Here is a 113,463-nt window from a genome sequence, read left to right as displayed (position 1 = left end):
TGCACACCGGCTTGGAGGAATTTTAGCCCATTCCTCAGTACAGAACAACTTCAACTCTGGGATGTTGGCGGGTTTCTTCACATTAACTGCTCGCTTCAGGTCCTTCCACAACATTTCGATTGGATTAAGGTCAGGACTTTGACTTGGCCATTCCAAAACATTAACTTTATTCTTCTTTACCCATTCTTTGGTAGAATGACTTGTGTGCTTAGGGTCGTTGTCTTGCTACATGACCCACCTTCTCTTGAGACTCAGTTCATGGACAGATGTCCTGACATTTTCCTTTAGAATTCTCTGATATAATTCAGAATTCATTGATCCATCAATGAAGGCAAGCTGTCCTGGCCCAAATGCAGCAAAACAGGCCCAGACCATGATACTACCACCACCATGTTTCACAGATGGGATTCTTATGCTGAAATGCAGTGTTTTCCTTTCTCCAAACATAAGACTTTACATTTAAACCAAAAAGTTCTATTTTGGTCTCATCTGTCCAAAAAACATTCTTCCAATAGCTTTCTGGTTTGTCTACGTGATCTTTAGCAAACTGCAGACAAGCAGCAATGTTTGTTTTGGAGAGCAGTGGCTTTCTCCTTTCAACTCAGCCATGCACACCATTGTTGTTCAGTGTTCTCCTGATGGTGGACTCATGAATATGAACATTAAGAGAGGCCTTCAGTTGCTTAGAAGTTACCCTGGGGTCATTTGTGAACTCGCCGACTATTACATGCCTTGCTCTTGGAGTGATCTTTGTTGGTCAACCACTCCTGGGGAGGGTAACAATGGTCTTGAGTTTCCTCCATTTGTACACAATCTGCCTGACTGTAGACTGGTGGAGTCCAAACTCTTTAGAGATGGTTTTGTAACCTTTTCTAACCTGATGAGCATCAACAACTCTTTTTCTGAGGTCTTCAGAAATCTCCTTTGCTTGTGCCATGATACACTTCCACAAACATGTGTTGTGAAGAGCAGACTTTGATAGATCCTGTTCTTTAAATAACACAGGGTGCCCACTCACACCTGATTGTCATCCTATTGATTGAAAACACCTGACTCGAATTTCACCTTCAAACTAACTGCTAATCCTAGAGGTTCACATACTTTTTCCACTCACAAATATGTAATATTCGATCATTTTCCTCAATAAATAAATGACCAAGTATAATATTTTTGTCTCATTTGTTTAACTGGTTTCTCTTTATCTACTTTTAGGACTTTTTTTAGCGACATATAAGGTTCCTTGCTATTTAATATAGACTGTTCCCACTAATGTTTATGCACTACTGTTCTAGCGCCCAATATTGTAACGGGCTTAATGTCTAGTAAATAATAATACTAATAAATCAGAAATCCAGGCTCAATTGGTTATAAAGCAAATGGTGTATAAAAGATTACTTTAAAATATACACACAGGGCCTTGTCACAAGGTGTTGGCTCATGAAAACTAGAAACAGAAATAGAAATGCAAGGAAACTGCAAATGGAACCAAGGATATGTTAACCTGGGTGATTCCAAGATGACTGTGTGTGATTCAGAGACAGCTGCTGCTCTTTTATAACAGTATTTCTTTCTACACAATTCCTTCATTTCTCAGTGTGGCTATTCCCAAATTATGCATCAATTCGTATTAATTGTTAACATCTGTGCTTGATTATTTACAGAGCCTTTTTATTATACAGTATGTTTCTTTAAAAATGGCTGAGCTGTTAACTCTTGAAGTTAATAAAATGTAATACTCAGAGAAAAAGATGCTTACGGATGCTGTTGTTTAAGTCTTGTCACCAAATTCTTAATTAAGAAAGCTGATGTGTCTGCAGTTCCTATTTTGAGCCCTCTTATTTTTAGTCACCTATCGTTGTAACCACCCACCCTATGAATTTTATTTTTGCTTTGCACAGATTTGAACAGAATATATATATTTTTTGCTTTAGTCACTCAGAAGCTGTGCCCCATGTAAGCTCAGGCAATATGTTAGGTTTAGAGAGACATTATTAGGAATCCATTTTATTTTTAAGTTAGAGGTGATATGCAAAGCAATTCCTTGATTAAATTTTATTTCAAACAGAGTACTAACACAAGGCTCATCAACAACATTGCAATATTTAGTTAATTTTTATACAGCACGATTTATGGTACCCCGGGTTCGCTTCCCGGGTCCTCCCTGCGTGGAGTTTGCATGTTCTCCCCGTGTCTGCGTGGGTTTCCTCCCACAATCCAAAGACATGCAGGTTAGGTGGATTGGCGATTCTAAATTGGCCCTAGTGTGTGCTTGGTGTGTGGGTGTGTTTGTGTGTGTCCTATGGTGGGTTGGCACCCTGCCCAGGATTGGTTCCTGCCTTGTGCCCTGTGTTGGCTGGGATTGGCTCCAGCAGACCCCCGTGACCCTATTCGGATTCAGCGGGTTAGAAAATGGATGGATGGATGGATGGATTTATGGTACAAATAAATTGTTAGTTATCATAGGTTAGAGAATGAATATGGCTATAACAAACACCTCACGCGAATATGCTTAAAGCCAGTTGTAATCTGAAAAGGTGAGGAAAAGGGAAACCTCAGTGTGATGAACGTTTAGAGGAAGGAAATCTCTGGGTAGCTGCATCCCTTCCATAAAGCTTGTGGGGTCATAAAGTTCAGGGCAAAGGGTGGTGGACTGAGGCCAGCTAGCTAGTCAGCTTCTCCTGTGGAAGCACAAGATAAACCTGCAATGTAGATTAATATTTGATATTGTATGTAAATGGTAATTTAAGAAGGAACTTTATATTTAAAGGAAAGAAACAGCTTTCTGACAAATAAGCACATTTTGGGAGTGAAAAGTGTAACAAAGTATAAAAATAGGCAGTGTTTTCAGGAAGGCATACTTTACTGATAAGGACGACTATGTTTTATGTTGTTACAAGAATCAACTTAACCGTCACCCTGAGTCTTTAGGAAAGTCTGTTAAGTGCTCTTTCGGGATGTGTAATATAGCTGATTTTATAAAAATGCTTTGTTATAACACACGCAATTTCTGACATAGTTTACAAGTGAATGTGAAGCTGGTGATTCAATATTTTACCTTTGATGTCAGAAACATGAATTTAGTTCAATGAGTTTTAAATATCAAAGACAGGGACATTTTACATTCTGTGAGCTGTGCCCCAGGAAGAAAGCCTGGACTGGAAGGCAGGTTTGAGAAGCTAGTTTATGATCTGACTACCGGTGTATCCTTTCTTTTCTGTTTGTGCATCCTTTGAAAGTGGAGAAAATACTGACAGAAACAAAACAAGGACTGGTTGGGGCTGAATCTGCCTAAGCTGGGTCATTAGGGAAATATACACCCCTACTTGTGCAAGAGGCCTGTCAGAGACCATTACAATTGGATAACTGAAGCTTACAAAGGCATTTATGAAATTGACAATCCTTTTCATAATTATTTGCTGAATCACTATAATTAAATGTTTCATTCAAATTAATGCTGGTCTCTCCCTGCCGTTTTCCCATCCTGAGATGAAGAAGACAGACCTGTTTTTGTTGCTCCATTCAGTGGCCATAGGGCCGCAGACTCCATTCAGTATACTATGACAGAGCGCCACCTAGTAGCCTAAGTAAGATGAACTGATTATTATCCAGGTTGTATTCATTCTAATTTCGCCAACACTCACATGTGTATTCTACTTATATTTTGTACATATTAGCTATAATAAATGATGAAGAAATTGGTAACTTTTTCTCCTGCCTGTTCCAGGACTACTATTGTTGCCTAAGGTCAAAGATATAACAGGTAGTCTAACATATGAGGGCTATAACATGATTTGGGGGATTTGCTCAGGTCTATGTAATAAATACTATAAAAGGGGGAAAAAAACAACCTTACCACGGCAAAAGAGAAACAAAGAATTATACTTTTGAAAAAGTGGAGATTTTCACAGGCATCACAATTAAATTACCAGGTCCAAGTCACATATGACTGGAAGGATGCTCTTTCACCCATAACTGTTTTCCCAGCAATACAAGCAGGTTGAAGTCACAAGTGAATGAAAGCTGTACGACATTGTGGATATGCAGGTTATCTCAATAACTTACCATTATCCTACTGACTTGAGGACTTGTAGTCCTTTAAACTTAATACATCCATTTCCCAGATGAATTCCTAGCATAATTTTCAGAAATTTACTCTTTCGGTACATGAATGATCAAAGCTGTAAAATTACCAAGTCAGGCACAGAACATGCTGCAATATGTTATTTAAGATGTAGAGGCCTTGACATAAGAGAACAAATCATAAGTGACTCGAGCAATGGCATCATAACCCTGCATCTAGCTGGATAGTTTTCCCAAAGAAACAAAACTTACATTTTGTTTACTTGTCTCATAAGGTTAGGTTTTTGAAATATCTTTTAGTTGGCTAGACTCTGAAAGGGCATTGCAGTACTCTTTAAATGATCAAAGGAACACATTTTCACATTTTATAAAATGTAGAACAAAGAAGATGCATTACTGTAAAACCGATTTACAATGATTCATAAAAATATTATGCCATGAAACAAATGGCTCATCTTTTAAAAAAAAATATATATTTGATCACTTGTGATCACAGTTTACCTTTAACCTTGCTCAGTCCACTAGCACATACACTGCAGTTCCATGGCACTCCAGTAGATGTCACTGTGAACATCCCTACAACAAGCCACAGATACTCAAGTTCTTTTTCAGTCAAGCAGTGAAACAGTACATGTTGTCAGCCATGTGCACATGGGAGGCAGGTTAAGGGCTCAAAAGAAGGTAGTTCCATGCCAAAGCAGGGGATGGCAGAGTGCAGACCAAACACAAGAAACTCTTGCCTGGACTTGATGATGTCACTTCTGGTTCTGGGCCCAATTACGTCAATTTTGGTTCTGGACCTGATGACACCATTTCTGGTTCCTGTCCAGATGATGTAATTTCCCCTTTCTGACTTTAAAAACCACCATATTCCTTCTGCCAATCAGTTCTGTTTTGGACTCGTATCTGTAACAACCTTTCATTTACATTTTTTGCCTATTTTTCAGACATACTTCAAGTATTCGGGAAGGCTGCCCCAAACCTTTTTCTGTGTCAAGGCATGTTATTTCCACAATGTTCAAAAATGTATTGTCACAATTTATGGAGCAAAGAGAACTGGAGAGCTAAGGTAGAAGATAAATGTTTGCATTGTAGAAAAATGTTAAACTGTACTTTCTTTTCTTTAACTATTGAAAGATCTTCAGTTTTAGCTGTTTAATTCTTTCATTCAATAAAACCAGAGTGCTTGTATTTACAATATAGAGAGAGAAACATATGATACAGTGCTATATAAAAAATTGAATTCTGTTTTTCCAGGCTACTCGAGTGGCTGCCCGCCATTGTCTGTCTCTTAATTAATGCTGCATTAGTGGCTAATGGCAGATTTCCACTGGGAGGCATAATAAATATAAAAATTGGCAAACAGAAGTGTGCTTTGCTAAGGAAGTCTACTGTGTGTGAAATTAAGTTAAGTGATCCTAGTTTTTACGTTTTATGGCAAGAAAATATTCTTCTATGTTTATTGATTTCATGTTACAAAAGCAGAGTATTTCTATTTAAATTTCTGTAGAGCTATGGCTCAGCTCTACATGAATCAACTTTGATTTTCCAAGGCTTCCTGCATGGCTATCTGCCATGGTCCTCTTCTTCTAAATGCCACTTGAGTGTCTTATTTTCATATAACTTATTTTTACATGTAACATTTATTTTATATGATTTAAGTGTTCATTTTGTCTTAATTTGCACAGCTCATTAAACTTGCCTACAAATTTTCATTTTGTCTTTATGTCCGTTTGGAGTGTTTGGGTTACATTGAAATCATAACACAACAGACAAATAAAAGCTTTCCTGGAAAAAGCAAACCCCTGGTTTCCATAAGGAGGTTCTCTAAAATTTTTCATAACCTCTGTCTAATATCCTGCTGTTCGGATATTTTAAATGCTTGCTAAATAATGTTTAACAGCAAAATAAGAATGCTCACCATGCCACTTTAATGACAGACAGTATGGTTTGGTCTTTTCTCAGCATTTGTCATTTTTGTGACTGTACAGAATAACGTGATTTCCAGCTGTTTTCCTGTTAATTGTAATTTACTTTTGAAAGCTGTCTTATTTGAGCAACTGTAAACTTCACAAACTGAAAAAATCCTAATTTTCATTTGATCTGTCATCTTGGATTAGTCTTTGACTTTAAGGAGTGATGTTAGACTCACCAATGTAAGGTATGTGTGACCATTCTGCTGCCCTTACATGGACCTCAATCAGCTTTTCAGCTTCAGGTAAATGTCACAGCCTGAAGGAACTGTCAAGTTGGACAGGAGTGAAGTGAATTCAGGGAAAGGCGAAAGGCAAAGCAGGATTATAAAATGTTTTGTAAAACCTTTCTGTTTGCAGTTTAATGGAATCAACATGAGTTTTTGCGATAACGTGAGTGTGGTTTTAGAAACTGTAGAAGTGTTAGCCACTTTGCAAGCAAACAGTAAAAAATAAAATGTGTGTGTGTTAATTTGGGCAAGAAAGGGGGAGAGAGCAGCTGCCTTTTATAAGAGGTTCTTCCAAGGAGAGTTCAGTTTTCAGTTCAGTGTTATTTTAGCTGAGGCTTCATTGTAGGAGTGGAGCTTTTGGTTCATTTTTTTTGCCTTTCTGATACCTTGAGAGGCAACATTTTATCTGCTTAGCTGCTGGACACTTTGCAAGGAGTTCTGTCCCTGGCAAGAAATCTTTCTTTTCACTTTTTAATTAAGAATATATAATCTGTAATCTAAATGAACCATCTGGGAAATGCCATCTGGGACTGAATGAACCCACCTAGGTTGTGCATTTTATTTTTGTATTTCTTATATGTGCAACTATCAGTTATAATGCAAATAAACAGAATTTGTAAGTTCAAGCTTTAACTCAATGTTTCTGTCCGATGACTGATTACTAGTGTTCCTGAGTGTCATGATTGTTCATTCCTTGTCTAGCTGTCTGAAGGGCACTCATTTTGAAGTCATCTATTGGTGGCAAACTAGGATGAAGTAACCTGCAGCCTGCTGATAGAGGTCCTTAGGATTGAATATATGGGATAGATTAAGGACAGTGAGGCAAATAAGAGGTTACAGCTAACAGTTACATGGCTGGTTTTAACATTTCCTCCTGCCCCACATTAAAAAGAGAATCTAACATGTTAGTTGGTACCTTTCTTGTTAGGTGCATGTCATCGGTGATCATGACAAAACAAGTGCCTATAAAAAGTATTCACCTGCTTCGAAATGTTCACATTTTATTTTTATACAACATTGAATCACAGCAGATTTCATTTGGCTTTTTTGACGCTGACCAGCAGGGAAGGACATCTTAATATCAAAGTGAAATCTGATCTCTATAAAGTAGGCTAAATTAACTATAAATATAAAACACAAAAATAACTGATCACATAAGTATTCATCCCTTTCCAGTCAGTATTTAGTAGATGCACCTCTAGCAGCCATGATAGCCTTGAGTCTGTGTGCACAGGTCTGCTTTGCACATCTGGACACTGCACTTTTTCCCCAAAGTTCTTTACAAAACTGCCCAAGCTCTGTCTTGTTTCATGGGGATCAAGGGAAGCCTTTTTTAAGTCCAGCCAGGCCCGGTTCTAAAGGCGAAGCCGCCATTGTGCCATTTAATTTCAGCCACCTCCTCACCCTCTAATACCTTCACTCGTTTTCTAAACCAGTGTATTTAAAATAAAATATTTTCACAATTTCCTTAATGTCAAAAAAAAAAATTAAGGAAAAAATTTTCTTTGTAGGTAGAAGAAAACTTGACTAACGCATTTAACGAATCGGCGACAAGTTTAATTAATTCATCAGTAAAATTCCGATTAACACTACAAAAACTTTTGATTGATGTGCTGCGTACTTGAGCTGCTACAATTCACATGTTGTGCCTTGCCCGTTTTTCTTTGAAGCTAGTTACCGACATTCGACAGGAAAAGACGAGCCCCACGCTGAGCCTGCGTTTTGTTTAGGGCGGCCATGGCCACCATCAGTGTTCGGCCGCCATTCGTGCATGCACCCTTTGCACAACCGGCAGAACCGGGCCTGAGTCCAGCTACAAATTCTCTTTTGGATTGAGATCTGGACTGTGACTCAGCCACTCCAGAGTATTAACTTTGTTATTTTAAATCCAGTTCTGTGAAATTTTGGCTTTATGCTTAGTGTTGTTATCTTGCTGGAAAACAAATCTTCTCCCAAGTAACTGTATCTTCCTTTTTGCCACTTTACAATAAAACTGTGAATGGTGAAGACCCAGACACAGTTTTTGCATGCACAACCTCTCCAGTCTCATCTACTGTAGCTGTTAACTCTACTTTAGAGTTCTTGTGACGGGTGTCTAGGTCACACTTATAGGTAATCTTTCCTAAACATAATTAAAATATCTGACTACGCCACACAGTTTTATTAAGGAACTCATGAACTTTAAAGATAATAGTGCACAGGTTTCTTTAAATTGGACGGTGAGTAAACACAAGATAAACATCAGTAACTTGTAATACACCAGATAATATACAATCTGCCAAAAAGATAAAAGTACATAAGAATCTAAAAACCTTTGGTGCTGCTAAGTCCAAGTTGCAAACTGTTTAAACACCTCAATTAGTCTTCTAGCTGTCCCACTGAGACACTCAGTTCACCGAATGCTTGTTTCTGAACTTGACTTGCTTCTTCTCTGCCGGCTTTGTTTGGTCCTCACGTGAGTCTTCCCTCTCTCGCTGGACCTGATGTCTGTCTGGTGAAACTGTCTCTTCCTCCCTGGAGGTAGGTGTCACCGTCCTTGTGCCTTGCGTCTTGTAAGCCACGTACCCTGGTCTACTTGTTAATTCCTGTGCTCATTGTGAGTGATCTTGACATCGTTCTCAGCGTACCTTCTCCTTCTTAGACTGTCTGCCTTCTCGCACCTTCCTCTACACTCGCTCTATCCTTTCCAATTAAACAATGGTGCATACCAATTTCCTTACGTTATAATGTAAACACATTTTCATTGGTTAAAAAAAGAGTATTTTTTTCAGCTATCAAGAAGTACATATATAACTGAATGCTGATCAGAAACCAATGTCCCCAGAACATGTCAATTTTCAAACCAAGGAAGCAGGCAGTTCTGTTACACAATGTTGTATGTTGATGAGATACAAAGAGGTTTAATCTTCAAAGCAGGTGACTCTTTTGCAAAACGGGTAAATATCTACGTCCTGTAGACAGACATAGACAATAACCAGTAACCAGAATTATTCAGGAGATTTGTCTTTTCACTTATCACCCCGGTCTCAACAAAGAGTGCCTATTGCCCCATCATCTATTGGCTTTATTATTTTACATTTATATTTTATTATTACCTGCTTTTTTTGCCTAAGACAAAAGAAACCACCCATTGTAGAAACATTCTCATAGGTCTCTTGGTGGCCTTCCTTACTGTTCTTCTTGTATGATCAGTCAGTTTTTGTGGATGGCCAGCTCTAGGCAGGTTCACATCTGTGCCATACTCTTTCCATTTCTTAATGATTGTTTTAACTGGACCCCAAAGGACATTCAATGACTTGGATATTTTCTTGTCTCCATCTCCTGTCTTGTGCTTTTCAATTACCTTTTCACAGAATTGGTTGAGTTTTTCTTTGTCTACATTGTGTTGGTTAACCCACCATACTAACTCATCACAAGCTGGACCTTCAGATGAGGTTAATTTATATTACAATTAATACCCCAGACAATATATCTCCATCAAACTAGTTCTCTGACTTCTAAAACCAATTGGCTCTCCCATGATGATTTAGGTTTGTTATATTAAAAGGGGTGAATACTTATGAGATGAGTCACATTGTGTTTTATATTTGTGATTATTTTAGACCACTGTAGAGATCTATTTAAACTTTGACATTAAATACTCTTTTTTCCTGTTGATCAGAGTCACAAAAAACAAACTACATCCACTGTAATTCAATGTTATAAGAACAAAATGTGAAAACTTCCAAGGGGGTGAATACCTTCCATAAGCACTGTGACAGCTGACCAAGCTCCAAACCACTTGTTCCATCATATACATTTTCCCCACTGTGAGACATACACGTCTCATTTGCAGAATTGGAAAGGTGCTTATTCATTTTCCTTTATGTTTGAAAATAAAAGGAGAATCCCTAGTGGATCCCCAATTTTCAGCTTTTTTTGCAGCCTTAAAAACATTTTGGATATCAGATATGTTTAAGGAACAAATGCATTGTAGTCTTCAAGTTAAATCAAGAAAAAATAAGCAAAATTTCCATGATGAAACAATAGCTGTGGGTTGCTAATGAGGAGCATGGCAGGAGGTAACGTTGTGGCTGTGACTTTGACTGCTATAACTGATTGTGAACCCCCTTGTCAGAATTTAATCTTCTTCAACAACAACAACAACATTTATTTCTATAGCACATTTTCATACAAATAATGTAGCTCAAAGTGCTTTACATGATGAAGAAAAGAGAAGTAAAGGACAATCCCTATAAATAAACTGTAATCAAAAATGTTGGTTAGGTGAATCTATTGAAATAACCGGGGTCTATTACAAGATTAATCTTTTTAGCTTTTACACACAATTATAAAGAGAATTAGCATACTGTTACTTGGAAAATGAAATCTTCAAGAAACCGGAGACACATCTTCAGGGATGTTGCTAAGTTAAGGTTTTTCTATACTTCATTGTCAACTAGCTGGTAATGTTAATGGACATTTACTGTTTGTTAATTAGTCCATCCATCCATTTTCCAACCCACTGCATCTGAACACGGGGTCACGGGGGTCTGCTGGAGCCAATCCCAGCCAACACAGGGCACAAGGCAGGAATCCCGGGCAGACCAAGCACACACTAGGGCCAATTTAGAATCGCCAATCCACCTAACCTGCACGCAGACACGGGGAGAACATGCAAATTCCCCGTTAATTAGTCTGCATCTTTATATGTACTCATTACGTAATTAGTAAATGGCAAGGTAGATATTGCATTAACCCTGTGAACTTGTTACAGTGCTCTGAGGCTGCACTAAATGTGCTACACAAAAAAAACAAAAAGATGAAGTTGATAACAAGCCCTGAGTCAAAATTTTACCATCTGCTGATACACTTCCTTTTATAAAAATATCTTCAGTCAAATGGCAGAGGCTCTACAAACAAGGCTTGCAAGTAAGGCTAACTCATGAGGGTACAGCAGTACCCACCTCTGCAAGTTGTTGTGGTTTGTTAAGGCAATACAAAATAATGACATTTTAATAAAAAGCAATTGATCCACACACTCTAGTATGATCTGTCTGTCTGCGTAAGGATTTCCTCTGTGGTTTAAGCATTTCAGTAAAGGCTGAGGATGCATTATTTAACACAATGTACTTTTAACAGAGACTGCTGTTGTTCTTGTATACATTTCTCATAAATTGTGCTCGTCACATGACTTGTTGCTGACTCTTTGTCATTATCATCTTCTCTACAGTCTGCTGCTGCTTCTGGTTTTTGGAATGAGACATCCGCCTGGTAGAGATGTAATTGTTTCAGCGGTGCTTTACTCAGTGTTTGACTCCCTTATGACTGTGTATGCTAGTATGTGGCATGGCATCAAGAGCGTCCGCAGACCATTTGGCAGGAGGTGGAGCAGAATAGTTTGTGAATGATAAATGTTCAGAGACCAATTGAGCTAATGAGAAAGAGAGCTAAACTATATCGTTAGCTTGATATTAAACACAATATTAGAAAAAACTAACGTCTAATCTCTTTTTTACAATAAGTATTTCAGCTAGTAATATTATATTCCAACAATTAGGTGAAGCATAAGACTGTAAGGTTGAATGGAGAAGAGAATAATATGCATGGCCAGATCTACTATCTGGTGACATGGGTGTGTACCATAGTGCCCTTCTCACAAAGGATGCTTGACATATCTGAAAGAAAAATGTCTAATAACAGGAAAAGTCCACTTTTTCACCACCAGTACAGACGCCCACAGCAATCAGTCTGCCCAGCACACACTCCTGACCCACTTCAATCCTCGCAAATATAAACCTAACCAATCAGACACAAATAAAAGGCTTTTGAAGAAAAATACGAGCCCGGTTTGGTTGACATGAGTAGGGCATCTACTAGGTCTCTCTTACGAGTTTGTACATTTGATGTTTGCTGGAGCGGCGGTAGAATTGCAGTCCCTAGAGCCACTCAGCTGTCCCCTAAGCGCATACACGTGACAATGCTGATCTCTTACTTTCTGCAATTTAAAGTATTAAAGAGAACGCTTAATTTACTAATCTTAATTTGTACAGATGCTTTTATAGATACATTTATGAACTGTAGATTTCAAGCGATGATATACTTTTCAATTATTCTTTTAAATTAGTAAATTTAACTGAGGGGTTGGGATTGATCTGTTCTTAACTCAACTTTTCTTTTTGTAAAAACTTGATTGCTTTGCATGGATTGCAATAAAATTAATAAAATAAAATAAATTCGTAAATTTGCACTTGTGTTCTGAGCTTGTATTCTGAGAAGTGTGTTAGAACCATGGTGTTGGACATTAAAAAAGGATTGCTGGCTGCCTCAATTTCTTTTGTGACATGTGTCAAGTCACGTAACCAGTCTGTGGTCTAATTGGAATGATATATTTACCGTATCCCACTGTAGTGTCTCCTGCTTATACCACAAATAACACCTCAATTAAAGCTATTTTTAGCATAAAGCCCATCTTAGTAAGGTAAAGTCACCCCCAGAGTTTGTTCCTGCCTTGTGACCAGTGCTGTTGGAACTTCGGCTAACCATGACTCTTAAAATGGATTAAGTGAGTTCATTATAATGATTAATGCATTATTAGTTGTTTGGTTAGTAGCTAATCACACAAACTGGAGTCACATTTTGGATATCAGAGATGTTTAAGGAACAAATAAATTGTAGTCTTCAAGTTACTTTTGGGGGCGGCACGGTGGCGCAGTGGTAGCACTGCTGCCTCACAGTTAGGAGACCCGGGTTCGCTTCCCGGGTCCTCCCTGCGTGGAGTTTGCATGTTCTCCCTGTGTCTGCGTGGGTTTCCTCCCACAATCCAAAGACATACAGGTTAGGTGGATTGGCGATTCTAAATTGGCCCTAGTGTGTGGATGGTGTGTTTGTGTGTGTCCTGCAGTGGGTTGGCACCCTACCTGGGGTTTGTTTCCTGCCTTGCGCCCTGTGTTGGCTGGGATTGGCTCCAGCAGACCCCCGTGACCCTGTAGTTAGGATTCAGCGGGTTGGAAAATGGATGGATGAAGTTTATTGTTTAGAACAACAGAAATAGAAATCCTGTCAAGAAGGTTGAGGATTAAACTCTAAAACCATTATCAAAGTTTTCATCAGTATACTGCTTTAATGGCCGAACAACTGAAAAATCTTTAATTTTAAAATTATTATAATAACTGTAAATGAATTAATTACATAATTTTAAATTAATCTTTAATAAAATTTGCAATTATATTATCGGTTTTTCCATCCATCCATTCATTTTAATTTTTCCATCCATTTTCATTTGTAGTGGTGGCTACCACTGCACCACCGTGCCGCCCCATTATCGTTTTTTAATTAATTAAATAAATACAATATCCAATAGCTTGGTTGTGAATGAGCTCTGTGCTTCAACAAAACATCAGAGAAATCTGAAATTCAAGTTATTATACTTTCAGACACATCTTGTAGGTTAAAATCATTTACTAATTATTTGTTCATTAAAACAATGCCCTCCAATGAAACATGGCCATCTTTACCTCAGTGAAGGTCTGTAATTTACTTGTGTATATGCAAAAATCCTAGGAGGGGAGATGTTATGGGAGATCAGTAAGAATCAAGGTTTATACAAACTACCTACAGATACAGAATCGGTCACTCCAGACTCTAAACTGCTTCGTACATTTTATTAAATAAATCCAAAGATTAGAGACACAGGAAATGTCCATTAAAATGTTAGCAGTCAATGAAGCCGTTTCTTTACAATATAAGGCATTACAGTTGGAAACAAGTGGACTGCTCATTAGCTGTGCTCTTTTAAACTAATGAGTGTTGCCTTTTCCTTGTAACTTTATAAATCTGCACTGAAATACTCCTTTTACTGTAATAAATGCAATGATCAAGATGTCATTGATATTGTTGAACAGAAAGGGTGACACATCTTGGCTCCATTGCTTCTTTCTGATGTCCCTACTTTCAGTCTCCTTTTTTGATTTTCACTGATTGAATGTGGAATTCAAATCCCAGGATGCTGGATCCTTCAAGAGGTAGTACTGACCTTTCTGCCTGTTTGTTTAGATTTATTACAATATAAGATATTATAAATTAAAAGGCTAACACACCAGCTGAACTTTTACTTACTCAGAATGTAAGAGGGAAGCGCATGGAACAACTCCAGGGAACAGGAATTGTGTGCCAATGAATGGCTGTATGGCTCTGGCTTGACGTCACACTGTGTCATTAAAGATAGTCAATGTGAGAGAACTATGATAAAGGAAATAGAATTGTTTTAAAAAATATTAAGTATCGACATTCAATTGTTAATAAAAACGCTGATCATCCACTCCTGTATTACAAGCTCTTTTCTGTTTCTGAGTGCTGTACAATACGAATCATCTGGAATATATTGACATAGAGGAAATTAGTAAACACTGGCTTCATATTTGAAATGGTGCACATGCTTACAATAAATTGTTAAAACATTAGACCTGAGCAGTACCTGTGAACGTAAAACCATGTGAATCTTTCTTTCACCAGGAACATGTAGCATCTGGAGTAATGTCATCATACATAATTATGTTCAAACAAAGTTCCTAATACATACACTATAAGGCCAAAAGTTTGTGGATACCTGGCCATCACACCTATATGAGCTTGTTGGACGTCCCATTCCTAAATCATTGGCATTAATATGGAGCTGCCCTCCCCTTTGTGGCTATAACAGTTCACTCTTCTGGGAAAGCTTTCCATAAGATTTTGGAGTGGTTCTGTGCCAAAAGAGCATTTGTGAGACTAGGTACTGATGTTGGACAAGAAGACCTGCCTTACATTCAACATTCCAATTCATCCAAAAGGTGTTCAATAAGGTTAAGGCCAGGGCTCTGTGCAGGTCTACGTACTTTTGGCCATATAATGTGTAATCAGATGAAGCATCTGCTGTTTTTCAGTACATAAGGCCTCCATGTATTTATGGACCTGGGTTTGTGCACAGGAGCACAGTCAGCCTTGAACAGAAAGGGGCCTTGCCCAAGCTGTTGCCTTAAAGTTGAGAGCACACAGACAAATGTCTTTGTATGCTGTAGTCAGGCCCGAATCTAGGCAAAGGCTGAGTAAGCACTGGCCTGGAGGTACCAAAATGTTAATTTCATATGCAATTGTGAGGGTTTCATTTCCCAACTGGGATAGATCATGAGTGTGTGGTATGTGATCGTGTGGGTGCTGTTCTCCAGAGGGCCTCCCCTTCATCGGTATCACTGATGAATCTGACCGCATGGATCTTAAAGGGAAACTTTCTTCTGGATATCTCTTTTTGGGTGCTGGCAACCACCTCTGCCTAAAGGTGCAATGTACTGTTAAGCCAGTGCTGGCTGTAGCATTAATAGTACCTACATTTGGGGTCTCACGCAAACCCAGAAAAACAGCCTTAGACCATATCCCTCCTCCACCAAACTTTACAGTAGGCACTATGCAGTCCAGATGTTAGGGTTCATCTAGCATCTACTAAGTGCAGATGCAACCAGCACACTACTAGATGGTGAAGTGTGACTCCACCCCAGGTCGCACATTTCCACTGCTTCAAAGTCCATTGGTAGTGTGCACTCCAGATGACACTTGGCATTACACATAGGTGTTAGGCTTGTGTGCAGCTACTTGGCCATGGAAACCTGTTTTGTGAAGCTTCTTTCTTCTACTGATGCTGCTTGCAGAGGCAGTTTGGAACTTTGTTGTGAGTGATGCAAAACAGGATGGGCGGATTTTATGCGCTATGTACTTTGTGTGGTCTAATATTTCATGTCTGAGCTGTTGTGGCCCCTAGACACTTCTACTTCAGAATAACTGCACTTACAGTTGACCGGGGCAGATCTAGCAGAAGAGAAATTTAATGTGCTGACAGCACCGCATTTAATGTGACTGAGCTTTAGGGAATTTCAAAACTCGACTTGATATTTTTTGGAAGAAATCAGTGGATAGGACTGGCGAGCTATGTTGGGCTGAGTGGCCTGTTCTCGTCTAGATTGTTTTAAAGTTCTAATGTTCATTGAGTCATGGTGTTTTCACTTCCATACTGAGCTCTTCAGGGTAATGCATTATACTGCCAGTATTTGTCAATGGAGATTACCAGGCTATGTGCTCGATTGTATGCACCTGTTAACAATAGGTGTGACTAAAATACCTGATCTCAGTAATTTGAAAGGGTGTAAAATCAGATAATAATAATAATAATAAGTTGCATTTATAGAGCGCCTTTCACAACAACAACAACAACATTTATTTATATAGAACATTTTCATACAAAAAAAAATGTAGCTCAAAGTGCTTTACAAAATGAAGAATAGAAAAATAGAAGACATAATAAAAAATAAAACTGTCAACATTAATTAACATATAATAAGTAAGGTCCGATGGCCTGGGTAGACAGAAAAAACAAAAAAAAACTCCGGAGGCTGGAGAAAAAAATTAAAATCTGTAGGGATTCCAGACCAAGAGACCACCCAGTCCCCTCTGGGCAATTTACCTAACATAAATGAAACAGTCCTCTTTGTGTTTAGGGTTCTCATGGAAGGACTTGATGATGATGGTCACGTAGACTTCTGGCTTTCAGTCCATCAATGTTGGAGCAAACCCAAGGTCGCTTTACATACAGAGTAAAAAAAAAAAATTACACAGAAGACAAAAGTTCATAGAAGAAGAAAGTTTTCAGTTGAGATTTAAAGGTAGATAAAGAGGAGCAATCTCGGAGAGACTAAGGAAGAGAGTTCCAGAGCTGAGAGGGTCATAACACTGAAGGACCTGTCTCCTAGGGTGGAGAGTCTGGTGCGTGGCACAGTAAGGAGATTACTGCTCTAGGATCTGAGAGAGCGACAAGAAGTGTATGGGTTAGGAGTGATTGTGACACCAAGGCTGTCTGATAGGCATTTAAAGGTTTTGGTTCAATTTGATGTTAATTTGGTGCAGGCCCAAAACATGTGGCCCAATGAGGCTGGAACTCGACTGCAACATTCGCAGGTTTCATCTTGCCCTGGGAACACTTTGTACAATTTTAAACAAGACAGATGTGCTCGATAAAAGATTTGAAGTTGAATAATTGAATGTTTTGCACATATGGAGCTCGAGTGAATTCTGTGCATGGCTGCCTTCCACTCTGTTTCTGAAATGTTGAGTATGAGATCCTTTTCCCACTGTACTCTGGAATCTTTAAAAGGAAGGAACTTTAAAATGTTTTTATATATTACAGAAATGCTGTCTGAGAACCCAAGACTGGTCAATATTTCTTCTGGGATAGAAATAGGTGGGAAGTGAGGAAAATTCGGCAGATTTCATTAAAGAAAGTTTCTAATTTGGAGATAAATAGAAAAATTGTGTCGATGGGAGATTAAATTTGGAGTGTAATTGTTCATAGGATGCAAAGACATTATTTATATACAAATCTCTAAATGATTTAATCCCATGCGTTTTCCAAACTTAAAAAACTGTGTAAGTTTGAGAGGGTGGAAAGAGGTGGTTATCATGTAGAGGTGCCACAGTTAAAAGCTTCTCTAACTTGAAGTGCTTCCTACATTGGTTCCATATTTTGAGTGAATAAAGGACACTTTGATTGTTAGTATATTGGCGAAATCTCGTATTTGTTGGTGTACAAAGCAAGGAATATAAAGAAGTACTGCAAGATTTAATTTCTATTGCAGACCAAGCTAGTGTGTGTTCATCTGTTGGTGTCCAGGTTTCTATAGCTTGCATGTTTGCCGCCCAGTAATAAAACTGAAAATTAGGTAGAGCCATGCAGCCTTCTGATTTAGGTCTTTGTAGGGTCGCCTTTTGAATGCATGGATTTTTCAATTTCCAAATAAATAAGGTTATGATTGAATCTTATTTCTTAAAAACAAGATTTTTTGAATGTATATGGGGATGTTTTGAAATTGGAACAGAAGCTTAGGGAGGATATTCATCTTGACAATGTTAATTCTCCCTGCTAAAGTAAGATGGAGGGTAGACACTTTACGCACGTCTTGTTTAATTTTGTCTAGGTAAACAGCAAAATATAGTTGAAAAAGGGTTTCTATTTACTTGTGATTTTTGACATTTAAAACTGATCTGCAATGATAAAAGGGAAGGTGTCCAATCTAATGTTGTTTGCTAGAGAATTCACTGGAAAGAGCACACTTTTGTTCAAATTAATTTTGAGTCCGGATATCCTTTGAAATTCTGCTAGTGCTATTAGGACTGTAGAAACAAAATTTTGTGGGACTGATAAATACAGTACCATATCATCTGCATATAGTGATATTTTCTGTTCCAGTCCTTCTCTGATAATCTCTTTTATCTCTGCTGCATTTCGAAAGTAAACAGCCAATGGCTCAATGGCAATTACAAATAGCAGTGGTGACAGGGGGCATCCTTATCTAGTATTGTGTTCTAGTTCGAAGTAGTCTGAGATAATGTTGTTAATACAAACTGAAGCTTCTGGACTGGTATACAGTAGTTTGATCCATTAACATATGTTCGAACCAAATCCAAATGTATGCAAAGTAGTGAACAGGTAACCCCATTCAACCATATCAAATCCTTTTTCTGCATCCAAAGATTATAAGATCTCCGGAGTGTCAGACTTTATGGGTGAATATGTTACATTAAATATGTGTCGAAGATTGGAAGCCAAATGTCTACCTTTAATAAACCTACTTTGATCTTGTGATATTATTGAAGGGAGCACAGAAACTGTAATATAATGGAATACAAATGACAAAGATGCAAATGATAAAGATAAGGATAAGGACAAAAGACTATGATGGTTTGAGTAAGAAAACAGAATAGCAAAATTAGAGGTTTAGGAAAACAAGCTCTCAGTGAAAGGGAAAATAATTAGCAACGTGGTGATGCTGATGTTGTTTTATGCTTCCAAAAAATAGAATTGACAAATGAGATCTTGTTTGGAAGGAGTCAATATGTGAAAAGGAAAAGGGGAAACAGAGTTAAAATCAATACGGTAAAAAGGGGTAAAGGTTTACAGATTTGCTCAAAACAGTCCTTTATGGCACTAGCAATACATTTAAAGACAAAAAATCACCAGAATATAAATTACAGGCTTTATTATGAGAGGCAAAATTAAAGGAATTTGAATTTATAGATATTTTAATGCAAGATTGAATGTGCAATTGGTCTAAAAAGAGAAAGAAAACTTGGGGAAAATAGTGAACTGATGACATTCACAGCAATTGCCAATGGGTGGCGGGGGCCCAGAGCCTTCATGGCAGAATCCAATGTAAGGCAGGAATCCACAATGGATGGCACACCAGTTCTTTAAATGGAACACAAATCCATAGCCATTCATTCATTTTTGAAACCACTAATTCCAGTATGGGCTGTGGGGAAGCTGGAGCTAATATCCATCGTATCAGAATCAAGGCAGTAATCGACAAAGAACAAGACAACATCATAGGGCATCCTTACACACACACACACACACACACACACACACACACACACACACACACACACACACACACACACACACACACAGACACACACACACACACACACACACACACAACACACACACACAGACAGACACACAGACACACAACAGACACACAGACAGACAGACACACACACACAACACACACACAGACAGACAGACACACACACAACACACACACAACAGACACACACACAGACACACACACACACAGACAGACACACACACACACACACACACACACACACACACAGACAGACAGACACACACACACACACACACAGACAGACAGACACACACACACACACACACACACACACAGACAGACAGACACACACACACACACACACACACAGACACACAGACAGACACCCATGAATCAATTCAACAGAATAACATCAGAAGTAAGGTAGGAACTAACGGAACACAAGGCACCAGTCCGTTACACATTTCAATTACTCGCTTACTGAATTATTTTCTGGACTTACTTCTTCTAATATATATTGCCAAGGTTGTTTTCAGGCTCAGTAAAAGAGTATTCAGAGGAAAACCCATGGCAGGCATGAGGGAAATTGCACAGATGTGACACTGACAGTGTACAACAAATATTCAGAGAATTTAGAAATTCTTTAGCGACACTTCTGGACCCTTAATTGAAGACCCTCTGTATTGAAAGTGCAGCTAAAAATTCAGAGCTATAACTGGAAAACTGACACAGCAATATTTAAATATCTGCAACCTTTATTGACAGTTAATTTTTTGTATAGTCTTATTATTGTACAGTCACAAATGATTAATTAAATTGTTGAAAACATAAAATAAAATTTGCCGAGCGTGGCTCTAAATTACAAGGCAGGTGAATCAGCAGCATTTGAGGGATAGAGTTTATTATCCATATTTTTGAATTCAGTATCAAAACACGGAAATTTAATGTCAGTTTTTAAAAATTTGATGTGAAGTTTTCAAAAAATGATTTTCACATTTTAAAATCTGATGTCTCATTTTTTCAATTTGACATTGATATTTCTAAGGTTGACATCAAGGTTGTGGAATTTGATTATCAATTTTGATATCCTATAAAGAATGATATCACCTTTTTTGTATTGGTTGTCTGAAACTTGATATTCACATTTTAGAAATGTGATGTTGAGTGCAAAGTCACTGCATACTGCAAATCCTGCCCTAACCCTTGAAAGATAAATTATACATTTGAACTCTTAAAAATAAAAATGCCAAAGTGGTTCTTCTGAGTGATGCCATGGGGGAACCAAACAAAATCCTCCACATGAAGATTCCACCTGCTCGTATTTATTTTGATCTGTAACAGGCTCCATAGCTATCTATGAATAACTGATAATAGACTTGTTAAACACCAACAGCTTCCTGATTTTAAAAAGATTCTTGCTGCATGCGATTGCATATGCTACGTTCAGGTCTCTCCATATCTCTGCAAGTAGCCTACTAGACATGAAAGATTTCTGTTTTTCCACATATTAGGAATTCAATCATGCAATGGTTCTACAGAGAGCCACACAATCCAGTAAAGTGCCATTAAAGGAGCAGCCTTTTTAACAGTCTGGTTGCTAAGTGTACAGATTATGCTTAGTATCAAACTTCAAAATATTAATATCAAAATTAAACATATGAAAACAGAAAATGTTGACACCTAATTTTAAAATGTTGATAGGAAAATAATTGATTTAATATCAACGTTTAAAATCATGATATTCAGTCATATAGTTTTAAAATGGTACGATATTTGAACATTGAAAAAAGTGATTAAATGCTAAAAGGGCTTTCCATACCTAACAATGTGCAGGAACAACGACTACATAAAATGACAGCAGTGGTGACAGCACCAAAAAGAATCCTTCAAAACAATAAAAACAATATGGCAAAAACACTTCACTCCAGACACTTGATAAGACATGACACTACAAAAATTTTAAATCAGTGGCACCCGTGACAGAGAGGATCTCACAGCTCTTCTTATACATTCAACTTCAATGTGAGTTTTGGCAAGTGTGACCTGGAACTGATGTCACATATACACATCTGTCCCAAAAATCACGCAGTAGGGACATACTGTATTGTCCTAGCTGTTACAATCTCATTGAGTGTCTTTATGAAGTCTGAAGTATCCAAATGAAAATCAGTAGCCACCACGATCATAGCTCTGCTAAACAAATGGGAAGTTTATTTGTAGGGTGGCACGGTGGTGCAGTGGTAGCGCTGCTGCCTCGCAGTTAGGAGACCCGGGTTTGCTTCCTGGGTCCTCCCTGCATGGAGTTTGCATGTTGTCTGCGTGGGTTTCCTCCAGGTACTCCGGTTTTCTTCCCACAGTCCAAAGACATGCAGGTTAGGTGGATTGGCGATTCTAAATTGGCCCTAGTGTGTGTTTGTGTGTGTTTGTGTGTGTCCTGCGGTGGGTTGGCACCCTGCCCAGGATTGGTTCCTGCCTTGTGCCCTGTGTTGGCTGGGATTGGCTCCAGCAGACCCCCGTGACCCTGTGTTCGGATTCAGCGGGTTGGAAAATGGACGGATGGAAGTTTATTTGTATGTTATGAGTAATATGGTAGTAATTTTATGGATTGCTGTGTTATCATAGAAATCTGCAGTGAAATTTGAATACACAGCAGAAGCACGATAAGCTCCTGCATGAATACGGTAAGTAATTTAGCAAATGTAGATATGGAGTAACAGAGACTTAGTTAACTGATTTGTAATTTGGAGTGTCTTAAATTTTGTTTTTTACTTCTTAGACTCAGTTATCAGATTCCCATCCATCCATTATCCAACCCGCTATATCCTAACTACAGGGTCACGGGGGTCTGCTGGAGCCAATCCCAGCCAACACAGGGCGCAAGGCAGGAAACAAACCCCGGGCAGGGTGCCAGCCCACCGCAGGGCACACACACCCACACACCAAACACACACTAGGGACAATTTGGAATCGCCAATGCATCTAACCTGCATGTCTTTGGACTGTGGGAGGAAACTGGAGTACCCGGAGGAAACCCATGCAGACATAGTGAGAACATGCAAACTCCACGCAGGGAGGACCTGGGAAACGAACCCAGGTGTCCTAACTGCGAGGCAGCAGCGCTACCCACTGCACCACTGTGCTGCCCAGTTATCAGATTTCTGTTTATTAATTCCAGTGTGTTACATTAAAAAAAAAATGGTGATGACAGCCTTAGTAGACTACATTAGATTCAGGCTTTTTAACAGTGCTTTACAATAACAAACAGTTCAAAACGTAGCCCAAATAGATTTGTGGTGGCTCAATGTCTTTCTTAGACAACAAATTCTAATTCAAGTGTTGCCTCTTCAAAAGGGTCTCTGCTCTGTTGGGCACTTGAGCAAGGCCCTTAACCTGCAATTGCTCCATCCTGGGTATGACGTTAATCTGCATCCATCCCTGCATGTAGGCCCTCCAACCTGCAGAGAAAAACCTGGGGGTTGGTGGCAGAATTGGCACTCCAGCCACCATAAAAACCCTCACAGTGTTCCACTCCATCTGAACTGGTGTGGTGCTGAGGTATCACCCGTTGCATGGCTGCACTCGGGTCATAATCTGGATCGTGAGTTGGTTTGTCGTGTGGTGGGTGCGGCAATGCACTGTATCAGCGTGTGCTTCTAACCTCTCTCTTCATTGGGGAAGAAAACGCTAATTTTCCCTGATGGCAACACGAATCACACAATCTACAAGTCTCGACTTAAAATTTAAATCCGAATAATATATTTGCTCACTTTTTGCTTTTCCATTATTTCACCAAGTAATAATTTCCATTTGTTTTTGCTAATGCGATCTTTACTATAATGTTTTGAGACTTTAGAATTTTTGTATTTTCATTATCTCTAACTTGCTCTGCATGTGTACTGCTGCAACGTTTTTGAATTCTTTACGACGTTCTACTTTGTCATCTACTCTTTGTCTTTTATTTCCGGACCTGGACGTGGTGCAATCTCTATATATAATAAAATCTGTATATATTAATACAGTGTATATAATTTGACATCAAGTAAAATTATGTTTTATTGGCTAACTAAAAAGATTACAATATGCAAGCTTTTGAGGCAGCTGAAGGCTGCCTGAAGAAAGGGCCTGAGCTGCCTCAAAAGCTTGCATATTGTAATCTTTTTAGTTAGCCAATAAAACATAATTTTACTTGATGTCAAATTATATACACTGTATTACAGTTTTCTCGATTGGTTTGGCTCATTTCTTGAAACAGAAATTACATTCTTAAAACTATAAGATCATTTGGCCAAACAGTCTTACAGTTCTGCAACATTACAGCTCACTAGCAAAAGGTCATATCTTTCCCAAAACTGTTCATACATGCTTCAAAATAGATTCCTTTCCCATATAAAGAGTCAGTACCATCAAAATGTCAAAGATCTTTCTCAATTGCGTTGGCTCATTTGCATTCACTTAGTGCGTTTTCCAAAATAACCTGGGTGGTTTAGCACAACACCATGGATCACCTGCAAAAGCTCGTATCTCTCCCAAAATAGTTTACCCATGTGTCAAAACTAAATTCCTTTCCCATTTAAATAGTTAGTGCCCCAAAATGCATGGTCCCTTTGGCATCGTGTAAGCACTGCAAGTCAAAATGCCTAGATGTTTTGTCACTATGGCAGAGGTCTAGCCAACAGAATACAATTATGTATAAAACTGAAAAAAGGATTTTACAGTAAGAGCAGCCTCCAAAGTTTGACATCAGACACACTGCACTCCTACTTCCAAGGAAATTGTAATCATTTTTATTGACACACATAAAGTAACTTCCATACATTAGAGTACATAAAATGTATACAGTATTCTGTACATGTACGAAATATAAACACAAACAAAAAACAAGAAAAATTATATCTAGCCTACAGTAGGGCTTACAGTAAATAAAGTTTCACAACTAAGGTAACTTTCACTGGTTGTTGTCGTCACCGTCCCTCTCCTGGCCACCATCCTCATCCTCCTGGCCATCCACGCTGCTCTCTGTTTGGCCATAGATTCTCATCCACATCGCAGGATATTTTCCCTTGCGATGCAGCGAGGAAGAAACGGCGAATGTCTCAACCATCCCCTACACTGATCCCCTGTAATGTCCTCACATGCAGCATCCATTGCATGGAGCAGGGATCTCTGGTCTTGAGCCTGATGTTCATAGACTTTCCACCTCCAAGCGGAAAAAATTCCTCAATGGGATTAAGGAAAGGAGAGTATGGTGGTAGTAGCTCCATGAGCATCCTTGGATGGGTGGTGAACCAGGCCCTGATGAGCGCCCACGGTGGAAATTTACATTGTCCCACACGATCACATAGTGTGGTAGGTGAGGCCCTTCGAGACCTCTCTCATTTTCTGGGACCAGATGTGTATAAAGACGGTCCAAGAAAATGAGGAGCTTTGAGTGTTATATGGGCCTAAACTGGGGATGTGTGTGGCCACACCATTCTCAGATATGGCAGCACACATTGTTAAATTGCCCCCTCGCTGGCCTGGGACATCCACCGTGGCCCGCTGACCAATGATGTTACGGCCACGTCTGCGGCCCTTGGCCAGGTTGAAACCAGCCTCATCGACAAATACAAGGATGTGAGATGTTTCATTCCCTTCCAATGCCATTATTCTCTACAATAGAGTAAAAAAAATCAAATCAGTCATATAGAGGAGTCATACACAACAGAAATAGAAAATTACATGGGATTGTTCTATGTTCTCCTCCACAAGTTCAATATAGCCTGCTACTGGCCACTACTCCAGTGGTTCCAAACCTGGGGTACAGGCCTATGCAGAGGCACTGCAGGGAGTATTTGACACAAAGAGGGAGAAACACTGTTGCAGTTTTAGGTAAAATGCTGTAGTCAGATAAAGCTGGATTCTAAAGGTAAAGAGGATACTGAAAACCAAACAAATTGGGAACCACTGCTTACTGTAATGTTACTATAATAGACAACCAATAACTGACTTACATGCACATACTGGTACCGCAGCTCTTTCACTCTGTCAGAATTCCTCTCAAATGGTACCCTGTAAATCTGCTTCATGGTCATCTGATGCTTCTTCAATACCCGGTCTATTGTGGAGATGCTGATAGAGTTGACATTTTGGAATATGGCATTGTCTTGAAGGATTGCATCACGGATCTGTCTCAAAGTGAGAGCATTATTTGCAATCACCATGTTACAGATCTCTTGTTCTTGTTGTTCATTGAGAAGTTTTCTTCTGCCACCCATGTGAGGTTGTCGTCCAATCCTAGACGTAGAAGTCAAAGGACAACACTGTATGACAATTGTAATGTATGCGTATTTGTTACAGAATGAGTTACTGTACTGTAACATCATATTGCAACATCACATTGAGGTAATATATTACAGTACTGTGGGCCTACACACACACACACGGAATGAAGAGTTTATACATGTCTTGCTTTACAGTATGCACAGTACTGTATACTGTAATGACTCCATCATTGACTGAGTACATACCTGTTTTCCCTGCGAAAGGTTTGGATGATGGAGGAGACAGTAGAGCGAGGCACATTAGGCTGCACTCGGCGCCCAGCCTCTGCCATTGTCAGGCGATGGTTAACCACATGGTCTACAATTGTGGCCCGAATCTCATCCGGGACAGCATGGTGTCTTCGTGCTCCTCGGCCTCTTCCCCCTATTCCACCACCACGCATCCTCACTCCTCCTCCTCCGCCTCTTCCTCTTCCTCCTCTTCCTCTTCCTCTTCCTCTTCCTCTTCCTCTTCCTCTTCCTCTTCCTCCTCCTCTTCTTCTTCTTCTTCTTCCTCCTCCTCGAGCAGGAGGTTGCCCTTCTTGATTTACTTGGTGAGGTACCTCCATGTTCAAATGGTACTGGCCCTAGCCAAGCTCTATATATACACGTTTGGCAGCATTCACAACAATAGACAGCACCTGTCAGGTAACTAAACAAACTGTTTGGTTGGTCATCTGAGATGTGGGAAACTCCTCCTTCGTTGGTCAAGTTCTAATTTCACCTGATTGTCAATTACTGTCATGAATTTATCAAATGTTCCAAGAAATTCATATATGGTGTTCATGGTATTATGTTCTTGACTAATTTTGACAATTGAACAGACTATTGTGCATATGATGACTTACGATGAAATCATGCTGACATGTTTTGGAGAGAACAACCATTAGACTGAGAATCAACTAATCAGTTTAGATCAGCAAGATCTATTTATTTGGAAAATGTGCTAAATGTGGGCTTATTGTGCTAACTGCAGGCTACTTGTACTTAACCATTTGCAAAGATGCACTGAGACACTTGAGACATGTACTAAGGCATTTGCAATTTGATGAAATCAATGAGAAATGCCATTCTGTTGTGAACATTTGCAAGGTGGTTTGGAGATCTGTCCATGTTATTTTGAGAATGTCATCTCGGTTTCAAGAAATGAGCCAAACCAATCGAGAAAAACTGTAATATATACAGATTTTACTTGACTTCTGTTTGCATCCATAAATGCTATCACCTTAGTACTACAGTGGGTATAGAATAGAATCATCCCTTCAAAAATATTCACATTTTGTTGCTTTACAGCCTAAAATGAAAACACACACAAAAATATATAATATAATAACAACAGTTTGGAAAAATAATAATAGACAAAAAAACTTATTGAGACTGAGACGATCCTTGTAAACTCAATTCGGTGTAAGTAATCACCTTCTCCATTGCTCACCAAGGTAATTGGCCTCCACCTGTAATCAGCTGTAATCATTGGGATTAGTTTAGCTAATCCTGGAGCATTCCACTGCTTGGAAGTGCATCGGAAAGCAAACAATTGACAATGGGTGGCAAAATTACTTTGAAATGATCTCAGAGATAAAATTGTGAATGGGCACAGGTCAGGAGATGGATACACACACTTTTCTAAAGATTTATCAATCCCCAGAATCACAGTAAAGTCCATAATTAAAAAGTGGAAAGTGTTTGGTTTTACTCGGACCCTCCCCTGGATTAGGCTGTCCCTCCAAACTAGATGGAAGAGTGATAAGGAAAATGGTTAGAGAAGCTGCCAAGATAGCATCTTTGAAGGAGTTAAAGAACTTTATGGCAAATAGTGGTCATTGTGTGCATGAGACAACAATATCTGAAGCTCTCCACAAATGTGGCTTGTATAGGAGGGTTGCAAGAAAAAGGCCAATCCTGAAGAAAGACCACATTAAGTCTCGATTGAGCTTGGCTAAAACGCACCATAAAAATTCTGAGGCCAAATGGAAAAAGGTGTTATGGTCAGATGAGACCAAAATTGAACTATTTGGCCCCAAAATAAAATGGTACACCTGGTGGAAAGCCAGTACAGCTTACCATCCAAAGAACACCATATCAACAATAAAGCATGGAGGTGGTAGCATCCTGTTGTTGGGGTGTTTCTCTGCAGTGGGGACTGGGCCACTTGTCAGGGTAGGAGAAAAAATGGATGGGGCAAAATACTGTCAGATTCTTGAACAAAACCTGCTGCCTTCTGCCAGAAAGTTGAAGATGGGAAGAAGGTTCAAAGCACACAGCAAAACTGACCACACAATGACGGAAGGAGAAAAAAGTGAATGTCCTTCTGTGGCCTTGTCAGAGCCCAGACTTAAACGCTATTGGAGAATGACTTGAATTGTGCAGTCTACCAACAGTCACCATGCACTTTGACTGACCTTGAACACTTTTGTAAAGACAAGTGGCAAATATTGCACTGTCTAGATGGGCAAAAATGTACAGAATAATCTCAATAGACTCAAGGCTGAAATTAAAGCAAAGGGTGGTTCTTCAAAGTACCAATAGTGAGCCTTTATGAGTTCAAACTATCAGTGTTTTATTATTACTTTTCCAAACTGTTGCTAATATATCTTTGACTTGGATATTATAGGTTGCATAAAGTAAATAAAGCTGAAAAAAATGACAAAATGTTCCTAAGGGTGATACTTTTCTATTCCCACTGTGTGTATATAAATATATACAGTATATATACTAGCCTAGCCGTTCCCTGTTGCTCTGCCCGCATATTAGTGAAACAGGACATACTTTAAAAATCAATAAACAAAAAGGTATTCCTAGCATAAGTGGAGGCAAGTTATGCTCCAAAATGCAAAGGTAGACTGACTTCCCTCTCCTGACATGATGCTTCCCCTCCCCTTGGCCCACAGCCTCTGTCTTGGATTAGTGTGAATATACAGTATCGCTCCTGCAAGCAAACTATGATTCTTAGCGTGATGAGAGAAGTCGCAAAATCAACCAGGATGTTCAAGCAAATTCTAGAAAAAAACCTGATCTAAATCCGTTAAGTAGTCCTCTTGTTTGCTAGCTAAGCAGATGTAAGATACACCCCGAGGCTGGCGTGTGAGTGAGGAGGGCCCCCTCCCCCTCCTCTGCCTACTGCGTCTTCTCGGGTTTTTTGCGAATAAATTGGTACCACAAGCGAAGTATGATACTTAGCGCAATGAGAGAGGTTGCAAAATCAACCGGGATGTTCAAGCAAATTATAGAAAAAAAAAAGATCTAAATCCATTAAGTAGTTCTCTCATGAAAAGTGGACAGACAGACAGACAGACAGACATTGAGACATATATTGTGGAATACCAGGAGTGCGTACAGCCACCCTAACCCGACACAGACAGGCAGAGATACAAGTGCAGCACAGAGCACACTTTTATTTACAACTGGGAAGTGCTTTTTCTTCGCCCTCCAGAGCACAGCACAGTACAGAGCACCAAAGTACACAGTTCACAGTCCTTTTCGTCTCTCTCTCTCTGTCTTTCCGCCTCCACTCTTCTTCCAGCAACATTTGTCCTTCTTCCTCTTGACTCTGGCTCCCCGAGTAGTGGTTGTTAGCTCCTTTTATAGGACATCCGGAAGCCCTCCGGTTGTCCAACGACCTTCTTCCAGTAGTACTTCCGGGTGGGGCAGAAGTGCTATATAACAATATATATTGTAATAAAGCACAAGCTCATAAAGGGTCTGGGGCACCGAAAGGAAAACCCCGTATATTGGTAAATTGTGCAAAGGGCACAAAAGAAAACGTGTGTGTGTTCGTTTATGGTGCATTCTGGAAGAGACAGACACAGATGGGCTGGTCCTGGAAGTGATGTCATAGCTGGTGGCACATCAGTCTTCCTTTCTGCAGAGGGGAAAGATGAAGAGATACCGTTATTGCTTGGTGCCCTTGGTTGGGTGGGGAACATTGGGGTATGGGTAACATTGTTATTATCTAAGCCTGTAAATTGCTCCCCAAGCACATGCTTGTGACAGTATATATATATATATGTATATATTTATTTATTTATATATATATATGTATATATATATATATATATATATATATATATATTTATTTATTTATATATATATATGTATATATATATATATATATATATATATATATATATATATATATATATATATATATAGATAGTGTAGCACGCGGATGGGGGTGGTACCCAGCCGGGACGCACGCCCAGGAGGACCGGAGGAGGGATTGTGCCTCCTCCAGACCATGAGGGGGCGACTGCCCTGGTTGCACTGAGGGCTTGGAACCCCAACCCTGTAGGGGCCCGTGGCCACCGCCAGGTGGCGCCCCGGTGCCTGAAGAACCCTGGACCTCAGCACTTCCGCCACACCAGAAGGTGCTGGGGGGAAGAACACTGGGGACACCCGGAGGGCTTCCGGGTGCACAGCTGGCACTTCCGCCACACAGGTGAGTGTCCGCGGAGGAGTGTCGGAGAGCAGCTGGAGCCCATCCAGGCTGCTATAAAAAGGGGCTGCCTCCCTTCATTCGGAGTCAAGAGTTGGGTGGAAGTGGACGAGAGACTGGAAGGAAGGCACTGGGAAGAGAGGCGTGGACTTTGGGGGATCGGTGCTGGAGGCACTGGGTTGTGCATGGACTTGACTTGTAAATATTGTACATAATAAATATGTGTGTGCTGGGTGACAAAGCGTTGTCCGTCTGTCTGTGTCCGGGCCACGTTCCACAATAGGTAGACAGATAGATAGTATGTACAGTATGTAATGTATAATATACTGTATAATATATTGTATAAACTGTACAAGTGCTGTGTTAGCTAATAATCCCTGTCTTGAGTTGTATTGAGCAATATACTTAGTAAATATTATTTAGTGCCAATTGTGTCATACTTTCCTTCCCCCTTTCAAGTGGCACTGATTGCATTCCAGCATGTGAAGGAGTTTCTTTCAGTTGTTACAATAATTTGGCTGAATATACTGTACATACAATTAACTGCAGCTTAAAACACTTACTCAAGACCAGGAAAAATACTTTTTCATTAAGTATGTGACTTGTTTGTGTTAAGTGGTAGAGATTACTGACTGCAAACCCTCAAACCAAAATCTTAGGACATGTACAAATAAAAACTTTTATAAAAAATCTTGCAGACTCCTACTCTAAATCTATAGGAGAATAAGATACAGTGATGTGAAAAAGTAAGTAGACACTATGAAATGTTGTTTCTCTTTTGACATAAGTGGATATATCAAGATTCGATCATTATTTAAACAGAAATTGTAGATAAAGACAATATAAATTGAAAAAATACAATGAAAATTTGACCTTGCAATAGTGAAATAATCAAAATATGTAACAATGAAAACATGAACATATATGCCATTTCAATCTAAAGAAAAAGTAGGTAGACCCTTGGTTCTTATAGCAGGTATTGCCCCCAACTGTGTGTTCCCCGTAACTGTCTAGCCGTCCTTGACATCGACTGGGCAAAGATTTTTTCCCCACTCCAAAATGCAGAATTCTCTCAGCTGTGTGATGTTTGAGGGGATTCTTGTGTATGCAGCCCATTTCAAGTCAACCGCCCCAAAGCATCTCAGTGGAATTCAGATCCAGGCTTTGACTTGACCATTTGAGAACCCTCTTTTTATTTCTTTTCATTTACCGTATATACTCGCGAATAAGTTCTCCCACGGATAAGTCGGGACTTAATTTTACAGTATAATTTCTAGTAGTTTATAATGTCAGGCGCATAGCAGACAGTTTTTTTTTAAGAAATCAGTGGTGACCTGGATGTAGCTGGTTGTATTGCGGGTGAGAGGTTTAAGGAGGTGTTCCACCCAATTCCTGAGATTATAGGCCTTCCTGGGTTCCCTTCTTTGTGGATTTTAGGAAGCATGTAGAAGTAACCCATTTTGGGGCTCTCAGGAATTAAACTGTTTACATGATCCCTGATGTCAAGGAAAGCTACTTATTATCTTTTTTAGTTCCTTCTTGTAGAGATCTGTGGGGTCTTCCTGTTGATTGTAATAATGCATTGGACAAAGTATTGGACAATTGTCTTTGTCCCTCCAGTATATAATCTGATGTGTTCATGTTAACTAAGGCACCCCTTTGTCTGCTGCTTTGATAATGATCTCTGTATTTTCACTTAGTGAGTGTATGGCTCTCCGCTCATGGTGATAACAATGGTGATAACACACACTTCAAAAAACTAAATGCTTCAGGCCTAGCATTTTAAACTCAGCCCCACTGTTTTGAACCCACCAACAGGCCTGAACAGGAAGGCAAAACATTTTAAAAACTGCAAAAATCATTCATTCTCTCGTTTATATTAATAAAGTAAAGTGTTTTGCTGTTACAATGTATTGCATACCTCAGTACCAGGTTGCAATGTTTTTCTTGAGTACTTCAAAGATGGCTGAATTGCTGTATCACAGCAACAGCTGCCTGCAACCCACCCACCACTGCTTTCTTGAATGTTCTGATGAAATTGTGTACAATTTGGTGGACAGTCTGGTATCTACTAAATGGATAGATAGATAGATAGATAGATAGATAGATAGATAGATAGATAGATACTTTAAATGAGAGGGGTGTTTCAACTTTCCATATTTCATACATATACAGTATATACCTGTATATATATATTTTGTAAAGATGATTTTGAATCTTGCAGCTATTGGTGTTGTAATTTGGATAAACAGTATAATTACTTTACCGGCTATAGTACTAGGGTGTTGTACCGTGTTAGCCATTATGAATGTAGAGAAAAGCCAAGCAAAATGACACCTTTTATTGGCTAACTAAAAAGATTACAATATGCAAGCTTATGATTACAATATGCAAGCTTTTAAGGTAACTCAGGACCCTTCTTCAGAAGAAGGGTCCTGAGTTCCTCAACTGCATATTGTAATCTTTAGTTAGCCAATAAAAGGTGTCATTTTGCTTGGCTTTTCTCTACATTTACCAACTATAGAGTAATATCTGCGTTTCAAAATGATACATTGGTCATGCCATGGGCCTTCAATAGTGGATATGTATATATATTTTTTTCTCTTTGCCACTCTCCTATAAAGATTTGACTGGTGAAGCACCTGGGTAACAGTTATTTGCACAGTCGCTTCACTCTGAGCCACTCTAACTTGTAACTCCTTCAGAGTTCCCACAATTCTCCTGGTGGCCTTTATCGCTAGTCTTGATCTTGCACGATCTCTTAGTTTTTATGGATGGTCTGCTCTAGTAATAATAATAAAACATTTTATTTATATAGCGCCATTCCCACAATCAAGGTGCTTCACGGAGTCTTAGAAAAAACAACCCAGCAGGGTATATGTAACATTGGATACAAATGTTTTCCTGACTAGAACAATGAAACAGATAACAAAGCATTAAATAGAATCAATAAAGGACAATAAACTAGAGTAAAATACTAAATGCAATGCTAAAAGAAAAACCTAACAAATAACCTAATGTGTGATATGAGAGACACACAAATTATCCTGAGCACCTGGACAGAGAGGTAAACTGAAGGAAGGGGCAGAATGCTAAGTTAAGTTAAAAGCCTTCCTAAATAGATGAGTTTAAAGTTGTTTTTTAAAAGAATGAATGGAGTCAGTTGATCTAATTCATTTTGGGATGTCATTCCAAAGTCTGGGTGCTATGTCTCCATCCCCTGACTTGTACTTTTCAATGCCCTTTTCACAGAGTTACATCGAGTGTTCTTGTGTCTTCATTGCAGGTCAGGCCAGCATACTGACCCACCATAACTCAGACCATTCCACATACAGATGACTTTATAATGCAATCAAGCGAGACTTGAACCAATGATGGGACTTCTAAAGCCAAATAGCCCAAGGGAATGATTTAGGTATGTCATATTAAAGGGGTGAATACTTGTGGAATTTGTTATTTGGTGTTTTATATTTGTCATTAACTTAGATCACTTTGCAGAGATCTGTTTTCACTTTGACATTAAAGAGTCTTTTTCTTTTGATCGGTTTCAAAAAAGCCAAATTAAACGCACCATGATTCAATGATGCATAAGAATGAAATGTGAAAACTTTCAAGAGGATGAATACTTTTTACATGCACTGCATGTGCCCAGATCTTCAATATGCTACGACTGGTCTCAATTTTAAAATTACAAATCAAATTGGAAAAACATGCAAAGTCCACAAGGGAAGAGCCAAGTTGGGAAGTAAACCAGAGAGCGACTGCAATGACAAGGCAAAACTATCCTCTGAGCCCATGTTTCAGCATAGTGACTCATGGATTCATTTAACAACATATAATCTTAAAAAATATCAACACAGATGAATCCCAAAGGCAAAGAGATGTCAGCCTGTGGTAATTAGAAAGTAGAAATAAGCAACGTGCCTACCATGCTGTGGATCAGCAGACTGGCTCAGAGCTAATCTTCCCTGCGTATGCTGAAGGGAGCTTAGCTCACACCCACGGTAATGCAATAAGCTCCAAGCAGTGAATCTGGAATGCCAAGCCAGCATGAAGCAAACAAGTACAAATTTAGGAGGAAACAGGATGCAGAATTCACAGCCTGACATCTTCGGAAAAAAAAAAAAGAAAAAAGAATGAGATTGGAAGTGACTTTCTAACAAGGAATCATAGCCGGGTTTGAACAAAGAATCCAGAGGCTGGCTGCCTTTTCAAATAGAAAATTTACTGCTGTAGGCAATTTGGCATTTTATGGAAACGTTTGTTAAATATTAAAAAATCCCACTGTAGAGAGCAGTCCCCTTTTGGGCATCTTTGCCCCCAAAAGACCTTGGCACAGCAAGTTAGGACAATAACATGACGTGTACTCAACTTTTATTTCATTAGGTCATAAATATCAGCCATTCCAGCCCCTGAAGCGCACTGACTTGTTACTTTTTATAATTACCTACTGTAGATATGCAGCATACATACAAACTGTAGAAAAAATTAATACATTAAACAATAGTGTTAAAAGAAAACAAAGGCCCTAAATAAAGCATTGACTTTGCCCCGTCCCCTTTGTCCTCTCAGTGCCTTATGCACTTTGTCTCTTTTTAATTAAGCACTGCATTTTTCTTAATATTTTCAATTCTTTTTGTTACAAATGACTTATTTGGTTTTTTACTTACTTTCTGTTGGTTGCATTATCTTGATATATATGAAAAATGTCTGGTGTGGTGAGCTGGAGAGTGCCAACATCTTGCATGCTGGCCAGATTTTCAGCGACGTATCAATTCAGATTCTTTGTCACTGGTGCTCTGACAACGATTCTGAACTTGAACCACTTTTGTATGAAATCTTCACTTTCTTGGCAATTTGACACATGGAATCACCTTCATTCTGCAAAACAATAATAGACTGACATGTTTCTTGAGAAAGCTATTTTATTTTTGTCACATTTGAACCTAGAACTGAACTTTAGGAATGTCTTTACTTTGAAACCCATGCGAACAGAATGACAGGTTTCAGTGCTACAAGTATAATTACAAAAGTTTCTCTAATAACCAGTTAGCATTGAAACATGACCAATTAAGGAAAAGTTAAAGGAGTTTACCATTAGGACACTGAACGAATGGCTGCTAAAAATATGGGGCTTTGCAGTCATATGTGAATAATAATAATAATAATAATAATAATACATTTTATTTATATAGCACCTATCACATGCTCAAAACACTTCAAAGGGTCTCAGAAAAAACAATAGGGTATATGTAACATTGGATGCAAATATTTTCTGCATAGAACAGATAAATACAGGATATACAAAGCATTTAACAGAATAAAAGACAATAAACCAGAGTAAAAAACTAAATTCAATACTAAAAGAAAAGTCTGAACAAATCATAGAATTTATGATATAACACACACTGTTTTAAGTTAAAAGCCTTCCTGCACGGATGAGTTTTAAGTTGTTTTTTAAAGGAATTAATGGAGTCACCCAATCTCATTAATTTTGGGTGGTCACAAAGTCTGGGTGCTGAAGGCCTTGTCACCCATGGAGCGTAGAGTTAGATTGTGCACCACAAGACTGCCAAAATCAGAGGACCTTAGTGGAAAAACAGCAGCATAGTGATGGAGAAGGTCACTGATGTAGTCTGGTGCGAGGCCATTTTAAACTTTGTAGGATAGAATTTTATATTCAATCCTGTAAGACACAGGGTCCAGTGGAGGTGAAGCAGGATGGGTGTGATGTACTCGCTGTTGCTGGTCCATTTCAGGACTCTTGCAGCAGAGTTTTGAATCAACCGGAGCTGTGATATAAGATTAGAAGTGTCACCTGCCAGTAGTGACTTACAATAATCAATGTAGGATGTGATAAAAGCATGGATAAATTTTTCTCAGCGTTAGAAAAGGAGAGGAATGAGCGAGCACAGGATGTTTTATGGAGGTGGAAGTAACAAAGTTTCTTAATGTGGTTTATGTGTGTGGAATAAGAAAGCGAGGGATCAAAGATGACATCAAGATTCCTTGCTTTAGAAGAAGGTCTGACTGAGAAGGAGCTCATCTTCTTACATTGCTCTTTAGTAGTAATTTGCATGAGTTCAATTTTGTTCCAGTTTATTTTTAAAGAGTTCCGCTCCATCCAGGTTTTAAATTTTGCTGAGGCAAGCAAGTTGTGTGCTGAGAAAGCTCTGATGAAGTTTCACTTTTAACATTGAAATAGAGTTGAGTATCATCTACATAGAAATGATAACCCAGTCCAAAGCTACGAATAATATTATATGATATAATAACGACTCACAAAGTCTTGCAAAGAGTTGGGGAGTGACCCCGTATAATGTCCTGGACAAAAGAATTGAAAAAACTGGCAAACAAGGATCAAAAGTATGAACATTTGACAGATGTGGTTTGAACACAATGACTTTTTATACAAAATGGTGGCAAGTAATGAGGTTAACAGGAACTGACATCACCAGCAGATGGACAGAAGTGACGTCATCATTGAAGACCGGAAGTGATGTTATTATGGCAGGCTGGAAATGACATCATCTCGGATGGATGGAAGTGACATCATCATGGCAGAGCCATGGCATCATAAAGAGGATCTGGAAGTGATGTCATCTTGGGGAGAGCCAGAAGTGGCATCATCACTAGAATATGGAGCTGGGATTATTGAGTGGAAACCATTTTGGGTGACCGGAAATATGGATGATCAGTTATGGTTTATCTTCTTTTGTTCTGTTGATGAAGATAGAGAGGCATTAGTATGTTTAATCAACCCTTTATCCCTTGTAGTATTATTCACCTTAGGGCTTGTTGGCTGTCTCCTAAGTGCACATGTGTGACAATGGACAAGGGGAAGCATAAAGATACAGAACAGCAGAGGGCCGAGGACAGAGCCCCGAGGAACCCCTTGTGTGACCGGCATTGAGCTGGATCCTCTGCTGCTAAGATTAACAAACTTTTGCCTGTCACTCAGGTAGGACTTAAACCACTGGAGGGCAATGCTAGAGACACCTAGCATGTTCTCCATTCTGGACAGTAGAATGTCATGTCTGACCGTGTCAAATGCTACACTAAGATCTAACAAAATTAATATGCTGGTTTGTCCAGTGTCTGCTGCCATAAGCAAATCATTGGTTACCCAAAGCAGAGCATTTTCACAGTTGTGCTGTGTCCTGAAGCCTGACTGAAAGGGTCCCATCAGATTATTAGAATTTAAGTAATGGGTGAGTTGGGAGTCTGCAAAGTGCTCAAGAACTTTTGACAGAAAAGGTAAGTGAGAAGAAGACCAAAAAATGTTAAGATTGTCAGCATCAGGAACAGACTTTATTACAGTTTTTCTCGATTGGTTTGGCTCATTTCTTGAAACAGAAATTACATTCTTAAAACTATAAGATCATTTGGCCAAACAGTCTTACAGTTCTGCAACATTACAGCTCACTAGCAAAAGGTCATATCTTTCCCAAAACTGTTCATACATGCTTCAAAATAGATTCCTTTCCCATATAAAGAGTCAGTACCATCAAAATGTCAAAGATCTTTCTCAATTGCGTTGGCTCATTTGCATTCACTTAGTGCGTTTTCCAAAATAACCTGGATGGTTTAGCACAACACCATGGATCACCTGCAAAAGCTCGTATCCCTCCCAAAATAGTTTACCCATGTGTCAAAACTAAATTCCTTTCCCATTTAAATAGTTAGTGCCCCAAAATGCATCGTCCCTTTGGGCATCGTGTAAGCACTGCAAGTCAAAATGCCTAGATGTTTTGTCACTATGGCAGAGGTCTAGCCAACAGAATACAATTATGTATAAAACTGAAAAAAGGATTTTACAGTAAGAGCAGCCTCCAAAGTTTGACATCAGACACACTGCACTCCTACTTCCAAGGAAATTGTAATCATTTTCATTGACACACATAAAGTAACTTCCATACATTAGAGTACATAAAATGTATACAGTATTCTGTACATGTACGAAATATAAACACAAACAAAAAACAAGAAAAATTATATCTAGCCTACAGTAGGGCTTACAGTAAATAAAGTTTCACAACTAAGGTAACTTTCACTGGTTGTTGTCGTCACCGTCCCTCTCCTGGCCACCATCCTCATCCTCCTGGCCATCCACGCTGCTCTCTGTTTGGCCATAGATTCTCATCCACATCGCAGCGGATATTTTCCCTTGCGATGCAGCGAGGAAGAAACGGCGAATGTCTCAACCATCCCCTACACTGATCCCCTGTAATGTCCTCACATGCAGCATCCATTGCATGGAGCAGGGATCTCTGGTCTTGAGCCTGATGTTCATAGACTTTCCACCTCCAAGCGGAAAAAAATTCCTCAATGGGATTAAGGAAAGGAGAGTATGGTGGTAGTAGCTCCATGAGCATCCTTGGATGGGTGGTGAACCAGGCCCTGATGAGCGCCCACGGTGGAAATTTACATTGTCCCACACGATCACATAGTGTGGTAGGTGAGGCCCTTCGAGACCTCTCTCATTTTCTGGGACCAGATGTGTATAAAGACGGTCCAAGAAAATGAGGAGCTTTTGAGTGTTATATGGGCCTAAACTGGGGATGTGTGTGGCCACACCATTCTCAGATATGGCAGCACACATTGTTAAATTGCCCCCTCGCTGGCCTGGGACATCCACCGTGGCCCGCTGACCAATGATGTTACGGCCACGTCTGCGGCCCTTGGCCAGGTTGAAACCAGCCTCATCGACAAATACAAGGATGTGAGATGTTTCATTCCCTTCCAATGCCATTATTCTCTACAATAGAGTAAAAAAAATCAAATCAGTCATATAGAGGAGTCATACACAACAGAAATAGAAAATTACATGGGATTGTTCTATGTTCTCCTCCACAAGTTCAATATAGCCTGCTACTGGCCACTACTCCAGTGGTTCCAAACCTGGGGTACAGGCCTATGCAGAGGCACTGCAGGGAGTATTTGACACAAAGAGGGAGAAACACTGTTGCAGTTTTTAGGCAAAATGCTGTAGTCAGATAAAGCTGGATTCTAAAGGTAAAGAGGATACTGAAAACCAAACAAATTGGGAACCACTGCTTACTGTAATGTTACTATAATAGACAACCAATAACTGACTTACATGCACATACTGGTACCGCAGCTCTTTCACTCTGTCAGAATTCCTCTCAAATGGTACCCTGTAAATCTGCTTCATGGTCATCTGATGCTTCTTCAATACCCGGTCTATTGTGGAGATGCTGATAGAGTTGACATTTTGGAATATGGCATTGTCTTGAAGGATTGCATCACGGATCTGTCTCAAAGTGAGAGCATTATTTGCAATCACCATGTTACAGATCTCTTGTTCTTGTTGTTCATTGAGAAGTTTTCTTCTGCCACCCATGTGAGGTTGTCGTCCAATCCTAGACGCAGAAGTCAAAGGACAACACTGTATGACAATTCGTAATGTATGCCGTATTTGTTACAGAATGAGTTACTGTACTGTAACATCATATTGCAACATCACATTGAGGTAATATATTACAGTACTGTAGGCCTACACACACACACGGAATGAAGAGTTTATACATGTCTTGCTTTACAGTATGCACAGTACTGTATACTGTAATGACTCCATCATTGACTGAGTACATACCTGTTTTCCCTGCGAAAGGTTTGGATGATGGAGGAGACAGTAGAGCGAGGCACATTAGGCTGCACTCGGCGCCTAGCCTCTGCCATTGTCAGGACATGGTCTACAATTGTGGCCCGAATCTCATCCGGGACAGCATGGTGTCTTCGTGCTCCTCGGCCTCTTCCCCCTATTCCACCACCACGCATCCTCACTCCTCCTCCTCCGCCTCTTCTTCTTCTTCCTCTTCCTCCTCCTCCTCCTCCTCTTCTTCCTCGAGCAGGAGGTTGCCCTTCTTGATTTACTTGGTGAGGTACCTCCATGTTCAAATGGTACTGGCCCTAGCCAAGCTCTATATATACACGTTTGGCAGCATTCACAACAATAGACAGCACCTGTCAGGTAACTAAACAAACTGTTTGGTTGGTCATCTGAGATGTGGGAAACTCCTCCTTCGTTGGTCAAGTTCTAATTTCACCTGATTGTCAATTACTGTCATGAATTTATCAAATGTTCCAAGAAATTCATATATGGTGTTCATGGTATTATGTTCTTGACTAATTTTGACAATTGAACAGACTATTGTGCATATGATGACTTACACGATGAAATCATGCTGACATGTTTTGGAGAGAACAACCATTAGACTGAGAATCAACTAATCAGTTTAGATCAGCAAGATCTATTTATTTGGAAAATGTGCTAAATGTGGGCTTATTGTGCTAACTGCAGGCTACTTGTACTTAACCATTTGCAAAGATGCACTGAGACACTTGAGACATGTACTAAGGCATTTGCAATTTGATGAAATCAATGAGAAATGCCATTCTGTTGTGAACATTTGCAAGGTGGTTTGGAGATCTGTCCATGTTATTTTGAGAATGTCATCTCGGTTTCAAGAAATGAGCCAAACCAATCGAGAAAAACTGTAACATTGGGGTTACAGAAGTGATTTTTAAAAGTGTCTGGCACACACTGCCAGTGTCAAGGGATGTACAGTGGGGGAAATAAATATTTGATCCCCTGATGAATTTGTAAGTTTGCTCACTTACACAGAAATGAACAATCTCTAATTTCTTTGGTAGTTTTATTTTAAGGGAGAGAGACAGATTATTATCAATTGTCTTAGGTTTGCCAGTGAACATCTGGGCCTTTATATGTGCCTTCTTGAACAGGAGGACCTTGCAAGATTTTAATCCATTATGGCGTAGTGTGTTACCAATGGTGTTCTTGGTGACTGTGGTCCCACCTGCCTTCAGATCATTAACAAGCTCTCCTTCCATGTAGTTTTGGGCTGATCCCTCACCTTTCTCATGATCATCCTCACCCCATGAGGTAAGATCTTGCATGGTGCTCCAGACCGAAGGTGATTGATGGTCATTTTATATTTCTTCCATTTCTGAGTAACTGCATCAACAGTTGTCACCTTCTCACCAAGCTTCTTGCTGATGGTCTTCTAGCCCATTCCAGCCTTGTGCACGTCTACAATCTTGTCCTTGACGTCCTTTAACAGCTCTTTGGTCTTGCCCATGGTGGTGGAGAGGTTAGAATGGAAGAAATTGACTCCGTGGACAGGTGTGCTTTATACACATAACTAGTTGAGATCAGGAGTATCTGTAATTAATTGATTAATTGATTGATTGTAATCACACACAGCCAATCTGTAGGAGCCAGAATTCTATCTGAGTTGTAATGGATCAAACAGTTATTTCACTCAATGTCATGCAAATCCATTTTAATGCAATGTGTTTTTTCTGGATTTGTGGTTCATATTCTGTCTCTCTCCATTAAAATGAAACTACCATACAAATTAGAGACTGTTCATTTCTTTGTAAGTGAGCAAACTTACAGATTCAGCAGGGGATTAAATACTTATTTCCCTCCACTGTATATATTGTTGTTGTAACTGTCGGGATTATGGCATTAAGGCAGGATTTAAAAAGTGTGGTGGGGATGGGGGTCCAGTACACAGGAAGTGGACCTCATCTTACAAAGGAAGTCGTTAACAAATTTAGATGTGAATGGTGAAAAATTAGAAAAGGAGCTGGATGGACTGGGAAGACAGGGAAAGCTATAAATGGATGATGGATTTATTTTACTTGAATTATTTATAACATTTTCTTTTATTATGGAAATAGTGGAGGAATTTTTCACAGACTTTAGTAGAGATTGTAATTGGGCCAGATGCAGGTTGAAGCATTATATATATATATATATACTGTATATACTGTATATGTTTTACATTTAAATATTATAATTATTTCTTGTCATTCTGGCTACAGACTTGTTCAGGTTTATGATCTGCCTTGCAGTTGGTAGGGCACGAGGGGCAAACAGTTTGCATATTCAACCAGCAGTTCATTTTCAAAACTCACTTAATACATTTCTCGATCGGGAAGCAGGGGTAGTGACTTTGAACTCCAATACTTGGGCCGCAATTTAAACACTAGTAAAGGATCAATACTTGAGAGACCAGCTACATGCTGCATTAATTACTTATATCAATATACCTCTAATTACCTTTTGATGTCGTATGCTAAAGAGATCTCGTTCCTCACTGGATGTTACAAATGCTCTTTTGTTGGAGTCGACAGAAAGGAAAACAAAAAGCTGCTGATGCTGCCCTCTCGTGGTTATACGCAGTATTATTTGCACTAATGAATTCTACTTTGATGGCTTTTTACTCTTTACTTTTTTCCATTTATTACTGTATCAGCTATTCTATTAAACATACAGTATCTATTCTATTAAACATACAGTATCAAATAACTATCTCACTGGGAGCTGCAGATACTGGATGGGCAAATTAAATTATATTTAAAAACTTTAGAGTAATTTCACATAGACATTAAATTACCTGCTAAGTATGCATTCAATGTTTTATAATAGTTAACAGAATTATTCTAACAGAATCATTCCATATATATTTTATGTTCTTGAATCAAAATTAACGAGTACATGCTGCAGTGTGTTAGTGGAAAAGGCGGCGAGAAAAAGAAACACACTTTACACACATTAATATACCTGTTGTTTTGATTAACTTTCTTAATCCCAGAGTGGAAATTAACTTTTTGCAGGGCCTGTTTGGGGCAGAGCACAGGGTCAGCCATTGTACAGCCTACCTGGAGCAGTTTTTAGGTTACAGGTCTTGCTTAAGGGTCTAACAGAGTAAGACCCCTTCTGGTAGTAATAGACTTTGAATTGGATACCTTCCAGACACCAATGCAACTCCTCAGCCAAAGAGCCACCACTCCACCCTATGATTTAGTTTTTTTATTTAGTTTCTGTCACCTTTTATAAGATGTAACATAAAATTTTATAAAAATAAAAAGCCAGTAGGTTCTTTGATTTACTCTTAATATTTCAGAGTGCCTACCTACTCTTGCACATTAACAACAAATACACACTTATACCCCTATATATGGTGTTATTTATTCTATGTACAGTATTTGAAACAAATGGCTGCTTAGAATTGCCTGTTGAAAGACTGAATACTGGCCGTGTATCACTGTGTACTCTCAAATGGAGTGTATCATTTTTGTCCAATTTCATTTACAGTAGTTACAGTCACAAGGTGAAGCTTAGTCTGGCATAGATATGTTCTCTTTAGCCGCTCTTTATAATCATTTTAGTTGTCATAAAGAAATGAAGTTTGGGTGTTTCTGTTTGACAGGTTAGGCACAACCTTTACTTTGCACAGCAGTAAACTTCTAAAGGCCGAATAGGCACGTCATCCAGGGTTGCTTCTTGCCTCGCTGCTCCCCAAGACCCATATTTGTTAGCAGATTCTAAAAGTCAATGCATCAATTTTTTCAACTTAAAAAAAAATATATATATATATATATATATATATATATATATATAGGGGCGCGGTGGCGCTGCTGCCTGCAGTTAGGGGACCGGGTTCGCTTCCGGGTCCTCCCTGCGTGGAGTTTGCATGTTCTCCCGTGTCTGCGTGGGTTTCCTCCGGCTCGGTTTCCTCCCACAATCCAAAGACATGCAGGTTAGGTGGATTGGCGATTCTAAATTGGCCCTAGTGTGTGCTTGGTGTGTGGGTGTGTTTGTGTGTGTCCTGCGGTGGGTTGGCACCCTGCCCAGGATTGGTTCCTGCCTTGTGCCCTGTGTTGGCTGGGTTTGGCTCCAGCAGACCCCCGTGACCCTGTATTTGGATTCAGCGGGTTAGAGAATGGATGGATGGATATATATATATATATATATATATATATATATATATATATATATATATATATATATATATTTCTCTTTCTGCCTTACTTTTCCATTTCCAATATAATTTCACTTGGCGAAGTGGAGCCTTGCTTGACAGCATGAGGTAGATTTCAGAATTATCTCAGGATGCTGGATCTCAGCAGCAAACAAGCAATATGTTTGTGAAATATAATTTTCAAACATTTGAATTTTGTGAATCTCATGAGCCACTGAGTAAAGTTGGTGCGCTCCACCTTGTAGGCAGAGGCAAAGGTGTGTATAGTGATTGTCTGGTAAGTAATGACAAGGCCCAATGGTGAGAACAATGAAGTCCTGCCCTTGACTCATTACTTTCCACCTTGATTCTTTTGTTAGTAGTGCTAAGTGTGATTACTTGCCAAATGTCACATATCACTCGTGCTCAGTTTTTAACCTTCACTTGCACAGTATGTTGTGCTCACTCACAGACATCTGGCAATATTGCTCCACAAGAACACTTCCAAAGGACAAATGACTACAAAGGTTTACAGAATGGTTCCCTCACATTTAAAATATGCTATGTGTGCTTGCAGAATGTGATCAGTGTGCTCATAATACAGTATAGGTGCTCACAGATATCAGGAGTATTGTGTGATCAAAGAATCAAGGTGAGGGTTAAAGTGAAACCTTTTAAGACGGCAGTAAGACCAGCAATGACGTATGGAGCTGAGACATGGGCAGTAAAGGAGCGCTGGATGTGGCAGAAATGGGGATTACAAAAAAGGACAGACTAAGTGTAAGTGCTATTTTTTAGTTAGTTAGGTTATGTTAACAATGTTTGCCTTTATTTTAGTGCATAGTCTGCAAGCAGGTCCTCCATCTTACAGGGAGAACTTAGTGGGTTGGTGGCAGGATTGGCACTCCAGCCACTGTAAGAAACCTCACACTGTTCAGTGTGGTGCTGAGGTGTCACCCGTTGCACAGCTGCACTCGGACCTCAATCCGGGTGGTTTGCCATATGGTGGGTGCGGCAACGCCCTGTAATCAGCGCATGCTCCCAACCTCCTCCTTCTCCTCCTCCTTAATGGGAGGTTCTGTTATAACCCCCACAAACAAAATTATAAGTGGAATATTCAAATTATTTCTTGTCATTCTGGCTACAGACTAATTCAGGTTTATGATCTGCCTTGCAGTTACTAGGGCACGAAGGGCAAGCAGTTTCAGAATATATGTGTCAGATGTACAGGACGTACTGAACGTACTAAGTGAAGCCTATGTAAGTTTGCCATTGAGAAATAACACAACCTTTAAGTATAGAAAGTAATGTTTAACACAAGAAAGATTAGACTGTAGAACAAACCTTTTTTTTGCTTTTTGCCTTTTATTTGGCATGTTTAATAACTTTTTTTCAGAATTATCGTGATTTATTCCTTTTTAAACACTCACTAAACTTTTAAAACAAACTTTATTGGACTGAGAAATTTCTTTTGTTACGTGTTTGACGCATGCTTGATCCTAACCTGCCAGCTCGGTAGCTGCTCAATTTTGGGAACCTGGAAAAGACGCAGCTACAGTAAGAAATGAGACAATCAGAGGTATAACAAAAGAAAGTACAATAAGTACAGTAAGTGGAAGTGTTATAGACATGTGCTGAGGAGAGACAATGAATGAGTGGGCAAAAGAATGATGGAAACAGAAGTAGAGGCGTAAAGTAAGTGAGGGAGGCCGAAGTGGGATTGGATGGATAAAGTAAAAAGATCAAAAGGAGAAGGGCTTGAATGGGAAGGAGGTGCAGGGCTGAGCTGTTTGGAGAAGGCTGATCAAACACCTTCTCTTCTCTGACCTGACCTCTGACCATTTCTGACCTGGAAGTGACTTCAGGAAGAGGTTTAGGGACATCTCAAGTCCAAAGTTTCAGAAGGGAGATGGGACATGGGTTCAGATGAAAAGAGGAAGGAAGAGAAGGCAGGATGGGGATAGAAGGAGGGAAGATGACGAAAAGATAAGACTGATCAAACACATCGACTCCACACATAAAGTAAGTGGGAATTGGAAGAAGAATGAGCTTTTAAAGAATTTAAAAAAGTACACTTAACCCTAATAAGGATCGAAATCGGATAAAGCTGCTTGTTAAAGATCTCTTTATACACTTTACTTTTTATAGGCCATGTTTTAGCATTTTGGCAGACGTCTGACTGTTTCACATGTGTTTTGAACAACACCTTAGCAAAATCACAAAACATTACACAGCCCTTTAGTTCCCTTCTGTTTAGCACAATCTTTGGAAGTGTGTGACAATACAAGTCAGTTTCACCATTTTTTCACTATGATGTATTTTCAAACTTACAAAACTGTGTTCAGGACAGTAGTGGATCAAGCCAATCACAAGTCTACACTCAATTTAGACTTACTGATGAAGCAATTACACAGGTTTATGACATGTGAGCAGAAAAAATGCCTATCTGGGGAAAACATGCACAATTCAAGCCTAGAATGCTAGAGACATGACACAGTATCACTGACACTGTGACACCAAGCTGCACCACAAATTTACAATAACAGACTGAAGGTGCAATATAAGACACCACGGTATTTTGTTGTATCCCAAGAAAGAAGTAACATCAAAAGGGGAGATCCACTAGTTTAATATCCCAAATTACTCCATGCCCCTTAACATTTGTAATCAAAACTAAATCGCTGACACTGACCTGTCAATACTTTTGGAACACTGCTTGCAAAATAGAGAAGTTCCTTGGCAGTGCTGTGGAAGCGATGTTCACGGGACATGAAAAGAATGGCATTAAGTGTGCCACACAATGGTTCTAGCTGGGTATTGTTTGCAGCTTCTGTTCAGTATACTGTGAACTTGAACCCGGACACAGGCAGACAGACATCGTTGGTTCCACCACACACTTGTTTATTTACACTATATTTACAATATTTTCACTCAGTGCACTTCCCAGTGCCTCCAGCACCGTTCCCCCAACTGTCCAGGCCTCACAAGTTCAATGCCTTCCTGGCCGCCTCCCGTCCTCTCTCTCTCTCAGCTCCGTCCTCTTCCGCCCTTTTATAGGAACCCGGATGGGCTCCAGCTGCTTCCCGGCAATCAGTCCTAGCCACACCCCAGTGTGGCGGAAGTGCCGGCTGCGCACCCGGAAGCTGTCCGGGTGTCCCCTGTCGTCTTCCCCCCAGCACTTCCTGGTGTGGCGGAAGTGCTGGGCTCCAGGGTTCCTCAGGCACCTGGGCGCCGCCTGGCGGTGGCCACGGGCCCCTACAGGGTTGGGCTTCCAAGCCCTCTACCCGTGTCCCCAACATAACCAGGACGGACGCCCCCTCGCGGTCTGGAGGAGGCACAAGCCCTCCTCTGGTCCTCCTGGAGCCCGGCCGGGGACCACAATACCTTCTCATATTAAAACATGTGTACTTTATAAAATACAATTGATTGCTGTTTGAAAATAAGTCCTTTCTTATTTTAAGAAAACTTTTTCCCCAAGCGTTTCTTAATTTCTGATTTTTAAACCAGAGAGCAGACAATTTTTATTCTTGGTCATTTGTCACCAATGCCCTACCAATAGTGCACTGTCAATCATTAATTATGCCTGTAAATCCAAGGCATAAAACTAACTGTGAAATTTATGAACTGCTACATCCCCAATATGAATTTGTTATGATGGATGACTCAGTGGAGAGGAGGTTTGTGGTACAGGCAATAAAAAGTGACACAGGGCAGAGGTGGAGCCCAGCAAGGGAAAACGTAGTCATGCACTGCCAGTGACAATATGCATCATTGCACAAGAGAGAGGAAACTGCTAGGGGACACATTAAGCCATGTTATTGGTCTGGATGCCCTGGAAGGCAGGGGCACACAGGAAATAGAGAAACAGATACAGCCTAGGCACAGATATGTACAGCAATATTTTCCCAGAATGCTAAGGCACTGTGGCCATGGAGGACTCAAAAAAACTCAAAATTCTCCTGGCGAGTAAATGGCAGCACACAGTCACTGACTGGGAGGATAAAGATCAGGTTACCCCATTAAAGGATAAGTCAGTGAGAGTCTGCCTTGAAGACATCCTTTCTATGTAAATGGAAGGCTCATGCATGTAGAAATGGCAGGAGCCTCCAGAGAAAGTTTCATCCTTGTGTCTTTATGGCAAATGTAGGAGTTTAGTGACATCTCAAGTCCAAAGTCTCATTGAATCTAGAGTGAGGTAGGGAGCTGGAACGAGGGCTCTACTGACAAGAAGAAGAGAAGACGTGATAGACAGTCAAAGGAGAGGGGAGATGAATATGAAAAGGATCTTCTGCCATAATCATGTCTGTTGGTTCACATCAAACAACTGGGCTGATTTTGTTGAAATTTGGTGCACTTATCCTTCAAGGGAATTTGTCAGGAAAGTTCCATTTTTATTGAGGTCACTCAAATAGCGTGTGTTGTACTTGTTTTGTAAATTGAAATATATTTAGAAGCATTGGCTATTTTTTGAATTCTGTGTGACTTAATTTACTGAATAATTTGCTGTTTCAAATCTACCTTAAGAGAGATTGTCTTCACTTTCAAGTTCTGAATATTTTCCAGTTTTACTCTCTGATAGCAGTTCTTAATAGCAACACAGATTCCACTATAAGTTATTCAAACATAAGTCAAGTTACTTGTGTGGCATGGAACTTGTCTTCAGATCAGTGGCTTGTGCAAACATCTCCAACACCAACTCACTTCTCCTGCTGCACAAAGTTGCACCTGGTCAGTTAAATGATTTTTGTAACTGTGAAACTAACAAAAGCACAGAAGGAAAACAAAAAGTCACTTAACTTACCAAAAATAAGTGAGAGAGAAATGTATGTGTGGCCCTATAAGCAGCGCCTCACGTGTGATTGCATGGGAAACAGTTTAAGGGCTCATATATTTGTGTTTCTCTGCCAGACCAAGGGACGGCAATGTATTGTAAATGTTTCTCCTTTCGTTCCTCTGCAGACAACCAGATACCTCTAAAAGACATTACTTCTGCTTCTGGTCCTGCCAACCTGCCTGCTATGGATGTCACTTCTGCTTCCAGTCCCTCTGAACCCACCTATTCCTCTCACCTGACTATATAATGACCGTCTTTTCATTTTGTACCTCAGTTCTGTTTTGGACTCATGTCTGTAAAGACATATTGCCTTAAACTAACTTGATTGCCAAGTATATGGGGTGGCTACTCCAAACCTTATTGTTGTGTTTGTGCTTTTTATACATCTGTTATGCATACAGTAAATAAACATGTTTACCTTACATCAGAAACAACCTCATGGCTTCATCTTGTAATTATTCAATATTTCTGTGACACTATAATGTATCAACAAAGCACCACAATGACCCAATACCCATCATAATCTGAAGCAGTCAACAATTTCAACATGAGACTTCAACAAAGATTTTAACTCTCCATCAGGTACTTCTTCCACATGTTTTATGTTTCAGAAACATAAACATTTCAGGACTATAATATACAAAAATGAGCAATTATCCATAGACTGTCCAGTAATCTCGCAGGACCAGACGTGATTCTCAAATAAGAATACACATCTGAGTTCAACCAGTAAAAGTGTGTAGTGAATAGCGGTGAAATCCAAAGGGTTAAGGGTAGGGTTAGGCTTAGGCTTAGTGTTAGAATTTAGTGAAGTTTCAACCACTGCTGAAATTGTTGGCTGCGTCGCTGGGTTTCACGGAAAGAGCAAAAGAAACTGAACAAAAGACATGATACAGAGAGAAAATAAAAAACTAAAGCCACTGTTAGCAATTCAGGAGCTCAGTAGCTCAAGGTAATTGCAGCCTAATAATTAATTTGTATGTAGTAATGAGCGCTGTGACAGACGACACAGACTGACACACACAGCCAAACCACCACAGTTAGTTGGCTCCACACATTTAGGAAGTGCTTCAGTTTGCTACAGTGTCGTTCTGTCAGTTTGGCTAGTGCAATACTATATGGCATAACAACAGCAAGCACTAGTTTAGATAAGCATTGTGGTCTATGGATATGCAGTGTGTTAAAACACTGCAGCTATTCTGGCTTAACTTGTTTGCATTTCTAATTAGACAGTTAACTTCCTTTAGTTATTTATTTAGACATGCAGTCAGAAGGTGGGCACTGTGATTTTACTGGTGTCGCTAGGCTGATTTATTGAATCGGGTGTTTTGAGTACTGAGATCTGCAACTCCTATGACTTTTTCTCATCAGCTCTCCTAATGGCAGTCCTTTCGACAAGGTGTGACACGTCATTTACTTCAAATGCATGTTATTCTATTCATATTTTCAAGTATATTGCTGTCCATTCTTTCAGCCTTACATCAACTACTACACTATTCTCATAACTGAACAATAAAGAACACACAGAGCACTTGTGACGACATGCCGTTCATGTTAACCATCCATCCATCCATCCATTATTCAAACCGCTCTATCCTAACTACAGGGTCTCGGGGTCTGCTCTAGCCAATCCCAGCCAACACAGGGCGCAAGGCAGGAGCAAACCCCGGGCAGGGTGCCAGCCCACCACAGGGCACACACACACACCCACACTCCAAGCACATACTAGGGACAATTTAGGATCGCCAATGCACCTAACCTGCATGTCTTTGGACTGTGGGAGGAAACCAGACTACCCGGAGGAAACCCACACAGACACGGGGAGAACATGCAAACTCCACGCAGGGAGGACCGGGAAGCGAACTCACGTTAACCATTCATCTATTAATGTCTTTGAATGCCAATGTATAATATAATATTACAAAAAGGGTTTTCTTGTGCAACAGGTTATGTTTGTTTTCAATATGTGCAATGTGCATCTCTTCACACGCAACACACATTTAAATGTCTAACAGGGACTTTTCAGGAGATGTTTTGATTGTAGATGGTTCATCATAAACCAAAGCTTGCTGTCTGTCTGTTCAGGTTAACAAGAGCACCGCTGATCTTTGCTGTTCAAAATCAACGCCCCTACTGTGATCGCCACCTTCAAGAGGCATTGGATTGGTTTAGAAATGTCACAAAAAGCACTATATAAATATAATGAATTATTAGCATTATTAAATGTGACACTCAGGGAGCCATTTAATTTTTCCCTCCTCGTTTTAAGCAAAATTCACTCAGTGAGACCAGTCCTTAACCAACCATTAACAATTGTACATTAATCTATGCAATTTTTACATTACTTATATTGGAATCTGACACCTATGTAGGCACCACAAATCTGTTAGAGCTTGGTTTTTAACTACATGATAATGTGAAATGCTAATAAAATGTACTTATGTACTAATTTTCTTCTTCGTTTTTTCCCAGTTTTACATAGGGCTGATATTTTACAGGTTTCGCAAAATGATATTAGGGTAATAGGTTCATTTCCCGGGTCCTCCATAGAAATTTAAAGAATTATTATTTATTTTAATGGGCAAAAAAAAACAAAAAAAAAACCTCTAGGGACACAGTAAAAAATAAAACATGCTTATTTTGTGACTAAATCTGAAATGTTGGCTTTAATCCTGAGTTAATTTCTCATAGTTAATTTCTGTTCTGACACCACAAGGAAGTGAAAACCGAGGGACAGAAAGGACCACAAAGTGACTTACAAGAGACACCAAAAATCAATAGGAATGAACTAGTATGAAGTTTATAAAAAAGTATGGTAGGAGCTAATAGAAAACTTGAAATAAACTTGAGAAAGAGCCAATCCATGTCAAGACATCCTCCTAATATGATCATACCAACTACACCTTTAGGTGTGACTTGCCAGTAGCTTGCACTCAGACTGTTTTTTTAGTCAATGTAAAATCACTGTGTTCTTTGAATTATCTTTGCCAAGTTAATGAATGACATATTGTTATGATTTTACACTTTGTAATCACTGGAAGAATCACACCATGACATGGAGATGACTCCTATAAAACATATAAAATAAGGACTAGATTATCTACCTGGACACTGTCCATCCAATCTTCCTTCTTTTAACTAATAATGAATCCAAACAATCGAAACATTTTTCTGAAATATTTATAATAAATGTGGATGGTGTCTGCACCTAGAAAATAAATGCTTGCATTTTTATAGATCTCCTTTTGTGGAAACAATAAAAATGAAACACTTCTTTTTTCACTTACATTTGGATATACTTATACTGGATTTAGGTCCAATGGTATTTGCTTTCCATAACCTTTTAAATTATATACAAACATAAATACATATGCAGGTACAGACAGAACTTTCAGTTGCTTCTCTAAGTGTGAACATGGTGGGACTATAATGATTGTGCATTAGTTAATCTTAACATTCCTTTTTGTTTATTTTACATTGTCTTCTGCAGGTTGTTTTTTCCATCACAAACTCATCAAATGTAGCTTTCAAGCTGTTCTCAGCATAGCTGGTTCCACTATGTGTGCTAGATTAATAAAGCTGCCAGTTTCAGGTAATAAACATCTTATTAAATCCTTTATATTGGAACATTAGATATTACAGTAATAGTAGACAACTTTATTACTTCCAGATACAGTTGCATAGTATTACGTGAATATTTATAAGCTGATGCTTTATGCAATTGACAGTTAATCTGTGGAGTTGCCTTCCTCCCTGAGGTGTGAGAATGAAATCCCTCAGGGCCTGGACTGACATCGTCTTATGAGTATTAGGTGCAGCGAATAAAAATCAAATCATCATTCTTGTTCATTTCATAAACACATAAAAGACACATTAAATAGAATAATTTCAGCTAAGCAGTCATTTTTTTATCTATGGTCAACACTTACTTTATGCCTGTCCACAATGCTCCACCAATAGATAGATAGATAGATAGATAGATAGATAGATAGATAGATAGTGTGGAATGGGACCCGGACACAGACAGACAGACATCGTTTCTTCACCTAACACACTCCTTTATTATGTACACTATTTACACTGTTTTACGTGCACCCCCAGTGCCTCCAGCACCGATTCACCAAAGTCCAGGCCTCACAGTCAAATGCCTCTTCTCCTGGCCGCCTCCAGTCCTCTCTCCAGCTCCATCCTTCTTCCACCCGACTTCCGCTGCTGAATGAAGGGAGGCGGCCCCTTATATAGGAACCCGGGTGGGCTCCAGCTGCTTCCCGGCAATCTCCTGCGGATACACCCCCATGTGGCGAAAGTGCCGGCTGCGCACCCGGAAGCCCTTCGGGTATCCCTGCTCCTATTTCCCCCAGCACTTCCTGGTGTGGCGGAAGTGCTGAGGTCCAGGATTGTTCAGGCACTGGGACGCCGCCTGCCGGTGGCCACGGGTCCTTACAGGGTTGGGGTTCCAAGCCCCCAACACAACCAGGGCGGTCACCCCCTCGCGGTCTGGAGGAGGTACAAGGTCCTCCTGGGTGTCCCGGTGTGTGACAATAGATAGATAGATAGATGCCTGAAAAGCCAGCCTCCCACTACATTTGATGTTGCTCTAACAGACTCTTTATTCCTACTTATTGATTCCCACAGTGCTGTGCTCTCTATTGACTTTCATTGTCACCTGACCCTGAGATTGCACAGCTCAATGAGTTTTTTCACTCCAGCTTGGTAACTAGGGGTCAGATTTATAAAACCTCCTATGGATTTGAGCTTGAAAATAAGATTATGCTAAAGAACAGAAAAATGCCTGACAATTTCAGGAGGCTGAATCCATACCTGGGTCAGATCACTACCAGTGTAAAATCTGCACATTCTCCTTTTGTCCATGTGGGTTTTTTTTTTTCAGGTTTACTATTTTTCTACCTTTGTATGTTTAATTAATTGTTGACTCTAAATTGGTCTGTGTGAGGGTCTGCATGAGTTTGCCCTGTCACAGACGGGCTTCTTATTCACAGCTAGATCCTGGTTTGCATACATTGATTTGGTTCAGTGATGGATGGATGGAAGTTTCATCGGCCAAGCCTTAATTAAGTGTGTGTGTGTGTGTGTGTGAAATGAAGCAAGTAGAGAAGATATAGATTAGATAAAACAGTGGGGAAGGGGGCAGAAAACAAAACTGGAGAAGATCAAAAGGGTGAAAGACCAGAGTGGATGCAAAGATGACTAATATGAAGTTAACCGTTTAGTCTGTTGTTCAATACAGGGAAATATGAGCAGAATGTTTAAGAAGATTAAAAAGATTTTCAATCAGGAAGAGCAGAAAGAGACTCAAGAGGAAGGGAAAAACAACCGCAGCAGAATTTAAAGAGAATATGATGCACCTCCGTTTGATCCAGGAGAGCTGAAATCGACTTCTTAAAGGAGGAGTGGGGGCGAAGAAGGAAGAGGAGAAGGAGAAGGAGGAGGGGGAGGAGGAGGAGTAGGAGGTCATTTTCATAGAATTTCAGGTGGTCAACTTGATAATTCCAGAGATCGAGAACCTCAGATATCTAACCAAACACATAAATAACCTGTGGAGAGAAAATGTGCTGTAAAATCAATTTAAAAAGCAACAATGTACTACTTATGAGATTTATGAAAAAGTTAGAACACCTACATTCTAAATATAATGAATCTTATATAAGGGATCCCTGCATATGAAATTAGGTTTTGGGGTCATGAAAAGACTCCAAATATGTGGACAAAACTTTTTTTTTGTATAGTAGGCCATCAAGCAGGTGTGGCCTGTATGGAGTGTCTCAGATCCCAAAATTACAGTGAAATACGTTTAACGCGAAAACGCTTAAGATAAAATATCGGTTAACACGAAATAGTACAACGGTTCTGACAAACTACTATGTATTTTCATGCATTTTTTTCTCTTAACACAAAACGAAAATCGCTTAACATGAAAAGATTTCCCTTCTGGGAATGAACAAAATACGGAAGACACCAGCCGCGCAGGCGAGATTTAAGAGGGGTGTGAAATGAAAGAGAGGTGGTTTCACATGTTTCGTAGAAAGGAGGCTAACTTGGCTTTGAAATACCCTCGGAATAGCCTGTGACACAAGCCAGTTTTGTTACTACTTTCACCCTCCACCCCTACAAACGCCACACAAAAACATCTCATCTCTCATCAGTTGGCTTTGGAATTCGGTGACGAGTACATCGCAGTGTGAGTAAAAATCAGTAAGTTTGGTTTGCGTTTTTTTTTTTTCTATTTTAGAAGAATTTTTTTATGAGCACAATGGCAAAGAGCACAGGGGGAAAGCAAACTGCTATTTCGCTTAAAATGAAGATGGAGCTTCTTAAGGCTGTTGATCAAAAACAGAAGACGAAAATGGAAATCTGTAAAGATTTTGATATTGCTAACTCTACATTATCAACAATAATTAAAAAAAGAGAGGAAATTATGGAAATGTTTGAACGGAGTAAGTTTGAGCCAGAGCGAAAACGGATGAGAACGGCCAAGCACGAGGATTTAGAGACAGCTTTACTTGTTTGGTTCAAACAAGCGAGATCTCAGAATGCTCCCACATCAGGACCTTTAATGCTAGAAAGAAGCAATGAACTTATAAAACAAATGGGTATAACATTTTCTGCAATCCATGATGGTTGGAACGTTTCAAGAAAAGAAATGGCATAGTACTAAAAAATGTTGCGGTGAAGCTAATCAAGTTTTACCGACCATGACAGCAAATTGGTTTCTGTCTACGTTGCCTTCGATACTTGAAGAATATGAAGCGAAAGATGTCTTAAATGCAGACGAAACTGGGTTATTTTCTGCTGCTTACCAATAAAACTTTATCGTTTAAGGGACAATCATGTTCAGGGGGGAAACCGTCTAAAGAACGGATTACGGTATTGGTAGGATGCAATTCGGATGGTTCTAAAAAACTACCCCTATTTGTTATTGGCAAAAGTTTGAAACCGCGTGTTTTAAGAATGTAAGAACATTACCGGTCGAATATACAGCAAACAAAAAGGCATGGATGGTAGCTACGATGTTCACTGATTGGATCATAAAGTTAGATGAGCGATTCTTACGAGAAAAGCGTAAGGTTGCATTGATAATTGATAATTATCTGGCTCACCCCAACGTTGTATTGAAAGCTATAAAGCTTATCTTTTTGCCTCTGAATACAACAAGTGTCTTGCAGCCTTGTGATCAAGGGATGATACAAAACATGAAATTTTTCTACCGGAAGCAATTGCTTCGAAAAAATTTACTCGCAATCAAAGCAAATGAAGATTTCTCGATCAATTTATTAGATGCTCTTCATATGTTGCACTCTGCATGGAATTCAGTGACTCCAAGGACGATTGAAAATTGTTTTCGTCATGCAGGATTCTCAAAAGTATCAGATTCTTTGGTGCCAAAAGAAATGGAGAAGGAGGATATTAAAACTGAGCCGACACTTAATGAAATGTTTGAGAAAGTTTCTGTATTATTGGACTGTCCTACTGTATCATCGGAAGAATTTGTTGCAGTAGATGATGATAATGTGTGTACAGCCCCAATTATGGCAGACAAAGACATTTTGGAGTTTGTTCAAAGCTCAAAAAATATCATTGATGCAGATTCCGATGACGAAAATGAAATGAATAATACAGCTCCTGTTCCCACGTCATCTGAAATGAGGAACATCATGAAAAGTATGCGCAGTTATTTAGACGCACATTCCAATGGTGAAATGAATAACAAAATGGATGACATCGAACAATTTGTTGACAAGTTGATGCTAAAAAAGACAATGCAAAGAAAAATATCAGATTATTTTCCAAAAACTCAATGTTTTGTTTATCAAAAAACTTGAAAATTTTGTATTAAATTTCATTAAGTTCTTGTGAATGTTTTTGTTTCATTGATTTTTATTAAATACATGCATATATACATATCTATGTAAATAAAATGTACTCTAATAAACTTAATTTTGTTGAATATACTGTATGTTTTTTTTTGTAATATCATTGTAATATCATTTTGTAATATTATTTGTAATAACATGAAATTCTTTTAACATGAAAAAATATTTCAGTCCCCTTAGTTTCGTGTTAAACGATTTTCACTGTATACTGTATATATGTATGAATCGGACTACAAATTCTACATTTGTGAAATCCATACTTTCTTTGCAAAGAATTATTTGTTTTTTTAAGTCCTTGAAATGATTTTGTTATCGTTGCACTGATTTGTGCTTAAAATAGACCTTTTCGGCCAATGTAATAAAGAGCTTCCTGTTTAAACGTGAACTCAGCTCTTCGGTGCACCTCATTTAATTTTTTCCGGCATGCAAATTTTCACAACAAACCATATTTTATGACTCTAATCAGAGTCAAAGTAATAATTATGTTGGCGTGGTCATTTTAGATCTGAGATCGGCTAAAATTTAAACAGTGACCGTTGTTAATGCCTAGCTGTCATTACTCAGTTTGCCAATAGATGTCAGAAGGACGAATGCCAAAACCGAACTGTCCAAAGATAGATTTCGACGTACCAAGCAAATGGCGATATGTTCTAAATTACTTACAGTTCCGGAGCTGTCGAAGAGTTTAAGTCAGTCGACGATGTTAGTCCTGGAAAGTACACCCCACCAAACCAACGTTCCAAAAACCAACCAAACTTACTGTTATCTGCTCGAAACAACACCGACTTACTATACTCGGCTGTCCAGCGGCGTCACTGAAGCATTCGAACATTCTTAACCAATCATGCAATACTGCGTCCGCGTTTGCCACATTATGTTCTAACTACAGAGGCAGAGTCCAATTGCATGGTATATATATATTATTTTTACTTACCACATGCAGTTTATAGTGATGTCCAGAAAAAACGTATAATCTCGTTTTTTCACGGAGACTTTCTGACAGAACAGAAGTCCATGGTGATCAATGCTGGATCACAGCAGACAATATAAAAACATTCATGATACATTTGTGTCGTATAGTCCACACATCAAGTTATCCAGTTGTACGCTTGCAACAGGCAAAATGCATGCAGTTTTTGACAGCATCATGTTTAATAAATACTTCCAGAAAGTCAGAGCAGAGAACGCAGAAGAAGTGAGTTCACACAGGAGAAATCTTTGGAATTGAAGACAGTACTTGTGACCAGTAAATGAAGGGAAGAGGCGAGTCAGAATTGTTTCTTCTGTGTGCACTGGTCTGATTTTCTGGAAGTATTTATTAAACAGTATTTTATCAAAAAAAAAAAAAAACAGATGTTTTTCCTCTTGTGAGCATAGAACTGCATGACATGATGTAGTGAGTAATGTCAGAGATTTTCATTGATGTTTTAAATTTTTGAGATTCCATGGATGGCCATTCTATGAGAAAATTCTCCATTCTCCTTGAAAGCATGACTTTCTCAGCCACCAGTACAAACTACATGGGGTAAATCATATGTAAACCAAAATATTGTTTTTGGTTTAGTATTCTTTAATACAGGGGTCGTCAACTCCGGTCCTGGGGGACCACCGTGGCTGCAGGTTTTCATTCTATCCCTTTTCTTAATGAGTGTCCTGTTTTTGTTGCTAATTAACTTCTTTTGAACTAATTTGAATTGACTTGCACTTGAAGACTTAGGCCAGGTTTATACTTCATGCGACGCGACGCATGCTCCAGCGGATGCTCCTGCTACACAAGCGTTTTACTGTTTATACTTGCATGTGTACTTTACGTAAATCTGGAGGAATCCACCAGGTGGCAGTGTGAGATATCATCATGCTGAGAAAATGTTTGCTGTGTTGGGAATTGCCTGGAACACCCATTAAATTCCAATTGCACCTTACTGCAATATCTCTGAAAAAGATGTTTAATGATTAAATCCATCAATCCAGGGATGTGTCCATTCCAGCAAGCATTGGGCATGAGGCAGAAACATTTAGACAGGACATCAGCTCATCGCAAGGTGAATACAAGCACTCACATACACTGGAATCATTTTAGTGTCACCAAATCTGCGTATCTTTGGAAGGAAACTGGAGCACACTGAGGAAACCCAGCAGGAAAACATGTAAACTACAGGCGGGGAATACCAGCGACGTGACTCCCTGCGAGACAGCAGTACTACTGCTCCGCCACCGTGTCACCCCCATGTGTGTGATTATTAACAATATTCATTATTTAAACGAAATTAATGATTTACCTGTAAAATGTAACATAGATACTTTAATGCATTTCGTCATGAAAGTGATATCAAGTATAAATCTAGGATTCTAAATGTGCAGAGAGTTGGAATATCATACATTTAATGTGTTCTGTGTGATGATCTATTGCTGTTTGCTACTACTGTCAGGTCAGGAGGAAGCCCCAGACAAAAAAAGATGACACAGAAGATGGGATGTGAGACTTTTAAAATGTATCGTGTCATTACAATCGGGAATATGCAACGCTTGAATATACAGTTAGGTCCATAAACATTTGGACAGAGACAACTTTTTTCTAATTTTGGTTCTATACATTACCACAATGAATTTTAAATGAAACAACTCCGATGCAGTTTAGGTGCAGACTTTCAGCTTTACAGTAATTCAGTGGGTTGAACAAAACGATTGCATAAAAATGTGAGGCAACTAAACCATTTTTTTAACACAATCCCTTTATTTCAGGGGCTCAAAAGTAATTGGCCAAATTAAATAACTGGAAATAAAATGTTCATTTCTAGTACTTGGTTGAAAACCCTTTGCTGGCAATGACAGCCTGAAGTCTTGAACTCATGGACATCACCAGATGCTGGGTTTCCTCCTTTTTAATGCTCTGCCAGGCCTTTACTGCAGCGGCTTTCAGTTGCTGTTTGTTTGTGGGCCTTTCTGTCGGAAGTTTAGTCTTCAACAAGTGAAATGCATGCTCAGTTGGGTTAAGATCAGGTGACTGACTTGGCCATTCAAGAATTTTCCACTTCTTTGCTTTAATAAACTCCTGGGTTGCTTTGGCTGTATGTTTTGGGTCATTGTCCATCTGTATCATGAAACGCCCAATCAATTTGACTGCATTTAGCTGGATTTGAGCAGACAGTATATGTCTCTGAACACCTCAGAATTCATTTGGCTGCTTCTGTCCTGTGTCACATCATCAATAAACACTAGTGTCCCAGTGCCACTGGCAGCCATGCACGCCCAAGCTATCACATTGCCTCCACCGTGTTTTACAGATGATGTGGTATGCTTTGGATAATGAGCTGTTACACACCTTCTCCATACTTTTTTCTTGCCATCATTCTGGTAGAGGTTGATCTTGGTTTCATCTGTCCAAAGAATGTTTTTCCAGAACTGTGCTGGCTTTTTTAGATGTTCTTTAGCAAAGTCCAGTCTAGCCTTTCTATTCTTGAGGCTTATGAGTGGCTTGCACCTTGCAGTGCACCCTCTGTATTTACTTTCATGCAGTCTTCTCTTTATGGTAGACTTGGATATCGATACGCCTACCCCCTGGAGAGTGTTGTTCACTTGGTTGGCTGTTGTGAAGTGGTTTCTCTTCATCATGGAAATGATTCTGCGATCATCCACCACTGTTGTCTTCCGTGGACGTCCAGGTCTTTTTGCGTTGTTGAGTTCACCAATGCTTGCTTTCTTTCTCAGGATGTACCAAACTGTAGATTTTGCCACTTGTAATATTGTAGCAATTTCTCGGATGGGTTTTTTCTGTTTTCGCAGCTTAAGGACGGCTTCTTTTACCTGCATGGAGAGCTCCTTTGACCGCATGTTGTCTGTTCACAGTAAAAACTTCCACATGCAAGCACCACACCTCAAATCAACTCCAGGCCTTTTATCTGCTTACTTGATAATGACATAACGACAGTCTTGCCCACACCTGCCCATGAAATAGCCTTTGAGTCAATTGTCCATTTACTTTTGAGCCTCAGAAATGAAGGGATTGTGATAAAAAATACTTTAGTTCCCTCACATTCTTTTTGTTCAACCCACTGAATTAAAGCTGAAAGTCTGCACTTCAACTGCATCTGAGTTGTTTCATTTAAAATTCATTGTGGTAATGTTCAGAACCAAAATTAGAAAAAAGTTGTCTCTGTCCAAATATTTATGGACCTAACTGTAAAAGCACCACGAATGCATCTGTATGTCAGCATTTTGCTTCACCACACCGAATTATTCATCAAACATCGAAGTGCACACATCGATCCCGTAGAATCTGCATAGAGGCTTTCTGTCACATGTACAGTAGATAGAAAACAGAGACTCTAACGTCACATTCCGACTTTTATCACACTGAGCCCCCCCACTTTTTGCTGGTACTGCAACTCGCGCACGCATCGCGTTAATTTCTGAGGACCTGCTCAGAGGACGTGTTAAATGAACACTGGGAATGTGTGGTAGCCATGATGCGTGCATGTCCACGTTCTGAGCGTGAAGTATAAATGAGCCCTTAGACCCCTTAATTGTTTCTTTTTCCTTAATTATCATCCAAACAATAATGAGATACAAAATGAGCCAAAACAACTGGTGTCCATCATACAATATCTGAAAATAAAGAACGATGAAGGACTCAGGAATGTTGGCCTACCCAGGTCCCAAAAACATGTTAACATTGCTCTTAGAAAAGAGAAAATCGACAATTTTGGAAATGTATGCTACTGCACAATGAGAGCAGCAACAAGCCACAGAATTAAAGAAAGGGTTTAATTAACGACAAGAATTGGTGCCTCATTAAGCAGCTGGTTGGAGTGAAATTGGCTGGAGTTACAGGCCCTGACTTAATTGGTTTTCTGTTGGCTCACTAACTTCACATTTCATTTCTATTTGGGTGTCAAGTAAGGAAAGAAATGAACCAATTCAGAGGAATGATGAAGAAATTCAGGGGTGAAAATCTTAAAAAAGCAATTCATTTACAATGAATTCATAAGAAGTTAATTAGCAGCATAAACAGGACACTCATTAAATAAAGGATTAGAATGAAAACCTGCAGCCAAGGTGGTCCTCCAGGACCGGAGTTGGCGACCCCTGCTTTAATGTAAGTGATGTGCCAATAGTAGATACTGAGTGTAGTTGTTTTCTTACTCTTAAAACTGGCCTGCCAGCACATTAAGTGGCTGGCAAAGACTGAGCCATTTTCTGACAAATGTAGTTCTTTTTGTAATCTGCCCTTGTAGAGTGGCATCCATGTGGCTCATTTGAAGGTAGAAGCCAGTTTTAACAGAACAAATGACAACCTTGTGGTTTACTGTTCAATGGTTTACCCAAGAAGGAGCCCAAACATAGCTGGCATCAATTTTCTATCCATCCATTTTCAAAGCACCTTTACCCAGTTTATGATCTTGAGAAGGGGGAGCCTTCCCCAGGGTCATGGAATATAAGGCAGGAAGCAACCCTGGATAGGATGTCAGATCAATATTAGGCACAATCACAACAGAGATATTTTCACTTGACAACTAACAGAACATGTAAGAGGAAAATGGATTCCAAAAAAGCAAATGTATAAGGAATCCAGATGGCATCCAGCTGCAGAACATGGCCTGTGACTATGGCTCCCAGCCATTCCCAAATTGAAATAAAAAAAGACAGCATTTTCAAAAAAAAATTCAAGGATGTATGACTTTAAAGAAAGTTACATCCATAAATATATAAACAAAGTTACAAATTCTCTGAAACTGTGAAGAAGGAACTTTTTTATAAATATTTGAGAGTTATAAAAACTCTTTAAAGAGTGTTTGAATTATGAAATAGGTGAACAACACATACAATTGGCTTTAAAATAGTATCAGACTCAACGAATGAATACAGTTTTTGCTTAATCTTTGTTTTTCTTCATTTTTCCTTGGAAATCAGCTGTGGTCTATGCTAATGAAATTCACTAGAAATGGCTTTATTTGTCTTACTGAATGTAAACATTAAGTGATTCAGAGTGGAAACATGAAACTGCAGTTATTGCCAAAGTGTGTTTTATGGAATGAGTAATAAATTATTTACAAGACTGAGAAGGCCTGCAGGCACTCAGGGCATAAACCATACATTTTAAGAAGGGTAATTCAAAAACAAATGAAAGTGCTGGCTGGGGTCATGCAGGTTAGGAAAACATGAATTATCAGTACATTTCAGTTGTCAAATGGGTGAATATAAAATATACTTAATATTAAACTTTCTAAATAATATAATAATATAATATAATTAGCTGTGCGACTCGTCTAAGACAGGTTGAAATCCAAGTAACCAACAAAGCTTTAAGTCAGCTTTAATGTTTGCAGCGAATCATCTAGTGGAATATATTTTGCAATGCATATAATAATAAAATGCATTGCATTTCTCAATCCAACAGATGGTGCACCATTAACATTTGTAGTAATGCATTTAAATTTTAAATAAATGAAATACATTTTTAGTAGTGTGCCATCTGTTGGACTGACAAATGCAATGCATACTGTATGTCTCTTTCTATACCATTTAGTATGTGATTTGTAAGAGCAGTGTTAATGTTTGGGATGCGCCATCAGTTGGACTGACAAATGCAATGCATATGTTCCTTTTATATGGCATATGGTATGAGATTTGCAAAGGCAGTGTTCATGTTTGTGATGTTCGTGATGTGCCATCTGTTGGAAAGGCAAATGCAATGCATTTTATTACTACCAATGATTGTGATGTGCCATCTGTTGGAATTACAGAGATATAGCATAGGCACACAGACACTTGTCCTTTTACTAAAGTGGGTAATATTAAACACTAGCAAAATACCCGCGCTTCGCAGCAGAGAAGTAGTGTGTTAAAGAAGCAATGAAAAAGAAAAGGAAACATTTTGAAAATAGCGTAACATGATTGTCAATGTAATTGTTTTGTCACTGTTGTGAGTGATGAGTGTTGCTGTCATATATATATATATATATATATATATATATATATATATATATATATATATATATATATATACATACACACACATATATAAACATATATATACATATACATACACACATACATACATACATACACACATATATACATATACATACATATCTACATATATACACACACAGCTATTTCGTATCAGTGCAATACGCTGCTTGTTAAAACGGATAACTCCCGCTCTTACGTGCAAGTCTGCTTGGATATTATGAACTATCGTATTTGTTCAAGTTCTATTTAAATTTTAAATAGAAGGAATTTTTATTTAGTCGACAGAAATATCTTTGGTAGGAATGGTAAAAACAGACAGGAATATTATTCGTGAATAAATCAACTCAAACCTTAAACAACTTATAATATTTTGCTCTCCATAAAAATATATCCTGTCTAAATTATACAAGTTAGAAATAAAGTAAACATTAAAAGAACAAACATTCAAATTTCTTTACTCTTATGTAATTTTATATAAAAAATAAACTTAGATTTTAAATATCCCAAAAGATTTTGCTCTCCATAAAAATATATCCTGTCAAAATTATACAAATTCAAATATGAACATGCTGCATAACAAAACCTGGAAATATAAATAAAATGTGTTCCTTTCGGCAATAACAAATCAAATCATTCAGTTGTCTTTGCTCTTATGTCATTTTAGAGCTGGACGCCTGGCATCTTTTTGGCCACAGGTTTGTTTCTGTTTGGTGTGAGGTTCTGTGTTGTGGAGATTCTCAGGATGGATTGCAGGTGCTCATCAGTGAGGCGACTCCTGTGTGCTGTTTTGTTAGTCTTTATCACTGAGAAGAGCTTCTCACACAGATATGTGCTACCAAACATGCACAAGGTTCGAGCCGCATGTAGACGGACTTTTGTTCTTCAAAGTCACCAAAGCGCCGTGCAAACTCAGTGCGCTCAGTTTATCAGCAAAGTGCGTGTTGGGAACACCGTAGTGACGACTTGGTTTAACATTACTTGGCAACAGGGAAAGTGGGGCAAATTGCACTGGTGCATTTGTGTCTCCCATAAAAGCAGCTTCACTTGAAATCACTTTGTGATTGTGCACGGGTTAAAACGTCCGCTGAAGTGTCAGATTCTTATTTAATTTTTCCGCTTTCTGTATTTTCTGCATTGCATTCAGGTTACCTTGTATTTTGTCTCATAGTGCCGTCTTAGATTAAATTCTGTAATTACAGCCACATTAGCTCCACAAATGAGACACACGGGTTCAGTAAACATATACTCAGCCTCCCATCGGTTTTTAAAGGCTCTATTTTCAGAATCAACTTTTCTCTTCAGCATCGTGTGAGCTAGCTTCGCAATAACTTGCAGCATCTTAAGGTAGACTTGATTAACGCGGTAAGTATATATACATATATATATACCCGCGTATCGCAGCGGAGAAGTAGTGTGTTAAAAAAGCTAGAAAAGAAAAGGGAACATTTTAAAAATAACGTAACATGACTGTCAATATACAGTAATTGTTTTGTGAGTTTTACTGAGTGTTGCTGTCATCAAGGATTTGATTATCATTATTTCTTTCAATCAGGTTCGTATTTGTAGGATGTGTTGTGTTCAAGTTACATTCCGTGTTTGTCAATCGTTGTAAAGATAACAGGTTTCATTCATCGATTAGTTTCTTACTGCATCAATAAACAGCTCGTCTTCTTCTTTATCTGAGACCTGACACACTGCATGCACAGGTTTTTACACTGTCTTCCTTTAGCGGGACATTGACTTTTTCCACCGTGTGCTTTGTTTCCGTAGTAGATGCATTTATGAATATGCTTGTATGTATCAGGCGCTTCATATTTTTGCTGCCTTTTCAATTGTGTAATTGGTTTTGTTCAGCTCTTTGGAACTGTTGCCTTTTATCTGTGCACTCGTCAGTTCCGTGAGCCACTCGGTGTACATGCATCGAAGGTTCCCAGCTGTGCTGGTGCCATCTCGTGCTATGTCCATGGCTGTATTTAATGTTACCTTAGTCCTGGCACTTAAAACTTTCTCTCACAGTTTCGCTGAATTTGTGTCAAACACCACCCTGACCATCTCATCTTCCTCTCCATAAGCACAGTCCTTCACCCGTGAATATTTAGTGGCAGTTTGCTATTGGATTGCGCTGAGGACGACCTTATATGGGCAGGCACTAAATTACAAGCGCCAGCGCAGCCTGTCTATGAACTTAATTTAAAGTGTAGGTTTACATCGTGCTTTGTTTCCGAAGTAGCAGAACTCATGAATATGGTTGTATATGTCACTTTCGCTTCGCTTCTTATTGTTTCGCTGCCTTCTCAATTATATAATGCATGTTTTCTTCAGCGCTTTTTGGAGGTCTTCCTGGTTTTCTATGTACTGCGTGATTACGTGGGAGGCGTGATGATGTCACGAAACTCCGCCCCGGCGTTGAAGCTCATCTCCATTACAGTAAATGGAGAAAAACTGCTTCCAGTTATGACCATTACGCGTAGAATTTCGATATAAAACCTGCCAAACTTTTGTAAGGAAGCTGTAAGGAATGAACCTGCCAAATTTCAGCCTTCCACCCACACGGGAAGTTGGAGAATTAGTGATGAGTCAGTGAGTGAGTGAGTCAGTGAGTGAGTGAGTGAGGGCTTTGCCTTTTATTAGTATAGATTCACTTGATAACATCCTTATTTGATGTCAGTGCCACACACTATTCTTATGAGTATATTTAATACTAGCCAACCTGCGGTGTAGCATACGCCATATAATTATTTACTGATGTGTGAACACTTCCTGAAAGACACTGTTGTCCAAATGCGGAGGGTTTGAGGATACAACTGTCAGTGAATAAAAAGATGGTACTCTGGAGAGAGCAACATATAATTGTTCGTGACTGAAAACAGGATTTGGCAGATACAGGCATATCTTTTTGAATGTTTGGCCCTTTGCCTTATTAATTATCATTGCAAACGCCAATCTAAGAGGACATTGTCTGCGAGTAAAAGTAAAAGGCAAATTTGAATCTTAAGGAGTCAGGGAAATCCGGGGAATAAGGACAGTTTGTGAGGAAGCAGAGGTGATAGTCTTACACTCCAGTACATTGCGATGAATGCTGGTAACAGAAAGTCTAGTGCAGCGTTACTCAACCTTTAAGTATTTGCCCCCCTAACATTTTTATGAAATGTAGATGCATATTTTATTATAACTACTTAACTTTTATCGACATTTATCTAACTCTATATTTATTGTTCTAGTATCAGAATGTAGTTTAAGTTAATTTGTTTTGGTTTCAACAGATGTTTTTTTCATATTTTTGATTCTTGTTTTCTTTTTTTCACATCTTTGCGCCCCCTTTTTGTTATTTCGTGCCCCCACCCCACAGGTTGACAACCTCTGGTCTAGTGCCATTACAGAGACCTTTTGCTGGCATGAGGTTTCTGAGAAGCATGACGACTGAAGCAATTTTAATTTTGAGTTTATGTGGAGCCATGCCAGTGTGAGTAAGACTGTTAAGAAATTCTTCGGGGAATGAAAGTTGATCTGCAGGATTGTCTGTGATGATGGAGTCAATGTTGGTGAAAGTTACTTCATTGGTAGGGATAAGTTTCACCACTTGTTCATTAAGGTGTCTTCGTTGGTGACGCTTAATATAGCTCGCGTACTGAGTTGACGTGGGAGGAGGGTTAGAGTGGACGGATGGGGCTCTGTCGTGCGTACCCCATGGTTGGTCGACTTGGTTGATTATATATATAGAAAAGCAGCCGGAACCGAAAAGAACAATGAAAAGTCAACGTGGCTCACTGGTGCATGTGGACTGTAGCAGAGACGAAAGCGACTGAGGCTGTGTTTGGTGAGTTGTTGCGTGTGGGCACATGAGCAGGTAGTGCACATGCCTCGAGAGTGATGGTGGACACAGGAGGAGGGTTACAGTTGGCAGGCAGGGCTCTGTCGTGTGTATCCCATGACGCGGGAGGAGGGTTACAATTGGCGGGCGGGACTCTGTTGAGCATATCCCATGGTCTTAGAGTTGGCGGGCGGGGCTCTGTGAGTTGGCGGGCAAGGCCCTGTTATGCGTATCCCATGGTATCCCATGGTCTTACAGTGGCCGTGGCTCTCTGTCTTGTGTGCGTCTTGCGTGCCCTTAGTGAATTATATATATAGATATTCTGCTTTTGACTGTTTGTCTTTTTACATCATTCTCCTATTTATTTAATTGCCCTCAAAATAACATTCGCTCTAAACATGAAAATGCTAAAGAAGGGTTAAACAATTGACACACTTAGAGCAATGGTTCTCCACCTTTATTCTGTCACAAGGGTATGAGAGCCCCCAACACTTACAGGCTGTGATTTTACCCTTACGCTGCAGTCCTTGTTTTTGAACTTCACATTTATTAACAGCAGCTTATTTGCTGCTATGTCAATACATTACATGTGCCTTTTAAAGAATAATACAAAAATTATGAAGCCATTTCAAGAAAATAGCCTCTCAATGTTTTTGTAAAATAAAAGTTATTTTTAGTAGTGCCCGAATTTCCTAATTCTAACATAAAGTGAGTTGGAATTTTTAGGGATAAATAATAACCTGTAATGGCCAAAATAAAGAATTGGTGACTGCAGATATTTTTTGATAACAAAAGCTGCTCACTTGGCTTAAGTATTGCTTTTCAAATTAAGCGTATAATGATTACTTTTTTATTTATGCAGAATTAATTGTAGCAGGCATTTTCTTTCATAACTTAGTTATAGTAGCCCTTTTGTTATCCTCTGGATTTGGCGCTGGAGTGTTTCCATTAGCAGCAATGACATTTGAAAATTCAAAAGGCGTTTTCTGTCCACATAAAACAAGCTGGAAAGTCAAACCCATTGTGTAGATCAGTGGCTGCAGTCAGCAAAGCCGCAGGAGGATCAGTGGCCAGCCATTATGAAGGATTACACCTAAAATGAAATGCGATCCACCATGTTAACTACACTGCGATGCAATGTCAATGCATTTGGTGCATTCTGGTAGGTTTTTATCGTGTTGTAATTCAAAAACATATCAACCAAATGATCAATTCTTTTTCACTATGGCGAGCAATTTTCTTGTCTTATTAAAATGGCACACAAAAGTGTACTGAATTTAAATTATGTCCATATACTAAATGTTAATTATGAAATTATTAAAAACATAAGCCATGACAACTGTGCAGCTTTAAAAAGTGAGCAGAGTGGCAGCAGAGCTTGTGTAAAGTTAACCTACCATACCCTGGAAATGCATAATGGCAGGTGTAAGTGTAGTCCAGCTCAATTATATACAAATACAATCTATTAAAAAAATGTTAAAGGGGGGCTTTGAGATATTGACAGTCATTGTGCACCATCTGTAACATATTTTGTATAATGATGAAGTGGTCCACTTTAAAAAGATAACTTTGACATCCTGTGTGGTTTGATTTTTAGTGATTCAAATATTTATTTTGCTATATTATTCAATCCTCCCACCCCAGTTGATAGTCTGTGAAAATACTGAAGCAATGCATTGTATTCGTACTGTTACATACTGTTACTGGAGGGTCTTCACCGCGGTGCTGTGAACTGGATATTTAATTGCCTGCCACACCTCCTGTTGGTTTATCAGGTAGGTTTTATGCGTTCAGCAGCTTACCTTCATCGTGAATTACTGGAAGAGTTGTGGTAATGGGGTGCTGGATACTCTCTCCAAAATTCAACAAACATCAGTAACATTATCTGTAGCTCTAGTATCTACCTGGCAGTTGTAAGAGACGACTGGCAGTTCAACCCTGCCAGGACGCCCCAGAGATGGAAGGATGGGGGAAGGCAGCTTTTCGAGGACACAGCAACCCCTAGATGCTAGATGGCAACTTCCCTGGACTGCAGGGCATGGAGTTCAGCAACACAGCTCTGCTGGGAAGATGGTGGGAGAATAAATTCTCACCTAGCCTGGAAGTACTAATGGATCACGAGGGTGTACTTCCGGGCTAATTAAAAACTTGAATTCTCCTTCTGACACGGAAGTGCTGGCAGGTCACATGGATGGAAGAGCAGAAGCACTTCTGGGTCATGGACTCTTTAAAGGACTGTGAAACACCCAGCAGGTGAGCCTGAGTCGGAAGGAGGTGGACAACGCTTGCTGGGACGTGTGGAGGAGAAAGAGGAGAGAGAGAGAGAGAGAGAGAGGGGAATATTGAGCTTTGTGGAGCTTATTTGCCTGTTTATTGTGGCTGTGGTGCTTAGGGCACTGTTTATAAAACAAAAAAGAGCTTCAAATACTTCTCAGTGCTTTTACCTTGTGTCCTGCGTGTCTGTCTGTTGGGTTTAAGGGGCAACAGTGCCACCTAGAGTCCACACAGTCTAACATACCCTTGGACCCACAGGAAATAGCCTGAGCGCAGTCCATCAGTCTTAAATGTCTGAAGGCTAAAGAAGGTCTCAAGGCAAGAAACAATCATATTCATTTCAGGAGACTGCAGCGAGTATTGTACCACTGGATTCCAACAAGGTTTGGGGGCAAGAAAGACCAAATCACCATCCTCATTCTGTGTGTCCCTAAGTTTCTTGATGGCCCTAGCATCTACCTGGTGGTCTAGCATGCATACCACTGGACCTGTGGAAATAGCATGAGAATAATCCATCAGTCCTGTATGTATGAAGACAAGAAAAGGTCCCAAGCAATAAAGGGAACAATAAAGACCAAAACTCCATCCCCATGCCGCATGTTCCTGAGTTCCTTGAATACTTCCATGGATAGCCCCTTAGAGGGCCACCAGAGAAGACTGAAAACCTTAATGAAGATCCTTAAGGTGACTTGGTGCTCAACTGTTAGGTGCAAGTCAAAATCTGCACAGTCTGCCAAAAATACTAAACCCATTTGGTTACAGTGCAGGACAACTTCAACTTCAGCATACTAGTACAGGAGACCAGGACTACTGAAGTCTAGTGCAGTCGATCACAGGAACTCAAGTAGAGATGTTCATTGGAGAAGCATCCCAAATAGACATCCTGGAGGAGTACGAGCAGACAGGCTGAAGATCCAGTAGAATTAAAAATGTTTTTTCCTACTGGGAGGTGACTTCTGCTATTACATTGTTGTTCACTGTGATCCTGTGATTTCCTTGGCTCTAACCATATTTCAGACTGTTATGACTAAGTCACTTTCTGCTGTGTTTGAATGTCTCTCACTGGCCAGTCTACAGATCCCTTAATGGTTCCGTCCTACCTTGACTTCCAAGACAGGTGAACAAGTCACACATTCAGACATACAATATGGAGAGACAACCACACACATGGCACTGCAACAGTGTAAACTGAGAACCCAAAGAGCCAACTATCAGCCTCCAGAAAATTACTAAAGCAGCAAGTCAGGCAACTCTCCTCACAGCAGGAGGAACCTTTAGGCTTCAGAACTGAATATAGAAAGAAAAAGGTTGTTTTTGGAGCAAGTGACTTTCACTCCCACAAACTCTGTAGTATCAAGTAGACCTTCTGGAGTGTCCTTTAGTCTGTTACAAAAATGTGACAAAGCCCTTGGATTTGCATTTAACAGGTTAAACATCCCATAAAAAAATTCTTATATACGTACTAGCTGTGTAAGCCCATGCTGTGAAAAGCCCGGGGTCCTAGAAACTATTGAAATCGTCAGAAAAAAAATTGAAATGTCGAGATGTCAAGTAATTGAAAGGAACCACTCTGAGCATCTCTCTCCTAGGAGGTTTCATTTTGCCAATGTGCTCGCCTCGCTTCTGTATTAGTGACTAGGCGAGTGTCTGTTTCTTCAGAGGTCTCGTTTTGCTGACATGCTGGCCTCACTTGTGTTTTAGTGGCTAAACAAGTTTCTGTATCCTCGGAGGTGAAGCCCTTACCTTGACGCTACCTCTCACTTCTGGGCTGGACAGACAGACAGACAGACAGACACACTTTGACTCATAGACGTTTATATATAAGACTAGAAAAATACCCGCGCTTCGCAGCGGAGAAGTAGTGTGTTAAAGAAGTAATGAAAAAGAAAAGGAAACATTTTGAAAATAGCGTAACATGATTGTCAATGTAATTGTTTTGTCACTGTTGTGAGTGATGAGTGTATACACAAACACATATCAACATTCAACATATATATATACATATCCATACATACAGTATATACATATACACATATATATATACACACACATATATATACATACATATACATACACACAAATAAACATATACTGTATACATATACACACACACATATATATATATATACACACACTCTTTGGGGTGCCAGCAACTGTTGCTGGGGGTGGCAGAATCCATCAAGGAAGAAAAATGAAAAACATTATTTGTACAAAATCTTAATTTATTTATCCATTCCTAAATAATTAAATGGGCAGGCTATTTCGTATCAGTGCAATACGCTGTTTGTTAAAACGGATGACTCCCACTCTTACATGCAAGTCTGCGTGGATATTATGAACTATCATATCTGTTCAAGTTCTATTTAAATTTTAAATAGAAGGAATTTTTATTTAGTCGACAGAAATATCTTTGGTAGGAATGTAAGTTAAATGTAGGCATCATTGCATACATTTTTCTTCACCATACAAATGTAAAGAGTAAATTCGCCTTACCAGAGATATTACCAACCAAAGATATTTGTGTCGACTAAATCAGGGGTGTCAAACTCAATTGCACAGGGGGCCAAAATCCAAAACACACTTTAGGTCGCGGGCCGAACAGGATAAACATTTATTGAACACACTAAAACTAAACTTTTAAAACTTTAAAACTTTTAAAACTTAACTTTTTTGAACATAAATATGAATAAAACAGACAGGAATATTATTCCGGAATAAATCAACTCAAACCTTAAATAACTTATAATATTTTGCTCTCCATAAAAATATATCCTGTCTAAATTATACAAGTTAGAAATAAAGTAAGCGTTAAAAGAACAAACATTCAAATTTCTTTACTCTTATGTAATTTTATATAAAAATAAACTTAAATTTTAAATATCCCAAAAGATTTTGCTCTCCATAAAAATATATCCTGTCAAAATTATACAAATTCAAATATGAACATGGTGCATAACAAAACCTGGAAATATAAATAAAATGTGTTCTTTTCAGCAATAACAAATCAAATCATTCAGTTGTCTTTGCTCTTATGTCATTTTATCAGATTTGGACGCCTGGCATCTTTTTTTGGCAACAAGTTCGTTTCTGTTTGGTGTGAGGTTCTGTGTTGTGGAGATTCTCAGGATGGACTGCAGGTGCTCATCAGTGAGGCGACTCCTGTGTGCTGTTTTGTTAGTCTTCATCACTGAGAAGAGCTTCTCACACAGATATGTGCTACCAAACATGCACAAGGTTCGAGCCGCATGTAGACGGAGCTGGAGCATTTCTGCGGGAATGGAGTGAATAAACTGTGCGGGCCCTGCAGTATCGTACTTTGCCTTCAGTGTGCCATTACACTGCAGCTCAATCACCTCCATCTGAATCTGCACAGGTGCAGTTTCCACATCGACGGCAAATGGGTTGCGAAACAACTCAAAATTCTTTTTGTTCTTCAAAGTCACCAAAGCGCCGTGCAACTCAGTGCGCAGTCGCTCAGTTTATCAGCAAAGTGCATATTTGGGAACACCGTTGTGCCGACTTGGTTCAACATTACTTGGCAACAGGGAAAGTGGGGCAAGTTGCACTGGTGCATTTGTGTCTCCCATAAAAGTAGCTTCACTTGAAATCACTTTGTGATTTTGCACGGTAAAAGTCTGCTGAAGTGTCAGATTCTTCTTTAACTCTTCTGCTTTCTGTATCTTCTGCATTGCATTCAGGTCTTTCAGGTTATCCTGATGTTTTGTCTCATAGTGCCGTCTTAGATTAAATTCTGTAATTACAGCCACATTAGCTCCACAAATGAGACACACGGGTTTACCGGCAATGTCAGTAAACATATACTCAGCCTCTCATTGGTTTTTAAAGGCTCTATTTTCAGAATCAACTTTTCTCTTCGGCATCGTGTGGGCTAGCTTCGCAATAACTTGCAGCATCATAAGCTAGACTTGATTAACGCGGTAAGTGTTCGGCAAGGCAGCTGAAGCGCTGCATTATGGGATCTGTAGTTTATTGTGTTACCAGCGCTTCATATCCCCGGGCCATTAATAACAATAATACAGTATATAAAATGATCTCGCGGGCGGATGTGGCCCGGATGGGCCTTGAGTTTGACACATATGGACTAAATAGAACTTGAAAAGATATATTTTTTTGAATGTGATTGCGCAATTCAGATCGAGTTGACGCGCACTACAGTACATCGAGCCGCGTGCTATTGTGGTTTTGCCTGCGTGCCTCAATAAGTCACCCTCCCCTCGCTCTTACTTTTTTACCGTTCATCTAATGAATACACTGAATATGGCTTTACCAAAAGAATCATTAATAGCGAATAAAGTATCCATTATTCATAAAGCTTCAATTGGTGATCTGTCTTTCTGCGTTAACCGCATATTTTTTCATACGTCTCAAACCAAGGGGATGCGAGGGTAAAATGAACCGGGAAGCGCGCGTACATACTCAGTGCACCCCCTCCCGGGAATCGAACATTGGCGCTAGAGGTGAAGTCTCTACCATTGCGCCACGGCATGTGGTTTATCTATTTGAGTGTATGTAGATCGGGGTATATATATACATATATATATATATATATACCCGCGCTTCGCAGTGGAGAAGTAGTGTGTTAAAGAAGTTATGAAAAAGAAAAGGGAACATTTTAAAAATAACGTAACATGAGTGTCAATATACAGTAATTGTTTTGTGAGTGTTAGGAGTGTTGCTGTCATCAAGGATTTGATTATCATTATTTCTTTCAATCAGGTTCGTATTTGTAGGATGTGTTCAAGTTACATTCCATGTTTGTCAATCGTTGTAAAGATAACAGGTTTCATTCATCGATTCGTTTCTTACTGCATCAATAAACAGCTCGTCTTCCTCTTTATCTGAGACTTGACACACTGCATGCACGGGTTTTTTACACTGTCTTTCTTTAGCAGGACATTGACTTTTTCCACCGTGTGCTTTGTTTCCGCAGTAGTTGCACTTATGAATATGCTTGTATGTATCTCACGCTTCATATTTTTTTGCTGCTACTCAATTGTGTAATTCGGTTTTTGTTCAGCACTCTTTGGAACTGTTGCTTTTTTGTCTGTGCACTGCGTCATTTCACGTGAGCCGCTCGGTGTACATGCATCGAAGGTTTCCAGGTGTGCTGGTGCCATCTCGTGCGATGTCCACGGCGATGTTAGCTAAGACCCGGCACTTAAAAGTTTCTCTCGCAGTTTCGCCGAATTTGTGCCAAACACCACCCTGACCATCTCAGTCTTCATCTGCATAAGCACAGTCCTTCACACGTGAATATTTAGCGAGAGTGTTTCGATTGGATTGCCGCTGACGGACGGCCTTATATGGGCAGGCACTAAATTACGTGGGAGGCGTAACTCCGCCTCCCACGGGCATTGAGCAGAAGTCTATTATAGTATATGGACGAAAAAATAGGTTCCAGTTATGACCATTATGTGTAGAATTTCGAAATGAAACCTGCCCAACTTTTGTAAGTAAGCTGTAAGGAATGAGCCTGCCAAATTTCAGCCTTCTACCTACACGGAAACTTGGAGAATTAGTGATGAGTCAGTGAGTGAGTGAGTGAGTGAGTGAGGGCTTTGCCTTTTATTAGTATAGATAATGGATTCCAAACGTATTTCACTTTTTTCTAATTTTGCTATGTTGCAGCCATGTGCTAAAATCATTTAAATTATTTTTTCCGCCATCATGCAATATTTAATACCCAAGAATGACAGAGCTTTAAGAAATTTTTGAAAATAATAAAAAAACCTGAAATATCACACTGACACAGATATTCAGGTGCTTAAAATTTGTCTCAGTTGCATATATCTTATATATATATATATAGTATATAAAATATCATTCATTCAGATATTTGTACACCTCGTTCATAGTCCACCTGTGGTCGGTTTAATTGACTGGATATAATTAGGAAAGGCACACACCTGTCTTTGTCAGGTTCCACAACTGACAACGTGCATCAGAGCAAAAAAAAAACAAGTCATGACATTAAAGGAACTGCCAGCAGAGCTTAGAGACATGAATTGTATCGAGACCCAGATCTGGGGAAGGCAACAAAAAATATCCTGCAGCATTGAAGGCTCCCAAGAGATGAGCTGCCTTCATAATTCTTCAATGGTAGACATTTAGATCAACTGTGACTCTTGTACGGGCTGGCCATGCAGCTGAACTGAGCAATCGTGAAGGAAAGGCCACCGTAAGAGACATGACGTGTGAGTTTTAAGCCTCAATTTTGCTAATTTGTGATTCTTTGATTTCTGTTATGTTAATGTTGCTTTTGTTAATTATGTGCAGCATTCTGTGTTTTAGGTTTTTACTTTCTCATATACGGAGTACAGGGAAAGTATTGGAATCCTCCAAAAATTTAATATTGAGAATTTGATGAATCTCAATGTTTTAGACCTCCCTGAGTCTGAAAATACCATTTTTGGAATCATGTCTGTGTGTGTGTGTGTACGTGTAAACATGATAACTTGAGTACGCTTTCAGTTAGGTCAACCAAATTTTGCATACAAGCATTAGGTACAAAACGTAGATTTCTATCACCTTTTGGGTTATTTCTGTTAACCAGAAGTGGTACTTTACCTTTTATTCATTTAATTTAGTCTGATTTATTCATCTTTACTTTTATAATAATTGTTCAATATGTTATTAGTTAGAGTGGCGCAGTGGGTAGCACTGCTGCCTTGCAGTTAGGAGACCCTGGTTCACTTCCTGGGTCTTCCCTGCGTGGAGTTTGCATGTTCTCCCCATGTCTGCATGGGTTTCCTCTGGGTACAGTCCAAAGACATGCAGTTTAGGTGCATTGGCCATCCTAAATTATCCTCTGTGTGTGTTTGTGCGTCCTGTGGTGGGCTGGCACCCTGTCTGGGGTTTGTTTCCTAACTTGCGCCCTGTGTTGACTGGGACTGGCTCCCGTGACTGTGTAGTTAGGATATAGCAGGTGGGATAATGGGTGGATGGATATTATTAGTTTGATTTGTTGTTGATGGTTCTTTGATCTACATTGCGGTTTACTCCTCATATATCCATCCCCATATCTGAGTATATGAGACCACTCCCGATTTTTATGTATGTAAGCTGCCAGTGTTATGTTCCATGTGTTTTGTGAATGATCCCCCATGATGTTGGGGCACCTGCTGATCACCGCTTCCCTCTGTCGTACATCTCTGGATGGTCTCCCACAGACCCTGGTGGTTTTGAATGTGCCTGGCAGTGGTGAGTTTACTTGTGTTTATTTGATGTACTGGATTTCTAGACTTTGACCCTCTATTTTGTATTTAGACAATTGTTTGAATATCTGTATTGGAACTTGTTTGCTTTGCATTGCCTTTGATATTACAGGCAACTCCTTTCTTGCATTGTGTGTTCCTATGAAGCTTAATTCTTGTTACAAGCTGTTTTGTGAATAAATCTTTTTTTTAAAGAGTCTGTGTTTGCCCTGTTAATAGCTGGGGTAGAAATTTTGGAGGTGTTTTTTGGGACCATATGCTTTGGGACTTCTACTCCATGATACTCTGGCTGAACTCCAGAGAACTGATGTAGAGATGGGAGAAACTTCCAGAAGGACAACCATCACTGCAACACTCCACAGATCTGGGCTTTATGGCAGAGTGACTGGACAGAAACCTCCTCTTAGTAAAATACACTTAGAAGCCCACTTGGTGTTTGCAAAAAAGGCAATTAAAGGATTCTCAGATTGCGAGAAACAAGACTCTTTGGTCAGAATAAGTTGGATTATTGTTACGTCTGGAGGAAACCAGGCGATACTCATCATCTGTGCAATACCATTACCAACAGTAAAGCATGGTAGTGGCAGCATCATGTTGTGGATTTGTTTTTTAAGCAACATGGGACTGGGAGACCAGAAGTCTTTAAGGGAAAACTGAACACAGCAAAGTACAAAGATACCCTTAATGAAAACCTGCTCCAGAGTGCTCTGGACCTTAGACAAGACAGAAGGTTCAGCTTCCAACAGGACAATGATCCTAAGTACAAAGCAAAAGCAACCAAGGAGGGGCTTAGGGTCAACTCTGTGAATGTTCTTGAGTTGCCCGGACTTGATCCCAATCAAACATCTCTCAAGAGACCTGAAAATAGCTGGCCACCGACAGTCTCCATCCAACCTGACAGAGCTTGAAAGGATCTGCAGGAGGAAGTACTGCTAAAATAATGGAGCCACACAAGGGAGAAACTGTGAGGAGGAGAAAAACATGCTGCAATGGACAACAGGTGAGGCCATGATTCTCATAAAGACAGAGTGCATTAATGAAAAAGGCAGACTGAAAGTGCTTTTTAGACTGACAAAGAACATAATGTGTGGCTTTACTCTCAACAGGACAGCAAGTCATAATTATTAGAAGATCAGGCTGTTTCCATGTCCCATGGATGTTGATAGCTGGCCACATTTTCACGATGGTTAAGGCTTCTATCCTGCAAAGTCAAGACTGCAATGTGCCCGGCCTAACAAAGATGTAGCAATACCTCCACCTGAAGAGAGTGGCATGCTTCAGCAACCAAAGGGTGATGTTTTGACCACATCAGAGAAGGATGACAAAGCTGGTGATAAGTAAGGAGTCACCTCTCTTAAAGGTAGACAGCAATATGCAGACGTTTCTAGTGGAAAAGGTGGGAAACTGGTGGGAGAAGAGTTGAGCCTATTGAGGAACTGAGCTGCATACTATACAGTATGTACATGGAGGTTCCACATAAGAGAATGTGGGCTACAAAGCCCTAAAGATGTAGCTTAAAGAGCTTGAAGGAGGGGCAGTGTAACAGTAATGAACTGTACATATCTGGGTTGATATACTTTTGATATACTTTAGGGTGGGTGCTGTGAGTGTTATGTGAGTATATGGTCAATAATAAATGGTCACAAACTGTCCCTAAAACCAAAAAACAGTTAAAGAGCCCAAAAGTACAACGTTAAGAAGGATTTATTAAGCAACGGTTAAACAAAAGAGAAAGAAAACAAAGTACATCTAAAAGGGTAAAACAATATAAACCAATTAAACAAACTACAGTATGTCCCGAGAGCCTACTCAATCTTTTATCTAGGAGCATTAGTCTAATGCACATAATACTAAACAAACACTCCTGTGCCACTTTCCACCACACCTCTCTCCACAAAGAGCCTGGTACTTCCTCCTATGGGTTCAGCATTTGTGAAATGCAGGCAGCTCTTGTGAAATGCTCGCTTCCTGACTCAAAGCTCTGGAGAGCAGGAGGGGCTATTGGGGAACAGTGCAGTACTAATTCTTGGTATATGACAGGAGACACTTCAGTTGTATGAAATGTTAGATAAGAGGTGTTGGGATTCATCTATAAGGAGTTCCCTTTGGTGGTTTCTGCATTTCTGTACAGAAAATATAATAGTGGACTCCAGATAGGTTGAGGAACCCATGTACAGTAAGTTGTACAGAAATAATACAGCATGCTTTATCGAACTGGAGGGTTTTTGATTTGGATTCCCCATAACTTTCATTTACCTAACCAATTCAGGGTCTTTTGTCCAGTACTGTCCCCTTTTGGACTGGAAGAAGACCAGAGCACCTGAGTAAACAGTCATTAACATGAGGAGAACATGCAAGCTCCATGCCAAGAACACCTGGGACAGGACTTGAACCTCTGTCTTCTTGCATATACAGTACATACCCCTTAATGGGCTGGAATACTGTACATGTATTAATCACTGTATGCTGTCTGTGGCTTACAAGGAAAGGATGACTCACAGATCAAGCAAGTGAAAGAGGCCACTGACGTTTCTGTATGGCATATATGTCTGAATGAATGGGGGACTGGTGGTCTTTTGGACTCGGAGCTCCTGCAGATTTTTTTTCACCCGCGTCCCACTGGCTGGAGTTTCTCATTTTTTTCTGTCCTCCTTGGTCATCTGACCATAGCATTAGACTTGTTATAATCATAAGTGCCTTAAAAACTAATTAATAATTAAGGTCTCACCAGTCTCTCTGTGTTGCAAGACAAGTTCAACCTCTCATTGGTGTAGACCCACAAGTACTTGTAGCAGGCTCTTTGTCCTTAGGAGACCGTGTTCCTTTAATGTGGTTTGTGACATCCTTTACATGTTGTATAACTCTGTGATGACCAGTGCGATTTTCTACACTGTGATGTGTTGACAGCTGGTAACAGCACTTCAAGAGAGGCCCCCCGAATCAACAAGCTAATTAAAAAGGCAGGCTTAGTTATGGGGTGCACTCTGGAGCCCCAGGAGGTAGCAGCAAAGGAGAAAATTAAAACCAAACTGAGTGCCATTCTGAACAATGCTGTATATCCTTTCTCTGACACACGAACACTAAGGACTTTCAGCCAACGAATTATTCACCAGAAGTGTCAGGAAACAGCAATAAGCCTGCATAATGCTTTAGTGGGACTATGTCTGTCAAGTCAGAAGTTTTCTTTCTTTTTAACTTTCTTGCCTTTTAGACATTGTGATGTGTGCTCATTCCATAGTGTGTATGTATTTATTTATTTTTCGATTTATATATTTATTTATTTAAGGAGCATCTGTAAAGAGCCAACTTTCTACCCTGGGGACAAATAAAATAGGGTCTATCTGTCTATCTACAGTGGATCCTCGGGTCATGAACGTCTCGGAACACATACAAATCGGGTTACGACCAAAAAAGTTCACCAAACTTTTGCATCTGTTCACGACCACACACTCGGGTGACGAACAAGCCAGTTTCCCTTCCGGTTCGTACACTCTGATGATTTCTGCACGTGTTCAGTCTCTCCCTGTACATTGTTCTTGGTCAGACGTGCGTGCATGCAAGGTTAGTTTTCTTGGTTGTTTTTCTGGTTAGTTTTTGTATAAATTAAGGATTTTTCAAATTTTCATTTTTTTCTTCTGTGCTTAAAACTCATTAAAAAGTGTTTACAGTGAGCGGTTTGTAAGGCTGTAGCGTGAACTCTTGCAATGTTAGTTTTCTCTGTTCAAGGTTTTCTCAGTGTTATTCAATGTTTTTACATTTAGTTTACTATTACACTGTGCATTCTATGGTATAATTAACAATTTAAAAATCTTTAGAAAAATATATTTACATACAGTTCGTACAGTCTGGAATGGATTAATTGTATTTACATACAATCCTACGGGGGAAATTAGTTCGGGTCAGGACCAAATCGGGTTGCAACCAGCGTTTTGGAATGAATTATGGTCGTGACCCGAGGTTCCACTCCATCTATCTATTTATCTATCTATCTATCTACAGTTAGGTCCATAAATATTTGGACAGAGACAACTTTTTTCTAATTTTGGTTCTGTACATTACCATGATGAATTTTAAATGAAACAACTCAGATTCAGTTGAAGTGCAGACTTTCAGCTTTAATTCAGTGGAGTGAACAAAACGATCAACGAACAAAAAAATGTGAGGCAACTAAAGCATTTTGTTAACAAAATCCCTTCATTTCAGGGGCTCAAAAGTAATTGGACAATGGACTCAAAGGCTATTTCATGGGCAGGTGTAGGCAAATCCGTCGTTATGTCATTATCAATTAAGCAGATAAAGGCCTGGAGTTGATTTGAGGTGTGGTGCTTGCATGTGGAAGATTTTGCTGTGAACAGACAACATGCGGTCAAAGGAGCTCTCCATGCAGATGAAAGAAGCCATCCTTAAGCTGCAAAAACAGAAAACAGAAGTTGCTACAATATTACGAGTGGCAAAATCTACAGTTTGGTACATCCCGAGAAAGAAAGCAAGCACTGGTGAACTCAGCAACGCAAAAAGACCTGGGGCCTCATGTATAAACGGTGCGTACGCACAGAAATGTTGCGTAAGAACTTTTCCACGTTCAAATATATAGTATAAAACCTACACTTGGCGTAAAGCCACACACTTTTCCACGGTACCTCATACCTTGTCGTACGCAAGTTCTCTGCTCGGTTTTGCAGACTGGCGGCACCCAGCGTCAAAGCAGTGCTACTGTTCCTGTGTGGTTACTCCTTATTTCACTGACGCAGCTTTATAAATACACTGAAACTAACCGCATATTGTTTATTAGTGTAATGCATCTGATTGTAATTAACTTGTAACAATATAATGGCCCAGGGAATAGCCATAGTATTCCAAATACCATAATACCAGCGTTGTTACTCTCACTGCACCTTCTTCTTCTTCTTTCAGCTGCTCCCGTTAGGAGTTGCCACATCGAATCATCTTTTTCCATATTACTCTCACTGCACCACTCGGAGTATTTATATCACTGTATCTGAGTGTGAATCACAGCCGCAGCTGATCGGAAAGAGAATTATCGGTTGTAAAAGAGCAAGGAGAAGACAACAAAAAGGTTTGGGGTTTTCCGGCCCTGTATATTGTCTACAATCCACAATATAATTTCAAAAGAAAGGTCAAAAATATAAACAAAACTGTTCATATGCGCAACGACGTATCATGGGGTCGCCGGCCATTTTATTAGGGAGGAGCCGGAAGTGGAGGGATGCTGGGAAGGACCGTGAAGGAGGATGGGATTGATGATATCAGGACAAGATGGCGGAGGAAGGGCGGAAGTACCTTACTACGGTCAAAACCTGGCTTATGTGGCGGAGGGTCCTTTTTCCTATGAGGAAGCAGAGGGAGAAAGTTAGTACCCCGCCATTCCCTGCCTGCGGTCTCCTACTCGCGCGTGTGTGACACGGTATACAGCATCAAGCACACGCTGTCTCAGCACGGCAAAATGTTTCAAAGCCTTTCCTGTACGGATCTCGCGGTTTAGAAACAGTTTCATCCCAAGAACTTTAAATGCACTCAATCAAGTGCTCCTTGTAGAACTGTTTGTACTTATAAGTACAATTACCCCACTGTAAACTTACACTACAGTTATAATATCGCACAACCTGAGCCACTTTATAAAGCACGTATTTACATATGATGACGATATAATTTTTTAGATGAAATGCAGCAAAATATGTGTATTATATTATACAGATAAAACTTCAACTTCATTTAAATAATCTATATTCTTCGCTGGGAGTGTCGTGAAGGTTAGAATAATTAAACATGTACTACGAAGATATTTCAATGTTTCTTAAACGTTTTGAAGAATCGGCGCTCTAAGATTACAGATGGCTTAACTTCTATTACAGAGCTGATTGTGTGGTGATTGGGTATTTGGGGAAAGAAAAGCAAGGACTGCAGTGGCGGCTACGCCAATATATATTGAATATAAAACAGAAAGAGAAAATAACAACACAGCTAAAAACGCAGCGACAAATTTTGGCAGAAGTTAAATGCTTGTGTCATGAGCACGAGGCAGCTATGCAGTGTTCGCAACAGACGTGGCCATCCACCGTGCATAAGCTACCTTACTGACATTGGCGAATGAAGGAGCCACCGATTCTTCCTCTGCCCAGTGCCACCACAAGCCTAGAGCCGCCCCTGGGTACTGCTGCAAAAAATTATTTCATCGAAGGTCGCACACAATCACTGCGCAGTGAAACTCATGTTTAATAACGTGCTTTAACTCCTATCATCATAAAATTATATCACGTATACATCTCTGTATTTTAGTTATTCAGAGAGCTGTAATATCACGAATGTAATTGATTCTGTGTCCAGTTGGAGGAAGAGAGCCGGTTTAAAAAGCAAGTAGTGATTCACACACATAGAGCACATAGAAGATCAAATACAAAACAAAGCATTTAACGTGCTACTTTAATTACGATGTGATTTGAGAAACTGGTTAATTAAACGATTTTAAGATTAAGTTTATCATGTTCTACTTTAGTGACAAAATAAACTACGTGATTAAAGTGGAAGATTGAAGTTGACATTTCGTGCTTTTTCCCCAATGTGTGCCTTTTGTTCTCTGTACCCTAATAAGCTTTCATATGACACTCAGACGGTGGGCTACAACTCGCCTTTGACTTTGATATGTGACTTCTTTTTTATTTCCGACACTGTGTGATTTTGTGAACATGAGCTTTCAAGTTTCGCCAACACGCTATGTCACTCGATCAACTTCTTTTGTTGATTATACCACGGTTTATTTGAAAAAATAGTATGTTTTTCCTTTGCCTCCACTTGGTATTCACTGAAATTCTTATATTTTCCCAGTGCTTTTCCCATTGTCTTTTCACAGAAGGCTGAGTTTAAGGGCGATTTATATTGATTTGCATATTCAAAGAGGCGTAATTCTGGGAGGAGTTGGGGCGTTACATAAAGCGCATGCACGAGCGTTACTTTTCACGCTGATCGGTATTTATGTAGCGGAAAAACGTGGAAGTTGGAGTACGCACAGATTCCTGCATCTGGATTTTTCTGTGCATAAGCACATTTCGGCTTTTGTGCTTACGCCATGTTATAGTGCGAGTTCTACGCATGGTGTTATACATGAGGCCCCTGGACGTCCACAGAACACAACAGTGGTGGATGATCGCAGAATCACTTCCATGATGAAGAGAAACCCCTTCACAACAGCCAACCAAGTGAACAACACTCTCCAGGGGGTAGGCATATCTGTATCCAAGTCTACCATAAAGAGAAGACTGCATGAAAGTAAATACAGAGGGTGCACTGCAAGGTGCAAGCCACTCATAAGCCTCAAGAATAGAAAGGCTAGATTGGTCTTTACTAAAGAACATCTAAAAAAGCAAGCACAGTTCTGGAAAAACATTCTTTGGACAGATGAAACCAATATCAACCTCTACCAGAATGATGGCAAGAAAAAAGTATGGAGAAGGTGTGAAACAGCTCATTATCCAAAGCATACCACATCATCTGTAAAACACGGTGGAGGCAGTGTGATGGCTTGGGAGTGCATGGCTGCCAGTGGCACTGGGACACTAGTGTTTATTGATGATGTGACACAGGACAGAAGCAGCCAAATGAATTCTGAGGTGTTCAGAGACATACTGTCTGCTCATATCCAGCTAAATGCAGTCAAATTGATTGGGCGCCATTTCATGATACAGATGGACAATGACCCAAAACATACAGCCAAAGCAACCCAGGAGTTTATTAAAGCAAAGAAGTGGAAAATTCTTGAATGGCCAAGTCAGTCACCTGATCTTAACCCAATTGAGCATGCATTTCACTTGTTGAAGACTAAACTTCAGACAGAAAGGCCCACAAACAAACAGCAACTGAAAGCTGCTGCAGTAAAAGGCCTGGCAGAGCATTAAAAAGGAGAAAACCCAGCATCTTGTGATGTCCATGAGTTCAAGACTACAGGCTATCATTGCCAGCAAAGGGTTTTCAACCAATTATTAGAAATGAACATTTTATTTCCAGTTATTTAATTTGGCCAATTACTTTTGAGCCCCTGAAATAAAGGGATTGTGATAAAAAATACTTTAGTTCCCTCACATTCTTTTTGTTCAACCCATTGAATTAAAGCTGAAAGTCTGCACTTCAACTGCATCTGAGTTGTTTCATTTAAAATTCATTATGGTAATGTACAGAACCAAAATTAGAAAACTATTGTGAAAACTATCTATCTATCTATCTATCTATCTATCTATCTATCTATCTATCTAAGTGTGTATTGATTTATTCTTATTTACTGGTTTTGGCATTTCATTTATTCATTCATATCTTACTGCTAATTTTTAGTTTTATTGCTATATTCCTTTAACTTCTTGTGAAGTACTCTGACACATACCTTATATGAAATACACCTTGTTGTTTTCTCTAGGATTGCCTGCAGACTGGTATAGCTCATTGTTACGTTTTCAATTCACTGTTAAAGTGGGTAGCAATAAACAAATATCTGTTTGAACCAAAATACTGTCTTCGTCGAATTCTTTCCTGAACCACTGCCCCGTTTTATACATCTAACACACATAAATCATACACACACTTACACATGAACACTTAACAGTATACTGGTGATCTGTTTGAACATTTCTTGATCATCAGTTAATCACGAGAAGAACATGGCTATAAGGAACTTCCTTTATGCTTTCACACATGGCTTTCTGCATGTGGAATTATTTCTGGACGAATCAAAATGACAGCAAATTCTGTTATGTTGTTTTAAATATAAAGTTGCATTTATCTACTTTTAGGACCTGATTAGGACTACATGATAATTAATTCTGTCCTGATAATGTAAAGCTGTCAACGTAAAAGGATGTACACTTACCTTTCCACGTGACTGAATACGTAGCATTAAAATACGCACAAAAAACTGGAATGTTCATGCATCTTATATAAATTCATATGCAGTACCTTCACACAAGTACGTATCCATTACAGGTACATCTGGCACACAAATAAACATACACCTGTATAAATACACAAACACTGACTCACGCATAGTAACAGTTACTGATATCACACCAAGCCCACAATTGCGCAATTTCTAGCATTTTATCATTCCTAGTCTGCATTCTTTCATAAGGCGTGGATATCAGAATTTCCCAAGAATAATTGATCAAACGCGGTATCTTTCTAATAAACACTTATTTTTTGAGAAAAAATTTGAAAAGATGTACAGGGTATCAAGCGGACTTTTTTGTTGGCACGTTGCATCTATCCTGCAGTTATATTTATGTGCGGCTCCCTGTCCTTACCAAACGCGGCTCTCTCCGAATGAAAACTGATTTGTCACGTGACCGTGCACATCCGTCTAGGTTTTTTTTTACAAATGTAAAAATAAAAGTGTTTAAAATTAGCCTGTACAGAATGTAACACATGAGTAAGTCGATCAACCTGGCACTGTAGTTTGTCCGCGGGTCATCGTTAAAGAGACACAGTACACGCGACGGAATGGACGATCTGAAGCGTTTCCTGCGCCAGCGGCGCCGTCTGCTCTGTGCCGCGAATTGCACTGCGCGACAATGGCATTGTTGCTTCGCGAGGAAACAGTCAGGAATTGGCCCCGCCCCCTCAGTCTCAAGACCGGAGTCAGAAAACTTTTATTTTTTTATCGACTCGGACAACCGTTTCGTCTTTTGTTACTCTCGACTATTATTTAATATAGAAGGAAGAGTGGACATACGAGGTTAGTAATTCTCGCTCGATTGTTTATCATTTTACTCTCGTGTTGGCTTTTTGCGTTAGTTCTTTTCATTTTCTCTTTACGTTGTGTTGCGTTGAATAAGAGTTAGGATATGAAGGTCTGCTTAACTGAGCCATTTTGCTTTTCGGAGTGCATCTTGTAAGGGATTCTAACATAAAAGAGGACTTTTTGCATTTAATGGTTTTCTGTGTTCGGAAGAACTGTCGAGCCTGGCGCTGAGTGGCGTTCAATAACTGTTCGCGTAATTAACGTTTTATGTCAAATGTGTATTACCATTCGGTTAGAATTATAAATATATATACGGAAACGCCGAAAATGTAGATATTATTAATGTAGTGGGAAGGTAGCGAGGCAAGTTGGGGCAATAGGGGCATCTTGTAGCCCAAAACGCTCTGTGGTAGGATTTCGGAACCGATTTGGATAAACTGCGGTGGGCTGGCACCCTGCCCGTAGTTTGTTTCCTGCCTTGTGCCCTGTGTTGGCTGGGATTGGCTCCAGCAGACCCCCGTGACCCTGTACTTGGTATATAACGGGTTGGATAATGGATAGATGGATGGAATTGGATAAAAGTTCTCGCCATTCAACTTCTCAAACTTTCATGGTTTTCCGAGTAACAGCAACCCCCTTTCCTTGGTGTTTGTCAGTAAGGACGTCCTTTAGGTGTATCATTTCTAATGGAAGAGTAATTTGATGGCGACCTGAAAAGTCGACAGTTGTTTAAAAAAAACAATAACGTAAGGACCTCAATGTCCTCCAGCAATAACATAACAAAAAGTTATATTTATATATACAGTATAATATAATATTTTCAAAGCAGCCTAACTTGATTAATAGAGCTGGTGCCAAAAAAGACACCATCAGGATCAAGGCAGGAACCAGATCAGGACAGAGAATCAGGCCATCACAGGCCCAATTTGAAATTGTAAGCAGGCCCACCCTGTACATCTACAGAGTTGTTTGAGGAAAAAACAAAATACCAGGAGGAACAACCCATGCAGTTCAAGGAGAACATGTAAACTCTGCATGGACAATGGCTAGGCTCAGTATGCCAACCCACAAAGCTGGTACCACACTTACATGCATCATATATATATATATATATATATATATATATATATATATATATATATATATATATATATATATATACACACACATATACTGTAATATAACACTTGTATCAAATCTCCTAGTTCCAGGGCTCACAGTGATTCAGAGAAGGTGATTGAACAGTTGATGATAGTAAATAGAACACACCCCAGGTCATCAGTCAACCTTAACTGCTAAATTACAAATTTGGGGAAAAATAAAATAAAAATAATACTTTTTCAAACAAAGCAACATGTTTGCTTATTTAGTGAACTTTTGCCTGTGGCTGGTTTGAGTATGTTATTTTCATTATTTTTAAAAGCATAAAACATACTGCACAGCCAATTGTCGTGAAAATGGTCGAAATGATCTATAACTCCTCAGGACCTAAAGCATTCACATCGTAGTCCACAGTTTCACACGTACACCATTTACCAACCCAGGGTGAGCCGCCCATGTTTTCTCAGGTTTTAAAGTACAAAAGGTTAGATACACCGTTTGCGGGGAAAAAAATACCCACATGCACTTTAATCTTGAAGTCCTGCAAGCACTGTCGTTTTTTTTATTTTAGTGTGCCAATCGATGAAGTGGCACCCCACTGTCTTTTGTCCTGAACTGCTCTGTATTTAAATTAAACATTTTAAGTGGTTGCCCTGGTGTAATTTTCCAGTGATAACAAACAAAATTGGCAAGTCACTTAACGTATCACTAAAACGTGCTGAAAAAATCATTTTTTCTGTTAAGATTTTTGATAGTTTGTGTCTTTATTTTTATCTTGCAATTGTAGTAAATTTTGGATTCTAAAAAGGGGCGGATGGATGTACTGTATGATTAATTAATGGTGGATGCAGATTATCTTTCATGGCGTGTGCACAGTTATATAGCAGTCCTAAATTTAAAGGACAGACACAATAACCATTCCCAGTCAGAGAATCCATACATTGGAAACGTCAACAGAGAGTAGTTCAGGTCAACATAATAAAATTTACAATCCATCCATCATCCAACCCACTATATCCTAACACAGGATCAAAGGGGTCTGCTGGAGCCAATCCCAGCAAACACAGGGCACAAGGCAGAAACAAATCCCAGGCAGGACGCCAGCCCACCGCAGGCATGGGGAGAACATGCAAACTTCACACAGGGAGGACCCGGGAAGCGAACCCTAGTCTCCTTACTGCAAGGCAGCAGCGCTACCCACTACGCCACCATGCCGCCCAACATTTTCATAGTTAAGTCACATAGTTAAGTCAATTTATTTGAATGCTGTTGTATGTAAACACAGAACCAGTGACATTAGAAAGCCTCTAAAAAAAGGAGATCTGATCCCTCCAAAAGAATCAGTTCACAGCTGAATTTAAAGTGCAAAACAGGGTGGCACAGTGGTGAGATTTGCTGCCTGATGGCGCCACAGTTCAGTTCCCAGCAGAGTGTGGAGTTTGCAAGTGCTGACAGTTTTTATATGAATTTACTCTGTTTGTTCCTGTTTACTCCCCAAAGACAGACGCGTTGTGCAGCTGGCATCATACAGTTGGCTCACAGCGAATGTGACGAGTGCACAAATGTATCCTGAGATGGACTTGCAAACCATCCAGGCTTTTTTCTGGTCCCAGGCCCAATGGCACAAGTATAGATTCTGGCTCACCATGATCTCATTTCCAATTAAAAGATTTTAGAAAACAGATGAGTAATTGATTGATTACAAGGCAGAAATCACATTTAACTTTTAAAAATGCACAGCAATACTGATCATACCCTGCTGAGAGAAATACCTTATCATTATACACTAGTGTGCTAAAACGATGAAGATATTAGGAATGTTATTTTTGTCACAAATACAAACTCATTTAAATGTGCCCTACACAATAATTTAAATTATCATTTTTTTTTTTTTAAGAGAACACTTTGATCAGAAAGCATTACATTTACATGAGGTTTTTTAGAGTATGTAGTAAAATCAGACTGTGATGTGATATAATGTTCTGACTTCTATATACCTCTTGTATCAGAAAAAATGGATATATTGAATACTGTATGTGGGTTCTCAGAAATCTCTTGACATCCTCTACATTTTTGCATTCTGTATAAAATAAGCAGCTAAACCAGGATTCTTTCTCAAAACGCAAACCAGATTTCAAAATAAAAAGTCACGGTTCCTCTGAGTCAGTACTTACCATAGGGACACCATTGCACTCTTTACAGTTAAACATTTCCCAACTTGGCATGGCAGGATGGTGTAGTTGTTGCCCGTGCTTTTTCAAGTTTGTCACACACCATCTATAGACTGCAGTCTTTAAGTCTTGCCACTGATTTTCCGTTGGATTCAGACTGGGCTTGGGTTTTTTGGAGACATTTGTTTTTATTTTGTGACAGCACTCCATTTTGCATTTGCATTGGGCTTTGACAGACTGTCACACATTTTTCCCTGAACATTTATACAGTGCATGATTTCATTGGACCTTTTCTTCAATCTTTACAAGCTTCTCCTTAAATAATATTGAAACTATGACCAAATTCAACATATCCCCATTATTGCTCTTGTTTCAGGACTTTCCACCGTTCGTTCATGTAGCGATGATGTGGCATATTTCCATTCACTCATTTGACTGACACCTTTATCCAAGGTGTTTTACAGCATTTGAGATACAAATGGTTAAATTACTTTGCAGATTGAGGTCACATAGTGCCAGTAGTGTGACTTGAACCCATAACTTCACTGTTGGACATCCAAAGACTTAACTACTATGCCACACTACCATTTTGTTTTTTCTTTTGCAACACCTATATATCATTTCACAGAGAGACCAAAATATGCCATTTCAGTCTAATCAGACCACAAAACCAACTCCCACATGCATTGCATGTTTATGTGCTTGTCAGTTTTTTTTCAGCAGTTGCTTCCTTTCTGTTGCTATTCCCTTTACTTCATGGTTGTAGGGTAAACGTGAAAATTTAAACAGTGTGGGCAGAAGGGTGCATCCATGAGCATAGTAAAAAAACAAAATAAAGTCAAGTAAATCAAAAGAAAGAGGATAACAAACAGAAGGATGTTTGTTAATGGAGATAGAATATGAATAATAAATGAAAAACAACAAACTTCTAGCATCTCTTGGCCTCTCTATACAGTGGACACAGTAGACACAACTTCATACAGTAGGTTATGTAGGCTTCCTTCTTTGCACTTAAATCGCTAGCCGTACCTCTCCATATCTTCCCTGCTCACTACTTCTGCCTAACATGATCACCTTGATAACATATCTCTCTTCCTCTTGCCAGCTGCACAATGAACTGAACTTTCAGTACAACTGGCATACTGTTGTGATTTTCATCTTGATCTTGAACAACAGTATCTCATAGTCAGTTTGTGTACAGAGTCACCTTATATCATGTGAAATAATTTTGAATGATCATTTTTTTTTTACTCATGGGTGTCACTATTGTTCCAGTTGTTTTTTCAGGCCTTGGCTTTGTTGTTGATGGCACTGACACCCTGTTTCCAGTAATGAGATTCACTCCATTGTGACATTATTCTGCTACAATTATTCAAGATGGTAGTGCATTCTAGTCTGTATCCAAGCTTCAGAGAAAATTGAGAATGAGTGAAAGAACATTTAGAAAGGTCTTAATTTTTTTGAATTAGCAATTTGTGCATCTTATTAAAATTCCAAACTTATCATTGCTCCCACCTTGGTTTTAATACATATGGCCAGGAGGACAATTTTAAGTGTTTATGTGGGACTACTTCTTGTTACCTGAGGCTATGAAATGGTTAGGGAACTCCTAAGATCATCATGTCAGAGCTCCCCCTCGTGGCTGTAGGTATTTTTGCAATCCTGGACTTTTATTAAAGGACCAAGCAAACCCAACACCCTAACTTCCACAAACAGCTTGTGTGACCGTAATGAAATTTTCTTTCCCAAGTCTGTACCTTTAAATGATTCATTCTGCAGTGTGATTATGCAGCCTTTTTTTACCGTCTTTTCTCTTTCACTTCCTGAAAAGGAAAACAAATGAAGCTAGTGTGACTGGACATATTGTGGCCATGTGTAATGAGCAACCAAACTCTTATGAACTTTCTTAATTAAGTAGTGGCTGCAAAGAATTATGTAGTCAAGTGCTTTCTCTCTTGTTTTTTTGTTTGATTATTTGACTGAATTGAATTAAGTGGGGTTAAAATGGATGACCAGCCGATTTTCTTAAATGAATGTTTGATTAATGATAAAAACCTTTTATCTTTTACGCTTTGAACTTTTATGATTATCAATATGAGAAATGCTGTAGGGAACTGAACATGCATTATTACTATCACATATTTGGTAGATATGGTTAACAAAGGTGACTTAAAATATCAGGATGCATTACATGTTTCCCCTGTAATTTTTTTTTTACTGGTGGCACACAGGTAGATAATTGAAGTTGCTCTGGGTCACATAGTAAGTCAAAAGGAGAACTGAAACAGCGAACTTTATGCACTCAAGTTTTCATGCTACACTTTGCTTTCATTCACTGTGACAAAAAGACTAAATAAGGATTAAATAATGATAGTTGATGTGTACATAGTGATAATATACTTGAATTAATAGTAAACAACACAACAGAAAATCAACAAACACAGCCCATATGAAAGTTATTATCCAGGTTTCTGGGTTGCTTTCCATTTTTCATGGTTTTTGACATCCTAAAGATTAAGTTTGGTATTATATGAGTTAAAAGTTATTTCTTCACAATCATGGTATACTATATATTCATTTGCCACGATTCAGCACATGTTTTTAAATTTTCATGTGTAAAATGAAGATATATCATGATTGCAAATAAATAAAAGTTGATTTGAAAAATGTTGAACTGTTCCTTTAAAAGGCAAGGCCTTTTCTTATCACTTCCATGCAGATCTTCTCCTATCTGATTATTCCTTCCAGCTTCATCACAGTCTGGTGCTTCACAGTTGCAAACAACCTTTTCCTGTTTCTCTTCAAAGCACCACCTTCAGAGCAGCCTTTACTCTGCATCTGCACCGACCCTCCTCCTTGTCTTGTCTACATTATACAACTCGCCATGTGCTTCACATAAACTCGATCATTTACCAGAGAAGGCCATTTTAGAAACCAAAGAAAAATAATCACTACCATCTGGAAAAGTCAAACAACAGAATTTAAAAAGTGCTTTTTAAAGTAAGATTTATGATATGTGAATATGTGAAGGTTACAATTCCCTTCTTTTTGTTTTACTTTTCTAATTTAAATGATTTGAGCACGTTCTAACAGAAGTAGTGTTCCAGTTTGCATAGAAACCCGCATGGAAGACCTGCGTGGCCAGGTATGGAAATGGTCAAGTTCACGATTGGTCGACATTACCAGTAGAGTAAAGGAGTATTACTTGAGCCTCAGAGGCTATCCTCATTGTAGCTTCACTTCTACAAATCCACATCACAGCCAAGCAAATTCAATGTCAAAGTGTTAATTTTTATGGCTTTCACTGTACTATTGCGCATGATGTTAATAGCAATTTCATTTACATATTCCTAGCATTTCACAGTTATCCCTTATGATTTGTGGGAGTTAGTGGCAGTGAACCTCTGCGAATGTTAAAATCCACAAATAAAATTGAAGCTATGATTGTACAGTTTTTTCAAGTTTATTGCCCAAAAAAAGGTGCATAAGTTTGTGAAAAACATGAGATAGAATTATTACAGCATAAAAAGGTTTATTTTTGTATAACTCTCTTCATTGAGTGCAGGTAAAGAAGCAAAGTGACAAATTCTCAGGTAAAATGCAAGTATAGCTTTTACAAATTACTAAATACAGAATTCATATTTATTATAAGTCAAATCAAATTTATTGTTATGTGTACTGAGTTCAATGAAATTCTTATTTGTATATATCCTAAGAACAGAGACAAAGAACACACACACACACACACAAAAAATAAATAAATAAATAGCTTGCAACATACTGAGGAGCACTTACACTGTGCATGGCTGGATGTAGCCAAGATTATCTTTATCTGCCTGAAGGACTCCATGCCCTTACTTTTGTTTTGTTAACCGTGGGGTGTTTTCTCCTATACTGAAGACCCCCATATGTGACCTGATTGTAAATGAATAATCCTGTTTAAATACAGGCCTCCAATTATGTTGGACTTTTGCCTCATTTGACACAGAAATGGGTAATCATCTTTCCATCTCTTCAAATCACTTCACTTTTCCACTTTACTATTTTTTTAGTAGTTTTCTCACAGTGTGCTGGCATATGAACAGTTCCTCAAACTCTCCTCTTTAATCACACAAAGTCCTTATTGCAAATGTTGTGGCTTTTGAGTTAGATAGATAGATTGATAGATAGATACTTCATTAATTCGAAGGGGAAATTCACATACTCCAGCAGCAGCATACTGATAAAAAACAATATTAAATTTAGAGTGATAACAATGAAGGTATAACAGACAGACAATAACTTTGTCTAATGTTAACGTTTACCCCCGAGAATGGAATTGAAGAGTCGCATAGTGTGGGGGAGGAATGATCTCCTCAGTCTGTCAGTGGAGCAGGGCAGTGACAGCAGTCTGTCGCTGAAGCTGCTCCTCTGTCTGGAGTTGTAACCTGTCATACATCGCACATTAATTTTATCAATGTTTTCTTTTTGAGACTGTCGAGTTGCACTTTGACCATTATTAACATTGCATGTGTCACAAAATGAATTGCACCATGGTCTGCACACATTCATGAAACTGTATTTTATTACTCTTGTCTTGATTGATATGTCTTGACATTTCCATTTTACATAACTTTAACTACATAGATCACACAGTGGCATTTCTGCATTATACCCAGGAGGGCAAAGCCTCACTAGATGTGCCAAATAAGTAACAAGCTTCCATCAGTAATTTCATTTATCATTGAAATGTTAATAACAACTCTCAACTTGGTCTTATTTTTTACATTTTTCTATCATGTGCTCAATGTAATCTTATCTTGAAACATATTACTTCTTGTAGTAAGTGATATTGTCCTCATGCCAGCTGCTGCCAGCATGTTTCTGGCTGAGGGGTGGATCAGTTGTCCTTACAGTGTTCTCTATACCTTTTAGTGAGGGCACACATGTCTAGCCTGACCTTTCTAGTTTAGCATTGGTGTTGAAGGTCATTATCCATATTAAAATTAGGCCTGCCGGTAGTTGTTGTTGTTTATTTTTTTAGTCACATTTGCACTTCTGGCACAAACTTTTACCAGTGAACAATTACAGTTGACTCCTTAAATATAGCCCCAATAATGTGGAAAAAAAAGAAGTGAGGTCAACATCATGACAGCATCATTCACTAGACCATACCATACCATACCATACCATTTTTATTTGTTGAGCGCTTAAAAACACAGCATTACAACTGACCGCGCTGTACGGTTAAAAAGAAGCAGGACTAAAAACAAAATATTAAAAACAAACATTAAGAGAGAATTAAAACAGAGATACTAAAAACAGGTCAGAGGACCCAATAAAATAGAGAAATAGGAAGAAGCAAGTGGAAATGAGACAGGTTAAGAATTAAAAGCCAATGTGAAGAAGTGTGTTTTTAGGCGTGATTTAAATGTGGCGACTAAGGCGGCTTGCCTAACCACTAAGGGCAGGGAGTTCCAGAACCTGGGTGCACAGACGGAAAAAGCCCTTTCACCACAAGCTTTAAAACGTGCCTTGGGAAAAGTTAGGAGCAACTGATCTGCGGATCTAAGAACACGAAGAGGATTGTGACGATGGAGCAAGACACTCAAATAGGTGGGGGCTAGACCGTTTAGTGCCTTATAGGTTAAGAGGAGTATCATGAAATCGATTCTTAATCTAACCGGCAGCCAGTGTAGGGTTTTTAAAATTGGCGTAATGTGTTGGCTTCTGCTGCTTCCAGTTAGAAGCCATGCAGCCACATTTTGAGCCAGTTGGAGTCTAGAAAGAGTGGTTTTACTGATACCATATAGGCAGGAATTAGAGTAGTCGAGCCGGGACGTAATGAATGCATGGATTACTGATTCCAGGAGGTGGTTAGACAGAATAGGCTTGAGTTTGGCGATTCGCCTGAGATGGAAAAAGCAGGATTTTACTGTGCTGTTGACTTGAGGATCCATTTTCAGGACCGTATCCATTTTGATTCCAAGATTGTAGACAGACGAAGTTACTGGAATGGGAAGAGAGTTGAGGCCAAGGGGTGGGCTCTGTTTGCAGTCGGGACTAAAAACAATGACCTCGGTTTTTGAATCGTTCAGGTGAAGAAAGTTTACAGTCAGCCAGTCCTTAATGTCAGATAGGCAGTTGAGGAGAGGTTTGGTGGAGTCAGTTGGCTTGAGGGAGAAATAAATTTGCCAGTCGTCAGCAAATAGGTGATATGAAATTGCATGTTTTCTAAAAATTGCACCTAAAGGCAGGCTATAGATTAAAAAAAGTAGTGGCCCTAAAATGGAACCCTGGGGGACCCCACATGGGAGTGGGACTGATTCAGATGAATCTAGCATGACTCTGAGAGTCCTGCTGCAGAAATATGACCTGAGCCAGTCAAGGACTAAGCCAGATACACCAGCCCAGGATTCGAGTCGGGAGATCATGATGTCGTGATTGATTGTGTCGAAGGCAGCAGATAAGTCGAGAAGAACCATAATCACATGGAGTCCTGAGTCCAGTGCCAAAAGGACGTCATTTAGGACACGTAAATGCGTGGTTTCTGTGCTGTGTTGGGGCCTAAAGCCTGACTGAAAAAGGTCCATTACCTGATGGTCCTGTAGGTGATTAGTTAATTGCTCATAAACTACTTTTTCGAGTATTTTTGACAAGAAAGGTAGTTTGGAGATTGGTTGAAGATTAGAGAGAACGGCAGGGTCAAGATCAGTTTTTTTCACGATTGGATGTACAACTGCGTATTTGAAAGCACAAGGAACTATAGCCGATGATCGACTACTAGTTATGATCTTTAGAACATCGTATCGAATCGCAGGAAACACATCTTTCAGCAGTCTGGATGGCACCACATCGTCCAGAGAGCCAGAAGGCTTCATTGAGGCGACGATTTTTTTCCAGATGGGGGAGCGAAATGGGTTCAAAGCTGGTGAGGGAGCCATGTGCAGGAGCGGCTAAATGAAATGAGCCAGAAGAAGAAATGGAAATCTGGGATCTAATGTTCGTGACCTTATCCAGAAAAAATGTGAGGATCCTATTACAAAGAGCAGTGGAGGCAGAAGTGAAAACAGTTGCAGCTGCAGAGAGGACAGCATTTAGTGTTTTGTATAAGACACGTTGATTGCCAGAGGTTTTTGAGATGATGTCAGCGAAAAAACGGTTCCTCGCACCTCTGACTGCTGTCTGGTAGACATTACATTGTGTCTTTATTTTCTCTCCCCATTGAGGACGACCATATTAAATTAGAAAAAGGCACCAAGGAAACCTGTGTGTTCTCCTTCTGCTTAGTGGAAAAGAAGCCATCAGTATGATGCTTCTGTTTCAAGGAGGTGCAGAATCCTGGTGTGGTAAGAACGGCTGTGTATGTACAAAATCATCATTCACCAGAACCTGGCTGTACGGTAATTAGTGCTGCTACTGGATATGCAGTGCGCTGTTCGATTCATACAGTGGTTGTGAGGCTGTCATTTGTCTCAGTTGATGACGATGTCAGAGGGTATCACAATGATCCAATGATAATTTAGACAGACCATGCACTAGCATCATATTGTTTTATTGACTTTTTGTGACTTGAAAGGTGTGTGAATTTAAACATTTATTTGATCATTAGCAGAAGAAGGACACATATAAGATTAGTTGGGGAAATTAATGTTTGTGTTAGAGAAGTGCACACACACAGGAACATTTCCATGGCAAAAATGCCAACCATTCCACAAATTCCTTCTCCCTAACCATCTTAATGGGCCCTGCCAGGATGTCATCTGTTTCCTATACCTTACTCATTTTTTACTGGTATATTGTAGCTGATTTTTTAAGATTCTTTTATTCCTTAACTTATAGGCATCCACTTGTTCATCACTTTTCAAACTTATTACTCCAGCTGTAGGTTCCCCTGGATGTTTTGAAAGCTATGCCTGACAGGTTACAAACTAACCCTGGACAGGGTGTCAGCAGGATGTGGGAGAAAAACTGGAATTCCTTGAGAAAAAAAATACTTAAAAACAGGAAGAACATGCAGATAATGATTGGGGCTTTGAGGTGGCAACTATAACTATTACACCACCATGCAGCCCTGAATATTTCCAGTGATTTCTTTATTTTGTAGCTCAATCTTATTTGCACTGTATTTACTGATAAGAGAATATCCTTCTCCATCTCCTATTAATGGTTTATGGTTTCCATACTAACATTTCTCTTTTAATGTTATTGATCCTTAATCAGTCATTTTTGTTGTTTCATGTTTCTGTTGAGGAAATATTCAGGGTGTCAGCCCCCATCTCAAGGACCATCCTTCTGGACATGGCAAGCCTGGGATGCAAACTTAGGACCTTGGGAATTACAAGCAGTGGATTCTCCTACTCAACTAATCAGAGACCTTTCATTATCTAGCAGGATGTTGGGCAGTTCAGCTGAGATGGAGCTTTCCTGCACAATAGCAAGCATGTCTCTCAGCTGTGCTGTGTGTGCCATTGGGCCTATCATGCCAACAGTTTTTTCCCCAAAGAATTGCGATTAACACATTTTGCTTCCCTTCAACTCTCAAACTCCGCCTTCTGCTAACTTCACAGGATGTTGTACATTGAAAGTACTTTCTTCTGCATTCTACCAAGTTTAATCTTTTTGTCTTACTTAAATATTCAATTTATTATCATTGTTTATTTTATTTCATTCTTTTCTTATATTCCATATTTTTAAGTATCTGGTTGGATTGGTTGGAATAAAAAATCAGCCCACAGTGCGGATTTCATTGTAACTAAATTTCTATTTAACTTAAAAAAAAATGCTCATTATTGTATTATTCTGTTCTTGTAACATATATAGGTGTGATTTATTGCATTTGCTTTTATTTACCTGATACTCTACTCTGTCCACAGAGGCCACAAAATATTTCTAATATTTCTGTTGGATATCTAGCATGTTAAGTCACTTGCTCAACGTCTCAAGATGATGGGAGCTGAACTGGCAGTCTTGCATTTTAGAGTCTAGCACCTTAAGTACCATGCTGCTTCTCCTGCAGTACGTTCTAGTGTTGTATTGCTGATAAAAGTTTGACTTTGGTATTGATATCAATTTTTAGACATCAGTAGCGGTACTGTGGCAAAAACAGATAACTCCAACTGTCTTACAACAGTGTCACATCACTCCGCACTCTGCATTCCCTCCCTGTCGATAGCAGTTGTGTTGAAGCAATGGTTTGGTTTGTAGGTAGGATTTTCCCCATAAAGTTGATTGCTTCGAAACAATAAGATGGAGAGCAGGTCCCTCGAGAAGTCCTGTCAGCGTCAAAGCAATATTGGTCCCCCATGAAAACTCGATCATGTTGAAGCTCGTGGTTTTGTTTTGTGAAGTCTACAAATCAGACATTTTTCCAAATCTACACTCGGGGGAAGGATGGGGGTGGCATTGGAAGGCAAACTGACATTTAATTCTGTTATCGAAAATCTTGAATTGCTGCTCCCCTACTATTTTAAATTTGGGTTTTTCGGTAAGCAACCATAGTATTGTTATAAAACTTGTAGGAGTAAATCACACGGTGCAAGCTTTAAACATTCACTTAGAATGAATGTGTGTGATGTAAACACAACACTTGGTTTTTAGCTGTGGAGAAGTTAACAACAAAGCAATCTATACATATAACTGCCTACTTTCATTAAAACATTCTCCACCCATAGATGATATTTTTTAAAATGCTATTTACACCATGTAGTTTGTAGTGGTGAACGATAATTTTTTTTTTAATCTCATGTTTTCATGGAGAAAATGCACAAGAGAGATTCTTGTAAACAGACCTGATAGGTGACAGCTGCAAACGTTATGACAAACGTCCATGGGGAAAAAAAAATCTCAAATCGCATAATCCACATATCCTAAATCCATTCATACGACCAAAACATGCAAAATGTATGTATTTCCTGCTAAAATATTATTAACAATTACTTCCTGTTACCTCTGCATTGAGTGTAAACAGGAAAGGTGTCATTCCCAGAATGCTGTACATTTAAATTGAAGAGCTGCCTCTCCCTGTCATTCACTGGTCGTGAATCTTGTCTTCATTTCAGTTTTTAAGTCCAGTGTTAATCACCAATTGATCCTATTTATGAAAATCTCACAAACATGAGGTTAAGACTTTTCTCAGCCACCACTATAAACTACATAGGTTAAGTACCAATTAAAACATGTAAAAAACATCTTTTTTTGGTGGAATATTCATTTAAAGAGATGCTACCTGTGTAGGTGGCATTAATCACACAAAGTTGGAACCAATGATGGGATGCCCGTCTATTGCAGGGCACACTCAAGTACCACAACTACACTGGCCTTCCATAGTAGCATAAGACCACACCAGCAAAGGGAGAAGATTTGAACTCTGTGGGTACAGTGACTGAGCTGTACATCAAACTTGTACCCCAGGACCAGTAAACACTGTGCCACTAACACTTCAGCAAGATACAATATAAATAGGCCATAAAAGCAGACTTACATTTCTGTGTACTGACTGCCATTCAAGCCTTCTTAACAAGAATATACATTTTAAATCATTCAGTACACTTTTAATTAAATATTTGTTCTTTTATTGAGAGAAGCTGTGGTCACGTTAAATAAGAAAACAGGAAACCATATATAGAAATGCAAAAACATATTTGCATTACTTTAGATGCAATTTTAAGAACAAAGAAGCAAACTTCCACTGCAACAAAAACATGTGGACTGTAGTTAATGTACTTCCCTGTGCTTTATATACAGTATATAACACATAAACGGGCAATGGGATGTGTTTGCTTTTGGAAGGCACGCAGGCATTATTTAATTGATGATCTTTACGACTATAATTGAAATAGCTACAGAAGAGTCATACAAAAGTTGCCCATTGTTCACTCTCACATTAATTAGACTGATTTGCTTTGTGATCGTTATTTTCACATTGTGTTGTAACAAACTCTCACTTCTAGAAGAGTGTGGAAGTTGCCACCAGATTTGTGTAGGGAAGAAACCACTACACTTTTAAAATAAGGGATGGATAGAATCAGGCCAACATGTAAGACCTACAGTATTCCCACTCTGACACCCGCATATTAACAACACACAAAAAAATTACCAAATAGATTAAATATATTCAGGAAATAAGTATATGTATATTTATTATTTACTATACTCTGGCGAAGAAAGGTAATGACAAAAAGTAAAAAATGAACATCATGAAGAAACCCCCCAATGATATTTACAGTCCTGGAAAAGTCTTCACAGTCGGTGATGAAGGTCGATCTTGAAGTGCAATCCTGGGTTAACGGATGGAAAGATGTGGTGGACTACTCCCCTTTTTTAAACTGCTTCCTGGAATGTGAATAGAGAATACAATCCTACCACTGGAGTTCAGAAGGTAAAGAGGCATGCCTCTTCACAAAGAGCACCGGAAGACTGGATTGGGGAACAAAGAACCCACCACCATCCCTAAATCTGGTGGCCGTGCACAATCCTTCTACGCTGTGAACGTTCAGTTGATAAAGGGGTTTAGGAAAATGAATAAATCAAAAAGTCCCGGCACATCCTTCTCTTGTGGTTTTATGTGTACAGTGCCCTAAACTACAAATGCCACAAGCCCCTCCACATCTGTGTAAACCTGTTTAAAGGTGCAGATCCCATATTTACATGCAGGAATCTGTGCAATCAGTGCTGTTATTAACATTTAACAATCACCAAACTGGACATACCTCTTCACAAATAAAACCCCCTATGTGGCACCGCTTGAAAGTAGAATGGTGTTTTCACCACTAATTATCCATGTTGCATTTTGTAATTTCCTGGCAATATCTTATGTAAAAGTAATGCCTGGAAATAAAACAAAATAAAGTTACAGTATATGATTTAAAGTACATGATGCCTAATCTGTTTTTTAACTGAAATCAAGAACCCATTCCTGTTTGGCACTCAAATACTCCCACATTTTACAAAGTATAATGAAGCTTTACATATTGGTGATACCCCTTTCCCATATCGTTCTCTTCTAAGTATTAACGCTCTGGGGGATATTTTCGACAGTTTGAGGCTACGGACATTCCAAGAACTGAGGTCCAAGTACTCCATCCCCTCTTCTTCTTTTTTGTTTTCTCTTCAACTGAGGTCAGTTCTTAGGTATGTCACTTTCCTCTCCCCTTTCTTCTCATCCACTTTTTATCTATGCAGTTGGCACTTTATTTGCTGCACTGCGTAAAGCTCTTTACTAGCCGTTACGCTTGTATTCTTTGAGGCTACATGATCTTCCATCCCTCATTTTCTTGTTGTGGAACATCATCTGTAAGAATGTCAGTCCATCCTTTTGGAACCCCAATCATGAACATGCTCAGTTTAATTTTGTCCTTCTCTTGTATATTGCCCCATGAAAACATTTGCTGTGGGTTTATGCACTGATTTCCCTTGTAACTTCTGTAGCTTAAATATTACTGGAACGTTCCTCCAGAAGTTTTAGAACAACCCTTTATTTAGTCCTTTCTCCAAATTCCTGTCACACCACATATTTTTATCTTCTGGACTTTTCTATGCTTTCTCTCAGCCCACTTAAGCAGCAGTTGTTCTCTCTGGATACCATCACTGCCAAACTTGCACTGGCCTCTCGAGGCAAATCCTCCTGTTGAGTTTCTTTAACCTAACAGTTCTTCATCTTACAGCATTGAGGATTAATGGAGGGTCTGGCTCCAACATCAGGGAATTGCTTTCAGTCACAAAAGTTGTGGGTGATTGGCTATCTGGTGGTTAGTGGTGATGGGAACTTGCCCTCCTTGTTGCCCTCCTTTTTCAATTAGGGTGTAGACTGTGTGATCAGTCACACAGGCTCCACTTTATTTGCTTACTCAATTTACTTTTATTCATGTTCCTAACAGGGTCGGGTTTGGGTGGAGGCTGGTCTCTAGTGGGGAGAGGGGTTTATTTTATCTTGTAAGCTTGTAATTTCATACATAATGTTTATTTGTGTATTTCACTTGTTCTCTTTATTTGATTCTCTCTTAGAAAATTGTTGACAAAAAAAACCAAGAGTCTACATTTTCTTCAAAACAAAGTGCCTTTGTGTGTCATAATTATATTTTTATAAACTCCATGGCATAATTTGAGTATAACAGTATTTTATTTTTTGTATTTGTTCATTGTGGCAGGTGAAGAATGGCTAGTGCTCCTCCAATAGAATACTCCTCTAATGTAATGGGGCCTCAACCCCCATCATATCAAGAAGCAGTGGGCCTTCCCTATCCCCCATCTCTTGCATACCCACAGCAACCTCTTCCTGACGGGAACTTTGGAAAGGGACCAGTGCCTATGTATCCAGCGCAGGCTCCTGCTGCTCCAGCTGCTATAAACCAGACGGGTAAACTGACAGTGTTTTCTTAGTCTTTCTCAATCAATATACAGCATATCTTAAGACGAAAATATTTTGCCAGAAAGATAATTCATGGTCACATGTGCATGCAATTTCAGGATAAAGACTGATTGTGACACAACACTTCCTGTAACTGAATCATCCAAATTACTGACTGCTGTATCTTGTGAAAATGTGTTATTCTTTGGCCAAAAACTTTTAAATTCTTGTGATAATTTCTGAGCTGTACTAAGTATTGCTGTATGTAGTTCATAAGAAAGAGGTGAAGACATTGCAGGCTAATGGCTGGATATTTTCATGAAGAGTCATATGTATGCTTGTGGGATATTAAGTCTATAGCGATGTGTGTAATTTTCCTTATATATCTTCAACTTACTGAATCCTTCCCATGCTTCTTTACATGTCTTTGCGATGTAGGTGGGAAACTGGTATAAAAATCCATACAGATACATTGTGACAGTACAAACTGCACATACAGTGGATTTAGAAAGTATTCTGGCCCCTTCACTTTCTGTAAACTTAATTGTGTTGTACATTTAATTGTCAATAGATACATTTGCTATATTCACTCGTTAGTCTGCATTCAATAACACATAATACTAAGTGAAAACAAGATTTCCGAAAAGGTTTGCAAATTTATTAAAATCAAATAACTGAAATCCCTCATTCATGTAACTATTCAGACCCTTAAATCAGTGCTTTGTAGAAGTCCCTTTGGCAGCAGCTTTGAGTTTTCTTGGGTAATTCTCTGTAAGCTTTGCATGCCTGGATTTGGGCAGTGTATCCTATTCTTCCAGACATTTGTAACTGCCATCTTCCGGTCTCACAACAAATGTTCTTTGGGGTTTATGTCTGGGCTGTAGCTGGTCCACTCAAGGACAGTCAGAGACTTGTCCTGAACCACACCAGTGTTGTCTTGGCTGTTTGCATTGTGACATTTCCGTAATTAGAGATGAACCGTCACCCCAGTCTTAGGTTGTGTGCAGTCTGTATCAGGTTTTCTTCAAGGACTTTTCTGTACAGTGGAACCTCGGTTTGCGAGCATAATTCGTTCTGGAAATGTGCTCGCAGTCCAAAGCACTCGTATATCAAAGTGAATTTCCCCATAAGAAATAATGAAAACTCAGATGATTCCTTCCACAACCAAAAACTATTCATATAATAAATGATTAATTCAAAATATAAATTAAAAATGCATAAAACAAATTAACCTGCACTTTACCTTTGAAAAGAATCATGGCTGGTGTGAGTGAGTTTCTAAATTCTTGTGGGATTCCACCCAATGGGACGACATGCGGAAGAGCGTCCCAAAGCAATTGCAGTCTCCCAGCGCTGTAGCAGTTCGAATCTGGAAAGATCGTTGACATGCAATAAGTGCCTACCGTTAGTGGGTGATACAAGGAACAAGAAAAATTATAAATGCGTAGGGCACAGTACTACTTGGCCACGACCCTGCCTGACTGCTGTGTCTATGTATAGGAGAGTGGCAGATCCTGCTACAATAAATAACCGCGCTGTTGCTGTTTCAAGCTGAATAAAGCTGGTGGTGCAAGACGTGGACTCGCATGTCACAGCACACACGCGCGCGCACACGCACGCACACATGCACACACACACGAGCGCACACAGTCACAATGCTGTAGTAAACAGTATATGCTCGTACGGATGTTGACTATATGAGTGAGGCATGCTGACTCAGACGAAGAATAGGAGATGATTGCCCACAATCCCGCAGCGAGAGAGAGAGAGAGAGAGAGAAGAACCATCAGCTCAGTTGTGATTACATGACTCTCAGCAGACAAAGCATATACATACTACTCGTATTGCAAGACGTCGCTCGTTTATCAAGTTAAAATTTATTAAAAATTTTAGCTCGTCTTGTAAAACACTCGTAAACCAAGTTACTTGCAAATCGAGGTTCCACTGTATTTGGCTGCATTCATTTCTCCCTTAATTCTACCAGTCTCCCTGTCCCTGCTACTGAGAAGCACCTCCATAGCAGAATGGTACCACCACCATGCTTTACTGTAGGGATGATAGTAGGCAGGTTATTAGTAGTGCCTGGTCATCTCCAGACATAATGCTTGGATTTCTGCCCAAACAGTTCAGTTTTTCTTAATCTTTTTCCTCATGCTCCCAGATTCCAGCTTCTCTACCATAAACACTTTATTGAATGAGTGTTGCTGATGTGGTGGTCCTTCTGACAGGTTCTCTTATCTCAGCAGAATATTTCTCTGAAGTTCTATTGGGAGTGACCATGGGTTCTTGATCACCTCACTGACCAAGGCCTGGTTACTCAGGTTGGCCAGACAGCCAGTTCTAGGAAGAGTCTTGGTGGATCCAAACATCTTTCATTTCAAAGTAATTGAGACCACTTTGCTCCCGGGAACACTCAAGATTTAGAAATGCCCTGCCTTACCACAATTTGATCAAAGATGTCTGCAGAGAGTTCATTGGATTTCATGGCTTGGTTTGTGTCCCGACATACAGTGTGAAATGTGGGACATCATATACATACAGTAGGTGTCTGCCTTTCTAAACAATTTCCAGTTAATTCAGTTTACCACAGGTGGACTCCAGTCAAGTTTTAGATGAATGTCAAGGATATTTAAAGCAAACAGGCACTTGAGGACAATTTGGAGTAGGGCTGTTCGATATAACGATATATATCGGATGACAATATGAAAACGTCTATCGCTGCACATTACGCTATCGTTTGTTTTGTGGTGTCGCAAAATAAACTGTTTACGGCAATATTTTTTTCATTGTTTTGATGGCCCACGTGGATGCAGACACACTAGCATAGCTGATGAAGACGAGGCAACACCAGGTAGCTCCACACAGAAGGACCTTGTTCCTAAACGAGGGGCTGCCTCTGTAGTATGGAGATGGTTTGGATTTGAAGAGTCTGACACGGACCAGAAAACGGTACTGTGCAAATTATGCTGCAAACCGATCGCTACCACAGACTCCAACACGACAAACCTCTTCTGCTACCTCCGCAAAAAGCACGTGAGCGAGCATGCAGAGAGTTTACAACTGAGAGGCAGGCCACGTAGGATATTACAGTTGTAAAGGTACTATTTAAACGAGCATGTTAAAAGCTTGGAAGATTAATTGCTACCAAAACAATTTGCTTAAGGCATAATTTTCCCTTCAGCGTTAATCTTGTTAAAATTACGTTTACGCCACAACTGCATTAACAGGGCAAATCTCCGTTAACGAGTTACCGCGGATCGCCCCGTGCTTGGGGCTGGACGGCATCAACACGTTAGCGCCGTCCCAGTCCCACGCACGGGCATCAGCTGTAACTCATTAACGGAGATTTGCCACACTACGATGTGCAAATTAACATTTTACTAGAATGTAGCCTAAAAAATATTATATTTAATATTATATATTTAATATATTTTTGTCGTAAGCCTTATTGCTGCTACAGTTTGAAGTACAATGTTTACATTTGGTTTTGACAGTTAATGTTAGACTTGTATTTATTTTGTTTAAAGGGTTTATTGGCCTTATATAGTTTAGTTGTTAGTGCTTTGATCCTTTTATATTTAATATATGTTGTGAGAGTTATTGCTGCTACAGTTCACATTTTGTTTATGTCAGGCATTTTATATAGCAGTATTTTATATTGGGCCTTTAGTAATTTGTTTTTGAAAAGTGTTTTATATTTGATACATTAACATTTTATGTTTACATTCTAAGTCAAACATTTGCTCAAATGTTCTAAATAAAAGAACAGAAATAATTACAAGCTGAGTACTTCTCATTTTTGATTTTTTTAATTTAAATGAAAAAAAAAGGAGTGGTGATTATATAAACTATTCACTGAATACAAAGAAAATGTACTATATCGTGATATCGGGATATGAAATGAAATATCGGGATATAAGATTTTGGTCATATCGCACAGCCCTAATTTGGAGTACCACTGCAAAGAATCTGAATACTTAAATAAATGAGTTTTTGATTTTTAATAAATATGCAAGCCTCTCTGAATATATGTTTTCACTTTATCATTATGGGTTATTGAGTGTAAATTGATAGGAAAAAATGGTAAATTTATCCATTTAAAATGAAGTCTACAGCACAATTAAGTGTGCAGAAAGTGAAGGGATCTGAATAATTTCTGAATTCACTGCAAGCGCTTCCTATACCACAATATGTGCACGATACTTGGGAGCTGTCAAACAGCAGCATGTACCACTATGCTGCCCTTCCTAAAATTATTATGAGAAGCTACTGATGATAATCAGAGATTGTTTGTACATTTCATGCATTTGCTACAAGAAGAAGGTAGAAAGTGTTTACTGACTGTGTTTTTCTTTGTGTACAGCTACAGTACAAACCGTCTATGTGCAGCATCACATGAACTTCCTTGATCGCCCAGTTCAGACGCTATGTCCTGTCTGCCAACAGATGATTACTACACAGTTGGAATACAATTCTGGAGTTCTTACATGGCTTTCATGTGGAGGTCTCTTTATTTTTGGGTATGCCTAAAGAAAAAAAAATTAAATAACAATATTGGATGAGTACTATAGCAGTGTATGTGTAAAATAAAACTTATATTATGTTAGATGAAATAATGTAAGTTTAGAATACTTGTTAGAAGGCACTGTAGGTTCAGTTTAAATAATCAATTTAATTATAAAGACTTTTTTTTCTTCTTGATCTAGGTGCATCTATGGCTGCTGTCTGATTCCATTCTGTGTCGACAGTCTCAAAGATGTGACTCACCGGTGTCCAAACTGTAAAAGCATCCTTGGGGTCCACAAACGTTTGTAACTCCTTCATAGAAGGCAATCGGAATTATGATTTGCTAACATGCCTGAGCCAACATGGATGTAGCTTTACCAAAAATCAAAAAATAAACAAGCTTTTTCAGTTTCCTTATTTATGTGAATAACTGAGCCTGGATTGAGGCAGAGCACACCATTTTTAGAAAGAAAAGTACATCTGCCACTCTAATAAGTAAAAGAATAATATCATTTTCAGATTAATCTCTTTATATTTATGCACTTGCCTGTATCTTATAAAAAATATATATATAAGTTGTATTTGGAAAGAATAATTTTCAAACATGCTTTTCCAATACACATTAGCTATATTGCTGCACAGCAATGATAAATCAAAAAATAATTGTGAAGAATATAACAAGCAAACAAAAAATTAGGAGGGTTTATTAAAATATAATATATGTAAATATGCAGTTTGTTCTGATTAAGTCTGCTAAGATTCTGCACCAAGTGCTCCCTTATCAACCCAAGGTAAAACAAGAGAAAAATCAAAGTACAAACAGACTGAGCTCTAAAGGAAATCTCTGGTATCATTCTAAAGCTCTAAAACATGAGTTTAATTTTCTTTTTCCAGAAGAAAGTTTCATTTGGTGGTAGCAGGATGGTGTAATGCTGACACAACATATAACAGGTTTACAATGCCTGTTTTATTCTGATGATTGTAAGAAAACTACTCCGTGAGGGCAAAATTCTGTTTTGACAGACTACTAGTGCTGTTATCAGTTCTTCTCAACCCCACAGGTGCTCACCTCATTAATCCTGTAAAAGAAATGCAAACCAAGTTCTGCAGTCAGTACTTAAATGCCAGCGCAAGTTTTTACTAACCTACTTTGTAAGTATCCTTCACTTTACTGTAAGTCTTCTAATTAATGTAATGTTTCTTGCATTGACATGTAAGAGAGTGCACCTTTGAGACCTATAACAGTATCACTCTGTTCATTCCATTTGAAGATGATGTGTGTTTTCATTTTTAATGCTTGTGAACAATGGAGCCATGCCAACAATACTGTTTTCACCTCTGTGTAGGATGTCCACAGTGTAATTGCACTTTACCCACATTGTAATCATAAATGATCATATTAATCCCAGTATCTATCAGGACAACTAATAAACATCATACAAAATACAAAAATATGAAAGTGTTGCTTACTTCCTTGAAACCTGTGTTAGGTTAATTGTGCAAAGATTTTTTTTAGGTGCGCACAGGACAGACACATTATGACATACCCGAACATCTTCTGATGTTACTTGCTGTGAAGTAAAATAACGATTGCTTAATTATTACATTAATACAGTTATGTTAGTTGTATTTATTCATTTACTGGAAGTGTCAAACAATAATTGGTCATTGGTGCCAAATCCCATATCTGTGCCTGTCTAGCCCTTTCTGTCATCATAAAGCACAAACTATGAGACATTTTCCTGCCATCATTGCTAAAGCTTATCATCATTTAATATCATACATTTTGTAATGCATGGTAAATAAGACCAGATGTATTGTTGTGAAAAGTTCTGAACGAACTTTAATAACTAACAAATGTATCCTTATATTTATTCTCTCTAGAACTTGGTAACAGAATTATTTTCTAAGTGTTTGTGTCTTTATACCTTTTTTTAAGAAACAAAAAAGTAGGTACAATTTTAATATGAAGTCAGAAGGCATTTTATAACTTTATAATTCCTTTATTTCATCTGTATTGTGTAACATTTATTCTGTAATAAAATATTGTTGTATACAAAAAATTTGCACTGTGTACTTTTAACAATTTGGATATTTAGCCACTCATTCTTTTACATTTTGGAAACAATGAAAGTTAAACTGACAGGGAAAAATATAGACATACATTTTGTTTGAATCAGGTTGAAGTTTAGTACTGATGTTTTATCATAAGCAGAATGGTAGCGCAGAGCTGTCATTACAGCCTCACAGCACCAGCATCTGCATGGAGTTTATACCTTCTTCCCCTGTATTTGTGACTTGATTGGTATCAGTCAGTGTTTTAAACCTGTTTTAAGATGGCCTGATTTAATACTAAATATTGGAAATAAGTCAGTAATATTTGTTATTTGCTAAAAAGTTTAGGATTCATGTACTGTGAAGTAAATTTCATCCATCCCCATTTTTCCAGGTATACAGCTTGTTATATGAGGAAGCATAATAACTGTGGGTCATCATAAGTAGTGACTGTTTTCAGTGATTATTGTCTAGTTGTCTACAGAACAGGGACATCTATTTACACCTGGGTATCAACATTCAATAATGTCATTGACAGCATCTGGAGATGATTTTTTGTAGTGAAAATTATATTCTGGAGGAAACCTTACCAATCGAGCTGAAAGGTTGCCATAGTGGAAGACAAGCAGTGAGGTGAAGCACACAGTTGGTCTCCTTTTAAAATGACTGAAGCTCACAAAAGTGTTTTGCTTGTTTTTCGTTCTAAAACGACATGGATCCACTATCGTGCAGTATGTGTGTAATCTGAAGACATGAATCAATACTTGATAACACTCTTTGCTTGAAAAATCTATATATTGGGAGGTTTAAGGGTTTTGGTTTTGTGTTTGGACCTAATTTACCACTCGCCTTCATTTTAAAGTGCAGGAGCATACTAGGTATTTGTTAAACTTTACAAGAAATGCTTCACTTAAGAAAACAATTTTGACTTGAAAAACACTAAACATATTATTTAAGGTTGCGACCATTTGGCCATTCACATGATTTTGAATTGAGATCTTTCCCATTAAACAAAGTTGCATGAATTTGATTAGTGTCCTAAATTGTGCGTCTCTTGATTACATTCCTGCCTTTTGCCCTTGAAATAAGTCTGTCACACTTGCTATTTACTTTACTATGATGGATTGATCCATCTGCATAAAAAGATGTCAGTATTACAGTGTACATAAAAATACACAATTTTCCTTAACACATAAGTAGCATAGCATAATATTGTCAAAGCTACTTAATCAGTTTCAGAGTTACTGTGGGGGACCTATCAGGATAGCAAGAGGTGCAAGCAGGAGCCGATATTGACCCATCACAGGGTGCACACGCCGACAAAGCGTCATCTTAGAATTCCCAAACAGTCTGCACATATGTAGGATGTGTGAGGAAAACCTGTGCAGATGCAGGTAGAATATGTAAATACCACAAATGGGCATTGTCCAGGGCAGGACTCAAATCCACGACACTGGAACAAAGAGCCGTCAGGGTCAAGACAGTTATTTTGGGCTAAATTAGAATCCCTTAAATGTAAAAGTATAGTTTTGACTGAAATAATTATATAAATGTTTGTATTTTATAGGAAAACTAGTTTTATTTCTAGAAAAAAATGTAATTGTTACTTCTGTTTTTGCTTAGATTATGCTATATGGCAACTATGTGGCAGCCTGTTATTCTTGAAAACTCTCCTTCTTAGTACTTTTCTTTTCCACAAACTTCTGGGTTGACCTTACCTAGCAATAATACTGCAAAAACCCCCATAAAATGGCAGCACCCATTAGAAATACTAAATTGTGTTGTACTTGCACATCATTTAAAACATGAGAAGTACACAAATCCTCTAAAAACCCAATAATATGGTGTATGTAAAGTTCTGTCTCATTTTTGAGGTCAAGGGGAGTTTGTAAAAAATCAAAAACAAACTCCTAATCCTGACAAAACCTTATTTTTGTTCTGTCTAAAAGAGACAGGATTTTTTTCTTTGTAAAGAACCAGGAGAAATTCATAAACAAGACATATGCAAAGATCAAAACCCAGGAATCAAACTGTGATCTTTCACCACAAAAGCAGAATGATCAGTATTTTCAACAAGTTTATCCCATCTTGCATACAACGCAAAGGACGTGCTGGTATGTCTATGGATGCATCAACAATGTCACACGTAGCACAACCCTGGAGAATTCTGAGATCCATTGCCCTGGCTACATCAGCTAGAAAAGGGGTGTCAAACTCCAAGCCTGGAGGGCCGCAGTGGCTACAGGTTTTCATTCTCACACTTTTCCTAATCAGTGACCAGTTTTCACTGCTAATTCACTTTTTTCTCATCATTTTAATAGCCCTATTAGAAAGATTCAGTCCTCTGAATGTATTCCTTTCTTCATTAAATCGTAGCAAAACAGAAATGAGATGTGAAACGAGCCGACAGATGACCAGCTAAACTGGGGCTTCAAACTCCAATCAATTTCACTCCAACTAATCTCTTAATGAGAAGCTGATTCTTGCTGTTAATTAAGCCTGTTATTTAATTTCATGGCTTGTTGCTGCTCTCTTTCTGCCTCAGCAGACGTTTCCAAAACTGTTGATTTTCTGTTTTTTTTCGGTCAGAATATTTTGGTGACCTGAGAGATCAGCTTTACTGAGACCATTTACCTTTCTTTATTTTCAGATATTTTGTGATGGGCACAGGTGAGCTGGTCATGTGGCGCCTCGTTTTGTGTCTCGTTATTGTTTGGCTGCTAATTAAGGAAAAACAAACAACTAAAGGGCCGGAGTCAAGTTAATTAAAAGAAGTAATTTGCAGCAAAAACGGGTCACTAATGAAGAAGATGGTAAGAATGAAAACCTGCAGCCACTGCGGCCCTCCAGGACTGGAGTTCGACACCCCTGAGTTAGAATATGTCCAGAAGAAAAACAAAATGGCATTGCTGTGTAAAGGTAAAAATGAGTAACTTTCTAGGGGAGACTTCACCAAATACATGCGAAAATGAATTGCCGGGTAGTAAAACCCTATGAACTTTATGAAAATTGACCCAAACATTACAAGGAGGTGCTAGAAAATGAAGCAAATAAATCAGTTACAGTGGCTTTATTGATGTTAAATAATTTCTTTGTAATTCTGTGAAGTATCTATACCACTATTTTGTCATGAGCGTAATATCACAGGCCATTTTTCTACATGTTACTGTTAAGTAAAAATGTTTTGTTCTGTTTTTCTGTAATATTCTGAATTTTAACCCCTTATATTTTTGAGACTTTTTACCTTCACTTCATGATCCCTGGCAGTTTCATCTTTCAGTTCTGTTAAAAGGCAAATGTCTTTGTGGCATGTCTGCACAT

At 39.1% G+C, this 113,463-nt stretch overlaps 1 protein-coding gene and 1 long non-coding RNA gene across 2 annotated transcripts; one reads left to right on the top strand and one right to left on the bottom strand.

The window, feature by feature from the left end:
• Window positions 1-29,261: 29,261 nt before the first annotated feature.
• Window positions 29,262-86,245, bottom strand: LOC120542041. The gene is made up of 4 exons (XR_005636134.1): window positions 86,116-86,245; window positions 35,100-35,310; window positions 34,358-34,538; window positions 29,262-29,856 (listed from the first exon to the last, which is right to left on the bottom strand). It is a non-coding gene; the product is annotated as an uncharacterized LOC120542041 (long non-coding RNA).
• A 516-nt stretch (window positions 86,246-86,761) lies between these two features.
• litaf (lipopolysaccharide-induced TNF factor) lies at window positions 86,762-109,396 on the top strand. Its single transcript, XM_039774140.1, has 4 exons — window positions 86,762-86,976; window positions 103,382-103,590; window positions 107,945-108,101; window positions 108,288-109,396. The coding sequence occupies exons 2-4, from the start codon at window positions 103,389-103,391 to the stop codon at window positions 108,394-108,396; spliced, it is 468 nt and encodes a 155-aa protein (XP_039630074.1). The 5' UTR covers window positions 86,762-86,976; window positions 103,382-103,388; the 3' UTR covers window positions 108,397-109,396.
• The last annotated feature ends 4,067 nt before the right edge of the window (window positions 109,397-113,463 follow it).

This window comes from Polypterus senegalus, chromosome 13, assembly GCF_016835505.1.
Source record: "Polypterus senegalus isolate Bchr_013 chromosome 13, ASM1683550v1, whole genome shotgun sequence".
NCBI lineage: Eukaryota > Metazoa > Chordata > Cladistia > Polypteriformes > Polypteridae > Polypterus > Polypterus senegalus.
The sequence above is the reverse complement of the archived record's forward strand: the minus strand, read 5'-3'. Positions and strand labels throughout refer to the sequence as shown.

Excerpts from the sequence above, each read along its gene's own strand:
- litaf (XM_039774140.1), top strand. The coding sequence starts at position 103,389 with ATGGCTAGTGCTCCTCCAATAGAATACTCCTCTAATGTAATGGGGCCT. Across the intron at positions 103,591-107,944 it reads AGCTGCTATAAACCAGACGG|CTACAGTACAAACCGTCTAT; the intron begins GTAAACTGACAG and ends CTTTGTGTACAG. Across the intron at positions 108,102-108,287 it reads GGAGGTCTCTTTATTTTTGG|GTGCATCTATGGCTGCTGTC; the intron begins GTATGCCTAAAG and ends TTCTTGATCTAG.